Here is a 120,196-nt window from a genome sequence, read left to right on the forward strand (position 1 = left end):
ACAAATGGTATTGAACATCCCTAGTAAAAACGGACTCAAACAATTGCTTAAAAATCCCCGATTTAGTTGCGGCATTAACGATTACCCACAATATTGCGGGAATTGATGAGAAAAATCCTCCTTCAAATCGAGCCAAGATAGGAGTAAAATGACCGATTACAAGAACGTGCGATAGAGAATATCCTGAAAGCAGTGGATGGCCACTTAAGAGAGTGCTTTCAAAAAGTATCTGATTTCTAGGACTAAAATAAACACTCACCTTGTGCACGGGGCTCAGGATGTGTATTTGTGCGTGTCCCATTTGTGGCTGGAGGGAAGACGTGAAAGCGGCAGAGGCACTTCATTCTCTAATTGATCGGCAAAAGATGCACACCAAGAAGACGTTAGCGCAAAATGAAGTCATAAGAGGGGATTGAGACATTTATTAAGTCAGACGAAAGGCCCTCCGAAACGTTGAGATTGTTTATTGATTTTTGTGTTTTGGCTGGCTGCACAGGAGTAATCGCTCGCCACGCCGCCACGGTGGCCGCACGGCTCCGGCGCATGCCGGCGCTCGGGCGGAGACGTTGACTTCCTTCTAAACGGATGCAACTTTAACTAGCTGACTTCCATTTCTTGCACCATTTATTTGTCAAAGGCTGCTGATGTTATCTGCGGGCCAATCAGCTGCAAAAGTTGTAAAATGATTTTTATGTGTTGCGGCTTTATTGGCTGCTGGTAAAGTACGAGAAAGTGTTTTAACAGCATACAGTTCTATGACAAACTTTTTGGTGCGTTTATACGAGCCAGTCTCTATTCTGTGTGTGTGTCAGGCTCCATTGTCTATGTTACTCATAGACAGTAAATTATTAATTAGTGTACTGTATATACGGTATTATATCCCATTCTATACCAATAGGCTACATTTATAATATGCAAACGCAGCGCGCTGCGGGGTTTTGGCCATTTTTCCCCCTTGCATTCAAATCTATGTTTATTCATGATGTATGTATATATATATATATATATATATATTTTTTTTTTTCTTGTGAGAGCTCAGTATTGTCCATTCGGTAATCTTACCGATTCGACATGTCATCATCATTGCTCTCTCTCGCTCTCTTTTTTATTTATATTTTATTATTTATTTATTTAAAATTCTCATGGTATAACATATATATATATATATATATATATATATATATATATATATATATATATATATATATGGTGTCTGTTCCAAAGACGCTATATAGTTTCATTTTGTTTATTGAGAACCTCATTAGCTACTGACCCATTTTAGGAGCCTAGTGTTCCTGGGTCTCTAGAGAAATTCCAAAATTGCAGTCAGTTTTAATCTAGCATGTCAAGTTTTTTGTTCTTTACATAAGTAAAATTCCACTAGTTTGTCCGATGATGCCCATTTTATGAATTCTCATGTTGTGTGACCAAAAATAACTAACTAATTTGGGACTATTATTTTGAAACACATTTAAAGACAAGAATTTGTATAATCCACAAGATCAAATCAAGAGCCTATGGGAGCAGCTAGCAACTGGTATGTAGTGGTCATATTTGGACATCATGTGTTATGACCTGGAAAAAATAATAATAATTTGTCCAACAAATATATTTTCCTTGTAATTTTAGAGTGTCTATCATTTTATTTGCTTCATTTGTTTAGACAGGTAATTGTTAGCCTCCTAACTTTGATTTAAGTTGAAAATATTATGTGGTGTGACCATTATAGAAAAAATTTAATTTCAACCAAAACATATTGTCACTATCCAATGAAAAGCATTCAGCGTATAATGTGTTGCTATATCCAAGTTATGTTTTCTATTGTTAAACCCAATATTGCAAACATGAGTTTCTGTACATCACAGGTGTCAAACCCAAGGCTAAATCTGGCCCACCACATCCTTTTATGTGGCCCGTGAAAGGAAATGAACATTTTACCAGCCCATGTTTAATAATAATGTTGAAATTTTGCATTAAATAGTTTGTTATCCTTTTTTACACTAACTTTAACAATAATTGATCAAACTGTTATCCTTGACTTCTGTTTTAAAATCTTGTAATCCATCAATGCGTTGTGTATGCAATAACAAGCTGAGACGATAAACCTTTATTTGGTTTCACCGTCATATTGGCCCTCTCGGTGTAATGACATGTTTTACGCATCTGATTAACTACAAACAATAGCTCCAGCAAATTTCTCTTCTCCAAAGAAGTCATAAAAAATTGCGGCTTCAGCACTGACCTACTGTTCATGCATGCGCGTGTGCGCGCGTGCGGCCCGGCGAGTGTTAGGCAGAGTTCAACCGTACCGGTGACATCAATCTGCCTGTTCTTTATTAGACGGTGCAGTGAGGTGTAACTGACTGCATTGTCCACAGATGGACTGGGGCCCGTCGCACACGGGACCCCGCCCGGAACCCCTGACAATACAATCAATAACCACACATTCATTACGGGACCCCTGCCCGCCTTCACCCGCCTTCACCCGCCTGCCTGGCCGTGTAGCTTTGGGCTCGGGATCCCTTTCGCGTTACCGTCTTCTTCAGTTAGAACGTACCCCACGATTTCACGAGAGGCCCAAACAGGAAAGGTTACGGGGACGCTGTCTGCACCACTCCCCCTCAGATGTCCCAGATGCGACGAGGCTGCTACTGCTGCAGCACTCGGCTGTCGTGTCCCACTGGCCAGTTGCTGGATGACAGTGATCCAGCGTGGAGCCCGGGGCCTATAAATGGTAATGCCCTCCACTTGCTTTCCTCATAAAGCATAATAAAAGGAGGCTATAAATCGTAGCAATTAGCTGCGTCCATCAGTCGCCTTAATTGGAGTGTCGTGACTGGCTACGGGATGACCTTGTGCATGCTCCATAGCGCTAAGACAGACGAGAGGGCCAGAGGGGACAGAGTGTGTGCAGGACTCGGGATCCTTTAAATAATTTCTCTGTTGCTACCTGTACTGTATCAAGTTATGTTATGCTAATGGTAATATGGTCAAAAATGTTCTTCTTCTTGTAAAATTGTTATATATATATATATATATATATATATATATATATATATCACCATTCATCATCTTTCATAAATTAGCCTATTCATGGTGTTTTCTATAACATGCTAGCATATTTTTGTAACCAAATGGTGTGAAATCAGAAGACCATGTAGTGTTTAACTCATTCACTGCCATTGACAGCTATAGAGGTCAAAAATTCATTTTGACTATTTTTATTAGTTTAGCATTTTTTTCCCCATTTTTGTTAACAAGAGTATGAAAGACCAAATTTTTTTTGTACATTTAGAAGATATAAAATTTGTGATTAATCGTGAGTTAACAAATATTGTATTTTAACTCATTCACTGCCATTGACGGGTATAGATGTCAAAAATTCATTTGAACTATTTCGATTAGTTTTACATTTTTTCCAACTTTTGTTCACAAAAGTATGCAAACCTAGATAATTTTTTTTGGTATTAGAACAGAAATAAAATTTGTGATTAATCGTTAACTGGTGAAGTGCTGCGATTAATTACGTTTAAAAATTGTAATCGCCCGACGTCCCAAATTTTTAATAATCTTTTCTTTAAAAAAAAAAACAACTTTTAATTTTTAATAATGTTTTTTTTTAAATTATTATTAAAAATTAGGGGCGTCAACTAATCACTTATTTTCATACACTTTAATATGTTCTATGCAGCCCCAATAGTCTAAATACGGTATTCTGATTAATATTACATTTGTGGAATATGAGTTATGAAGCAAATCCAGCTATTTTTATCCATCTCAGGGGGCGGCCATTTTGCCACTTGCTGTCGACTGAAGATGACATCAATGTTACTCAAGGCTCCGGCAACGACCAATCACAGCTCAGCTGTTTTCTGAAGCTGCGCTGTCATTGGTTGTTACCTGGGACCAGAGCAACAGTGATGTCATCTTCAGTCGACACCAAGTGGCAAAATGGCCGCCCCCTGAGATGGATAAAAATAGCTGGATTTGCTTCATAACTCATATTCCACCAATGTAATATTAATCAGAATACCGTATTTAGACTATTGGGGCTGCATAGAACATATTAAAGTGTATGAAAATAAGTGATTAGTCGATAACGTGCATCATAAAGTTGCAACGATGATCTTGATTGGTCCTCTCTAATTGGATACTTTGAAATGTGTGTTTTATTAAGTTATAATGTGTTGAAATTGAGTGGTGGCCTGGTGGGGGGAAACTGTAAATACACAAATAATGATACGGTCCCTATATTAGAGATTGTTCACCTCTGACGGGTGATTGTGGAACGTATCCCTTGCGATAATCAGTGGTTCTCTGTATTTCTATCTTAGGACAATTCTTGGTAAACGATGAGTTCTTGGACCTCATTACATTGAGGCAAGATGCTGCGGCCGCTGAGTATACATTTCCCTTTGATGTGTGAACATGTGTGTTCTGGTTCGAGAGGATCAACTGCCCCCCCCCAATACTAGTCATGTCTCCCTTCTGTGGGCTCCCCCTCCTTCCATTCTCCCTCTCAACACCTCATTCAAGCACCCTCTGTGGCCACTCGAACCCGAGACCTCAGCTTCCTCTCTTCCTGGGAAGGAAAATCTCATGACACCGCCCGCCCTATGAGGGAAAACACTGAACGCGTTTGTCTGCGGCGGGTGCTTCATGTGCTGTGAGTTGATGAGTCTTTACACTCTCACCTCCGCGTCCCCCCCACCTCGGGATTAGGCGGTAAAAGGCGGTAAAAGTTAGCCAACCAGCTGTCGGAGAAGAGTTTCCTTCCGCCTGACCGAAGGCTTGACGACAGTTGTTTCCTTCTTCTCTTCTGGGCCGAAGATAATTCCGTCAACGTGCTTTGAAGTGCAGATAAGGCAGGAAAAGGACGACCCGAGGGACGAGTCCGCGGGATGGGGGGCAATAGACTGGAAGGGCAGGACAAGGCAGAGTGAAGCAGGTGTATGGAAACTGGAGAAAGCGGAGAGGGACAAGTCAAATCGGATGATTTTTGACATGAGCTCTTAATAGCGGTGCTAATGTTTTTCTCCTGCTTGTGGAATCCCATTAGTGTGTACAATCAAGGTGACATGATTCTTCTTAAGCATGTCACATGACCTTGACAGACCTTTAACCACACAAACTCCTCAAATATCCAGTTATATTTATTAATATTATTATTATTATTATTATTATTATGCCACAAATCAATAATAATAATTATTATTATTATTATTGTTATTATTATTATTATTATTATTGATTTGTGGCATCCGTCCATCCATTTTCCCAACCGCAGTTATTGTAAAAAAAAAAATTGTGATAAAGATATCTGATATAATATCGATAAACAATATAATAATAATAATATCTATATCTATAAATAAAATATTTAAGGCGGTAAAATGTAGACGGGTGCATTGTTCAGTGATGAACTTCATGTATTTTACTTCAGGCACCTTGTCGGGCAGCTAAATTGGATTCTTGAGAGTTTTAGCACCGCATATTGCTTTGGCATCTGCTGACATGCAGACAGATTTATTAAAGACATCGTTGGCGTGGTTGAAGATTGGACTAGGGGATGAATATTTTTTTTTCTTTTTTAAAATACCTGTGTCTTTTGCTCATCAGCCTCGGATATTAATCTCCCTCAAAGCTTTACGCGACTTATATTTCCAAGATGAATCTACTTGAGGAATATTGGGAATGAATCTCCAATAAGTGTCTTACAAAGTAGCTTTTGTTTCAACTCGACTGCGCGCTTCCAGGTGTTGTGCGGTGCAAAATCCGTTAGGGCCTCGTGGATCATGGCGAGGTACACACTGAAAGATGTTGGGCGTCCCATCAAAGAATCCATTGACGAACGGGTGCGAGCGAGACAGAGGGCCGCAGTGTGGATGTGGAAATTTGACACCCTCTGACAGTACATCCACACAACCCACTCAGAGCGGCGATGACAGAGATGAACTCATTCACGTCGACGAGATGATTCTCGTACGGAGTCGTTTTTCGAATCGGAATCTTCTATTCAGCAAACTGAGCAATGATACTATAGACTATTGATAAAATTGTCCATTTTATATAAGACAGCAAAAATAATCAAAAGGTAATCCACAATATGGAATTGCAGCCACAGACTATGTAACTAAAGTAATGCTCGGTATTAGGGATAGACCGATTATCGGCTGGGCCAATATTCACCAATTTGATGAAAATCAGCATCTGCCATTTTGAAGAATCATATGCCCAATAATAGATCAATTTAAAAAGTGTTAACTTCAGGGCACTAATTATTAAAATTTTCAGAGATGCTGCTGGTCCTGCACATTCTGTTTTTGTTTGAAATTAAAACTAAAGGTAAGTAAAAAATTTAGTGCTGTACTTCAGATATTTTGAAATTTTGGAAAACTTTATTTATGGTGGGAAACAATAGTGAGCTATTTACTTAAGTTTCTATTTAACTTTTAAAAACATGCTACTGCTCCTGGGAGATCCCTGAACTTTTTGTTAGATTTTTAAAATAAAAATCTCAATTGATTGTTTTGTTTTTTAACTCCAATATTTAACAAACCCTAAAAGTTTTTTAATGAACATCGTAAAAATAAAAATAAAAATGTAAGAGCTGGAATTTGTATTTTTCAAATTTTGATCCCAATATTTTCTCTTTTAGAAAATGACTCCAATGACTACTAATAATTGGTATCGGTATTGGCTGTGAAATCGGTCTATCTCTACTCGTTGTAATATTCGATTTATTGAGAGTAGTCTGCAATCACACCAAAAATGATTACTAACAAAATTTAAAACAACAAAATCGGTGTTTCTGCTCTTTGCATGTGTGACATTAACACACGACACACTTCAAAGTTGAGGCCCTTTCACTTGAATGATCCCATTAACCGATCATCTCCTGAATGTCACACCTAACACAGATAAAAAAGAAAAAGTGCCTTTTAATGAAGTGTAATTTAATTTTAACCGTGAGCCTCTGAAGTTGGCAGCAGCTGGGTCACGACTGGGCCACCGCGCTCATTGATGGCCTCAAATAAGCCTCACCTGTCGGTCACCAAAAGCCACATTGGGGCCTTCAATCACCAGCGAGCGGCCAGTGGACATGCTTCTGTCATTTAATGCCTCGAACCGCAGCTATTCATAGATGCGGCGCAAACACACAACCGATTCTCAATACACTTTATGTGTGTGCGTACCTTAAAGCTTTAATCGACAATATGCAGTCAGTTAACTTTAAAATAACAAAACAAAGAAGTCATATTAAGGGCAGCCAGGCAGAGGCCCAAAAAAGTTTCCCGTTGTCAATTTTGGCTGTTTTGTGTATGACTTGAGGGAAGAAAAATAATATTAAAGCGGGCCAGTTCACAACCCTTGCGAGGACGTATTTGAAGTCTAATTAGTTCAAGAAACAGTCTCGTTGCTAATATAATTTGAGGTACATCGGCCAGCGCTACTGATCTTGAAGGCTTCGGGCAGATAACATTGACATGACAGCACTTTGAGGCTGAAATCTGACCGTAATATGAACATCATTTTGCTTGTCAATATAGGTCTGCTTCTGCCTAACTAACCAATTCGCAAGTGATCAATAAGCTAACTTAGCCCCTTGTCCATTCATTTTTAAGTGGAGGCAACAACAAAAAAAACCTTAGAGGGGGAAGTCAACCCCCAAAATCTTTACTACAATATATTCTATGTAGCCCCACTAGTCTAAACATGGCATTCTGATTGATATTGTGTTTGTGGAATATGAATTAAGGAGCAAAATCGACAGGTTTTTATCCAGCTCAAGGGGCGGCCATTTTGCCAGTTGTTGACTGAAAATGGCATCACAGTTGCTCAGGGCTCAGGTAATGACCAATCACAGCGCAGCTTCAGAAAACTGGTAAGTCGTGATTGGCTTCTTTTTCGGATATAAATAAAGCAGCAAAATCTATCCATATTTATCCGTCCAAGGGGCGGCCATTTTGCGGCGTGATTTTTATTTTTATTTTTTATTATTATTTTTAATTTATTTATTTATTTTATTTTTTTGTTTGTTTGTTTTCCTGGAGACGTGATTTCGACATCACAGGGCTCAGGCAACGACCAATTATAGCTCGCTTGTTTTCTGGGCTTAGTAATGGAACAAGCTGAGCTCTTTTAGGCACTGTGATGTCATTTTTTAGTCGACAACAAGTGACAAAATGGCTGCCGCCTGAGATGGTGACAAAGAGGTGTATTTTGCTGTTGAAGTAACTCATATGCCACAAATGTAATATCAATCAGAGCCAGTCTATTTATGCTGTGGAATGTTTTATTTTATTTTATGGAGAACAATCCTATTTACTATCCTAGTTATTAAGCCCTGTCAGCTGTTTGACAACACATTCGTAAATAATAGTTGTTGTTTATTTTGATGCCGCGGTGGATGTCGGTCACTCCGTAAAATATCTCAGCCGACGAGTAGAAGTGTTGTCACCTGTGGCAGCCGTCCCAACACACTTGATAAACAGCCGAAGACATTCCCCGGACCCCCGCAGCTGCCTTTATGTCACCTTCGTCCACAGCGAGCCTCAGATCTCTTTAATGCACGTATGTTTGCACCTTTTTCACATGGCCGTGCTTTTGATGAGCCGCCCCTCGCAAAGTAGATCCCGCCCCGCCCCCGGGTCACGAGTCTTCTCCGGGTGCCGACCCAAAACCCCCCCCGCAAAGCCTTGTGCCACCGGGCCGCGCATATACAAATCACCGCGGCCTTGTTAGCATAGTTTAGTGAAGATGTCAGCTTTACGATGAGCCCGGGATGCTTGCTATGCGTGTCAGGGACAGCGGGGGGAGGGGCGGCACCCACGCAGCGCGGGTACATACATTGGGAGAGCTGCGCAATGGCAGCAGAGTGGGATTCCTACACAAAACAGAAATATAATTTCTAATGTCTCATAAATGATCATTTAGTCATCCATCACTAATGCCTCTTCCTTTGCCCCTAATCAAAGCAGCGATTTCTTCCCGCGTGCATGTCGGGGTTGGGGGGGGGGGGGGGGCGAGCGGGCTGGCATCATTACATTGTTAATCTCATTTCCTTTCTGACGATTGAAAATGGAGAGAGGCTGTAGTGAGTTTATCAGGCAGATAAATGGACAGCCCGTTCTCAGCGGAGATCTAATCTGTCATGCGTCAAGGCCGGGCTTCACCTGCCCGCAGATAATAACCACGTCGAAGGGCACCGATGATTTTGACCAGCCGGGCCTTTTGTTTGCCTTTTCCAAATACGCCACGCTCTTATTTATGAACTCATTCACTGCCATTGACGGCTATAGACGTCAAACATTTCATTTAAACTACAGGGTGTCCATAAAGTCTATTTACCATTTCAAAAATTTATTAAAAATGCAATTGATTAGATATATTATTTTAATTTGTTCTATTGTATTCAGCGTTTATTAAAGCTTTTTAGCACACTGCATTTGTGTGTTTCAGGGATCCTGTTTGTCAAAGGTCAAAGGTCAAAGGTCGCCCACTCCTTCCTTTATCTAACACTGTCCCTGTCTCCATAAATTTCTTGTGCCATGCACGAATTGACGAACGTGATGGTGGATTTCTTCCATACTTAGTTCTGTAGTTTCGCCGAGTCTGCCTATCCGATTTTGTTTCAATAAACCATGAGACACATTACGCCTTCTCTTGAGGGGTAGCCATTTTGTAGGGGTTCATTCAACATCACCTCTTTGACAAACAGGATCCCTGAAACACACAAATGCAGTGTGATAAAAAAAACTTTAATAAACACTGAATACAATAGAACAAATCTGAATAAAATATCTAATCAATTGCATTTTTAATATTTTTTTTAAATGGTGAAGAGACTTTATGGACACCCTGTACATATTTCTATTAGTTTCACATTTTTTTCCAGTTTTGCTAGCAAGAGTGTGAAAACCTAGAACAAAATGTATTGTAAATTTAGAACAGTGTGATTAAACGTTAGTTAACTAGTAAAGTCATGTGATTAATTACAATTAAAATTCATAATAATAAATAATAATGATAGATACATACAAACATGTCACATGTACCATGTAAGTACATTTTTGCATGAATTGTACGTATTATTTAATCGGCAATAAATAAACAGACAAATTGAAAATTCTCAAATGTTCATTATTTTATATAAATACTGTCTTTTCTGCATTTTAAATCAATGATAAATTTTTCCAAACTGTACGGTAAAGTTTTGAAAGCCATTAAAAACATCGCTATAAACGATATAGTGGGGGTCGCAATCAATCGCATGATCATTTTATATCTGTTATAAATGTACAATAAAAAAAATTCTAGGTTTTCATAAAAAAATTAATGAAATGAAAAAAAAAGAGTTAAACTCATAGAAATATTTCACATGAATTTTTGACGTCTATAGTCGTCAATGGCAGCGAATGAATTAACAGACTGCAATTATGACACAATTGTGACCAGCCCATCAGGTGGGCTCCTGCAGGAGGGAGTGTGAGACATTAAAAAGCATGGCAGAGCTCCATTACAGCTGACCTTTTCTGTGAAATGACTGATATTTGAGATTTCATTCACAATTCAATGAAAACTTCCTTATTGGCGAAGCCCTTTTCTTCTCTGCTGTGAAATGCGGTCTCGTTAATTATGATCTTTATAAATTAAATTAAGAGGATGTCATTGCTTGATTTTTTTTTTTTTTATCTTCTCGTCCTACAGGTTAAAGAGAAGATAAGATACTTATCACTTTTGGAATGATGGGAAAATATATCTCCCCTTCCATACTAATTGCTATATGTAGCATTTGGCTTACTTTTCTTAAATTTAGAAGCCTTTACTTCAGAGAAAATTGTTGTCTGTTTTCAGATTATCCTTGGTGGGTACAAAATGAAGAGAGAGCCAAGATATTATCTTTGCGTAAGAGCTGTATTTATTCAGAAAGTGCTCCACATGAGTCCAACATTAGAGTTTATTCTTCTTCAGCAACTTTATGTTTTCCACCAAAATAAAATTGTTTACAAAAATATTCTCATAAAGTTAGGGAAAATTGTCAAAATATTATGACTGTACCATAACTCTTTGTTCATATTAGGGATTTTTTTAAATTGTAGTTTGCAATTTTCTTGGAAAATACAAATGTGTCTTTGCTTTGCAATGGTCTGAACCGATGACGTTTCGTTGTAATGAATGTGCGAGTCAACCATAAGAGAAAGATACTGTAAGTGCATTTTGTTGTTTTGCATTTTAATATTTTATATTTATGGCCTAAAAGTGTGTGCTGTAACAATATTTATTGTATATCGTCACCCTCTTAAAATAATTTCCCAAGTCATTTGTTTGCAAAAATTATTATTTTTTGCCCAAATCATCTCCTCTTGATGCAAATGGTTAAATTTTTTGTGTTTCCTGAAAGATCTGAAAAAATGATATAAGCGATTATTTTAAGAAGGTGTGGATATATGAATCTACCACTCCATTAGCAAAGGTTAGTGTTAGCGACTAGCATGCCGAGAAAAGGGCTGTGTGAAACTTTGAATTGAATTGAGATTGACCCCTAAATTTGAATTCAATTGTTGAATTTGAATTGAGGTGACAAACAGGAAGCAGAATTGGAATTCAAATTTGAATTGCAGGATGTAGAATTGAAATGACATGAAATATATGATGCAAAATTAACAATGAAGCTTTACAGTATATAAGCCTATTTACAGCATGAATTTCATACAAATATTATTTCAATTAGTTTATTTACACAAAACGGAATTATAGTAAAGTGTAGGGTTTAAAAAGAAAACATTAAAAGCCTACTCAGGCAAAACAGATCATTAAAATGGTAAAAACTTTGAAAAGTTTTTATATGATGGTAGAACAACACTTGATTTCCCAGAATACTTCGCTTCATCCAAGTCTTTAAAATGGCTGCCCAAACATTTTGGAAATTTTGTTTGGAGCACTGACTTTAGACTTATTTTAATTTTATTTTTTTTAAAGGGAAAGTACCACATTTATTCTCATATATTTTTATACTTATTTATCTCTTTACAACTTTATATTATTTGGAGGAGGGGTGTGTGTGTTGGGGGGGGGGGGGGGCATTCCAACATTCATCTCTGCCAGGCCTGTTTCTTGGGTTGACTCAGCGCCATTAAAGGTGCCTGCTCTCATTTCCCTCCACTACACACAAACACACACACGCACGTGCCGCACGCGTTTATTTATCCGTCGGAGTTCCTAATTCAGTTTGACGAATGAGTGACAGCTTGACACTTCATTCGGCAAGATTAATAGAACGACACAATATTTACGTGGCACAGACAGCCAATTATCCCGCCATCTATCATCCAGATTATCTTTCTGATTGAAAACTACTCGTCCATGTAATCGGAATTATTTGGAATTAGAAGGGAATTTATGGCGCCTTGTGTCACTTTTCCCGCACGGTGCTAAATTAGAAATATTAGATACATAAAGGGAGTAGGGGAAATGGCATAAATAGAGGCGCCAAGTTAATGTCACACGTTTATATATGTATCTTTTTTCGCTCCCACTCAGTGCCCCTGCGTGAACCCCATTTTGAGTCACAATTTTTATAGCTTCCCCGCGCATATTATTAATGCGTAGATTACACTGCATAGTCAGGCAGCTCGTGGTCTTCCGCGTGTGAGGGGATGTTGATATGTTTGACTGGAAAACGGTTATTTTAACGAGGAAGCTGCATTAAACGTGCTCACGACTGTAATGGATAGATCTTATCAACAGATAATGTGTTGTATGTGTGTGTGTTGGCGAGCTGATTATTAGCAGTTTGATGAGTCTTTTTATACTGTTTTCAACTTTGCTTCAACATTTGCCTGCAAGTGTATACAACCCGCCTTTTTTTTTTTTTTTTAAAAACACAGCTAATTCCGGGCTCCTCGTGCTCGGTCAATTATAGAACAATGTGTAACGTCATTGTCAGGTAGTTAGGAATCGATATGTTCAACCTTTGAAATTTTGACAGCCTTTTAAACAGCCTTAGAGTAAATTAAAATGGATTTATAATGTCATCTGTTGCCAAATTGGCCAATTGCTGAATCAGAAATAAATACAGCTGATGTTTGGTGTCGCACAAGAATTGACGGCCAGCCGGTCTCTTGTGTACGTCTGCAGTAATGGCATTTGAAAAGTGACATTTCATCCTTTTATTAAATCCAAACAGTCTAAAAGCATCTCACTCTTCCATTGCTTAAGAAATGCTGAAAATCGTCACACATAGCAGCGTTGAAAAGACCTTGATTTTATTGGCTAGAGTGCGTTCTGACTTGTAAATAGGATTAGGCCATCCCAATATAGTGCCTTGTTTATTTTTATCCTCTTATTAGGACAGTTAAAGGGTGCCAAAATTATCCTGCAAATTGCTGACAAGGAAAAATGAAAGGTTATTATAAGCAATCTGTCTGCATTGAAGCACAATGTGACTGCTGCGCTTGCTATACCAACGAGGTGACCTCAGCGAGACGGGTGCGGGCGGGGCCGGGGCACGCTCAAAGTCAGAGCAGAACAGACGGGACCACCAGGCGTGTATACTGGCACACAATTATGGAGGTGTAGAATAAAAATAAATCGTTTCAATATTGGGAACGTGTGATGGTGATATTTATCGAAAATTGATTTTATACTTGTACGTCTGTCTCCCTTATCTTCACCAAGCAGCAGTTATTTAATTATGTACAACTTTTTAAAAGGGTGAGAAGAACAATTTGCATTTTTTTTTTGTGTGTGTCAGGTCTTTCACTCATTTTACCTTGATCATGCTTGAAAATGGCGGATCTTTGCCCAATTTAGCTGCTAAGTCTGGGGCGGTTATTATTTAAATATGCCAGAATTGTTACATAACAGCGGGTCAAAATGCAGAACAGCTCGCTCATTGACAGAAATTCTGAAATAGGCAGCTAAAAAAAAAGTTTACTTGGTTGTTTAGTTTCTCATTTGATGGATGGGCAGGCAAGCCAGCGACCAAGTAAATTGTATACAAACAAGGCTTTTTTCTTTTTTTTTTTAATATGGCTCTTTAATGATTGTTTGAAACAAATTATAATGTTGACGTAACAGTATTTGACTTTTTTTTTGCTGTACTAGAATAAAGTGTAATTGCACATCCACTACAGTAGGTGGCAGTGGCGCTCTTATTGTCAGAGAGTGCGCAAGGAGTATTAGCTCATATTCAGAGGTGTACTTGCAGCAATTTTATAGATAAATAATGCGTTTTACGGTTGCGGCAGAGAGTTGGGGCCGCACAAAATATTTTCGTCTTCCTTCGGGCTAGCAAAAAAATAATTCAGAACCACTGCTGTTTTAATTGAGGACACTGGCTTTAACCACAATTTGTTTTAAATTTTAAAGTGTAATAGATCTTGTTGCAAATTTTGCAGCATCCAACTGAAATGAGTTAGGAACGCTCCAAGTTCTTCTATCATACATGACGTCAGGCTGCCATAGGACAGCAGCAATATTCAAACCTTTGGTGAATATCACTGTCATTGGGCCAAAACCTCAAAAGTCACAATTTGATGAATGTCATTTTTCCCCCAAAAATGTACACCATTGGTCAGTCCACATTTGCAGGTGTTATTTTTACACATTATTGACCAATCTAAAGTGTTGAAAATGGCTTGCTCTCTTTGACGATATAAAGTTAATGGTCGAACAAACGTGACGTTTTTGGGGTCTCCTCAAAAGTGACATTTTTGGAGGTGCAGGGCCTCGGCCCGACACCAGCGAAATATCTTTTGAGTTAGCAGAGTCAGATCAGTGTGTGAACTGACTTCATGAACCCCCTGGGAGCAAATTAACAGTATCAATCTCCGTGCTGGGCCGTAACCTTTCCTCCATCCTGACTGACATTTGTCTTCTCCTTTGCCTTGGGCTTTGGCGTATGGCGGCCTGCGAGGCGCTGCACACGCAGCTTCTGCATATGTTAAACAATGAATGAATTATGAATTATGCCTGTTTATGTTGCTGTGTGATGTGTGAACTTGTGCACATATATACACTTGTGTGTATCAGTGCAGGTTAGCCCAGCTGCTGCGCGTTCATTTACTCTCCTGTGGAAGTGAAACTGCGCAACTTGGGGTCATAACCTTTGGGTCACGGCAGAGACTCACAACTCAGACTGGGATACAATTAGATGCCATCTTTTTGAGACATGTTTCCAATGGTTTCATTATTGTTAGAGTCCATAAGTAGAGGTGGGCAGAGAAGGCAAAAATTGTACTTAAGTAAGAGTATCGGTGCTGTTACTTTACAATAATAGCCTATGACTCGTGTAAAAGTAAAAATACAGTAATCCCTTGCTATTTTGCCGTTCAGTTATTGCTGATTCACTGTATGGCAGATTTTCATTTGTGACATCTGTAACCTGGTTTCTGGCTAAGGTAAGCCATTTCAAGATAAAAAAAAACAAAAAAAAAACATAATCAGCAGCTTGTTATTTATTCTACAGTTTGCATGCTAAAAGTTTAATGTATTGAGTGTAACAAGTGTTTACAAGGGTAGGAGCCGTGTGTGTGGGGGAATCATAATGACTTAATGGAGGTGTAATCCCCCCTCAAACTAAAATTAAATAAATACATTTAAAAAGTTTACCTCCACTTCCTGGAAATTCACTTATTGCGGGTTAGCTTGAAACGTTTCACCAGCAAAAAGTGACACTGTATTCCAAATAATTACATGACTAGGAGAAGAAAAAGTACCCAGTGAAAAAACTGCTCAAGTACTAACTGGTGAATAACTTCCTTTTTTTCTTTTTTTTTTTAAATCAGGGCATTAATGTCAAATAAAATAAAAATAATTAAAATAATAGCATAAATGATGGTGACTTGAGCCCCAAGAAATGGTCTTATACTATTTTGTTCCTGCTTGTTAAACAGAACTATCGCCTCACCAAATTCAAATTAATAATTTGATTTAATTATAATTCCACCCAACACACACACACACACACACAATTAACCTGACCTACAAGCTGTACATTAAAAAAAATAAAAATGAGGAGAAGTAAAGACAAAACACCTGAAGACCAGATTTAAGAAAAGAAAGAAAAGCCTGGCGGCACTGCGGGAAACCCTGCTTTTCAAAATGTTTCCATAATTTTACTACTCATATGACTGCTAGTTTTTGTCCATTTTCATATTAATAGTTTGACTAAAAAAGCCCCTTCTGAAGCAAAGAATTGACTTTCTACTTTCTTTCCCCTCCTTTCCTCACTTGAGCTTCCATTTAAGATATGGCGGGATCCCTTTAACAAAAATGAACATGTGAACGTTAAGGGGACACACAGGATTTCCGTCCCCCGCCCAGGTGAAGTGGCGTGGGAGAAAAGGGGTGGGAATGAGGCGGCGCATATGAACCTTCCAGTTGAGCTGTCATGGCGCTAATGGAGGTAGTGGAGCCGAGGGTCAGGAGTCCTGAACACCTGCGCCAAAGATTAATGACCACAGAGTCAAGGGAGGAAAAGACGGGCCCAAACGTTTGGCTCCCTCTCAAACGACCTATCTGACGACACCCGCCCTCAGAGATGTTTGTCCTTTGCCAGGAGGCGGTAGTATTTGAAAAATACTGAGCACTATTTGCTTGAAAAATCACTCCAATTTAACTTTCTACTTTTTACCATTAGACATCATCATATCTAACCTCAGTGTGCTCTGAGATTGATACTGGGCTTCAGACCATAAAATGCAGCCATGACAGCCAAAACCTTTATGATTACTTCAGCAGCATGTAGTGCCAGAAAAGAAAAAAAAGATATCATCATTATCTCGACACAAAGGCCGTCCCTCGAATTGTTAAAACAATTTGCTGCTTGTTAATGGAGGCTGTCAGAGCGACGCACACAGGTCTGCTTCCAAGAGTTAAGTTGTAGGCTTTTTTTTTTTTTTCTGCCTGGGGAATCACGGCGGGTACAAAGCTCATTTCCTCATCAAACACAGGACGAGTGATTTGGAATATTTATGAGGCTCCCAATTTAAGTTAAACATTTAACGAGAAAAAAAAAAAGCATCCGATTAATATGAGGCAGCAGAAAGGGTTAAAGTCCCTGTGGGCAACAGAGGATAAAAATTAAACATGGAATGCTAGCGATGAATTAAAGTAGCAGCCCCGATTTCAACACGCATGTGGCGTTATTGTATTTTGGCTGTATGGTGATACAGTACATTGAAACAAGCTTTTCATTGACTGTGACCAGAATACGAATGAGCTATGAAGAGATCACTTTTTGATGAAGTGAATAATCTGCATATTTATATGAGAGCGTCAGATAAATGAGACATCAGATTAAACATTGGAAAATAAAAGCACTTGTGAATACAGATCTCGTTGAAAAAAATGTAACCGTCGTGTGATGCAGCTCACTGGTGAGTGTCACATTCATCAGAACATTATCGGACCCGCAGCATCAGTTGCGGCTGACTGCAGACACATTAAAACAATCTTCCGCCGTTGTTGTGCAGACATCACAGTTAGTAAGCTTGCTTAGGTCAGAGGGCGATTGTAACACAACGCCATATTGACTTTATTGATAATCCATAGCTCCCTTTCATTTCAGCGTCTCGTGCAGTCTCTGTTGCAGGGGATCAACGAGCTGTGGAGGGGGAGGGGTCAGGCAACACCAACGTGGCTATTTCCTGTTTAATTAACAGCCCCTTTTGGGATATGTGTAAGACGGCTGTAAAAAAACAAAAAAAAACGAAAAACTGTGGGATGAGCATAGACCCTTGTGGGACACCTGTACTCATGGTGATTTTTACAAGCTGCTGGGGGAATGATTGTGTAAAGAACACTCTCATACGGATTTTTCTAAACAAATTCACAATTTTGTTGTAGTTTAGTTTATGCCCCGTGTTTGCTGAAAGCGTCCCTGAAAAGTAAGAATCCACTTTGTTTGTGTTCTCGCTGGCAGCCTTGAGGGTGCTGACTGATGGCTCAACCAAAGAGACTCTGCCTCAGGCCATCATATGTTGCCCTCCAAGGTTCCCCGCTGGAATTGGCATCGTCTAAGTTTGTTCGTGTGTGTGTGTGTGTGGATGGCCTGTCTGTGTTGAATTAGAATTAGCGTATTAAGAAGCAACATACAAACCCTTAAAGAGATGCTTAAGTGTCACGCATTGTTTAAAGTAGAACTTATATTAAATGATGGTAGATGTCATCTTTTTCAGACAGTTAAGTGAATGTTCCATGCTGTCTGAATTATTCCAATGTCCACTTTGTTCATGCAAATGGCCTCCTGCTAACATCTTGTAGATTTGCTGAAGGCAGCCACCCCCCCCACCCCACATTTGAAGCGGTGTGATCTCATTTTCTCTGCAGATAGGAGCAACGTCAGCCTCCTTCTGATCCACTTGGCAGGAGGGGAGTTTGGATGGAGATGCGGCGGGCAGCCCGCTGACCCTTGGGTAAGAAAGAGCTCTAGCTGGGGCGGGACAGCGACGGAGTATGGATGACTGATGCAATAGAAGTGCGATTAGCTGACCTGGTGTTTGAGTTTTGCAAGCTGTCCCGTTCTGGGGGTTGCAGATGAGCAAAGGGGCAGGGCAGCCAAAATGGGACTGAATATTGATCGTGCTGCCATTATGAGAACAACACTCCCAAGCTATTTTTACAGCAGATGTGGAGGAGGAGGAAGAGGGCACTGCTGGGGAAGGCAATTCCATCTGTGACGTACTTCAGTTCCGAAATAAGAGGTGGAATCCAGTTTGGGAGGGGTGAGTTGCACAGGCCGTTACATTAGGTACAGTACACCTACACACTCTAATCAAATCCAATATAAAATTGGTCAGTCGCCGGAGCGAGGAATTCTTGGCCTCCCGTAAATCGGCTACAGACGCTCCCCTACTTACGAACATTCGAGTTGCGAACAACGGTACATACGAACATTTCTGCACGTACAGTATGTCGAAAAATGTTTGGAAAGAAATGCTGTAAGTTAGATTTTGTATTGCGCGTAGTGCTTCTTTCCGCCGCTAATACCGACGATTGGCGCTGTGAGAGCTCATTGGAGGCTGAGCAACGTGGCGAGGAGGAGGAGGAAGAAACGCCGGTCCCCATAAAGGAGGAAATAACTTTTGAAGCCGATTCCAGCGACGACGAAGAATCTCTCATGATATAAAATCCTCCTCTTCCTCCTCCTCCATCATCTCCTTAAGCATCGAGTACATCTTCCAAAAGTAAGTTAAACTTCATTTTATTTATCTTATTACGTACATGTACATACTGTGTGTGTGTCTCTCGCTCTCTCTCTCTAACATACGTAGTACAGTACAGTACAGTACGTATTCTCTCCATTTTATTAAAAGTTTTTTTCAGTACAAACCAATGCAGGTTACTTGTACAAGCCTTAAACATACTTATATAAACCTTCAATATACTTATATAGGCTTTAAACATAAATTATAATACAAAATATAGCACTGAAGCAACTTACGAACAAATTCACCTTACGAACGATCGTCCGGAACGTAACTCGTTCGTAAGGTGGGGAGCGTCTGTATTTTCATTTGATTTCTAATAGACATTTAGAAACGTATATGAATAACACGAATGTACATGTTAAGGTCACACAGTCGCAACGTGTCACATGGCTTAGCGGTTAGCATTGCAAAGTCATGTCACCTTACTTGTCAATCAGGGTAGGGTTCGGCAACTCAAAACTCATTTGAACCCATTTCATGTAGAAAAGGAAACAAGAGCCACAACAACTATTGACATCTAAAATGAAGGGTGTTTTTCTTTTCCTCTTTTTTTTCTGAATCTGACACCGCTTTCTTTGAGCGTGGTGGCCCTTTCAATGATATATGTCTGCGTGCCCGCCATATTGGATGTGGCTGTTGAATTAACCATCAAATATGCAAATTATGTTTGTAAAATGGTAAGTGTGGTCTGAGGGCATGGGTCACCAACATGGTGCCCGCGGGGCCCCAAGGACCACATGGGTAGCCCATGGGCCTGTTCTAAAAAATAGCTTACCAGCGGTGGGGTATTGTGATTTTCTAGGAATGTTGTACAAGTGATCATTTGAAAATGTAGGTACTGGCAAAGATTTATCGAAAAGTGTTGCATATTGATATTTATCTTATTTTCCCTAATTATTGGACTCACGCATAAAGGAATGCTATATATAGTATATCATATAAAAATATCATTAAAAGGTCATTTGAACAAATTTGTTATTTCAAACTGGTAGACTTTGCATGCAGTACCCAAGAAGTAATGGAACTTCTTATATTTAATTAACTATTAATCAACCAATCCTCTATTAAAATAGCCCCATACATTCTAAAAAAAAAAAAAAAAAAAAGCAATCATAGAGGCACAGACGCTCAGATCTTGTGTTCCCTAGCAAATAAGAAAGGTGACATAGGTGAATATTGGTCCAAAGTTGGAGCAATATTATCTCAATGAAAATTGATGAGTAAGAGAGGGAGGGGCTGAGGGCAAAGGGCAGTTAGCTGCTCATCATCGGGCAGCCTCAAGGTGGACCGTACTGCTGGTCTCAAAGCACATGACGCTCGATCAATACTGGCCCATACAAATGAGTTCAACTATCCACAAGACAAAAAGAAGGTAAAACATTACAAATACAAATTCCTCCCAGAAATCCATATGAATGACACTGCGGTGAACACCTGGATGAGGGACAGTCGCTCGTCTCCCTTGCCTCTGCCGCAGCCACGTCAGCCTGACACGAGGCGTCGGGCCGCTGGTCTAGCAGATGGCAGCGAGGTCTTTGAAAAGCGGCGGCCCCAAACCAGCCCCGGGCGGCCCCGCGGGCCCACACGTGGCCAAAACTCAACATGCGCTATAAGCCAGGAAGGACATTAAGGGGATAATAGTTAATAGCGAACCAGGTCATTTACTATCATGTGCCTACTTTATGGAGCACAACCGCCACTCCTGTGTGCACGGGGCCTATGCACGGCTGAGCGGAGGTTCAACTTATAATAAATAAAAGTGCTGCGCCCATTCATAGACCATCACACTCATGGGTAAACATTGCGCAACATTTCACCTGACTTAATTGCTTGTAGTCGAGTTGATGAAGAAATACATCGGTGAGAATGTTTATCTTTCAGTCATGTGACTGACCGCGGAGCACTGCAACATTTTCCACTCAGCAGGTTTTCACCCCTTTCCATTCCAAGAGCCAAGACCATGTGGCATGTCACTCCACCGTAGTTAAGTATATAGATGAAGAGATAGCCTCTTTAATATCCAGGAGCCCGTTTCATTGTGGCTGGCAGGTAACAGCACGATGACAGCTAAACAAGCCAGTATACAGGATGGAACATAAGCCAGACCGGGCATGTGGACCCAAGCCAATCATCTTCTCCATAATGCCCACGAAGCACTCATTATTGAAATAGAAAGCGTGCATATTGTTGAGTTGCTTTATTATATACGTCTAATTGAAGACTCTTTAAATTAGAGGTGGAGCACTATCCATTCCTCGTCGTATTTCCATTTCCCCATAATGATTTGTTTTATTACAGACCAGGTCCAGGCATAGACAAAAAAAATTGACTATAGAAACATAAAGAGATATAAATATACACCCAAAGCTAGGGTGACCACTCGACCCCATTCAACCCATTCAAAGGGAATTTAACTGTTAACTCATTCACTGCCATTGACAGCTATAGACGTCAAAAATTCATTTGAACTATTTCTATTAGTTTCACTTTTTTTTTTGAGTGTGACAACCTAAAAATTTTTTATTGTTCATTTAGAAGGGATATACAATTTGTGATTAATCATGAGTTAACTATTGAAGTCATGCGATTAATTACAATTAAAAAAATTTATTGTCTGACGCCCCTAATTTTTTATAATCTTTTCTTTTTTTTATTAGGGGCATCAGGCGATTATTATTTTTTAAATTGTAATTAATCACATGACTTCACTAGTTAACTCAAGATTAATCACAAATTGTATATCTTCTAAATGTTCAATACATTTTTTTTAGGTTTTCATAGTCTTGTTAACAAAAGTGGAAACAAATGTGAAACTAATAGAAATAGTTCAAATGGATTTTTGACGTCTATAGCCGTCAATGGCAGTGAATGAGTTAAATTCCTTCCCATTTACTCTCACATTCACATTTGCGTTCATTCTCATTTGCATGTTCACGTTAGAAATCGCATTTTCATCATACCGGAATTAGAACTACTTCCTGCTTTCGTACAATATAACAACTAAAACTAATTAAATGACTAATATAACTGCAGTACGTTACATACTATTTTTTTACGACATGGCAGAGTGAGGTGACTTGAAACTAACTAGAGCTGACGTGTTGTACATTTCATTCTTAACTGATTACTGATGTCATCCTTTTTTTTTTGTAGCCATATTGTACAGATCAGCCAGGACAGTGTGAAGTGATTTCCTGTATAATATCACAGAAAAAAAACATAGAAAGCAAAATCGTGCCTCGTGAGGACATGCTCACTGATCTTAAACCTCATCACACTTGATGATGTACAATCTCAGAGTTTTGATGTGACATTCCAAGCCTTTTTGGGTTGGGTGGAATAAAATAAAAAAATTATATCAAGTAACATTCTACTGTAGTGGTTTCACTGTAGTGACAATTGACAAAAAATCCCAGACACAATTTTTTTTTACCATGTCTGCTTTGCGACACTCATTTGCCAAAGTGTGTCCATCCATTATCGTAAAGAGACAAACTATAGGATAGAAGTATCCATTGTTTTTAATCTAAGAAATGAATTGTGATATCTGTTTTTATTACACAAAGGGAAATAATGTGTTTACCATTTAACTATGATAGTGCTCTCTTCATAATTGTATTCTAGCTGTAGGTTCCTTCTTCATGCCATCACCATTTCTAATATTGGACTTAAAAAAATAGTTCCATTCACAAAGCCCTCCCTTTATTCCTTGTCTGTTGAAATGACATGGTTTTAATCACCCAATCCACAAAATGTCTGACTGCACCCGAGTCATTAAAAACGCACGCGCACACGCACACACCTATCCTGCCGACTGCATAGCTATTAGAAAGATGGAAGATGATGGACTAAATGAAGCCATTAGTTACGCAAACCTAATGATCATCTTATTTGTGTGTCTAAACCTGATCCATTTCCCTCGCTGGAGGCAAATATCTCCTCCCTCAAATGATTTTCAAGAAATTGAGTAAAAACAACAGCCGCATCAACAACAAAAACAACATCAGGAGCCATAATGAAAGGAGCGCAGGCAAAGGCACTCAGGCGATTGCATCCATTACCCCTCTCCAGTATACGGGCCCCTTCATAGGGATTACCCCTGCTTGCGGAGAGGTTGATTATTAGACGCTCGCAAAGGTTTCGTTGGAATCGCCCCAGTTAAACGAGAAATCGCAGGATGAGGAGAGAGGCTAATAACAGTTATTAACCCCGTGCGGGCGGCGGTGTAAAAAGAGCGCCACAATAACGAGGTGCACCACCAAGGTTTGAGGCGCAGCGCAGCTAGCACACCCCCGAGGAGAAGCTAACTTATTAAAATAATGAATTAGCCGACCAGATTACTGCAGCCTGCGGCAAAGGCAATTATCCCCCTCCAAATCCCCGGACGCTGCTCCCTAGCGCCACCATAAAACAAGTGCTCGGAAAGCGGGAGCTCTTCCCTCCACACAAATGAATAGGCTGTTAATTAGGAGCTCTCCCGCTGCGGTTAGCCTTCCCACTGCCATAACAGAAGCTACAGTACTTCCATGGCAGACAGAGGAGGGGGAGGGGGGAGGCTTCTCAATGAGCATGCGATTGGGAAAGTGTGGAGAAAAAAAAAAAAAAGATGACATCTGCAAAGAGACTTGTTGGAACAACGCTGTGTGAGGCCTCAAAACAGCCACTTCAGCAATGAAAAACTTTCCTGTCTGGAGGTCAAATTGTGTGAATGTTGACAGATAATAGACAAGCATTTGACATCATACATTTTTTTTTGTTATTATTATTTTTATGTTTATTCTGTTGAACGATGATGCAGGTAAATTTTTCAGTGTAGGAATGTTCAATACTACTTTTTCAGACCGATACCACTAGTACTTTTGACACATAAAATGCCCCCCCCCCTAAAAAAAACAATGACTGATAATGATATCTATATAGGCTACCACAAGACAACATTTTTTTCCTTATTTTTTTTTTCTTCTTATAATTGCATGAAATTAATGGCATTTTTAAATTCTAGTTCCTGATCATAAAACACTCACAAGAGGGCTAGTATCGGCCGCCACTTTATGGGTACTGATCAATGTGAAGGATTACTAACCCTAACCGTCTCATACACACTTATGATGATGATTATTATTACTTAAAATGATATTTATCTCACAATATTATCAATGATGATGCTACAAGATAGGAAACAATAATTATCAATCTGCAACAATATTTCATTTTTTTGTAAAAGTCAGTGGGCACAATGTTGGTGACCGCTGCCCTAACATCAACCTCAAAACATTTCCAAAGTGCCCAAATCAGATTGATCTAAAATTTTCCAAATTCCCAGCACAGACTCTATGGATAAGTGTCAAAAGGGTGTAATGTTGAGAAATTAAAATAGTCCTACGACTACTACTGCTACAGCACAAATAATAATAATAACAATAATAATAATATCAACTTTTCTTCTTCAAAATACATTTAGTCAACAAGTTCCCAGTTTAGTTGTTAATGTTGGACTCAATTTGTCCCGCAGGCTTGCACAAAATTGAAAATTGAAAGACTGCTGCACTTGCTGTTCAGTTATCCAACCTAATGTATTGACTAATGGCCTGACAGATGTACAGTATATATTACATTTTCCTCCATTTAATAGGTTAATATTTCCTTGTCATCACAGCGTACTGCATGTTTAATATATCTCAATATAGTCATTTGAAATCGAAAAAAAATCTACTTTTGAGCAAGCCACACACTATGGAGCGACTCGGTCCCAAGAGGATGATTATAAAGTCACACAGATATGCAAGACCCAGAACAAGAACATTATGCCGGTGTACTGTATGAATATGCCTGCGAGGCTCGACATGAATGCAATTTCACGTCATTTGAATGCCTTTCATGAGGCAAGGACTCTTTTGAACTCTCTTAAAAAAAGCTCATCCACCACGCTAGCTGCCAGTGGCCCTGGGTAGAGAGGAGTCATGTCGACAGGCCCAATTAATGATGGGCGTCTGAGAGCGAATGAATGAGGAGCTTTGAGAGGATTCCTCCACCTTAAATCCCCCCTGCGCTGCTGCTCCCAGACTGCCTGTGAAGAACAATCAAACGGCAGCAACCCCCTCCCTATTTATCACTTTAAGACATTAGCCAGACATGGGCCTGAATATTAACCAGCTCCTTTTCCAGGAGAGTTCCACACCAAAGGCTGCGTGTGGCAACATACATTTTTAATCACAGGGGAGAAGCAGGCCTCTCCATCGCTCTCATCTATTATTGTGGGTTTAACTTAACTGTCTTTTCTTTTTTTTTATCTATCAGCTTGTGAAAACACAAAACAAACTCATATCACTGCTCCTGTTTTCTGTGCCGTATTTTATCGCCAGCTTCATTCTGATTTTATTGCCCATTATAAAAGCAAAGCAGGATGTGTCTTTGTAGGACAAGTGGGCCAAAGCAGTGAAGCGTGAGCCCGGGTTCGACTGCTTAATTGGAGTCATGTTCTGCGGGGGCCTGGAGCTGCTCTTGTCTCTGCATTGGGTCCTCGTGGTGCTGGGCCTGTGGTAGGTAGGGCAGAGGGTACCAGGCATGCAGGGATATGAAATGTCCACCCGTCCACCCTCCAGGCTTTTCCCCACTGTGACACATGGCACCTTGGTGACAAGGTTACTTGACTGCAGTGGCACCACATGGGCGATCTGGCCCTATTATTAGCGGACAAGACAGATCAGATCAGGGGGAAGAAGAATACAGACGCTCCACTACTTACGAACATTCGAGTTACGAACAACGGTACATACGAACATGTCTGCGCGCATGTCAAACAATGTTCGGAAAGAGATGCTGTAAGTTAGATTTTGTATTGCGCACCTTTTTCCGAGTACTGTAGTGCTTCTTTCCGCCGCTAATACCGACGCGTGGCGCTGTGAGAGCTCACCCAGCATTGGAGGCTCAGCAACGTGTCGAGGAGGAGGAAGAAGAAGAAACGCCTGTCGCTCATAGATAAAGCCATCGCACTCTTCGAGCAGCAAGACCCAAATATTGAACGTTGCACAAAGGTTGCAAATCAATTGAATGATGCCATACAGTGCTACCGCATCATTTATGATGAAAAAAGAAGAAAACTGTGCAATCGTCGTTAGATCGCTTCTTTCGGCCAGTTTCTAGTAAATCCTCCAAGGAAGATACTCATCAACCCTCATCTTCTTCTCCTCGACCCTCAACTTCTTCCTACATTGAAGTTACGGAGGAGGAAGTAACTTTTGAAGCCCATTCCAGCGACGACGAAGAACCTCTCATGATATAAAATCCTCCTCTTCCTCCTCCATCAAATCCTTAAGCATCGAGTACATCTTCCAAAAGTAAGTTAAACTTCATTTTATTTATCTTATTACGTACATGTACATACTGTGTGTGTCTCTCGCTCTCTCTCTCTAACATACGTAGTACAGTACTGTACGTATTCTCTTTAAACATAAATTATAATACAAAATATAGCACTGAAGCAACTTACGAACAAATTCACCTTACGAACGATCGCTCGGAACGTAACTCGTTCGTAAGTTGGGGAGCGTCTGTATAATGGAGAATCTGATGTTATATTCTTCAGAAAAAGGCGCGGTTGTCTCAATCTCAACAGTTGTGGTAAGAAAATTCTGTCCATTTAGCTTCCGTACCACTTATTCTGATCCAGAATGAGTGAATGAATGAATGAATGAATGAATTGAGTGAATAAGAAAAGACAGACAGGCTAGCAATTGTGCCACATTATAGCTACTAAACAAACGAAACCGGTTTTCCGTTTACTTTTTACGGACACACTACATGACTTAAAATGGAAGCTGAAGAAATCTTTTCTAATTTTTAAAAGTGATTTAATAGCCAAATATGCTTTACAAAATATGACAAACTCAACTCAAAAAGTTCTGGAATGACTTAAAAGGGAAGTCCCCCAAAAAAAGTCATTATTTTGGTTAATATTGTGCAAAATCCAGCTGCTTCTAACGATATCAGAAGGCAGCCATTTTGACACTGTTGAGTGAATATGACATCTCAGTTGCTCAGATTCTCAGGTAACAACCAATCACAGCTCAGCTTTAGAAAACAGGTAAATTGTGATTGGCTGAACCCAGAGTAACTATGATGTCATCTTCAGTCGTGTCAGGTTTGTTGCTAGGTTGAGGGAAGGTGGACCCAGATGCAAGGAGGAGGAGGGGTCAAAAAAGGATTTTCCTTTAACAAAAACAAGGAGGCAAACAAGGTGCTGGTCGGGAACAAAACAAAGTGCAAAAAGGCAAACTAGGTAAGACGTAGGTGGAACCGACAGGACAAAAAAAAACGCCAGCATGGCAAGAGGAAAACACAGGTTGACATGACAAGGACAACATAACAAAACACAGATCATGACTGGAAGTACACTCTAAAATAACCCAACTATGTGTCAAAAATGGACCGATCCTCTACTTGGGTCAATTTGACTCAAATCTGAATCAAAAAATTTGTCTTTCAGCGTAAAACAATTAATAAATATTGGCTAGATTCTTTACTTGGGTCAAAAAATGTGGTAGTTTTGTATAAAACAACCCAGAAAGTTGGGTCAAATTGACCCGTAAAGTAAATCAGTCCATTTTCTATCCATATTTGGGTTACTTTTGACCCAACTCTTTTTAGAGTGTAAGGTAGCATAAACTCAAACAGAACCCAAAACATGACAGAAAAGCAACAAAAACTAACCCAAAACATGACAGTAAGTCGCAAAAATTGCTGCGCCCCGAGATGGATAAAAACAGCTGGATTTTGCTGCTTAATTTATATTCCTCAAATGTAATATTAATCACAATGTCATATTTAGGCTAGTGAGGTCAAAAAACTTGACTTCCCCTTTAAGTGATTTAATAGCCAAATAGGCCTTAAAGAGCAAAACAAACTCAACTCAAAATATTTTGGGATGACTTCCAAGATCTTAAAGCATAATAGTATAAATGTATATAGTTTGATAGCTGACTGTAGCAGGGTATGATTAAACAATATGATAATAATGATAATGGTTTATGACGCAAAAGAACAAGACAAGCACTCCATTTGATTTACAATTCCCGAAGTTAAAAAGCTTTCTCAGCAATATGTCTCCGAATTGTCTATTTTTCACTTGTGCAGGTTGCCATTTATTAATCATTGTTTATGGGGAAATTACAGAAATCCGTTAAATGAGGTACGCCATGCATGGGCTGGCACTGCACTGCCAGCATTTATCAATCACACTCTCTTTGTGTTACTGAAGTGAAAACTGAGGAAAGTCATTTGCGCCCAATGAAAGTTTTCCTTTGGAAATTTTGCCTTCCATTAAGAACCAAATTAACCACTAGACCAGTGCTTTTTTTCAACATACACCCCCCAATGAGCTGCGGTGGCTAATGTGTGATTTATTATGTTCTTGCCGTGGTTGTATTACCGCTTGAGCTCGGTCTATCCGCTCCAACCGCGGCTACACAGTGTGCGCGCACGTGCACTTGTGCGAGAGGGTGGGGGGTTTAAGCACAGAAGGCAGCCATCATTCAGTGGTGATGGTCGGCGGTCACACGTGACAGCAGGTGACCAGTGTCAGACAGGAAAGGTCATGTGAGGGATGCTTGTGGCTTACACATCTTTAAAAAACCCTGCTGAGTAGCACACACTTTTAGTCTGATCAATCTCATCACCTCCCACAACTTCATAATGCACGTTTAGATCATGTTTAAAAATCTTTGCAGACTAACTTTGTTTACACTCTTTTTTTTTTTTTTCCTCCTGAACTTTGACAGCTCTGCCTGTGTGGAGCGGATGATCAAGTCTGCTATAAAAGTTCACTCTTCTGAATAAAAGGTACTTGTACTCTCCAAACTTGTGTTTGCTAGGTGACCTAACAACAACTGACTTACCACATAAACAATTTCAATCTACACTTGTAGCCCTTACTATCGCTAAAAAAAACAATTCTTGTTAACTGGAAAAATAAACAAACTCTGAATATCGACCAATGGTCTAACCTCCTCATAAATCACATTTTAATGGAAAAAATATCTGCCTCAAATAAAAACCAAATATCAAAATTTATAGAAACATGGTCTACGTATATAGAATTTTTTAACCTAATTCTGGTTACTTAATTCTGTCTGTTAGCGAGAGGCACTACATCGTGATAACTTACATTGATGTTTCTGCATTTGGCAATTTATTATTATATTATATTATTAGTATGGGATTTTTTTTTAATGGGCTTTAGGTGAACTGATGAATACACGCACGTACACGCACATGCACATGCTCACCCACATACAAAATATATATATATATATATATATATGTGTGTATATGTATATATATGTATATATATTTTAAAAAAAAAAGAAAAAGGAAAAAAAAGACATTTTTTTTAATTTTTTTATTTTTTATTTTTAAAAAGGAGAGCAATGATGATGTCAAATCGAATGAGCAATACTGAGCTCTCCTGAAAAAAAAAGAAAAAAAAAAGAATAAAAGGTACTTTTAAGTGCCTCTTGTATGCATACACAGGTCTGTTCAGCCCCATTTTTGATCCACTTCTGTATTGTTTTTACCTAGTTGTGCGATGGCATAACAATCCCAGGATGAGGAGGCCATTTTGAATAAACACAATATCAAACAGCAACATTATTTGTGAGGTATGTATGCTTACATTTTTAAATAATTACTAACTTTTGTAAAATGGTTCATTAAGTGTGACTGTATTTACAAGGGAGACCCAAACATTATATTATATTACATTACATTAGTGTTATTTTTAACATGTGCAACTTTCTGGCATCCATTGAAGCTACCTTTAGAAAATGTGACACAATGCTTTAAAACAAGAAAACAAATTTTAGAGGCTATTTGGTTGTTACTATTAAGATTGTTTATATGCAAACATATTTTCATAACTAGTTAACATACAAGTGTTGTTTTCTTCTTTCATCACTTTAATATTCTTGTATTTAGATTGAATGTGCATTTGAGAATTTTTTTATTATAGGCTGAAAATCTGCAATAAATATATTTGGAATTTAATTATAATGTATGCTATGCACGATAATGTTCCGGATTTGAAATTCTGAAGTTACTAGGTTGTGCTGTAGAGATGACAGTAAACCATGATTCAGCAAAATTTCATCCATTTAGTTTGACTGTTTCTGTTATACAAAACAAGCAAAAGTTTAAGGTAAAAATAAATGTGAGTGGAATTTAAATGTGAAATGATGGAGTTCTGTTAAGTCCATGGCAGCAGTGCTAATTTGTACGCGTTAAATGCTAAGAGCGCCACCACTGACATTTGATACCATGTTTTAAACAAAATATCCATAACTACCTCAAAAGGTTTTTTGTTGTTTTGTTTTACTATGACGAGGGTTAATATCTGTCGGATGGAGATTAGCAATGAAGTTTTACGTCGGCAACCTTTGTACTAGCGCCTCCATTGTGGAAAAAGGGCATTGATAGGAAGGCAGATAGAACGGATCAATAAGAAGTGCAGTTTCCTCCTCGGGCATTCTTTCATATCTCTCCCTTGTTTGTGCTTTCAAGGGGTCGGGGGTAGGGCCCGCTAAAGTGGTAGCGTGGGCGGGCTTTTACCCCCTTTATCAATCGGGATTTTAATTACACACGTCTGGAGCGACAGCTAGATTAGAAACCAATCGACGCTATCGGCCACAAAATCTAATTACTGTTTATTGACAGATAAGGGCAGGCCCCCCCTCACTTTTCCAAATAAGATAAACCGCCCCCCCCCCCCCCCCCCACCCTCGTGCACAATGAAGAGCAGCTCGTACTGTCATGAAAGACTCTATGATAAGTAAGGCACCACCAGAGAATTCCTCCATGCTTATATGGAGAGACGTCGCCTCTAAGGACTTCTCGCTAACAGATAACATAGCATCAGTGGGAGAGAGTGGAAAGACACCTCGTCTTCCAAAAGGAACACGTGTGAGCGAAATTCGACTATCCTGCCTCACATGCTCTTAATTTCACCTCATTCACTGCCATTGACGGCTATAGACGTCAAAGATCTATTTTAACTGGACTCGCAGAAAAGGGGGACGTCAACCCAAAATGCTGTGGAATATGATTAAGCAGCAAAACACCACTCGTTTTTAGTCATCTCAGGCGGCGGCCATTTTGTGTCGCTTGCTGTCCAGCGAAAATGACATCACAGTTGCTCAGGGCTCAGGTAACGACCAATCACAACTCAGCTCACCTGTTTTCTCAAGCTGAGCTGTGATTGGTTGTTGTTACTTGAGCAAAAGTGATGCCATTTTCACTCAACGGTAAGTGACAAAATGGCCGCCTTCTCAGATGGATTCAAACGGGTGAATTTTGCTGCTTAAATCATATTAATCCGAATATCCTGTTTAGATCAGTGTGGCTGCATAGAACATTAAATAACATTTTCGGGTTGACTTCTCCTTTATTGTTGACTAATGAGTGACCTTTAACCCCATCGATACCATGCAGGTGAACTGCCCATCTTCACTCTGCAACTCGGCCCCACCCCTTGCCACCCTGGCCCATCTTGTCTGTTTTACAGCCTCCGCGGTCGGTCGCTCGTTGCCTTTTAAGATGAAAATGGGCCTCAGGTAAATATGGGAGTAAATGATTGGATTATTGTTCTTTCATTTGGTTGTGTAGTAATGGCTGGATTATAAACATTGCAGGATATAGATTTCCTGTCAGATCCTATGAATCAGACATCCTTATCTCATTTCCAGACTGCCGCTCCACCCACCCAGTGTGCTCACACACACACACACACACACACACACACACACACAATCGCAGATGCATGCAGCATGTGATTGGAGCAGGGAGAGAGACGGGGGGGGGGGGGGGGGGACTCTCGCCACCAAGCACAACACGGGCAGTCCAAAGTCCATTTGAAGATTTCAAAAACCACTTAAGCCCCCTGTCCATATTTGTTAAGCAAGTAAATCTAAGGGCTGCGGTGTATAGAATTCAAAGAGAGAGCAGGGATGGCAACACAGGGAGCATCAAAGAGCAGGGGAACGGGACTAAGATGTCTCCGAAATGAAATTTAAGGGTGGGCTGGATTGAGGTTGGCTGACAGTAGGTGGAGAGCCGCGGTTCCAACCTTCTGATTCAGTTTGAATCGCAATCACAAGTCAAAATGTTTGTGTTTGAATTATGCAGCATCTTTTTTCCCCTCGCAGAACCGGAGATGGATGCTTGGTTCCGCCAAACATGGCACATCATAAAAGTGCTTGTGCCCGACATGTTTCATGTCTATCGCTCTACTATGGCTCTTTTTTTTTCTGGTTTCTTTCACTGCATTACCAACAGTGTAACTAAGTTAAAGAGCTGAGTGGACCAGCAACGGCTGCAATCCATCAAAAAGTCGGCCTACAGCTACGCAACAGCCAACAAAACAACACGCTCTTCCAAAAAAGACAAGAGTTTAGGACAGGTTGCAGATTAAGTGTGCAATAAATCGGCTTCCTAACTGATGGGTCCTCAAGAGAGACACCGTGTGTGTGTGTGTGCTCCTTCATCCTTTCTAATTTGAAAGTGCTTTAGCTTGACTTGTGTCAAAAATGTATTTTTAGAGCACTTCACTTGTTAAGCGTCGGGCCATCAGAGCAAGCGGCAGAGAGCGATAATCGCTGTTTGATTGAGGATGACTTTGAGAAAGGCCACACACACACACACACACACGCGCACACAAGTTACACTTGGGGGGAACAATTGGCTGCTTTCAACAGACAATTCTTCAAGCTTGTGTCACTTATTTGTGCATATACAAGAAGAGTATCACACTTGAGGCTGTAATTGACTATTAGTTTGTTATTGGTTGTGAAATTGTCAAATTTATAAAAAGCGCTCTTTTCCCAAACACTATACTGTAATCTCCTTTTAACACATTAACTGCCATTGACGCCTAAAGACGTAAAAAAAAAATCATTTTAACGATTTCTATTAGTTTAAAAAAACTACACCTTGTTTTTGTTAACAAATGTATGAAAACCTAGAAAAAAGTTGTATTGCACATTTAGAACAGATATATATATATATATATTTTATTAATCATGAGTTAACTAGTGAAGTCATGTGATTAATTACAATTAAAAAAAAATTATCACCCGACGCCCCTAATTTTTAATAATCTTTTCTTTTTTTAATCGTGAGTTAACTAGTAAAGTCATGAGATTAATTACAATTTAAAAATGTAATCACCCAACGCCCCAAATTTTTAATAATCTTTTCTTAAAAAAAAAAAAAAGATTTTAAAAAGAAAAAAAATATTAAAAATTAGGGGCGTCAGGCGATTAAAATTTGTCATCGTTCACAAAAGTGGAAAAAAATGTTAAACTAATAGAAATAGTTCAAATGAATTTTTGACGTCTATAGCCGTCAATGGCAGTAAATGAGTTAATTAGGGATGCTCAGTTGTTTTGCCCAGACCAATACCAATACAATTTCCTTAAAAAAACTAATGACATTTGATTTAATGTAATAAATGTATTTATAGGTTATAATGGGTGAACTTAATCCACTGTGTTCTTTGTAACCACTAATAGTCAACACACCAAACAGAGGAAACAGAACAGGGCCATTTTGTCGTTCCTCAGCGCTAAAGTGCTGCGCCATTACATTTATAGATTTTCTCTTTGATGGGATAATTTGGTCTTTATATCTCTCAAATGAAGTGATCCTTAGTTCTCCTAGTGTACGGCTCAATGTTCACGTCCCATTTTCAAATACAGTTAATTGCATTCGAAAAGAATCAATGATACTTTCACGGGTAACAATATCATTCTTTTAATGTCACTTAATTTCCTCCCTGAAATTATTCAATCAATAAACTGCAGTCCATTTCTATCTTTCAGCATGCATTAATCTATTAGGAACAGTAATTACATGTTTGTAAGGGAGAAGCTTTTTGTGCTCTCAAGTCAGAGCATTCGAGTGTTCATTGTGTGCCCGCTTGTTAGCACTCTTCTGTCATTCATCTGCCTTATGAAAACACAGTCTTTGTGAGAAAATATATAAGAATGACACTTCTGGTGTAGCTTCTCTGTGGCTATGTTGTGAGAGAGCCCTCCCTCTAGTGGAGATGATGGCACTACTAACTGCTCTTGTAAGCTGGAGCCCACAGATGAGGTTGTCAGAGGTGCAAACTGTAGGATCTGTGCTGGTGAAAACAAATCAGCGATTTCTTATAACTGCATTACATTTGTATTGATGAATATTGCTCCACTGTTATTGTTTTAAACGTGATGTTTTTCCCCTTATCATTCTATTGTCTCAATTCAGGGAACAAATGTGTCAATAGATTGTACTTTCAGAAAGAGTAAATTATTGCACCTAGCTTACCTGTGGGAGACATCATTGTTATGTTTTTTTTCCTCAGAGAGCAGGTACAACTTTGCAAAATTCAATTTATGTTAACAAGGGATTAGGTGGGGGGAAATGCTCATAAAAGCTATTAAAAGTAAAGAAAAATAGCAATTTGTCACAGATTTCATGCCAAAATCAACAAGAAACAAACTATTATTTGTTTTAGTGGGCCACATAAAGTGATGCAGTGAGCCAGAGGTGGCCCCTCAGCCTTGAGTTTGACACCTGGGTTTAAGAGAAACATGAGTTTGCCACTGTCTGCGAGTGCTCTCAAAGTTACCGCTACTTGCAGTTAGAAATATATATTCACCTTTTTTTGGCATTGTAAAAGAGACACAAAATTAGACTCAAGTAATTATCCCTACGGTATTTTAGTATTAATTCAGAACTACAGTGAATAACATAACAATCATCTGATTTAAAAAAAAAAAAAAAAATCATTTAATTTTTAATACGTACCAACTTTTTCACTCATTTGGGTAAAACATTAACATGATCAAACATTCCAGTGTGATTTTATTCGAATAACGAAACACTGACATCGTGAACCTGTTGAGACACTTGACCTGACTCGCACGGCTCGTTTGCTGGTGGGGGAGTTTGTTTTAAGTGGTGGGCGCGCGCCGAAGGCGGAGTTGCCTGTGAGGCTCCGGTGTGTGACAGCTATACGGGGCGTCCTGGAACCGCAGAGGCAACACACCACCCACCGAAACGTCCTGCGTGCGAGCGCTACTGTACCTCCAGAGGCAGAGAAACCCCGACAGACAAGACATCACTTCCTTGACATAACGCTTGTCACCCACGGCAGTGACATGTCGTAGAAAGGTACTTTACACGTTCATTAGCTGACATTTTCTCATCTCTTTGCACACTTCCAGGCGTGTTGTTGTCTGTCTGTTTAGACATGTTTTTTTGTACTTTAAATTGTTTCGTTGCTTTTTTTATTTTTAAACGACGAAGCTATTTATTAGATAGGCCTGTACAGTGCAGTCCTAATTACGGTTGTGCACCTGCTCACGTCAGTCGTGTTTTAAAGAGTAGATTTTATTGTCAAGTAAGGTTCATTTGCAATGTACAGTAGACGTCCGTATTTTTTTTAATGGATGTTGACAACCTTTTTGCTGTATGTATTCATTTCCATTAGCAGCACACGTGATTGGAATTGCCACATATTTCTTTTTTGGCGTGTTAAAAGTGCCACATGAAGATTTTTTACTTCTTGAGAGATGTGACATAAGTTGGTGAACAACTCACAAATAGGTTTACATTCAGACAAAAATCTTCCTTTTAATGTCATCCAATTTACTATACATATATCTTTTGCAATTTAGTATTCTGTATGTTTAGGGGAGGCTAAAATGTAATAAATAAAGTAAAGTATATGTATGTATTCCTCCAGCAGACATTGGCAGCATTGTACATCTGATTGGAATCAATATGTATTTCCTCATTTAGGTGTTGAGATATCCCCTAAATTGGTGACTACTTTGTTCCATGTTTTCTCAATGAGTCATTTCTTACAAGCACGCCGCACAAAAACAGTAAATTTCGCAGAGTAAATTTTACTCTAGAAAAGACAATATTCAATCCCAGTCTAAACAGAGTAAACTTTAAAGGGATAGTTGATTTATTGAGCCATTTTCAACAGTAAGAAGATGCTATTTTGTCTATAATTCATGTGAGAATTTCATTATTTTTTTATTATCAATTAATACCTTTAAAATTTATTAAATTAACTTGCTGGCGACTGAGGGTTACGACCAATCATGGCTCAATATGCTAACCAAACCGAGAAAACACGTAAACTGTGATTGGTTGTTACCTATTTCCTCAGCACAGATTAATTGTACATGAAAAATGAAGTAATCAAATAAATTCTGGACAAAATGGTAACTTTTTACTGACTTAATGAGTCAAGTATCTCTTTAAAATTGAAAGTCACTCAAGGGTTGAGGAACAAACCCACAACATTCAGCATGAAAGATGGCCACTCTACCACTTGAGCTGTGCCACACCTACTGCTTGTTAACATGTCGCTGGTGTGTTCTAAAGGAGACCAAAAATGGTCTTGTAGGTACGAGGATTTCACCCGAGACTAGTGATATACTGATGCACAGTAGGAGCGGCATGGCTCAGCTGGTAGTTTGGCCGTCTCCAACCTGAAGTTTCTGTGATAATTCCTCAACTCAAGTGTTTTTTGTTGTTGTTGTTTTTTTATATATACTTTCTTCCAAGTGCAACATTTATTCTGTTTAGACTAGGACAGAATTTTGTATTTTTTAGGGTAAAACCTACTCTATAAAATTGACTGTGTACAGAATAAACACAGGCCGACTACATTTACACTCTGACAAAAGAAACACTTATTTTCACTTTAAGCGTGTAACCATTCCAACAGATTACATAATCAGCCGCTGTCCTACTCCTGTTACTGCTTTAACTTTTCATGCCGTGTGATCGAGTGCCGGCCTCACGTGGCTCTATTCGTTATTTCTATCAGATCCTTCTCTGTCAAATCAACTGTCACATGCTGTGATTTTTCATAACAGGGCTGATAAGGAGGAGCGATAGCAGCTTTCAGCGGGGCTTTCATAGCTCACACGGCGCGACACAAGTCAGGATGTCACTTAAAAGCTTTGGCAAGCCACATGAAAACATGCAGATATAAGATTCGTCTCATGGAGGCAGTCACCAAGGTGAAAGGCAGTATGCAGGTTAGATACCAGGATAATACCGTTGGAACATTTTATCATGACAGTATCAGCACTTCTTCTGATTCCCCTCGGGCTCATCTGGTTGTTTGACTTACAGCCCGCCATAAAACAACAAGCCTTAGTGGAAGGCATGGCATCATCTGCTTTGCACCCTCTGTTTTATTTCCATCCCTGTCTGTGGTGAGGTGTCTTATTGGGGGTCTTACAACACTGTTTGACAGTGTGTTTATTCCTATCCCAGGAATTAGGCTGACAGGTGCTGGATTTGGCACCAGTCTTAATTGGATTGAATTTATTTAGTCATTTGTTTTAGTCCAAAAAAGGGGAACAGATGCTGTGAAACGAGTGCCACTGCGGAGACACTATTGTTGCACATCAATAGGCCTGTGATGATCAATAGGGATTGCGTGATGTTTTTGCATTGATTATAGAAACGTGAGCCGATGAATGGAACAGGATTCCTCTCCGGGGGTTTACACTGTTCCTGTTCTGCATGCAGCACAAGCGCTGCATGAAGCCCCGTTGCTTTAGTTCTACTTCCAAGCTGATGTCACCTGCGTCGAGACAACTAGTGGCAGTCGTACTCCCGAGTTGCCGCTGCTCGTTTTCCCCAAAAGATGCCGTAAGCTCCGCTCTTACAATGTGAGGATACAGTAACACGGTGACACTCGCCGACTGTGAAATGCTATCTGCATTCTCGGCATTCTTACTGAGCTTGATCAACAGTGAAACACAGGCGCTTCTAAAGCCGGAGTTAGAGGAGCAGAGCTGGATTTTCCGCCGCTTTAGAAGATGATGGGCCTCCACACCATGAGTTATGACTTGAGATCATGTCTCGCAGGTGTCGAAAGGTTCACAATGCTCTCTCACATGTAACAACCACAAATGGAGCCAGCGACACAGCTCAATAAATACATTAACTGTCCTTAGTGGTTTGAAAGCTATTGCTTTTTGAAACTGAAGTGCTGCAAATGCACTCGACTGTGAGGTGTGTAGCCTCCATACTGTGGCTTAAGGCTGCGTCGCACTCTTTTATGTGCCGTTTGGTGACACTTTTGAACATGCATACAGCCTTTTTCGTAATTGTAAAAGTTCACTGCTAAGAAAGGTTCTGAACTGATGAATGAACTTCTTGAAAAAAAAAAATCAACTATCTCAACATTTCCATCATAGATTATTATTATTATTTTTGTTTATGGAGCAGTGATCGCCAGGTAGCCCCAAGGGCAACATGAGTAGCTTGTGAGCCTGAAAATAGCTCACCAGTGATGGACACTGTGATTTCCTAGGAATGTTGTAGAAGGGATCATTTGAAATCGTAAACTCTTCCAAAGACCTATTGATATAATTCAAATTAAATAATTAAAATTAAACTGTAATTAAAATCTAAAGTAATAATTAATTATAAAAAAAAATATTAACATAATTTGAGATAATTTGTAGCTCTGGAAGTGATCCGTGAATTCCGTTTTGAAATCGAAACATTTGCAAACTGAGGTAATATTTCCTATTGAAATCTATGAAAATGCCATTAATCCGTTCCAGCCGCAGAAAGATACTCTCCCTCATTTTATATTCTGTGCAATATATAAATAGGAGAAAACACAATTTATGATAATGAAATAACAGTGGGTTCACTATCAAATCACTGTACAAAATCTTAGCCGTTTTTGCGTTCATTAATGTTTATCTTCACTGTGGTGACTGCTCGCCCTAAATACCTCCCACCTCCTACAATACACAAGCCTTTGCATTGCTTTGTGGGAGGTGGTGGCCAGCAAAAATCTCAACTTTATAGAACACCTAAAAAACAAAGAGCTGCATACAAAGTGCTGCACATTAAGTATAAAAAAAATCTGACATAATTATTATTATTTTTTGAACAATAAATGAATAACATAAGCAGTAACAGACAATAAAATACTAAAACAATGCCGAGTGTCATGCTGAGTTGAAAACCAAAGAATTCAATTTTTTATTTTAAGATGAGTTTTCATAATGGACAGAAAAGGGGTTTGTCTAATGTTTAGTGTGATGCCATTGCAACGAGAGGGACCTTCAATGGAAAAAAACCTCAATCCTCTCTGAGCCTCTGCATAGCCCTTGAAACCTCCAGTAGTATCTGGTCCGCTGACCCGAGGCACCCGCAGGTGGGTGGAAGAGCTCAGAGAGGGCCGGTGGGGGTAGACCGTTTAAAGATTTAAAAACAAATAAAATCATCTTAAAATGAACAGTGAGCCAGTGAAGGGAGGCCAGAATTGGAGTTATGTGCTCCCTCCTACGACCTCCAGTTAGGCGGTGAGCAGCAGCATTTTGGACCAACTGGAGTGTGATTGGAGCTGAGAAAAAAACAAAACAAGGTATTTGTAATCGTGTTTTTAGTTTCTCATTAAAACTGATGAGAATGCACACATATACAGTAGGTCTATAAAGGTGTAGAGTTGAGTGTTTTTAATGTTCGGCCTTGGTGCTGATGATTTCTGCTGACCCTTGAACCCTGCTGAATTCAGTCATCTTGCCTGAGTCTGTTTTTGAACTTTTTATACAGCTCGAAATGTTATGTTTTTAGTGCCTGTTGTTGATCGGAACACTTTCTGTGTGCTGTGCGTTGCATCCATGTCCATGCATAGCGTGTGAGCATTTTGGATCCCTCCTCCCCGGTGCTGTGCCGGCCCCTCTGTCACTTTAAGTCCTCCCCCTCGGAGCCAGCCAACAGCAGCTGTTCCATATTCATCAAGCCCTTGAGTCTTAAAGAGCCCTATCCCGCCTGTGGAAAGAGTCATTCCTCTCGCTGGCGCTCTCCCTGCGCTCTCCATCTCAGCCCTCATCCCGCCACTGCCTGCTCTCTCTCTCCCTCCCTCTCTCTCTCTCTCTCTCTCTCTGTCCTACACACACACGCGCGCGCTCTCTCATACAATCAGAGACGCAGTCTTCTTGCCACACATCTCGACATAAACACATACACAACACACATGTCCCCTTACTCATGCGCGCAGCCACTCAGTCCATCAGAGTCCAACATACCTGTGCAGGCTGGCGGAAGCGCTGCTGGAGGGGGTTTTCGGCGGCAAGGTCTCTGAGGGTGCTCCGCTGTCATTTGGGGGAAGAAGCGGCTCTCAATTGTTTCCTCTTTCCTCTTCCTCTCATTCCTGGAATGCTAAAACTGGACTGATGGACATTTCAGAACTTTGTCTACCAGACCCTCTCAGCTATCATAACCAGTAGGTGCACTCTTTTTCTTCCTTCCTTCCTTCCTTTCCTTCACTTTTTCTTTTTTAACTCCTGCCTGTGGTCTTTGTTGCGTTTCAGTTCATGTTTCAGTTTGCCTGCACTTTTCTTTCCATTTTTTTTTCGCACTTGAACTTTTCTGTTTATATATCTTAACATGCAGGATGGAGTTTAGGTGACTTTGCATCAAGCAACAGGGCAAGAGAAACTCTCTGTGCGAGCATGTGCAAGTGCATGTAGCTTCATTGTGTAAGCAAATCTTTTATGACAGCCTTGACGTGAAATTCTGAGTGCGGACGATGTTTCCTAAATGAAAGCATTCTAGTTTTTTAATGACTTCAGAGACTGGGTCTCACTGTATGTACAGTCACACGATAAAAGTGAGAACGCTACTTGAGATTTTAGGATGAAAGTGAAATGTGGAGAAGATAAATCGCACAGGACAAAATAAACAAAAGGACACGAACGGTGGCTGGCTTCTCTGTCCCGGCAGCGGCGCACAAAACAAGCTGCCACCTCTACTCTCTGATCCACATTTGACATTGCTGCACTCAACTCACAATTTGTAAATGTAAATTATATACGTGTAATGTTTTTTCTTTAGATATGTTCAGTACTTAAGCCAAAATTAAACACACTCACTACCACATGTTAATTCAATCAAAAATAAATATTATAAATCAAACAAAAATATATTGGAAAGCCTTTAAAAAAAAAATTCTCAAGGGTTTTACATTTACTCAAAATTTACAATTAAGAAAAATCCAGTCCGACATCTAAACATATTGAAATTATTAATTAAGCATAATTTGTGGTGCCCTTATTTTAACTGCAACATATTCACTGCCAATTCAAATGCTAAAAGTTTTAAGATATTCTCACTAATTGCTGCCTAATTCAGTACATTTCATTAAGTTAATTTAAACATTACAAAAGAGTGGCAATATCTTTTAGATAAATACAAGGAAACTAGTTTAAGAGCAATGCACTTTCTTTTCTTTAATAAAGCCCCTTTATTTATATATATATGGTTTGCTTTAGTAACTCCAACTTCTATAACTTGTGCTAGCATTAAAATTGTGCACAATTGTCATTGTTCCTTTAATGCATGTTATTTGTTTCACATTATAAAAACTGTCAAATTATTTAAAAAATGGGTGAGTCTGAAACACACCAGCTGTAATAACTTAAGGCATAAATGCAACTTTCACAAAACAATAACAACACTGGTATTATTTTAAAGCGGCTTTTCGGACAATTAACTGTTTGAATAAATGCTCATTGGTTTAGTGAATTGTGTACATCTCATTAATTATATGTAAAGTTGGATATGTAAAAAATCATTTCCAAAACAAATTCTACATGCTATACATTAGCTTTGCCTTCCATAGGTATTTAAAATCATTTGTATAAAGTTTATTTCACTTTCATTCAACACAACTTTCTTTCCCTCCACAGATATTATTTCAAAACTAAAAAAAAAGCACAACAGTCTTGTCAATTCCAACTAAATGTGACTAAATGTACAGGTTTTCTCTATATTTCAGTATGGATGATTTAAAAAAATATGTATATATAAATACACACACACCCTTATTTATACTTACATTTTCATAATACACAGGCAACAAAAGAGGGGCAAAAATAATTGCACCCTCATCAGCCCTAAGACACTCAAATAATGTTATTCTTCAATATTTTGGGATTGAAGTTGTGATTTATTTAAATTAGGAAGCAGCGTTCTTCTGTTCAATTTACTGTTCAGTGGCGTTTAAATCACACACACTTTAGACTGAACGGGACTTCGATGGTTTGAATGAGAGGATTAGTCAGCTGTAAAGGATGGATTCTGTGTAATTAACACGCTACCATTATAAAATCAAGACAGCGTGACTCTATAGCTTGACCTTTGGACCTCGGCAGTGCCTAAACTGCAGCAGGGTTTTGTTTTTTATTTGGAATTTATTAGCACGTTTAATTGTCTACTTGTTTCTGACTTTTTTTTTCTATATCAAGACAATTTTTTTCTCTGAGCTTGCGACTGAGTCAGGTATTTACTTTATGCTAATCGTCGAACGTTGCTGGTGGTGCTTTCAAGCCAGTCAGCATGTGACTTCTCTGTGGTCTTAAATGTTCCATCAACACCCTGGTTTTCCTTTAGCCCAGCATCCCCACTGCTTCAGTTCACTGCACTCTGCAACCCAGCCCCTCATGAAATTAAAACCTTTTCATGTATTTTTTTTTTTTTTGAGAGAGAAACAGAATGACGTTAGCACACACTGATGGATTAGATTTGAATTTATTTGACATTATTCCCAGTTTGTGCTGCGTTGGAGCCTGCAAACACCCATGCAGGAGTCCATCCGATAGATTGTTATTAGGTTTCAGAAAACAAGGCGAGGGAATTACATTAGTGTATCTTAAGTTAAAAGCTCTTTGCTCTTTGACCAAGTGTTTCATTGTTGTTGGCTAATCAGATTTCTGCTGTCTTCATGGAGATGCTATCGCAGGGTAGAGGCAATGGTGGGTAACCAAAGCAGCCGCGCACAGACACTATCCAGATGGGATCAGCTTACGATAATTTGGTTTCAGAATACATTACAAGAAGAGGCTCCTGGCTGAGAATGGCCACCCCGCTAGGAGACGCGAGCCTCGGTAGCGTCTGAAGCTGCCGCCCAGCTGACCGGCCCGCCTTCTCCCACGCCGTCTGCATTTAGGAGGCATTGTGGCGTCTATGATGTCTATAAATTCAGTTTGTCACCCAATTCTAAATACTTCTTCCTTGTACCAACAGGGCTTTGTTGTCCAATTCATTAGAGAGATTCCTGAGTCCACTGGCCACGCTGGAGCCTTCTCATTTCTGGTATCTAGTATCATTACTTTCACTGTAAATGTGTCACTCAGATTGAGTTGAAGGGGGGAGGGGGGGAGTGAGTCCCCAGGCCAAATGGGGATGCAGAGTATATTAGCACTCCATGGATGCTCACTATTCTTTCTTTTTGTGTCAGCACAAAACAACCATACAAATGTTTACATAGAAATGAAAAAGTCGATTTGTTCAAACAATTTAAATCAAAGTTTTCAACATCCGTAAGCCGCTCTCCCAACCGCGTTTGGCTTTTATGCCTCTCAGTTAGCTATCACGCTGCCATCTTTGCATACGTACCTATACCAGGCAGCAGCATCATCACACGTGCACCTACTGATCTCTCTTCCACGGTAACATTGGAGACCTCCGCCGCAGTGCGAGAATCTGTTTAAAAATAACCAGGTCCATTAGTCTCGAAGGATAATGCTAGCCTACGTGGGCTCTTATGCCCTTGTGGCAGCCGAGTGCTATCACTGACACAGCGCGTCAGCACTTCTTCCTGTTGCTCCAACGTTGAAGGGCTCCTCTTCATTTACAGATTTTTGCACGCACGTTGCCCCACATTGCTAGATACATGTCCCCGAAAATAACCCAAGAAAGAACTGTGAGTGTTAAAATGCAGAAACGTTGGGGGGGGGGAAAAAACGTAAACTTGGTTTAGCAAAGTTTCCCCTACTTCCAAAGGTCCACTCGGTCCCACTTGGCTGAAAACGTGACGTAAGGGGATAACCGTATGGGTGTTTATCAGTGAAGGCTATTGTTATTGAGCGGCCCGTTGTTTGAAGGTTATGTTTCTGAGCAGTAATTGAAATGCAAAATAACATTAGGATCGATGGTTAGCTTTGTTTATTTATGAAATCAATATGGAAGCCGTCCGTCACAGCAGCAGCTACCATTCCCACTGACAGCTTCACCAAGTCTCCTCTGTGTAAACCGGAGCAGCCTCGCACCCGCTACAACTTTTACACAAAGCGCTTTTTCATGATGTTCTTTGGATAACTGCGAGCAAATGACAGGCCTTTGCGTGCGTGTGCAGACTTTCATAGTGTGGAGAAAAAAATAAGGAAATAGTTAAGTTATTAAAATCATTTTAATTTTTTTTTTTAAATAAAACACAATAAAGCAAAATTGAATGTGGTGATCTAGTAAAATATGCCTGTTTAAAAAAAAAATAATCTCCACAGTTGTGCTATTTCATTCACAAGTTTGTGGTTTGTGGCCCATTTGGATGCCAGTCACAAAATATGCTCGAGTTAAAACACCTCCTTAGGATAGCGCTGCGACAGCGCTAAGTGCAATCAAATAGTAACATTGAGTGGTTGGTTGTTGAACCTGCCCCTCGGAGGCAGACGCCCCCAACCCCCCCCCCCCCCCCCCGCCCCTACCCAATCATCCATCCCTTGCCATGTGTCCGCAGACACCAGACACGGCGCATGCTGAAATGTATGTTTAGATTGCCCCCTGAAGGAGACACATTAATTCATGAAATATCCCCAAAGTTTAATTATTTCTGAATGGTGTGGTGGCGGACCCGATCATATAAATCAGTAAGGCCCACCCGCCTTTTTATTACCAGCACTATTTATGGGAAATATGTGGCAGCTGGTGGAGATGAGCTTGTAAAAAGCTAGAGGCCATTGCTATGACGATGTCTGCCACCGCCGCAAACATCGTCAAAGCATCAATTAATTTACAGTCATTTGAATTTGAAGTCTGACGGTCTCTGACTTGATGCGAGTGTCATTTCTAGACAGAAAACTGTGATGTGCTTTCGAATGGCTGCGTTGACTCGACCCATGTGAAATGTTTAAAAATTCCTGGACGTCTAATAATTTTGTGTCCATTCAGGAGGATTGTTTGTGTTTGGCTTCGCTTTTGATTGGAATTTTAGTTTATGGTGGAGACAGGACAGGCTCTTTGTTTCGGGCAGGTAGAGTTGACTCCTAAACAAGAACATCCTATCAGAAGAAGATTAATGAAGCAATTTCATGCATGGCGCTATGCCTCTGTCCCCCAATCACTGTGTCTTAAACCTGCGAGCTACACTGGGCTTAAATAGCCTGAACCTTTTTATAATAATATTTCTATTTGCGCCCACACACACTGAGAGAAGCATTTTTCTCTGCATGCCACAAACTATTTTTTTTTTTTAAAGTGTCACACAAGTAGAGTAAAAACATTACATAATTCAACGTAGCACAGTCTCTTGTCAGTATATCAGTAAACAAATGGCATAATGCCACTTTGTTGGATGTGAAGTTGCGAACGGTTGTGCCTGAGCAAAACTGAATTTTAAAAAAATTATTTTTTCAAATTTGAATACCTGAATTTGCTAACCTGCTGTAAATATGATTTGTGAGTGGATAATGAGATCCCACTAATCGATCCGACCTATCATGAATAGCTCTAAAATAACCAAAACAAAAATGTTCTCGCAGCGCCAGTAGTCAGAAAGTAGAATGATAATCACTTTTTATATTTCATGGTCCATTGTAATTTCATGTTGTTAAATTATACCATGACAATGTCACAGAACAGATGTAATGGGAACTAATCTTTTCAAATGAAAAGACACAATTAGACATTGAATCCCAAATGTACTGCATTGAGAGCCAGACTTATCATGAGCTCCTTTTTTTTTTCCCATGCAGCATGATGAGCTGTTCAATTCTGCAGGGAAGTCCCCCACTGGGTTCTGAAGAAGATTGTACTTTTTTGCTCTATAAAATCTGAAGTTTCTTCAGTCGCCAGACTCCCTTCTCGCATCCCCCCCCCCCCACTGACAATATCTCTATCACAAGTCATTTGCTTCCATCAACATCCTGAACTCAGTCCCTTATAAGAACTAGATCTGCCCTGTGCGGCCCAGACGGTTTACGTCAGACGAAAAGCAGAGCCTATATGCCCGCAGCATCTCCACAACAGGAAGGAGCTGGAGGTGGAGTGGGGGGGGGGGATCAATAGATGTGATCTACAGTACTTCTTGGTCTGGGCTATCGTATGGTGCCGGCGGAGCGTGGGGGCTCATGTTGTCATAGTGGAGTGAGCTCATTGCTTTATAAAGATGATAGCGGCATTGCTGTGGAGCAGCTAAATATAATCCTGTGCTGGAGACCGAGAGACTTAATTGTAGAGGCCGCAGAAAGCACGGTCCCCGCAATGGGAACCCGGCACTAGCCCCCAGCCTATGGACTATTGATTGGGGCCCCTCAATCTCCTTTGGTACCACAAACACTCTCGTCACGTATCGCTTACGTTCTTTTTTCTTCTTTTTCCTCTTTTTTTGGTCACTCTAGGTGTACATTTACCCCATATTCCCATGATGGCCGATAATGGAGGACCGGTTAGACAAAAAGGATCATCTACGTATAAGATGATTGTATTATTTGAATCCCAAGGGCTGCTCCAAGTCCTTCTGGGGCCCTGGTGCTTTTCCTTGTCTGTTTGCCCCCATTTTGAACACACCCTGCAAACTTAATTTGACTTTTTTCTGGCTGGAAGGGTTTCCCTCACCCTCCTTCGGTCATTGCTTTTCCAATGAGTCCCTGGCTGTGTGTTGAAGCGTTAAAAGATGGTCGTAGCCCTTCGAGGAGAGGTCAGGATGGCGGCTGCCGCTAGGTTTTGACTCTGCTGAAGAGGCTGAGCAAGGCTCAGAGGAGGTATTTCAGAAGCTAATTGAGTTTGTCCTACCTTGCGCCTGACTCCATGACCAGTGGCTTATCAGACCACATCGCCTGGGGGCCTTCTAACAGATCTGCCCCTACTGGGGCATCTGATATCACCATCACTCTGCCTGCAGATGTCAACCCCCACCGCCACTGCCCATCCTCACTCAGGTTGAGGTAGCAGGCGTGTGACACCTTGTGATGAGGTTAGTAAATGGTCTAAAATGGTGTTTTTGGCATCAGGTGGCTTTGCTGGTAAAAAAAAAGAAAAAAGAAAAAGATATCAAGTTTCACACACTGTATGAGTTGAGCCTTTGTGTTTTATACATGAGTCAGGCTACGGTGGAAAAATGTCACTGTTCTCCTCACGTAAGCAAGAAGGTCTTCCCAGCAGTTTTTTTTTTTTTTTTTACAAATTGGCTCAATTAGATCACAGCTGTTCTCAAGGCGGTCTCGTCCGAGTTTTGCTTCCAGGGAGAGGAAGTGTTAAGACACGGAGGAGCGAGTGTTCTTCGCGTTGTCTCTCAGATGTTCAGCAACAGTGAATATGTGAGAAGCATAGTCGGTCATTAGGCCAGTTAATCCTGGTCTCAGCAGCGCCAGTGGAATGATATTAGGGATCTGAAATGCTGATAGAAGGGCCAAGTGGAATCAGATAAAAAACAAAACGGAACCGTGTGTTCGCACGCCCACAACACTCTACTCAGTATGAATTTTGATCGGTACAAAGGGAGAAGGAAGAGAGGAAGGAAAATGAGAACCTTTTTGAATATGAAATGCTTGTAGGAAGGAAGTAAAACAGAATGATAGATTTTACAGCATCTGCAGTATTGTGCAGCACACCTGCTAATTAGCACCTATCCCACATATTGAAATATTAATGGTGCCTATTGAGACTGTCAAAATATTTAGTGATCACAATTCATGGTACAACGGTCCTCATTTATAGATTTAAATTAGTGCGGTCCCATTCGAGATCACGAATATTTATACAATTTTTTTCCCCCCCACATTGTTTGATTAATACCACAGGTTCAAGTGGTTAGTATTCCTTCAGTATCATTAATCAATATATGCAGACTTGTTAAAAACATACGCATAGCAGTGGTATAATGTGTCATAGCAGAATGAGTTAAGGGAATTCTAGCCAGCGCATTTATAATAAATGGCCACATTGAGCCGGAGGCGAAACGGTTAAGACACTTATGCAATTATGCTAAGTGTCACCCTGAAGATGGCCTTTGAACCGGGGTTAGGCTTACTCTGAATTTGTGAAATAAAAGCTAAATGAAGCCATCTTGTGCGCCTGCGTTTTAATATATAGCCTTTAATAAGCCAAGTGCAGGTGCCCTATCGCACAGGTGCACATATCCATCTGAAACAGAGAACATAAAGCAGATGAACAGAGCCATGCATTAATTTACGCAGATGCAATCTGCATTCATTATCAAGAGCAGCAAGTTCTATTTTAGAAAGGCATGAAATTGATTCACCTTTCAATTTCTGTCTGCAAGGACGTTTAAGAGTACAAATGTTTTTTTGTTTTTTAAAGCAGCAGATCATCGCTATTCCCAATAATAATAATAATAATAATAATAATAATAAATCCTCGTCTTTTAAATCAAAGCTGAAAAGACAAAATGTTTTAACTTTGGACATTCATATGAGGAGGGGGAAAAAATGAGTTACATGCTGACAGGCTTATTCCTCAAGGTCAATGGTTTTAACATGGGGCGTTTTTTATTATTTATTTTAGCAGTTAACCTTTTTTTGAATTTCCAGAAGTGGTAGGCACCTGGAGCTCCGATGAATATACATGACAGCAGGGAGAGAAACCCGGGAATGAGATTTAATTTGACACACTGACCCCCATCTCCACGGGCCTAGGAAGCCAGGGTGAGAAAATAAGGTTGACCCAATGACCCCTGGGCCTGAACCTCTCTGTCACCCACCCTCGCAATTAAATCATCCTCAGAGAGCGAGAAGCGGTTTGGCCAACTTTATGGAGACATAGCAGAGGCCTCTGGTTTCCTGTCCTCAGCAAGAAGCGCTCACACACTGACAGCTAACTTCCGAGCAGGCAGTTTGAGTCCAGCGGCGTTAATGCTATTCCGCTATGTCAAATATGTAAACATTAGCACTCGTTGGCAATATGCTGATGGGCTAATGTGCTGAGGCCTAAATTTGACTGCATTGCTGCTCTTCTCATGTAGCCTATTTGTCACATTTGCATAAACCGCGCAACACTCAATTTTGTTAATGTAGGAAAGTGCAGGTGACCTTTCACCCCCACCGCAGTACCTAATGCAAAGGGGTGTGTCTGTTTTCAAACGTATGACCTTGCCGTCACCTTAACAATTCACAAAAATCTTCACATTACAGCCAATACATTGAGTTATTCCTATTTGACAACACAGCAGTTCAGTTTATGCTATCTGCTGAGAAAAAAAAAGAAAAAAGACTTGAGCAAAGTTGCAGCTCTTATTTCTTTCAGTTCACTGCTAAAGGTCGCAGCGTGAGGCCTTATTGTTCCTGTAAGGAAGGAATATTTTATGGTGCTTTCAACTGTCCAAATACAAAATGCTGCACTTTATCCTGCGCACGCTACATCATGGACCGCGTGTACTCCAAAATACAGTTATTAGACAGACATAGAAGTCAATATGTTGTCATCGTGTTTCTTTTTGGTTCACTGCCGGCTCAAGGAGACAATCCAAGGTCCACTCTGCTTTCTGCTCTGCGGAGTATGTATGTATTCTCAAAGTATGCTCGATCTGGTAGTACGCAAAATAATCACTGACTATTGTTGCAAGCCTGCAGTCGGCGTTGAGTCGATTGTTCATGAATTCTGCATTTCCGATTGCCTGTGAGGTTATGAAGGTAACCGACTGTGATTTGTGATTGGACGAGAGAGTCGAGGGGCGGGGGATAAACGAAGCAGGGCCAGAGGAAAAGAGAAGTAGAGCGATATATGTTGACGGTGGTGGGGAATGCTATACTGGTTAATTGATGTGGGTTCATTACAGCCGACAATAAGGATTTGTTTGGAAATAAATAATTTGATAGCTCATTGCTCGCCCATTGTCCAAGCAGAGGCAGTGCTAAGAGGACGAGAGCGAGCCAAGCAGGTGCTGACAGTGGCTACCGTGCGAGGCCCCGTGATCACGGAGCCCTGCTTGCAGCCCAGGGAGAGAGAAAAATACTTTCAACTGTATAAAATGTGGTTTTATTTGGAGTGGGAGAGCTCAATCCGCACTGTGTGGTTTGTAACCAAGTGCGGGGCAATGAATACATGGAACTATCGTATCTTAAACCGCATCTCGTAAAAAAAAACACATGGCACTTATGCATTTTTTTTAATTATTTTTTTTATGAAAGCATGATAAACTGAATCAAAGTCCTCTATTGAGTCGTGTTGTATTACAAGCATAAGCAAAACGGAAGAAATGTAATTGCTTAATGGTCAGTCAGCCCCACATACTCTGGGAACAACTGTGTTGGCATTCAGGTTTTGGATAGATTGAATGTTTATTTATTGATTTTAATTTAATTTATGTGAAATTGTACATTTTGAATCATTTTTCAATTAAACTATTTCATATTCAAAGATAAGGTTTGAGAACCACTGTTTGAGTGGAATGCAATATGCATAATAATAATAATAATAATAATAATAATAATAATAAATTATATAGTATTTATTTGCAATAATATTGATTATGAATAAAACCTCCGCCTTGTTTTTTATGAACACTTAGGCATACTACTGTACTTTATGATAGTGGTATTTAGGCAAGCCATTTTTTTCCTTTCCTTTTTTGTGGTGGTACTTGGTGTAAACGTAAAGAATTCATGGAATATTTACTGTCATTTCATTTTTTTGTATTTTGGTTGGGTTCAAGAAATTTGTTATTTGCACACATGAACACCAATTCTAACTGTAGATCATATTGGTTTTAATTGTGAATATGATCATTGATTGCCGTTTGGTTAGTGGCATGTGAAGATTTGTCTTTTAGAGCAGTGGTCCTCAAACTTTTTTTTCGCTAGGGACCGGTTTCACATAAAGTATTGATGGAGTGGCGTTGCGACAATTACGGTAATAATAAATGATTAAATATGCAGCTCACCATTATGCCATTTTGCTGAATGTAGTTGTAATTAGTGACTTGTGTCTTTTGAATGTGCTAGTCTCATCGTTGCGGTCTTTTTTTCCTCTTAAATTTTTTTTAATATCTTGTCTTTTAGATTTGATTTGAAGGCTTCATTGCCTCGTCTACAAACCTTTAGCGGCATATTACGCAGATAGTGCTCGTGTGCGAGATAACTGGCAATATATCCAAAAGTATGACCGCCAATATTGTCGCTTCAAATATGTCTTTCCTTTTGTTTGGCACTTCTGTCTCATTATTTGGCCCTCTAACAAACTACCAAACGTTTAATTTGACTATTTTTTTGCTAGCTTGCTGGCTAAGATTTTGACAGACGCACAGAGGGATGCATCTGATTTTCAAAATAAAACTTTTTTCACACAAAACATTACATCTCAGTGGCCCCGCTACCAAATGGCCCATTGCTTGGGGACCCCTGTTTTAGAATATCATATACTGTAATAATTTGTGATGGTCACTATGTTTGTATCATTCTGCTTCATAATTCTGTAAAAAAAAAAAAAAAATACTAATAAGTCTGTCTCTTGTCTTCCTCCCCCTGCTTTTTCTCGCCACACCTCTTGCAGGCTGCTGAATAGGATGGCCGCTGATGATCGGCACCTCCCCTCCAGCTGCGGGTCCTACATTAAAACGGAGCCATCCAGTCCGTCCTCGGTCATCGACACGGTCAGCCACCATAGCCCCAGCGGCAACTCTGACGCTAGCGGTGGCTATGTCAGCACCATGAACAGCCACTCCAACGGCCTGGACTCTCCACCCATGTTCACCCCCGGCGGGCTCGGAGCCGGAACCTGCCGCAAGCGCTATGACGACTGCTCCAGCACCATCATGGAGGACTCATCCATAAAGTGCGAATACATGTTGAACTCCCTCCCAAAGAGGCTGTGCCTGGTCTGTGGAGATATTGCTTCGGGGTATCACTATGGCGTGGCCTCTTGTGAGGCCTGCAAAGCCTTTTTTAAAAGGACAATACAAGGTATTTTCCTCTTCGTCTTCACCCAACAATACCTCAAACACACAGAATCAATTTTTTTTTCTACACAAGAAACACACAAAGCACATCTAATATTATAATGCGGAAGTATATTTTTGAAATACACAAATCATCTCCATCAAGATATCTATTAGACATTTGGAACACTTATGTACCGGATTCCTAATAACGGCTGCAATACCTGACTAGCATCTTTACTCTAAGCAAGATGATGGCATTTACATTTTTAAAAGTGATCATTTGGTTCCTAGTCCAGTCTTTAAGGTACTGGGTTTGGAGTCACTGTCTCGTCTTGCTAACACATTATAATAAAAGACAGCCATACACATAGATTAGGATAGGTATTAAGATGGCAGCCTAGTCCCACGAATGATAGTGTATTATGGGCAATCATGACACCTTCACTGTGTGGGTCAGATTTGCCGTTGTATGGGATCTGTTTGTCCAGATGCTTCTCAGAATGCGCTTTATTATTCCTGCCCTGTGTGCGCATGTGTGTGCGTGTGGTGCGTCAAGGGACCAGGGTATGACCAACTGGCTATCTACAATGTGTGATGTATCGCAGATTCTCATTAGAGAGGCAACGAAAGACCCCCCCCCCCCCCAATTGTGAAAGTGTTTGCTGTGTTCCGGATTAATCACAAAAACATATTGTTGATCGTCTAAATCCAGCTTTAAGAAAATAGATGAACACATGCAGTAGAAAACTGGATAAAATATCACGATTACCGTAAAATCCCATGAATAGGGTAAAATACGTCTCCCCAAAATCACCCTTAAAGGTACTTTTTTTCTCTCTCTACTTTTATATAATGAGGTCCGATTTTCTTTATTATCAGAGTGAATAATGAGAATTAATAAAGATTCAAAACATACTAATAAATTGTTTTATTAAGGTTAAATCTATGCTCTTTTCTAGGGATGTTCGATATCACTTTTTTTTTTTCCAGACTGATCCCAGTACGAGTACTCAACTCTTGTACTGATGCCACTAGTACTTGATGCATACAATTAAAGAAAGACCTATATAGCTCGATATAGTACTGTATTTTAATTGCATGAAATTAATGGTAATTTTCTATTCTTCTCATTTTTCGTTCCTGATCGTAAAACCACCTGTTGCGAGTATCGGCTCGGTACTTGCCCATACTTACTCATTTCCTCACACCTATGATTAGGGTCTTTCAAAGTCTTACAAAAGCTTGTTTGTGCACGCTCTTAGTAATTTTAGTAAGCAATTTTGTATTTTTTGATTTTGTTTTTAAATCTATTTGACACTAGCTGCTTTTGAATTTTGTAATTATAGCATGTGAGTTACGTTGTGCATGAAATGCGCTGTAAATCAGTGATTCTATTTATTTATTTACAACCACGACGTAGGATACTGCCTAGTTATTGGTAAACATCTTTAAAACAATGTGAACATTTCTTATTAAGCCCCCTGTATATTACACAACAATTTGGGATCGTTTTTTTTTCCCAACAACAACAAAAAAAAGAGTGTTGTTCATGGCATTTTAGAGTAAAGTCAAGTGGAAATTGAAGAATATTCTTGTTTGAGGTAAATAAATGTGACATATGGTACCTATTCCTCCCAAATGTTCACCCACATAGAACACAATGCATTATGAATACGCTGCCTGTCTTGATGGGAGGTGTTGATTTTAGACCTCGCATCCCTATCAGCTTTAGACAGTCTATGTACCTTTTTCAGGCAAACAAAAGCATTAAGCCAAATCCGCATGTTTACTATTGCTGCCATCAGCAATCCTGTCTATTGACAAAAGATGAACATTTTCTCCCAAGTAACATAGCTGAGCTTTTGTCCCCTCGCTTAAAGTAACACAATGGAACAGAAAAGAGGCATCAGAGAAGAAGGAGATGTCTTAAGTGAAGCACGGGCCTAAACAATTAAGAGGAAGGTACATGGAGAAAGAAATTGAAAGCTCCGACCCTCCCCTCCGCCCGAGCCCCCCCCACTTTGCATTGTCGATTTGAAATCCCTCTCTTTCCTTTCTTGGAGGGCTGCCTGTAATGGAGCTAATCTGCCGTCGTTTGTCCGAGCCACAGGAGTTTTGTCAATAACAATCAGCGTTTGGAAAGTGTAATTAAGGCCGAGGCTTTTCATTAGGAAGAAGGGAGGGGGCCGTCTCCAGGGACGGGCATGCCAATTAGAAACTCAGGCACGCGTCGCCGGGTAATTTCAGGGAAAGGAGGGGAAGAAAACCCTGGACTTCTTTAGATTGAAGAGGGACTCTGCTGCTCTTTCACATGAGAGGAGGGGAGGCTTAATGGCATAATAATCAGACAGGGGTCCCGGGCAGAGAATACAGGGACTTTTTGGGGGGCGGTGAAAGCCCACCAAATTGATAATAGAAACACATGCAGTTAGGTGGAGGAACATGGAAACAGTAAATGGCAGGATGTAGAGCATTTGAAAGAACGAGCGGGTGAGGTTGATGAGAACTGATTAATTAACGGAATAACGAGGCAGTCGAGGTTGGAGTGTGAGACGGTCCTTGCTAATGAGAAGAAAACAAAGACCCCGTCCTTTCTAGCCCCTTATTGACTTGTCCTATAGCACAAATAGCATGCTAGATTGGTGGTAACCCCCCCCCCCCCCCGGATGTTTTTTTTTTTCACCTTGGACTCACCTTGTGCTGACTTCCTATTCCAAAATCTTCAGAATGTATTTGGTTGACAAGATGCAAACAACAAACACACCTGAACAATACAAAAGTCATTTTTTTTAATCATTTGAAGAGGGACTTTCAAAGAGATATTTATTTAACAATATTTTTTTTATTGTGGTTGTGGTCTAGGCGAGTACGAAGTTTTTTTTTTTTTTGGGGGGGCGGGGGCTACATAAGTCACATGATCAATTAAATCTGCACTATTGTCAATCTAACCTGATCATTATCTATGCAAACATTGATTATTGTATTATGTCACGTTACCTGTTCAACATCCATCTTCTGTCACCACCTAAATAAGCCCCTTGAGCTCACACATTGATAAAGTTACATTTGTCAAGGCCAGACTGAAATTAATGTCAACCTGAAGAATCCCCATCCATCGCAGAACTACATCTGTTCTCTGGGCTCTTCTAATCACACGCCCATCACCGCACCTCACGTGCCTTACCAATCCAAAACATAAATCACCTTTTGAACCATGTTTTCGTTCCCATTTTGATGCCAAGTGTAAAACTGGTTGAAAACTAACTGAACTCAATGGCCCTCTTTTATATGAAGTAATAGACCTTGACAGTAAGCCTGTAAAAGTCCGTTTAGATTTTGATGAGAAATACCTACCATTTTACTGTAATTTACTTACAAGACCTGACTTTCCCCTCTGTGTCCTGGCATGGGTCCTGAAAAGCCATAAAATAGATTGAGAGATACTTATCAAGAGAAGGAAAAAGGGAAATGTTTTTCTTCTCCCTTCACTTTGCAATCTTATTTGTAACCAAACCATAACCCCTTCAAAGACAGATAAACATGAGCTTGGTCTTTGAGCAAACAATTGCCAGAATGCTTTATTTCTATTGGTGAAGTTCAAATATGTCCTATCACGTGTGCCAGGACTGAAACCCGAATATTGGCAAGGGTTATTGCCGGCATGTAAACGTAGTCACTGTTGTAGGTTACTGACCAGACCAAGCAACGTGGCTGAACTGTCGCGCAGTGTGCAGGGTTCGGCAGCTAATTTTAATGAGCGGCTGACCGTCGGTCGCTCGTTCTGCTGTGACTGAAATTGAACGTCACCTGTGAATGGTGTTACAAAATCACAGACGTCACAGTTAATCAAAAATGAACATGATCTCTCACCAAGAAAAAAAAAAAAGTTCTAATCAAAAGCCAAGCAACTCTCCTTTATTGTCACTGTTTCCCATTTTTGTGGCAATCTGCTTTTTTTTTTAACCCTGGAGAACCCATGGGGTCAAATTTGGCCCCTATAAATTATGCTACTCAAATAACAATTTTTTTATTATTTTTTTTTACAAATTTAACTTCAAAAGTCCAGAGTGCCACTTCTGACCCCTGCATGGGGCCATCTAGTGGATGAATATTGCACTTACATGAGCCAGAGTGGTGGTGACAAGATGGCTAAAATGCAACAAATAAAACAAAAAAATTATATTGGTCAATGTAGCTGTGTATTTGATTGATTATTTTCTTAAATTCTAAATAGTTTACTGACAGTTTTTGTTATTCAGATTTTTCGAAATGATACCCCTAAATCCCAAAGGGTCAAATTTCGCCCTAATCCTAAATTATGGAATAAATTGAAAAAAACATTGAAAAAACATATATTTTGGTGTTCAGTGAACTTATAGCAGTCATTTAATGTATAATTCATAATTTTCCAAAGAAGAAAAGGGTTCTTGGGTTCTCCAGGGTTAATATACATAATCGCACCATGTTTTTGTGGTTCATAAAAAATTTTTTTTAATTCAGTATATATTTTAAAACCTGATACAGGATTGCAGTTTTTCCGTCACACTGCGTCAATAGATGTGCGGTGTTCAATGGCTCGGTGTGGGGCGAAGTCGGCAACTGTTTCGCTACGATCCATTTCAGTCATTCAGCCATGTTGCTTGTCGTGTAGTGTGCCTTGGCTGACTTGACATGTTGTGCTTCTTTGGAATGCAAACTAGTTGAGACTGAATAACAGCCACTGTGGTTGAAGCCAAATGTTGTATTCTATTTATTCCTCAATCATTTATAGACAGGATTAATCAACAATCCACTCCACAAAATCGTCCTTCTACCTTGCTAAAATGTGTTCCAAAGGGTTCTAATTCTTAGACTATCCTGTATGTACCATGTGTATACAAGCCAAGGAGAAGTAGAGATGACAAATGACTTCCTGCCTGACTCCATCATTGATCCCCTTTGACAGAATATCAGATGCAAATAGAGCTTGACAGAACATGTGTACGCTGTGGCACAAGTGTGCGAGAGCGCATGCTTGTGTTTGTTTCTCGAGTGTGTGATATCAAAGCACTGTGGCTCTTAGTAAACCACCAGGTGCAGTTTGTGCACGTGTTCACTCAAAACCTGACAAAAGGAAAGCGGGTAGGAGAAAAGAAAAAAAATAAGAACACTAAAATGTCCTCAGGGACGTACGGGGTCAATTGGCTGCATTTCCGTGATGATAACATGAAATGAATATGAAAATAGATGGTCTTGGCTACATTAGCTGCCAAATAAACACAATCATGGAATCAGCTTTCTAAATTTGTTACCAATAACTGCATCCTTCCAGTTGTGTTTATTCAAATTTGTCATTTCAATACATAAATACCTATTCATTTTAAACTAAACAATTCTGGGTATTAAGTGTTTTAATGCTCCAGCAGCAGACATTATACATCAATAGAAATGACAAATAATCTCATTATTTATGATAGACATACAAAAAAAAAAAAAAAGGTTCCTGCACTGGGCAGCACTGATTGCCTCCTCCAGGCTTGTGTGGAAATGAAAAGGATGATTATGGTCTGGTTCTGCTATGACAACAGAGAAAACAGAGTGAGGAAAGACAATCAGAGCTCATCAGCCGCTTGCCTCACACCTTTTATTTACCCCCAATCCCAAAGAGATGAGTAGAATTAGCATAATGATTTCTAACCCAGATATAAGGAGGAATTTCTAATTATTTATAACATCTTGGGACCCCCGACTTGATCTGTCCAATAATGTTAACATAATTGCATAAGTTGTCAAAGGGTGTTGGAGGGCCTGTGGAGGGACGTCGGTGGAATATTACACAGCTTGCGGGTTCTCTGTATGGAAAGTGAGGGGCAGTGCTGCCTGGAGTGTGTGTGTGTGTGCGAGTGTGTGTGTGCGCGCATGTGGGCATTAAATGTTAAACATTCACTGTAGTACATATATTACATTTTCATAAAATCATCCTTTACAAATGATAACGTTATCAAAGTGAATACGAGAAAACTGTAAATCCACGCTATTTTGGTAGTTACAGAATTTGCTAGAGACAATAAAACTTCACGGAAAAGTTGCGTGGGCAATGTCAAAAGTTTTTTGAACTGAACAAGGGGACTGAAACCCTTTATTGAAAATCCTTGAATTCAGTAAAATATAGGGAATCAGACAGCGGCAAAGGGATGTCCTGCTGGCCATGTTAGAGCTGAGCACAACTGCAATGAAACTCTTTTTCATCCTCAAATCATATGCTGGAATTGAATAATGTATAAGACCTCTAGCCTGTCCAGTATATAAATCAGCAATTGTGGTAAGAATAGGTTTGGCTCTTACGGAGTATTATGTAAATTGGTCAGGAGCAGCATGTTTGGTTCTTCTAGCCTGCTATTGAAGCAGTGGCGGGTCCCACTGAGCACAGGGAGGGGAGGGCCTGCACCTGGGGCCTGTCGGGGCTATGCGCAGAATTAACAAAGCCAATTTAGTGTTGGGTCAGCGTTGCATTTATCTCTCTTTGCCACTCAGGTATGAGTTGATTATTTTATTTTTTTTAAGATTCCTTATTTTTCAGTACTTAAAATGATCTGAAAATGCAGGAAGTATGTCTTGCATTTATCAAACAACAATGCCTTTTATGCTTCATTCACAATCCGGTGTCACTTGGTTATAATTCATCTCTTTTATTTCTTTTCTTAGGCAACATTGAATACAGCTGTCCCGCCACAAATGAGTGTGAGATCACAAAACGGAGACGCAAATCATGTCAGGCTTGTCGCTTCATGAAATGCCTCAAAGTGGGGATGCTGAAAGAAGGTAAGAAGAGTAAGAGCATTTTTTTTTTCTCCTATCGCACCCATACATTTAAAAACTGTGAAAATATGACGTACATGCAACAGTCATTGATTAAAGTGATGATGGGAAAGCAGGCTCAGGAATAATTTTCTAGCCACAAATACAAACCACCGGGTGGCCCGGACGGCGGCTTCCTTGCTACATCTACACAGCAGTAAATAACGGACAAAAAAATATGCTGAATAGGGTCATTTCAGCAACTGAGTAAAAGAAATGTAACAGTATTCCATCTGTAAAATGCACTCGCTCGGCACAGTGTCAGCTCTCCCTGGCAATATTGATCCCCTCAACGTTTTCTGAACATCTCAGGTCTCTTCCTGTGGATGCCACCTGAGAATTCCCTGACAATTAAACATGTTTTGGATGGAAGGGTCCTGCTGGGTTTTTCCCTCTGCCTAACCTCTAGCATCCCCTTGAGACTCCAAATTGAGGCATTCTGCCGGAGAGGCAGGTGGACGTGCTATTTCTGTGTCTCTGTTTCTTATTGCTTGGCTGCTCCTCAAAGAAAAGAAAACAAAAACAATTCATATAAAGTATATAATGATACATTAATGGATAGCTTTGGATAAAAGTGTCAATGTGGTATGATTATTTAATTATCCTGTGGGAAAATGGTTAAAAATGTAGTTAGATGTTTTTGTTATTTGTTTTTCTGAAATGTCAAAGAGTAAATAGTTTAGGAGGCCCTTTTTAAAGAAAGATTGTCCCTCATGGTTATTCCGTAGCTTAAATAGTCTAACAGAGGCCTTAACAGATACAATTTTGCATAAAATTGCCCACTTTTACGTTCTCTGGCAAACTCGCACTGTATATATTCTGACATTATTCCTCCCATTATTCACCGAAGAGAGGGATTTATAGATGCATATATATCCAGCCGCCACCTGAAGCCAGAGTCGTAACCTATATGGATCTCTGCACAGAAACCGAATCCCCCGGACTGCATGCGGCCAGATAAAGCCTTAGTGCCAGAAAGACAGAGTAATCGCATTACTATCTGATGAAAAATGTATGCCGATATATCATCGTGGAGTGTACGAGACTACAAAAATATGTAGTCATGGCTGGAGATGAATGACCAGTGTCAGGTCAGAGTAAAAAGAGTGTAAAACTCAAATATGCAGACTTTGGCTGAGCGCGAGGTTGTACCGCAAACTTCCATGCATTTAGCACAATCCTACAAAATAAGAATGATGTCATCATACTGCGTTGTGCACGGCTCTTATTGCTTCGATGAAAAGCTTGACATCATTTTCATGGCTAGCCAAAAAGATGTCACGTCGAATTTTTACATACATAAGGCTTGCTTTCACTTAAGTGTCACAGAAACCAAATGGAAATAGAGACACGTGGTCGGTGGCCACCGTAAGCTCAACGAAGCCTTCAGCTCAACGCCGCGCTCGGGCCCGAGTGTTGGAAATGGCTACCACTCATGTGACTGTGGTTGCCACTTACTTTCATTACGGCAGAAAGGTCACATTGTGTGCCAATGGAAAATCACCTAATTATAACTTTACTGCTCTAACAAAGGTGCCGCACTGCCCCGTGACCGTCTAAGGAAGAAACACAAAAAAAAAACAATTAAAATAGTGACATCAGATCAAATTTAAGTTGTTCTCACAACTGCTAATAGGTCCAGTTTGTTTCCTAGCTTAAGGTAGTCCGGATCACATTGTGCCGCACACAGAAATATATTACATTGATGAAAGTACATTTTTGGATGTATTGTACTTTGTATTTGTTTTTTTTTTGGTAGAGAAAGGTTAGGGTTAGGGTTCTCCTTTCCGCAGCCTTGGCCTCACATTGAACCAATATTGACCAGAGTAGGAAAAAGAACAGCTACAGCGAGCGTTGTCATCCATGTCTGACTAAAAATGCTCACATTTCAGCCTACAAGTACCTCGCTAAGACGTATTATTTTAGTTAAAGGGATATTGTTGGGCAATATCTACATTTCTAAATCCCTATTCCCATTTTTGTCTATTTGATATTCATACTCAGATTTAAAATAAATAAATCAGAAGTTACTCACCAGTTATTCACTACTCGTGTAGTTTTTTTCCCACTTATTATGATGACTGCTTTTTACTTAATATCAATTTAAAGTAACAGTACTCCTACTTAGTTCCATTTTTGTCTCCTGTCTGCACATGGTAGAAAGGAAAATGCCTTTCAGCAATTTGATTTCAGGAGAACGGCTCAGAGCCTGCGTTGAGTCGCTGTACTTTCACCCTCACTGTATAAAGGAGGAAGTGATCAATAGAAGAATCAAATGTCAGAGGCAACAGGTTTTTCCTCTGATCAATGAAAACGGGTCAGAGCTTAGAGCAAGGGAGAAGACAAGATACTATTGAGAGATTACATTGACATCGCTCAGTGACAGTTGCTCTTTGCACCGACTTCCTCTCCCTCTCGCTTACTCACACACACACACGAATGCCAATACATACTAGGTCGTATTGTTGTCACGATACCCACGATTCGATAGTATGCCTGTATAAAGTAGCTCGATACTGATACGGAAACGATACCATGGCAAAAAACAGATGTGGGCAATTTACAAAATGTTGCTGTTCCGTCATTCGTCAGCATCCTGGGCACCCTTCCGTCATCATCCGTTATTTTTTCAAACCGAACCAAAATGTAGTCGTCGGTCTGTCGTTTTATTTTAACCACACTTCCATCATCATATTAGCACTCTAGTGCAGTGGTCCCCAACCACTGGGCCGCGTGGGTCATTTGGTACCGGGCCGTGGGTCATTTGGTACCGAAAGAAAAAAAATTGCATTATTTTGATTTTTTTCGAAAATGATGTTTTATTTTGAAAAGTGGCCGGATTCTGTCTGTTACATCCGTCTCACTTGACAACTCTGTTGTTGGTGCGACGTTACGGACGCCGTTAATAAAGTTGCACATGATTACACAGTAGATTTCCGTTCATTATTATTATAGAGAAAATACCACATTTTTTTTCTTGTCATTTTATTTTGTCTTTATCAGCTAAACCTTTAGATTAGTCCGTGAAAATATTGTCAGACATTAAACCGGTCCGTGGTACAGAAAAGGTTGGGGACCACTGCTCTAGTGTACAATTACATATAAAATAGCCATAGAACAACCAAGAAACATATCGTCGCTGCTATGTGAAAAACACTTATGTCCTTTAAAAAAAATAAAAATAAAAAATAAAAACGTTTATGGGATGTCTGCATTCAGTTTCATCCCAAAAACGTAAACATAAAAAAATGAATAAAACGGACATGTGTGTGTCAAAGGAAATGGTTGACAAGGTTGCTAATGAGAGGCAGAAATGTCACCACTAAAATCTTATATATACTTAAACGTGGACTGCGAGTCATAAAAAGTACATAAAATAACATTGTTGTCCCTAATTGATAGAACGTTGACCTAGATTTATGCGTTCAAATGTTTAATGCACTTGACATAACTGAGTGTAGTTGAGTACTTCATCAGCGGCGTAAATAAAAAATATGAGCAGCAGTAACACTAATTTAGCAATTTTTAGTTAATAATGCAATGACTTATTAATGCGCAATAACTCAGTTTTACTGCTGTTGTATGAATATAATGTGTAATTTAAGTACCATTCAGTAATTTCAGTCAGCGGTAGGGGCAAGGATGGGTCATCTCGCCCGGGAACGTCGAGCTAACCTGTAAATGGACTACGTGACAAGGGTGTCAGTGCGGCAGCCCCTCGGGTCTCAATATGTGGAAGGGTCAGTGTGCTTCCTTCTCTCATCGCGGCGCGTGATTAAAAATGCGGCAACACTCGGGCGAGCATGCAACACCGGCATGGCGGGCCCTTGGAAATAGTGCTGACGGCAGTTTAGCAGGGGCGGCTTCCTTGAAAGGCGAGGTTTCACCATGCCTTGCCATGTGGCCTTCTGATTTTCCCAGCGAAAATAGCGTCTGCCTAAGCCCCCCTTGGCATTGCCAACCATCCCAGACATCCTGACACTTTCCCCAGGGAGAGAGACACAGAACAGGTGAGCGACTCAAAATAAGGGCCCCTATCATGGCCGTCCGCACAAAGTGAGTGAAGACAGGCTCTTTTGTAGGAGTGCGCTTGGAAGGGGATTATTATTGTTTTTGGAGAGAAAGAGGAGCCGCAGGTCAGCTGGCCCCAGCCCCCACCCTTAGGCATGTGCTAATCCGTGCACAAATGCCAGCCGCCTTGGCCAAAAGCCCTCTCCCCCCCCAGCACCCCGCTTTGAAGAGATGATACCCGCACTCTACCTCTGCTAGCCCCGCCGCGCTGTGTGACGGGCCATAAAAGAGTGAGATGACTTTAGATGAGGTGGCAGTTAAATCTCTTCGCACATTTATAACACACCTACTGTTTACTATGGAGAGAGCTCAGACCACTTACAGCTGAGGGCCACCGAGGGGACATATGACGCTCACAAAGGCCCTATAATGTCCTGTCCATAGTGGCTGGCAGTGGGAGTGAATCCGGTCCCGCCATTTTTAACGGCCCTTCTCCTCTCCGGGGCCCGCCTCTGACCCTCTTGGACAGTAAAAATGAGGCTGGATGGTGCCAAGTTTTAATTCCTGTCAGCATCTGTTAATTATGACCAGGGCTGTCCTAATTAAAAGAGGCACCCGCCTAACTTCAAATGCTGGCGTTACACCGCAGCCACATGACTCGACTGGTCGAAAAGGATCATAGAGAACGGGAGGGCAGCCACCTGGCAGCGCTCGAGTTCATCGGGTGAGCCGCAAGAAACTGTAGAAAGTGGTGACATCACATTGGACCGTGACAGGAATTTTCCATGGCTGCGGCGTCGGCTGTAATAAACAGCGGCAAGTGGAGTGATTTATTATTTTTTTTTTTTAATGATTCCAAGGACACAGTCAAGAGATTAAATGCTTCCAAAAAATCTGCAGTGTTTCTTGACTTGAGTGATGTTGAAAGAACGCTGTCAGTGAGTGCGCATGTAAAGTGCAGGTATACTTGCCATCAGATTATTTCGTTTGTCTTGCTGGGAAGGATGAGTCTCTGTTGGGAATTGGGGGTAATTAGGTTAGTGGGTTGTCAGTGTCAGGAAATTGAAAGACAATCCTAATCAGATTTGTGTTTCTAGGGAATCAAATAATTTATATAAGTGGAAGAAATCTCTATTTTACAGTTAGATGATATTACACTTTACGACCCCGCGTGGGCGGGGTGGCTGTCGGCCGTGGCAATATAAGATAAGTGCAGAAAATCAAGAATGTGTTTTGCATAAATCCACCCTCGAATCCCTTTTTGGTAAATGGCACTTCTGTTTTACATCATGTGATGTTCCATTTCGTGCATACACGGTGTGACCGCCAATCGCCGCGCATGGGACGCATCCAAACTCATCCTCTCCGAGAGCATTTGCTGATGGGCAAATTGTATTAGGCTCATTTGCAGTGGCCACACAATGCCCAGGTTTGACACTGTCCTCCCTGTTATAAAGTGATGAAATCATCAAGGAAGTGCTCTGGCCCGTGGTGTTGTTCGCTCGGAGGACGTCGCGGGCTGACAAATTAACTCCCCCCCCCCCCGCCACGTGCATTTCATTGAGCCTCTTCTCATCCACCCTTTCGTATTAAATTTGTGTGGAGGTTGCTTTATGCAGACGAGGTAAATTGAAGGGATTTTCCCCCTTGACAGGATTAAGATATCAGGGATGTTTAGGCTGGATGGAAGCAGTGACAGGCTGGTACAAATATGGGGATGCGGGATAAAGGTTTGCATACATTTGCATTGTATAAGTGAATACCTGCCTGGTCATATCAAATAAATAGAACAGCGTAGATTAAGTATTTTAACTATGGAGAAAATGAATAGAACAGAAAAGACATCCAAATAGAAACATTCTTATCAAATAATGAGATAATAAATAACTTATGTTATGATGAGGCCGGCTTGACATTTACAGTATCAGTGCGGAACCCGGACCCCTAGGTGTGGTTGGGGGTGATAAGGCTCTGTTGCTGCTCTTCTGAAAGAGGGGTGAAATAAGGGTCTTTTATGAGGAAGCAATACCTAGTTATCTATGTGGAGTATGACAGCGGATGTTTTGTTCACCGTGTGCGGCGGGGACAGCGTATTTACTCGGCGGCCGCTCACGTCTCGTTCGCCGGATCTTGAGGACCGCACACACACACAGACACACCACAGCTCTCACTCATGCACAAACAAGTAAAGAGCCAATTAGTATGCAGTCCGCCTCACCCAAAAGCTAAATAATTAGAGGACCAGTCTGTGAGATCATTGACCCTGCGTTAAATATTCATATGTTTAGACCTGCTCTGGGCTCAGCTGTGTCACAGTAGACCAGCCAGGCATGGACCACATATGGGAAGACAGCCTTTCCGCTGACATATCCACACACATGCTGACATGCATGCTTACACACGCGCTCACTTTTACAGCCCCAGGCCGTCATTTTATGTTCATTTAGAAGCACCCAGCCCAATTATTCCCTCACAGTAGTGGTTTACATACTTGAAAATAAGCGTACCATACACCATTTTTTCATATTTTGCCAAACTTTTCCGCAAATGTACCGGATACTGATTGTCTCTATTTTGTGGTTTTCGCTATTTGTCCTCCATAGGGGTTCGCCTGGACCGAGTTCGAGGGGGCAGACAGAAGTACAAGAGGAGGTTGGACACTGAAAACAACCCATACCTGGGTTTGGCGCTCCCCCCGCCTACCAAAAAGCCTCGTGAGTACTGCCCCCCGTCACTTGCCCATTGTCTCCCATCTCCGTCGCCCCTCCACTGCCAGGCAAACAATCAGGTCATGGTTAAGAAAAAATGGAGGCTACATAGCATTACTACTCTCTTTCTTATGTTTGGGCAAGTCTGAGTTTATTGGTCAGAAAAGTGGCTCAAGGACAACAGTGTCCCCATATTTGCACACAAACATCTATTTTGTAGCAAAATAGAATTTAAAACCTTCACTGACTCCATACAAAATCTATCACAAGGATTTGTTTCAGCTCATGGAGATTTTTTGATAGCACATTTAACATCTCTTTTGCTTTGCCTGCCCTCCTTTTCTCCTCTACCCTCAGTCACAAAGATCGTATCTCACCTTTTGGTGGCAGAGCCAGAGAAGATCTACGCCATGCCTGACCCCACCATGCCGGAGAGCGACATCAAGGCTCTTACCACGCTGTGCGACCTGGCTGACCGTGAGCTGGTCGTCATCATCGGCTGGGCCAAGCACATCCCAGGTATGATCTTTTCTTTCTGCTAGGGATGCTGGATGCAACTTTTTTTCAGGCCCATACCGATATGTACTCAATTCTTGTGTAATTACCGATACCAAGTACCAATACTATGAGTATATTTGATACATAAAATGTCCCCCATAAAACAATAACAGATCATTGATATACCAACATAGCATTTTCCTTAAAATAACATGAAATTAATGTCAATTTTTAAATTTAAAAACAGGTATGATCTTTTCTTTCTGCTAGGGATGTTGGATGCAACTTTTTTTCAGGCCCATACCGATATGTACTCAATTCTTGTGTAATTACCGATACCAAGTACCAATACTATGAGGATATTTGATACATAAAATGTCCCCCATAAAACAATAGCAGTTCATTGATATACCAACATAGCATTTTCCTTAAAATTACATGAAATTAATGTCAATTTTCAAATTTTTAGTGCCTGTGTGTAAAATGTTCACAAGAGGATGGCCGATACTGATATTGGTACTAATACCTTGAGTTGTATCAACACTAAGAAACTTTCGGTTTACGTTGATTATGGCGGCGCATTGTGGACAAAAGCGATAATGTTATGCCTGAAGGAAGACCACATTTCCCATGAGGACTAGCTCAATGCATTGTGTCATTTTTTTTAACTCACGCCAGCGAATGATACCCGGGCCAATGTTGATCCTTGACTGTCCTTTTATCCGGATGGCTTCCCTTTTTCTTTTTTCAAATTGTGCGTCGACATTCAAAATCTTTGTAAACAAAGGGGGAAGTGACGTATGCCATAAAGCAGTCAGCACATTTGTAGTTTTTTTGTGTGGCAGTGTTACTACCATCCTCCTCAAAGTTGCTTAGTGCCAGTAAAAAATGACAGACACCCTCAGGCCATGCCAAAGGTACCATTCAACTAGTTTTAAGTCGATGTTTCATCAGAAAAGTTATGAAAATATTTGATTAAGGTTGAAAAGTTCCTTAGTGCTACTTTAAGGCCAGGTATCGGTACTCGCCCATCCCTAATAACTGCTATTTAACTACTCTGCCTCATTTTTTGCTCATTCCTTTCTCTCCCCTGTTTTATGCTTCGCGAATTGAACATGCACACAGACTCGTGCCGATAATTAATGACAGAAGCTGACAATGCCACAGGGCGTGTGGCATGGAGGGTGTGTGAAATGGACATAGCTGTGCAAGAAACAAATCAATAGAGTGCATCTAAAATCCCCGACACTGAATGGAGAGGGGAACACACTGACCTGCTGCCAATGCGTGCTGTAATCACAAGGGAGATGTAGAGTAAAGTCGAGGTCTTGCCCACTCAAACAACACATCATATCACGTGCCGACACGCACACACATATGCACACATGAACGCACACTCAGCACGAGCACACACACGCCCGTTGAATTATTGATGGGTATAATCGTGTTTCCTCCTTGGCCCATAGACATTCTGATAGACGAGGTGTTAGGTTATAAGAGTCTGTTGAATTAAGGACACGGCGCACCTCACGTCAGCAGAGATTTTGCTACCTGCAAGAGTTTTGCTCTGATTTTGACAAAGAACACATTGTTTAGCTGCTCTTTTTTTGCCACCGAGGCAGATTCTCCTTGATCTTGAGCTTGACCCCCCCCCATAACTCTATAACATCAGAGCAGTGTTCGAGGGGGGGTAAAAACGGAATGTATGCCTCTCTGCCACTTCCATAACCTCTTCTTAGTAGCACAGCTTGAACACGCATAGCACTGACACATACACTGTCTCTCTTTTCTCCTACAAATCGTTCTATTATGTCCAATCTGGTGAAGAAATACCATTTCATTTGCGATGTATTTATTTCCATCAAAGCCAAGTCAGCTACGGCAGGCACATTTTGTGCTGAAAATATCTTCGAGTACTTCTCAGAAGGTAGGGTATTAATCAGGTACAGATCTAATAGTAAGGAGATTAGCGATGGATATGCTCCTGGCCTCAGCCGTGGCCCGTTATGCATCTAAACTGTTTGGATAACTCGCCTTGCACACCGTGCACGCTCAGCAGACTGAGAGTTTAACCAAGAAGCTTACTCAGGACTGGACCTCAGCTGACCTGGTAACACACACTCTCACTGTCCAATCCCTCAAATTCCTCCAAGAGGTTTTTTTTTTTTTTAGCATTTTCATAAAACTCGATCATAATATATTTGTTAATCATTTTATTTCAGGTGTAGAATTTAAGGATCTGTTTAACTAAGGATGTAGAAGATTTTAGCAGAGGTGTGGTCAACATCCTGAGGAGATAGCAAAATATTAGCTTTTGTGGCGAGCCACTTTGTAATCACACCTTCCCTCAGAGGGCCGTTATCAAGGTGAAACAAAATGTTAAAGGTGCTGCATATCCGACGTTTTTCCATTACTGTTTGTAAATACAACATTTAAAACAGGAAGGCAGAGGACAGCAGCCAACCAGGAACGAGCGTGAAACCAGTCCACCAATCAGGAGCGGTGATTCGCACAGCCGAATTTGCATATTGTCGCTGTTATACGAAACACACTTACGTCCATTTTGGTCTTCTTTTTTTTTTCTTCGTTTTTATGTTTTGGGGATGAAACTGAATGCAGACATCCCAAAAATGTAAAATTGGAAGAAAAAAATGGACATGTGTTTTTCACATAGCAGCAACGACACAGGAATCAAACTCCTTTTTTTTTTTTCTTCCAGGAGAGCTCAGTATTGTTCATTCGATTTGACATCATCATTGCTCTCCTTTTTTTAAAAAAAACAAATAAATTAAAAATTTTTTAATAAATGCTTTTTTTTTTAAATATATATACATATATACACATATACACACATATACATATATATATTATTTTTTTTTTGTATGTGGTTGAGTATGTGTATGTGCGTGTGTGTGTGTGCGTGCGTGCGTGCGAGCGTGTGTGTATTCATCAGTTCACCTAAAGCTCATTAAAAAAAATCCCATACTAATAATATAATATAATAATAAATTGCCAAATGCAGAAACATCAATGTAAGTTATCACGATGTAGTGGCTCTCGCTAACAGACAGAAGAATTAAGTAACCAGAATTTGGTTAAAAAATTCTATATACGTAGACCATGTTTCTATAAATTTTGATATTTGGTTTTTATTTGAGGTAGATATTTTTTCCATTAAAATGTGATTTATGAGGAGGTTAGACCATTGGTCGAGTTTGTTTATTTTTCCAGTTAACAAGAATTGTTTTTTTAGCGATAGTAAGGGCTACAAGTGTAAATTGAAATTGTTTATGTGGTAAGTCAGTTGTTGTTAGGTCACCTAGCAAAAATACAAGTTTGGAGATAAAGGTATCCTACAGTCCAAAATAGCGGAAAGTTTTTCTAAGACTTTAGTCCAGAAATACATAACCGGAGTACATAACCATAAAGCATGAACATAAGTGTCTGTAGTGTTTTGTAAACATTGGAGACAAATGTCGGAGTCTGAGAGTCCCATTTTCTTCATCATATATTGAGTAATGTATGTTCTGTGAATAATTTTTTATTGGATAAGTTGTAAATTTGTGTGTTTTGTCATTTTAAATGCGTTTTCACAAACTTGAATCCAAAAATCAGGTTCCGGTGCTATAGACAAGTCTGTCTCCCATTTCGAGATGGGTAAAGACATTTTATCAGTATATGAAAGTAACTTATATATTTTTGAAAGTTTTTTTGTTGTTGTCGGAATCAAACTCCTAACACGTCCGTGGAAACAGTCCACCAATCAGGAGCTTGGGTTCGCACAGCGAAATTTGCTTATGCCACTTATAGTAGCTTTTCCTCCAGAACAGGCCAAAACAAATCATTCGGACTACACCTTTAAATTGTCTCAACATGTTATTACATATACACAGCAAATTGATAGATTACTAGTTTTAAAATCAGAAGTCAAGGATAATAGTTTGCTCAATTATTGTTCAAGTTACTGCAAAAAGGGGTAACAAAAAATTCTGACAATATCTCAATGTTATTTATTTATTTATTTATTTTGCAGATGACAATTTAAAATGTGGGTACATATTTTAGCGACGATATTGGAAATTGACACACACGATTAGCTTTGGCGGGCCACATAAAATCATGTAGCGGGCCGGATCTGGCCCTCGTGCCTTGGGTTTGACACCTGTAGCTTGGACCGTTATTTTAAGAGGGTAACAATATGCTGGTTTCTAGAGTGTGCAGGTGCGTTATCTATTTAGACTCCAGTTTAAAATACAGATCGTTTCCTGAGATGAGGCCACACTGCATAGTCTTGTTACTTTAGTAAAAAGAAAACAAATCCTTGTTCAATTTTTTCCCCTCACACCCAGAGAAGCATCATTACTATATTGCATCGATACTTTAACTGGGATTTCATGTGACAGTGTTAAAAGAGTGTTGTGATAATCAGATTATACCAACACATATAGTGCACGTTGCAAAGATGCATAATGTTAATGGGATTTGTGTCATTCCAAATGCGGCGGTAATGATCATTTAACCCAAAACCTAAGGCAGTAAGCCAGAGTGTCTTCTGCTAAACAATGTGCAGTACCTGCAGTATTATAGACTCTTAAGTGGATTATGTTTGTCTGTTTTAAAAAAAAAAAAATGCTTGTTTCTCTTTTCTATTATCTAAAAAGTATTATCTAAGTGTATCTATCATTCTTTACGTACAAATTGGCAAAATAAAGAAGACCGGTAGCTGAGTGCTTTGTCTGCCACATTGGTGGCGTCTGTATTAGCACAGTGGGTGTCCTCTGGCCATGAAATAGCAGCATAATTGAGTTGTACATGGCTGAACCTGATCAGAGACGGTTCAGTGGTTTTGCCACTCCATGCTCTAACTCTCCATGCACCAAAGCAACCCCGAGGTAGCGTACCATGCGTTTGCAGGGAGATGCAGTCTGCTGCGGGACCCACAAAAAAAAAAAAAAAAAGGTGGGGGGGGTGATTGCATTCTGATAGATTTCTGAGGCCGTAGGCAATGGAATTAAAAAGATTAACAGTTCATTATGAACTAGACCACATTGATTTGACCACTGACAGATAGGCCGATAATTAAAGTCCAAATGTAACAATTTAAAACTCATGAAAACTGGTACTTTCCGCCATGTTTTTTTTTTTTTTTGCTTTGTTATGTTGAATGAAGCATGTGTAATGAGGAGTAGAACGGAGGGTTTAAAAAACTTAATCATGAGTTTATATATTACCTTTTACTTAACAGAAAGAAAAAAAAACTGACGTCAGTATGCATTTGGAAGGCTCATTTCAACCAACAAAACACAAAAGGCCCCACAATTTTAGCACGATGCGGTCAAGTAGCGCGTCACCATACAGTGTGTATTTGATTAACTAATAATCACTGTGGATATTCTCGTCGCTAGTGTCACTGCTCCAAATAGCAGCATGCAGTAGAGTCTAACACGGCTGTTGCCTAAGGGTGACAGGGTCATTAGTAGCCGTGTTTGGGGGGGGTTGCTGACAGATGGCTACTTGCTCCTATAGGTGCTAACAACCTTTGACATACATAGTAGACCGCCGTCCAGCCATCTTGTCCATTTTCATCCCATAAAGCTGCATTTCAATTTGTCCCAGAGGTTTAATGTAGCTACTTTGGTATATTGACAGCTACATGCAGTAGAATCTGTTTACTACTTTGACATTGCTGCCTTCCTCAGGAGTGACGGTAGGCGAGTGCGACCCCTGACCCCCCCCCTACCCGCCGTTCCACCCTGAATTCTTTCCCACCCACATTGGGAATGTCATGTGCTCATATGTAAAAGCTGCTATGCATGCGACATATACAGGAGAGGGGCCTGTTGTTTAGTGTTTGCCGACTCTCGGACCGCCGTCCGTGGCAGGAGTGTTTTCAGTTGGGAATTCTCGGAAAGGCTGTAGGGCCAAACAAACATTGACACGCTACTGCAGCCGCTGCACAATAAAAATGTATTTTTTGCTCTGACCCAGACAATATACAGTATATTGACCCATCAGGCTGATGCAGTCCTTTATAAAAAATAAAAAAAATAAAAAATTATTTTCATTTGTAATTGCATGTTTGTGTTAGAATTACACATAATTCTAATAAATCACATAAATCACAAATCACATTTTAATGGAAAAAATATCTGCCTCAAATAAAAACCAAATATCAAAATTTATAGAAACATGGTCTACGTATATAGAATTTTTTAACCTAATTCCGGTTACTTAATTCTGTCTGTTAGCGAGAGCCACTACATCGTGATAACTTACATTGATGTTTCTGCATTTGGCAATTTATTATTATATTATATTATTAGTATGGGATTTTTTTTAATGGGCTTTAGGTGAACTGATGAATACACACACGCTCGCACGCACGCACGCACACACACACACACACACGCACATACACATGATTTAGTTTTGTTTACTTTGTCCTGTAATACCCGTCAGCTCATCAGCTATTCAATTGACTGACAGGCGTCTAGCATGTCCGTTGTTAACATGCAGACAAAAGAGACGTCCTGCTATAAGTTGTCGCGTTAGCCTCGTGGTCGCCCTCCACCGTAATAAACACCCCCCCCACACACACACACAAGGCTCTTGTTTTCTCTTTGCCATTAAATGGTGAAATCTACTTACTGAGTTGCCAGCCTGATCCCACTCAAGCTTCGTAATCTCCTTGTAATAGAGTGTGAATACTGGCCAGCAATAAATCAGCACCTCATCAGTGCACTTTATTAAATATAGACATCAACAGACAGCTCTTAGTATATTCAATTTACCCTCTGACGTAGGCTTCAACACAGGAGATGAAGATAGATTGAGCAATCGGGGTGCATGCTGAGACCCGAACAGGAAAAGATCTGCTTGCAAGGTGGGGAAGCTACGGGGAGATTGAGATGGGATGCGGCGTATCAGAGACGGGCAGACAGTCAGGACGATCCAGCACCCGGGTGGGATGGGGGAGGGGTTTGTTGAGCTCTTTCTGAGAGACATAAGCAGGTACACTTCCGTCATAATGACAATTGAACTGCATGGATACAAAGTCTTTGTTTGGCCCTTTAGAATACTAACAAGGAATTGCGCTGGAATGATTTTTCAATTGAGTTGTATTTGTATTGAAAATATTCATCTTAATATCACACCACATGCATCTTTTATATGTCCATCCATAAAATCTCACAGTTGAAAGTCACAACTTATGACTGTTTTACCTCAAATAGTGTCTTCCGCTCTAATAGACACGTGACCCAATTCTGTCATCCACTTGAACAGATGCAGTACGGTGATGACAAAAAGCATTTGCCCTCTTTTCAAATTCACATTTTTTTTACATAGTTTTACCACTTAATGACTTTATGTTTAATATCATCAATGAAATGTAAACATCGGTCAAACAAAGAAACACAAGTAAAAGTAAAACGCATTTTTGAAATGGTGTTTTTATTTATTAATTTTTTCATTTTAATTTTTGTTTTTATTTTATTTATTCAAAGCTACCTGTCCCTGTGTGGGAAAATTACTTGATTCTTCTTTGAAATAGTTTCAAATGCTGTATTTACAATAGTTATAATTTTATGTATTGCAAGTTCTGCTCATGTGTTAACGAATAAAATTTCATAGTTAAATCACACTCGTTTGAAAAAAAAAAAAAAGTATGGCCATGCGCAGATTGTCAAACACGGGCAAATATGCTTGAGAATACTTTTGTTGATACTCTATACAAAGGACACTTTTTCAAAGTAAAAGAGTTATTTAAATACTGTAGATCAGATCAGTGATCGCTGGTGATCGGCCGTAATCTAATCAACTATTACATAATCCTGAATCTAATGTTTACATTTAGGAATTACTATTAAATTATTTTAACTCTGCAAGTGTGAAATTCCATTTTCTGTCTATCTTGAAAGTGCCTGAAGCCGAACCGCCAGAACGTCCTGCGATGGTGGCGGTACGCCTTTAAGAGACCGTCAACACCGCTTCATCCCTCATTAGGCGGTGCCGCTTCATGGCTGCACAGATAAATTAGGTGTAATTATGGCTATGATTAAAAGCGTCTTCTTTTTTTCAGGAGCCACACAGTGATATCTAATGTTGGGATTGGACAGGGGAATCCCGGGGAGGGCTAAAAATGTCCAATTCTGGGGTCAAGAAGTCATGGGGGTTTGCTGTATTAATTCTCCAACCTAGTAATGTTTGCAGGGTAGTGGTCAAATCACGCATTCTTTTATCTAATACATACAAATAGGTTTTAATAGGTTTTAGGTGAACTAATGAATACACACACACTCGCACGCACGCAAACACGCACATACACATAATCACCCACATACAAAATTTTAAAAAAAAAAATGTAAAAAAAGATTTAAAAAAAAAAGAGAGAGCAATGATGATGACATGTCAAATCGGTAAAATTACCGAATGAACAATACTGAGCTCTCCAGAAAAAATAAAAATAAATAATAATACATACAAAGAGTTAGTTGCTTATCATGTTGAAAGAAGGCAGACATAAAACAGGTGCTAAAGTTGAAAGCACAAAAAGCTAAGCTGTCATTTACAAACCTAATGCAACCAAATTGCAAACGAGGTTAAATCCTGGACGAGCCCCACATTTTTGTAGCACCGTAGAATTATGTTCACCAATATTGTTTTTTATACGTCTTGCGTCGCAGTTTGGCAGATCAGAGACTTCCTTACAAATCCCAACTGTGTGTATTTTATTTTTAAGCGTCATCCAAAATGGCGAGCTTTGATATATATACGGAGCAATCCCTTTGCTGGATTTGAGGATCTAGTGGTGGGAAAAAAAAGATGCGCAGAACCTCTGGGGCCCAGTTAGAGGCAGTTTGACTCCAACTGGAGCCCAGAGAGCACTTGCCTTGGCTGAGGTGAGATTGCTGCCGGGCACAAGTCTTCGGGGCCTGCTTGTCCTTCTGATAGCTGGCTATGATAGATCAGCCTCCCGTCCAGCCAGAATGACGGTCTATCTACCCCCCCCCACCCCCAACCCCCCCTTGCGCTTTGGTCCTCTTTCACTTTATGCCCTCGCTCCGTTATCTGCCTCCTCTCTGCCCTGTATCTTCTCCTCTCTTTTATCCTCCAATTCGCTCCCTTTCTCTGCTGCCATTTTTTGTTAGCGTCCCCTCACTCGCCTGCTCCACTCTGTTGTCTGATTGAGGGTGAGTTACGAGGGGGCTGCAGCTGGAGGGGGGGGGGGGGGGGGGGGGCACCGCGCCTCGTAATTACATCTCTTTTTATTACCCGCGCTAATGGCCCTCGGGGAGAGGGAAACAATAATAAATTAATAGAATATGAACTCCAGCTCAACAGAAATCTCCAGCATTTCATTTTTGGACCATCCAGTCGTCTGATTAATCTGTGAGAGGTTGGAGATGGCCGTCTGTGGGTTAGCTCCGCCCCCCCCTCCCTCCCGGACGAGGCCCACCGGCGAGATAAAGGCAAGCGATGATGGTTTTGAGCAAAGATGCCGTTTAACTCCGCAATCCTTTTGAAGCTTGATGGAAGTGAATATGTCAGTGGTGAACATGTTTTGCATCCTGTAATCGTCAAAATGAGAATCCCCTTTCGGGGCGAAATGCACAAGATAAAGCCGTGCTTCGTTATTACCGTTATTATTTTTGGTTGTGCGGGATATTTAAATGCACTCAGCGGTGAAGTGGAAAAAAGGCCTTCAAGTGTGCAGACAGGCCTCTCTGATTTGGTCAATATCGTGTCATGTTTGGTCAAAGCCCACCGTCGGCAGCGGGCTGAAAATGAAGATGTAAATATTGATATTTCATTAGAGGAAATCACCCACTCTGCCGGCACTTAACCGGGCCACCTTCAGAGAGCGGCGGCCGGAGCGCTCTGTGACCTGCGGAGTCGGGAAGTCACTTCATTACTCGATTAAATTGAGTGGAAAAAAGGCAAGGCAACGACACGAGATCCCATTTGGAGCGATAATTTAGGCCCTGAAGAGAACGGATGGAGCGGCGGGAGAACACCACCTTCTCCATCTCACAACAGAGGATTAAATTTAAGGACTTTTAGCGTCAAAGGTAATTGTAGGCTGCCTGGGCTGTGTGCATACGGCTGAGGGCTGCCGCCGCCGTATCAGGGCAACCGGAAAGCCTCCTCAACAAGACCCGGACGAGGCCTTCACACGAGCTGTCACATTGCGAGCGCCGCTTTAGTTCCGCTTCAGCCCTCCTCGCCATTAAAAGGCTCCACGAGGAGCTTTTGCCTGTGATTGCGATGCCAACCTGACGCAGCAATCAAGAGGGCGCCTGTGCTCGGATGACAGTTTCTCTCTGGCCGGTCCGCGTTCCGTCCGACTTAATGGACACGTATGCAGACAAGGAAATAACACAACAAAACGATTTTAACGTTCACCCCAAATACATTTAATGGCTTTTACAAACTATGCTTTATTGCTTCCACTGATAATAGCGACGCGCTTTGAGTGCTCTCCGCAGTTGTTTGTGTGGTCGGAAATTCTCCAGCCCTGCGACCAGTCCTGCCGGACTGTTAGCACTCTATTCTACCGACTATTGATTCCCCTTCAAAATGTGAAGGCCCGCACATTCTGATCACAATCTCTTAATTAATGTATCCTGCAGCTCTCACCCTGCAGTGGTCATCACCACGATAAGCGGAATTGAACACAGGTACCACTCTGCCGGGTTCTGGTTCTTTTTCTGCTGCTTCCCCATCATGGCTTTTTATTCCCGTGAGTGTGTGTGTGTGTGTGTGTGTTTATTGTTGTCCCGGGCAGGAGCAGATAAACACACAGGGGCTGGTGGCGCCCCCCCCCCCCCCCCCCCAATGTGATCATTTGTTTTTCAGGAAAAAAACGCAGGGTCAATACTGTAATCTATCGCCTCTTAATCACGCAGCGGCAGGTGGCATGGCAACAGCCAACTTGTAAAAGCAATCATGTTAATCATGGGTGGAGCCGGAGAGCCTAATATGCTGTCAGAATGGGCCGCCTGCAGGCATGAGAGGCGGCGGCGGCGGTGGGGGGTGGGGGGGTGTGGCTTAGGGGGGTGTCGCCTCGTCAGTTTATTGCTGCCTAGTATCAAGGGAAATAAACATTAAGATCTTTCTCGTTTTAGATGAGCAATTTTTGGATTCTTTTGAATTTCTCACAGAGCAACTTTAGGTTCTGTTGTTGTGATTGACTGGTTTGAGGCGCCTTCTTCAATCTGAGCCCTTCCAGCTGCGGCTGTAGTAGAACTTTGTGATTTCTCGTGAGCCCGGGCTTCAACAGTGACTACGTTTACGTGCAGTCGATATTCAGTTTAAGGTTGGATATATGTGGCATTTTTTGCTGGCTTTAGCCAGTGGCCACGTAAGATGGCTGCCGAGCATACACGTAGTAGCTGTAAAGAGCAAATAGAGCATGCGCAGAACAAATAAGGGGTAACACAGGAGTCTAATTCAGGTTTGTAAAAACCCAAAAAAGAGTCTATTCAGATTTTTACATTCTTACATGATCAAAATCTGAATATAGCCAATATTTAGGTTTTCAAAGTGTTATTGACTGCATGTACAGCAAGGTTGTTTTAGTTAACTAACAAAATAACTGAAACTAAAATAAAAAAATAAAAAAATCATTAACGAAATAAAAAAAACGCAAATGCTTTTTAAAAAACGAAAACTAACTGAAACTACATTTTACATTTACAAAACTAACTATAATTATAGTGAAAATATTCTTAGTTTTCGTCTTTGGTAATTAATTTAATACATGAGCTTTCGGGTTGATCTTAAATGTGATTTAAGTAGGCTATATTTATTTTGATATTAACAGTAATAAGAGCTAAGTCTTGACAATTTTGTGTGTTTGACTTTTGGCTCCAATGGCTCGCCTTGCCTGCTTTTTAATTTAATTCAGCCGAGTGTGTTGCTTTTTTCCTTTTACCAAGGTATTTATTAAATATTGCATACAAGTAATACACATTTTTTTTTTATTGAAAACTAATACTAAAACTACACTAAATTAAACATTTAGGAAATAAAAAAAATTGAAGTAACAGAGCCGCCCTGAATACTAATTAAAACTAACAAAAATAATAATAATAATAATCTAAATGAAATAAAAACTATCTATAATGAAAATTCCAAAACTCTAATAACCCTGATGTCCAGTAAACGTCAATGTGACCCACTGCACTTTCTTCACGCTTTTACGCACGCATTTTGGCAGCGCCCGTGTTTCCCGCGCTTCTGTTTTTGTTTTCCCGGTTGACATCTGTTTGTTTAACTTTGTGAAGCTTTGCGTGTACGTGCCCCCCCCCCCCCCCCCCTCATCACCTCCTTCCTCCTACACGCACGCGTGTGTCACGTCCTCAACCTCTGCAACGAGAACTCGTCCCAGCGCTAATCCCCGGCTCACCGGCACAAGTATGACAGGATACAAGGGGGTAACCACCTGGCTTTGTGCATCCCGGACCTTTGCACCGATTTACTGTCGTCGCCCACAGTAAAGCCCACTCAAGCACCCTGACACCTGCTTCAAAGAGGACCTTCCTGTGTGCATTTAAATTTAAGCAGCGCTTTCCGATGAGTGCCTCTGTATGCACTTGAGATCATAGCCGATTTTTGAACAACAAGTTATTTCATTTTAATTTTTCCGATTTCACAATTGGAAAGTGTCACTAAATCGGTTGTGTTCTAAATCGAAATCCCCCCTTGTGTCCTTCCAGGCTTTTCCACCTTGTCTCTGGGAGACCAGATGAGTCTGCTGCAGAGCGCCTGGATGGAGATCCTCATCCTGAGCATCGTGTTCCGCTCGCTGCCCTACGAGGACGAGCTGGTGTACGCCGAGGACTACATCATGGACGAGGAGCACTCGCGGCTGACGGGCCTGCTCGACCTCTACGTGTCCATCCTGCAGCTGGTCCGCAAATGCAAGAAGCTCAAAGTGGAGAAGGAGGAGTTTGTCACCCTCAAGGCCATCGCTCTCGCCAACTCAGGTGGGCCATTAACAATACAGATAGACCGATATGGAGTCAATAATCACCTTCATTAACTCATTTGGTCCCAAAAACGTATAAAAATGTTCTATTTATTTTTTTTACCATGCTCCCAAAAACGTATTTATATGTTTTTATGTTTTTTTTTTTATGCTTGAGCATACAGAAGGCTTTGATGCAGCCTCTGACCTGAAGAGCAATGGTAGTTATAACAAAAACGGCCAGCAGGTGGCAGCAGAGTATAAAAGATCAACCAGGGCCATGTTGCAAAAAAAAAAGAAGCTCTTTTCCCCAGTGTTTTAAACAGATTTGTGAATAATGATGTAACTTAGCTATATTCTAATGCTAATTGCTGCAAAACGTAAAAGAGATACAAATATACTTTTTTTTCCTCCTGATGAAAGAAGAGAGTTTAATATTTCTTTTGGTAGGTTCGATGATTCCATTATAGCAATAGAACACAATATTCTGTGGGCCTTGCAAAATCGGTCAAAATCCAGTAAAACAGCCGGCGAAGAGGGTTGCGTCAGTGAAAATGGCTGGGAGTGAATGAGTTAAAAAATATTGGCATCAAAATTCCAAACTCCAATCCTCAATTTCTTTATGCATATATTTATTGTAACATATTTCTTGAACAAGTTTTTTCTTTTTCTTATCTTTTTTCTTTTATTTAGTCAGACATCATTGTTTTAAAATTGTAACACAGAGATTAGGGAGCTGCCAGCTTCGTTAGCCTGTTTTAAAAAGTTGAAAACTTAAGCAAATAGAGCTCCCTGTTGTTTTCTACAGTTCAATTCAATGGGTCTATCACACACACATTAGTACTTAAGTGTTCGTTTTTTTGTTTTTTTTTACGAATCTTATCCAATGCTATTTTGGCTAATGCGTACGTTACATATGTATAGCTTTGGGACAGATTTTTTTTTAAGTATAGAATTTCATAGTAAATTATTTGTCCATTTTTTTCACTCGTTTTTTGTTTTAACATTTCATGCCACAGTTTGCTTACACACGCATGCACATGTGCTTTAAAAAAATAGTATTGATGCATTCTTTAATTGTTTCCAAATTAAAAAAATAAAAGGTTTAAATTAGTTTGCAATGATACCATTTTTGTATATTACGTGTTTCGTACACCATACCATATTTAACTTCATGCCGCATATCACAAATGTGTTAAAAGCTCTCAAATGCATAAAGAAATTAATTTAGGCTTCAATATATTTCCAAGCAAGTATTTGGTTGATTTGACAAATTTCCTATTTGGCCAATGAGTATGCTGACCACACAATGAAACTGAGATATTGGCCAACAGTTTCCCAGATGACATTTCTCACTTTTGCCGGAGTTTTAGCGTGTAACCTTTAGTTTGGAGCGTGAGCCGCACAGATGGGGAGAAGATAAGGGCAGCGCACGAGAAAAGAGGCATGGAAGGCAAGGAGCTTTTTAATTGAACACCTTCCGAGTTGTGGTATTTCTCCCGCGCTATCTCCATAACAGTAGCCGCAGGGCACAGCAGCCACTGGAGATAAATTTAGCATTTCATTAGGAGCACAGTGGCTGTCAATAAAATGTGTTAAGTCAAATGGAATGAGTATCAGGCGGCGATGGAGCTCGTTTGTTAAAATGCGAAGACGCCACGCTGTTATTGACAGGCTGCTTTTGAGGAGGCAGGACGCGTCACACCCCCCCCCACCCTTCTTCACCCCTGCACCCCCTCCCCTCTCTGATCAATGCACGCTGGGTCACCAGGCTGCCCCCCCCCCCCTTGTTTTGTCCAGGCTGAAAAATGAAAATGCTGATGCAAGCTATTTGCTTTGAGACAGCAGAGCGGAGGGTGTCCGCAACGTTAGAACAAGGTCTCTGGGAAATCATTCTCCTGGGAGACACCCGGGTTTGACAGCTGTGAAAATTCATAGCCATTGATTTTGTAATTAGCAGTTTATCAATCACGTTGATGTGGGCTTACTGATGGATTGCAGGGAAATTGTTTCTTCAAAGTTGTTGTTTTTTTTAAAGTCCGTCCCTCCTCCAAACACGACACGCCGCTTGCTTTTTTTTCTTGGCTTGCTAATGTCTGTGCCAACGAGTTTACCTGCAGGACGTGTTTTTCATGCAGCAAACCTGCATTTTATTATTTCGTTTGTTGTGACCCCTCAATAAATAGAGTATCCAAATTCCTTATCTTTTGTAACTAAGGCTGGCCATCGCTTCTAATTTCTTCAATTGATTCGATTTCAATTCACAAGAGTTCATTTCAATTGTCCCGATTCGATTCAATTCGCTTTGCTTTAATCAATATTGATCAATTATGGAACATCAATTATTCTTAAATATCAAGGACATGATAAAAACTCCACAAACAATAATTCCAAAATAAATGAAATTAATTAAAATTAAATTGAAATAATTAAATTAAATTATTAAATTAGTAACTGGTTAAATGATTTAGTTTATTAATGAAAGTAACACGCAAACATTGACATCAGCAAGGATGAGATGAAAATATTTTCAGAATTCCAATTCAATAATTGTAAATATAAATTAAAAAGATTCTGAATTGTCTCAAAGTGCAATAAAAAATGGCCTCTAAAATTCTATTTTCTTAGGAATTTAAGGGGAAAAGAGATATTAAAATAATCGATTCATGGTTTTATGAATCGATATCAGGCTTGAAAAGGAAAATCGATTGGATATCGATGATTCAAATTTTTAAACCCAGCTCTATTTATAACAACCTGATTAGTTTTGCTATTAAACAGAATCGACTTCATTTCTACGCTGTCAGTCAGGTTTGGAAAATTCCTGTTCTCATTTCTTCAAACATTGCCGTAAAGTCTTGTTAAATAAAAATGTGTTTGACTAGTTTACTGTAAAATGTGTGCGGAAAAATCGAAGTAAAAATGCTCATTAGCGTTCTGTTTTCAATTTCAGTGTAAATCCAACATAAGATAATGATGTTCTTCTGCGCTCTCCCTCCCCTCGCTTTGTGCTTTTCCAAACGACCTACTTCATTTCGCCACTGCGGGCTTGAAAGGCGTCAGGGTGAAAAATGTCTCAAGGTTTTGGGAATACGCTCGTTCCAGTCAATGAATACGGGGCCCGCTCGGAAATCTGTTTTGCCTTTTATCGTCCCACGTGGCCAAACGCGCGGCGCCAAGGTGAGACGTTGCGAGGCGGCCAATGACTCGCCGCCACTGGGGTGTCAGACAACGGTTAGCCAGTGAGGGACGCGCCACGAGCGAGACTCCCCGAGAGAGGAGTGAGGGCTGATAGCAACAGAGCAAAAGGCGACAATGAGAGAGGCGCGTGTAACACGATGCTGCAGACATGTACTTGGAACGCAAGACTACACAGGTGGTCCACTCAGATTTGACCTGAATTAAGTCCGTTAAGAATTGAGTCCAAGTATGTGTGAGTACAGCAAACCCTGTTTATCGCAGGGGATATGTTCCAGAATAGGTGAAAATCTGTCATATAGGCACATCTCGTATATATAAATATATATTTATTTATTTTCTCCCAAAAACTTATAAATACGTTCTATTTTAAATATTACTAGTGTCCCAAAAACGTCATTATACGTTCTTTATGTTTTTTTTATGCTAGAGTATATAAAAAACAGTTGAAGCAATGGTAGTTATTTAATTTTAAGGAAAAAAACAGCCAGCAGGTGGCAGCAGAGTATAAGAGATCAACCCGGGCCATGTTGCAAAAAGCTCTTTTCCCCACTGTTTTAAACAGATTTGTGAATAATGATGAAACTTAGCTATATTCTAATGTTAATTGTTGCAAAATGGAAACAGATACAAATATATATTTTTTTTTTCCTGATGAAAGAAGAGACTCTAATCTTTCTTTCGGCTACTGATTAGTGCAAAAGGCCAGTTTGATACACACTTCTAAAATAACAAATTTGATCCAATTACCTTTAACTTATTCACTGCCATTGACGGCTATAAACGTCAAAAATTCATTTGAACTATTTCTATTAGTTAAACTTTTTTCTTCTTTACTTTTGTTAACAAGAGTATGAAAACTTAGAAGAAAATTATTGTACATTTAGAACAGATATAAAATTTGTGATTAATCGTGAGTTAACTATTGAAGTCATGCGATTAATTACAATTACAAATTTTAATCGCCTGACGCCCCGAATTTTTATAATTTAATCACCTGACGCTCCTAATTTTTAATAATCTTTTCTTTAAAAAAAAAAAAAAAAGATTATTAAAAAAAAAAAATCTAGGTTTTCATACTCTTGTTAACAAAAGTGGGAAAAAATGTTAAACTAATAGAAATAGTTAAATTTTTATTTTTTCGTTTATAGCCGTCATTGGCAGTAAATGAGTTAATCATATGCTATTATTATATGTGATTATGATATCTCACCATATGTTCCCATTTCTTCTACAACATTCCTAGAAAATCACAATATCCCATTTCTGGTCCGCAGGCTACTCATGTGGTTCTTGGGAGCTACCTGCAGTGTAAGCCAATCATGACAAGCAGACATTTAAATAAGCATTTTTGAATGATGTAGAAGGACTAAGTTTTTCCCTGGTAACAAAAAAAGTAAGTAGGCAAGAAAATTAATTGTGTCACATTCATCACAGACTTGCTTATGGCGCCCAATTCTCTAATGGAGCCCCCGTTTTTATCTCCCAATAATTGTCTGTCTTTCCCAAACGGGGTTTTTAATGTGCACTATTAGCCCCACGATTCATGCCATTGTTACCAGGGGGGATAACATTGATTTTCAGTGTGGGTGGTCAAAGGCCGTTTTAATAAGCCGGTGGCACCGCACTGCAAAGAGTTAGGAAGGAAATAAATAAAACAAAGCATATGTTGTTGTTGTTTTTTATGATCCATTCTTTGTCCTGTCTGTGCTTGAAATATACTGATAACGTGTTCCCTACCTCACCTCACTGCACCGATAGCACTTCATATCAATCATGAGGTTTAATTTTCCAAAATCACCCCCCCCCCCCTCCCGCCCCCCCGTTTATTCAAGCGTATTTCTTACCCTTCTTCAATCTTGTCACCCCCGACAGACTCCATGCACATAGAGGACATGGAGGCGGTCCAGAAGCTGCAGGATGCCCTGCACGAGGCCCTGCAGGACTACGAGAGCAGCCAGCACCCGGAGGACCCGCGGCGGGCGGGAAAACTGCTCATGACGCTGCCCTTGCTGCGGCAGACGGCCACCAAGGCCGTGCAGCACTTTTATAGCATCAAGGTGCAGGGCAAGGTGCCCATGCACAAACTCTTCCTGGAGATGCTGGAGGCCAAGGTCTGATTCTCGGAGCTGCTTTACACTGAGACTTTCCGGAAAGCGGGATTCTGAGGGTGCTTGGAGGAGGGAGGGAGGGGGCGGGAGGGGGGGGGGGGCTGACCACAGACTGACTGACCTCACTCCTCCTGAAACACTTGGACACCATGTTAAAAAAAAAAGGGAAAAAAAGAACCAGAAACAAACTTGGTTATTAATATAAATATAAGAACAATGAAGATTAATGTAATATATATATACAAAGTACTATGTACAGTAATCATTTCTTTTGTTTATTGTTGGTGGTTCCAGGCGTCCCTCAGCATCTTCGGAATAAGTAGATGCCGGTAACAAGAAAAAGTCTTTCATTGAATTTATTCTGAAGACAGCAGAAGTGACAACAACAACATTTACACCAACGTGTAGATGTTTATTACCGGAAGCTTGAGTGTACAAAGTTTAAAGTCTGTTGATATTGGTGGCCATTTTCTCTCACCCTCCTTACGCAGGGAGGGGAGAGAGAAAAAAAAGAAAAAAAAAGAAAGAACTGCTTAAATGTGAACTGTTAACAGCTCAAACGTCCTCGGGACATGCAGTACAGTACCTCTCCAGAGCAGTGTGATCTGATCCGTCCCACAGTGGAAGGCGTGTTTAACCAAACTAGCATTAGGCTGTTACGCTAGTCGCTAGTCTTCTTCTGTAGTTCAGCAATAAATGACGGCGTGGGAATGCCAGGCTCAACATTCGTCTTTCCCCTTTCAATGCTGCTGTTGCCACAAGGCCGTGCCTGCTTGCTTGCTTAGTTCCATCGCGCGCATACACAGTATTCAAGCCTTTTGATATTTTGAAGCCAATTTAGTGGAAATGAAACGAACATAGGCCAGTTTTAATTCGGGTGGCACAAGACACTCTTTTATTAATTCCAGAAATATTTCAATTCCTTCGCCCCCCCTTCAAACAAACTTTACTTCATCATCCGCTCTTGCACCCGCGTCATCCATCGAGCCCCAAACGTGTCCTTTTTTAACCCTGTGGAAATGGGCGGGGCCGAGCCAACGGAGGTTAAAGGTGAAAGCTGATCATCAGTATCAAAGACTTTCTACAGAGTGGCACGAGTCCAGGAGATTCCACGTTCAAACAATCAAGAGGCCCCATATGTCAAAGCGCTCTATTTTGGAACCCTTTAAGCCTGTGGCGGAGTCATCCCGCACACTGGGAACAAGGTGGCCGGCATCTGCTCGCACCATCTTAGACACCTTCTGGCTTGAAATAGCTGTGTTGGCATTTATAGAGCCTGGACCGGCCCAAGGTAAACGGCAGGTGCAGAAGCACTTCACAACGGGTTTATATTTAACCCTGCGTGGCGGCGGGCACGTGGACCGCGTTTTTGACCATCATGTTGACACAGTGGCCGGTGGCGGAGCCAGAACTTTTTCATTGGGTGAGGCCGTGTGACTCGCATAGAGGTGGCAGTAAGTTGATACGCGCATGCGCACACACACACACACACCACAATGTTACGCTACTTGCACCTTCCGCGACTCACAAGTTGCTAGGTCAACCTTGCCACACAGCGAATATGGCTGAGATGCCCCCCCCCCCCTCCCCCAAATAAATAAATAAAATAAAAACATTAATATGTTCTATGCAGCCCCACCAGTCTAAATACGGTATTCTGGTTAATATTGCATTCGTGGAATATGAGTTAAGCAGCAAAATCCAGCAGTTTTTATCAATATCAAAAGGCGGCCATTTTGCTACTTCTTGTCAAAATAAAATTACACAGCGCAGCAGTTTTTTTTTTAAGCTGAGCTGTGATTGGCCGTCGACAGCAAGTGGCAAAATGGCCGCCCCATGAGATGAAAAAAAAAAAACGGCTGGATTTTGCCTCATAGCTCATATTCCAAAAAATGTCATATCAATCAGAATGTCAATTGTCAAGAAATGCTTAAAGTTGACTTCCCCTTTATTGAAAGCTGCACTAGAAAAATGGAAGAATGCAATGGCCGCTTTGAATTTTTTACCTTAAATTATTAAACACACTGAAATCAAGCAAGCAATTACATATTTTTTTTTACATTTTGTATTTATTTGTGAAAAAGTGCATAACAGCTTTCTATTAAAGGTGATGAGCCAAATAGTTGAAAGATTTTAATGTAGCCTGTATCCCACTAGACTAATTCCGCACCTGCATTAAACAGCAACCAAAATCATCACATTCAGAACAAAAACTGTAGTAAGATGACCATTTTTAAAACACTTGAAGATCATTAATGTTCATAAATCGGACGTTGACAAAGAGCAGAAAGTGGAAGGAGCGGGCCGCTGATAAATAGATGATGGGCCACAAATGGCCCCCGTGCTGTAGTTTGGACACCACTGATTTACTCCATAATGCATTTTTCGTTGCCGTTTGCTAGCTTTTGTCACTTGTTTCTTGTGTCTTGTACTGATTCGCTAGCTAGTAGCCCATCAGTGCGCTCAAATGTCACAGACGCCATTTTACATATTGATCGGTCAATTGAAGTAATCGAAAAATCACAATAATAGGGAAAGTAAAGAACACATTTTAATTATTCACATGTACAAAAGCAGAACCTCTGGCCCATTTATAAGCTGCGAAAGGTTACACATATGGCGACTATGCAATAACAAAGCCACGTTTGTGAAATTGGGCTGCGAGTGCCACCACCGGCCGACGGTGGCCGGTGCCGAATGACACCATCGGCCAGCAGCTCGCTTACGCGGGCGGGCGGGATGGCCAAGCTATGCAAGAAACAAAAGTGTCAGCATGAGCCAGAGGGTAACAGCAAGCCAACTATGTGTCACTACAAGGTGTGATCCCAGCTGGGAGAAAGATGGTAGGCTCCCTTTTAGCTCCATTACGCCGTCTGCGAGCTCCACTCGCGTTTATACGACTCAACGGTTTGATGTGGTGTGATAAATGGCTGCGCTGCCACAAAAATAGGATACTTTGGTCAAAATAGTGCTATAGTAGGAATGGCCAGCTTGTCAACCTCCCAACTCTATTGTGGAGTGACACCGTGGGCTCTATTTTCGTAGACGGCGTATCCTGATATTTATGCGTCGGACCAGTCTGTGTGAAGCTGGTAGTGAATTTGGTGGAGGAAAGTCTGTCGAAAGTTACGCCTTCTCGGACCACATCTAAAACTGGCGCAGGTAGTCTAATGCGATTTTGATTCAATTTGATCAAGACTATCGGGTCACAATTTCTTTGCTGGTCACCAAAATAGAGCCCCGTGAGTCCACTTGTGCAATACAACAGGGACCACTTCAGACTGGAATCCATGCGACAAGCATGCTTTTACTTTTGGGGAATTTCTACTGCTGATAAGTAAGAGCCCAAATCCCTTCTAATCAATCACATGTAACCTGTATATCACACTAAGAACTATATTTACTTTGCTCCACTGGAAAGAAACTTTTGTGCTTGTTTAAATGAAACTGCGTTATACAGGGAATCTTTTTTTTTTTCCAAGAAATACTTTTGTAGTGGATGATGATTAGCCAGCAAAAAAAAAAAAAGTTCCTTTCTTTCTTTTTTTCTGTCAACCTTGTAAAGCGGCACTGTTTAACGTCAAAATGTCTTACAGTACAAGCTAAGTGTGTAAATATATCAGCCTTCAGTGCAGTAGGTTGCCGAAGTAACATTGAAAATAAAGTATGCAGCGCCCTGCTGACTACTACCTCATTATCATATTGTCCATATTTCTCGGATTCAGCACACGTTGATCATCTTTACATGTCTGTGACCTAACCTGAGCCATCCCATGTTTTCGAACCTCCCTCAGCGCTCCTGCCAAATGTATTTGGAACTGTAATTACTGACCGTCCCGTTCACTGCTCACTGATCTGTTTGTAAAGGTAACGCATGCTTCACGTTGATCACTTTGTCATCACCGGGTGAGACCCGACACTTGCCCCCCCCCCCCCCATAGCCCCCACCCATGATGATTACTAAGCGGGTACGTGTGTTTCTTTTGTTCTTTTGAACAGTGTGTCATGATTGCAATGGTGTACATTTGTTATCTCTGGTCATCCAATCGCCATTATCTGTGTCCATTCTGATTTTCAATAAGATAAGGGATCAATGGATTAAATATTCCCTGAAATCTGTCATTTGTTGTATTCTACTAACTTGGTATTTTTACAAACAAATAATGTACTGAGTTACACATAACGTTAATAAATCTAAAAAAAATTATCGGCTTCAGTATTAAAAGTAATTCACTGCATTAACTCATTCACTGCCATTGACGGCTATAGACGTCAAAATTTCATCTTCATCAACGTTTTTTCCCCCTTTTGTTAACAAAAGTATGAAAAAATAGATTTTTTTTTTGTATTAGAACAAATATAAAAATTGCAATCACCCGACGCCCCTAATTTTTAATATTTTTTTATTTTAAAAAAACATTATTAAAAATTTACAAAAATATTTTTTTAAGAAAAGGTTAGTAAAAATTAGGTGGATCATTAATTAATCATAATTATATAAAAATTGCAATCGCCCGACGCCCCTAATTTTTAATATTTTTTTATTTTAAAAAAACATTATTAAAAATTTACAAAAAAAATGTTTTTAAGAAAAGGTTAGTAAAAATTAGGTGGATCATTAATTAATCATAATTAATTGCATGACTTCACTAGTAAACTCATGATTAATAACACATTTTATATCTGTTCTAAATGTGCAAAAAAAATCTAGGTTTTCATACTCTTGTTAACAAAAATGGGGAAAAAAATGTTAAACTAATAAAAATAGTTCAAAGGAATTTTTGACATCTATAGCTTAAAACACGACATTCTGATTAATATGAATTGAGCAGCAAAATCCAGCCGTTTTTATCCATCTCAGGCGGCGGCCATTTTGCCACTTGCTGTCGACTGAAAAATGACATCGCAGTTGCTCAGGGCTCAGGTAACGACCAATCATGACTCACCTGTTTTCTGAAGCTGAACCGTGATTGGTTGTTACATGAGCGATGAACAGCTGTGATGTCATTTTCAGTCGACAACAAGTGACAAAATGGCCGCCCCTTGAGATGGATAAAAACGAGTAGATTTTGCTGCTTAACTCATATTACACAACGGATATTTATCCGAATGCCGTGTATACGACGTAGCATTGTAAAAAATAAATAAATAAAACATTTTTGGATTTACCTAAATGCTAAATAAATTTTTGAGATGCCTTTTTAACTTAAAAAAAATTATAATAAAATGGTATTACTAAATGTGGCAAACAAAAAGTCAGACGTTTCAGGTATTTTCACCACAATCCCAAGGATGGACGCTGAGCCTGTGTATAGCCATTCTTTTCTGCCGTGTTAATTGCGCAACGAAAGAGAACAAAACGCAGCTGAGAGCACATCCCCGCAGACCAGACACGGGTGGCAGTAAGTGGCACAAGTCGCTTTTATTGCCTCCACACTATGACCATCAGCCAGTGCAGCGGAGGCATCACAAATGCATCCGTCACAGGAAACAGGCACAAAGACATGTTAGCTGTGATGATGGCGGGGAGGGGGATGGGGTGGGGGGGGGGGGGGCTGTATTACTCCAGCAAGCTGATATTCCAGGGAGTTCGAGTATTCCCTTCTCTATGTAATTATATGAGCCAATTTCCCCTTTTTGAAATAATGTCTCGCTAGCCAATTAATTGTAATAATCCTCAACATGGAAACATCGGGGATAGTTTAAGGATGAGGGCAAAGATGATAGAGGCCTCAATAAAGTTCTTTTCTTTCTTGTTTACGTCACAGCAATAAAGTGGAGCCCAGTTTGTGAGATGAGGGGAAAAGCTACAATATCGAGAGATCATATAGAAATCATACACACACAAAAACACACTTATTAAATTATTTCTTGAAGTATTACTTAGCAACTGTTTTCACTGTCAGTCCAAAAAAAAAACGAGTCTGTTTTTCAAAGCAAAGTTTTAGAAGGCTAAAGGTAAAAAAGACTCACACTTACACATGTCTCAAAATAAGATATTTTATCAATCCCAATTGAAATTTACTGTTAAAGTTACACATAAAACAAAAGAGAATTAAACAATGTATATTTAAACAAAATAAGACATCATTAACCTGCAACAAATCAGCTAGTTGAATGCTAACATAATGCGAAATGCCATAGACTAGGGCTAACAGAAATTAGCATAGTCAGTTACAGTAATTATAACCCTTTTAAAAACCGCTAGTTGACACACACGGAGCAGCACCACATACAAACAAAGCATACAACTAAATCCACATCCGTCTTCTCTCTGCTTTACGGTAACAACGAATATTTAATCGGCGCTGTATTAGCGGTGCGTCCTCTTGTTCTTTTTATTATTTATGCTGCATTTCTTCCAGTCGAACTCAATACTGCCCCTCGGCATGATGTGATACAACATGGTACTACACTAAAGGACCTCAACTCGAATCACGACATACCGGTTCAACTAAATAAAACGTGATAGAGTGTGGATGTGAACGATGAGCTGCAATATAGCAGAGGTCCAGTCCACTGTATTGATACATTGGTCACAAATACAGTACGTACACCGAAGCAATCATTCGGCCTCCATTGACAGGTCCAAAACACCTACGAGGCCCCTCATCAAAATGCGACGCATCTCACCGAGCAATGGCTGCCACGTCGCCTTAAGTGTCTTTCATTATTCCTGAAGCAACACTGATGATGCTGAGGGAAAGGATTACACGTCAGGGTGAGTGATTGGCTTTGAACAGAGCTGCTGCACACACTTTGTATCAAGACCACGCTCAAATTACACTTAGCTTGAAAACGGAGCGCGCCGAGCCCGAGGCCCAGGAGAGCTGCTGGCACATAAACCAACAGCGGGACACCATCTATCTCTCTATCTCTCTCTATCTCTCTCTCTCTCTCGCTCTCTCGCCCTTTCTCTCTTTATCTCTCTTGTTCTATCTTTTTTCTCCCCCTTTCTCTTTTTCTATCTTTTTTCTCTCCCTCTCTCTCTCTCGCTCTCTCTCTCCCCATTTCTCTTTTTTCCTCTCTCTTTCTCTATCACCTCCCCTCCCCACTTTCTCTCTCTCTCTCTCTCTCTCTCTCTCTCTCTCTCTGCATCTCTCTCTCACTATATCCCTTCCTCTCTTTTTCTCGCTCTCTGTTGCTTTCTTTCTTTCCCTCTTCTTCCCCCTCTCTCTGATTCCCTCTCTCACACTTCCCCCATTTCTCTCTTTCTCTTCCTCTCTCTGTCTCTCTCACTCTATCCCTCCCTCTCTTTTTCTTGCTCTGTCGTTCTCTCTTTTTCACGCTCTCTGTCGCTCTTTCTCTCTCCTTCCCCATCTCTCTGCTTCTCTCTCCCTCTCCCTCTCTGTCTCTCTCTGTCTCTCTTACGCTATCACTTCCCCACCCCACTTTCTCCCTCTTTGTGCCTCTCTCTCACTCTATCCCTTCCTCTCTATTTCTCGCTCTCTGTCGCTCTCTTTCTTTCCCTCTCCTTCCCCCTCTCTCTGCTTCCCTCTCTCTCTCTCTTTCTCTCTTTATCACTTTCCCTCCTGCACTTTCTCTCTCTCTCTCTCTGTCTGTTTCATTCTATCCCGCCCTCTCTTTTTCTCACTCTGTTGCTCTTTTTTCCCACTCTCTGCTTCTCTCTCTCTCTCTCTCTCTCTCTCTCTCCCCCCTTTCTTTCTTTTTCTCTACCTCCCTCTGTATCTCTTTCTCTATCACTTTCCCTCTCCACTTTCTCTCTCGGTGTCTCTCTCACTCTATCCCTTCCTCTCTTTTTCTCGCTCTCTGTCGCTCTTTATTTCCCTCTCATTCCCCCTCTCTCAGATTCCCTCTCTCTCTGTATCTCTCTCCCCCTTTCTCTCTCATGACTTCTCCCCATGACGTCCTCCATGTTTTTGAGACGCAGACCCTCCTTTATATTCTGTATTTATTGCTCCATTTGTGAAATTGGAGCCCCAGTCCTGACAAACCGGTTACTATTCAATAACACGACAATCTGTGTTGTCAGACATTACGTCACATACCTGGTAAATAATATTATTTCTGTGGTATTTGTGCGCACAGTAGAAGAATATCTTCCTCAAGAGAATACAAGCGTGTTCTCAAAGTATAGGCCAATTGAAATCATTAATCTTGTTCTAATTGTGTTGTATGAGTGTCAACATGTTGATTTTACCTCCTGCCATCTAGTGGAAGAGCATTTAATTGTTCTGCCAGACAGTCATTTTGTCAGGAGAGGCTTCAATCGTGGCTGATTGCTGATTAGAAGCCACCTGTGCATCCAGGTGAGCAGAGTGGATAATCATGAAGTGGGCGTAGCTGAGTGGGGCAGTGGAGAGCGGAAAGGAAAAACACTAGGATAGCTAGGCCTATATAAACAAAGATACCATATTTGTAGTGAATTTTTGGACAATAAAAAGCCATTTGAAATTCATTTAAAAACTTTTGAGGACACACAAGAACAAATCTGGCTTACCATATTGCATGAATACTTAGCCGTGCATCCCGCATCGCACACCTCTGACCCCGCCCACAGCTCCCTGCGAGTAATCGATTGGCTGTCAAAGTGCCTGGCAGGCGCAGCCACTGCAGGCCGTCTGAGATTTCGCCCTCTCATTGTCCATCTTCACTGTTTTAAGTGCATTTATCAGGTTACCCGGCGGCTCTCCTCCGCGCTAATGCACAGCTGAGCAGCTGTCCTGAAAAACCTAATGAGCGCACCTTTTGTCCTGCTCTGCTCAGGAACTTTCACCAGACGCTGAATGGTGAGACGATGAGGTTCACACCAAGTAGCACTTAAATTCCCATGTAATCCAATGTCTTAAATCAAGGGACTATCTGTATTAGATTGTAAAAATAAAAATAAAATAATAATGAGAAAAATAGGTGTCAACAATTAAGGCATCAGAGAGACAAATGCACAAACGAAGGCTGTAAAGACTCGCCAACCTTGTTGAGAAATGACTACTTTTAGGCCAAAAGTGTGTTTGTGCGCACACAGAGTATGTATCGAAGCGGCTGGGTAATAAACAATAACACACACACAGTAAAAACAGTAAACTGCACGTGAAGGGTTTTGTTCCTTGCTTTGAGATTTATACGCTGCCTCTGTATCTTTATCTGTAGGATGAAGCCGCGAGGGAGCAGAAATATTTCCAACTATCTCCAGAATGTATCTACCTCCAGCCATAGAGAACGCCGTAGTGGGAGGTGTGCATAGTTGTGTGTTTTGAGGAGGGGTCTTCTCTCACTGTTTTATTGCCTCTGCCATGTATTTACACGTTCTTATGGGCTTTTCCAATTTAAACACTGCTTTGGAAATAATGAAGGGAGATAAGGAACACTGATAAGCGCGGATACGTCCATCAAATGGAGAAAAAGCCACACAGGCTCATTGCGGCGTTATTACCCAGGACTGAAACAGCACTTTGAACTCCATTATTAGGCTATTGCTAGTGCCGCTATCTGATATTTCAGGACATTTGATGCTTGGGAGTTTTTATTGCCGTCTCAAGTGCAGTTGTAGTCACAAGTACTTTATCGGCACGTCGTCAGATCAGAGAAAGATGGAGTTTTTACTGGTGTCTTTCAAATTATTTTGGCAACACGCAGTCCATCTTTACCTGAAATGTGTTGCAAGTTTGTTCGGAAGTTTGGGGGTTACTTAGAATTTCCTTTTTTTTTTTAAATACTTCAGTGATTAAAATAAATAAATAAATAAATAATAAAATAATGACATTTCTAAGTCACCCCAAATTTAAAACTTAAAATTAAAAACCCTTGGCAATTTAAAAAAAAACGTAATTTAGGTCACAAAAAGAGACAAAGACATTCGGCTTAAAATCAAAATTAACTTAAACTACCTCACAAACAGTTATTGTTTTTCATGTTTTTTCCGGACACAACAATTAACAGTGTAGGGCGAAAAAGAATGTGAACTTTGAGACAAGTACCTACTGTACTCCAAGTCAAAGCAATGTGATGAGATTGGATGTACTGGTTAAAGCTGCCCGGGACACACACCAATTTTTTGTTTTTTTTTTCCCGCCTTACTTTTCAAGAAGTATTGCGAAGTATTGTGATTGATGCCTGGCTCAAAATAGCTCTCACTGTCAATTAAATATAATTAATGAATCAACAACAGAATGGCTTCAACATAATAAAATATGTCCCAGCTAGAGTCCTGATCCAAAACTCAGTTATTGTATTCTATTTTTAACCACTGGTTCAGTAGATTTAATCAACTGAGTGTTAAATTTAATGACACTGTTATCTTGTTGTCCAAAACTTGGTTAACTTTAACCAGCTGTAAACTTGATGTTAAAAATAGTCATCTTATACGAATGTGAAGCACACACTAAATATCTGTAAAGAATATCTGTTTGTTTGTTTTTAAATGGCGGGCGTAGTCACGTTTCTTTTTTCCCCAGAGTGCTCTGGATCATTTGACTATCCATTTTTTTTCCGCAAAAGTGGAAGTAAACAAAATCAGGAATTGTGATGTTTAACCACACGGTTTACACGGGGCCGTTAACCAACAATGGGACTAATCATGTTTTGAACAACACATATTTAATGGTTGGTTAGCAAACAGCTGATTAAGAATTTAACCGGCACTTAAGGGTTAACCAGTGGTTAAAATAACCGAGATTTGAACAACCGGGCTAAGAACAAAATATTCTGAATTGGCTTACCGTGAGCCCTGATCTCAACCCTATGGAGATTTGGTCTGGAGAAAAAGCCTCAATTATATTTATTTGTTTTGTTTTTATGTACCATCACAGCATTCTTTTGTCAGTTTCATTGCAGTAAATGTTATTTAAATATTTTTTTTTACAGAGGACATCTACTTAAGACTACGTGTGTATATTTCGATACCGTTAAATATATGTTTTTGTTTTAATTGTGGTCATTGTAAACATATTTCCCAAAATTATTTTCAGCTATACCTAAAATAAAAAATAAAAAATAATAAGCACTTTTTAAAACCGCCAAATATGTGTCCAGACTCATGACTGGAATAGTTTTCTTCATTCCAGGATTTTATGGGGGCCCAAAGGTGCTGGGAGGAAATGGTCCGGCTCAACTCCGGAGGGAAGCCGCAGATGGGCTTGACCTTTTGCAGTGTGTCAAGCAAAGGTTAGAAATCTCCGTTGGCCTTAAAACAAATGCACTTGTTGGCCATAATGGAGGGGGGGGGGGGAGGGGGGGGGGCCCTGCCTCTCGCAGTTAAGACCAGCCGCTCCGGCCCCGGGAGAATTCCCTCTCATGGAATTCTCTCTGCGCGCAAACACCCGAAACTGTACACAAACACGCACTCACTCACGGTTTGCTTTGATGTCAACTTAGTTTAGCTGTTTATTGTTTTTGAAAGCTTTTTTAATAATGATCAACTTCCATGATGAAATGTTGGTTTTTACTCCTGTATTGATATATACGGCTATAATGTCAGTATCTGATCAGGCAGCAAAGACTGCATGAGAGACATCACACATCCCTTATCCGTTTTCCAGATATACTGCACAAGTCTCATAAATATTTGCGAGACGCTCTGTCTGTCGGGGGGGCCTACAGACATATTGTGCATCATATAACACACACAAGCCCCTGCTCATAATTTACACATTTATATTCATATACACCTGATTCTGTATTTAAAATACGACTCGTAAAAGTGTGATTTATGGAAATGGACGGATCGCATGTGATTCCTGAATGAAATTTCATATAGATCAAATGCTTTAGTGTCCCTTCACTCTTCCTGTGCGCGGGGGAGAGCCTTGACCATGCAGGTAATTTACAGTGTTATGAGATGAGTGCAAAACATGCTGTAAATAAATAAGAGCCTACCCATTTCATTTTAGGACGGAAGGGGGAGGTTAGACACTCCCACCAAGCCCGTACACCCCCCCCCCCCCCCACACACACACACACATACACACACAGCCAACCTCTGCTGCCCTTTTGAAAGTGTGGCATCCCTTGGCTGGGCGCGCTTGTGTATATCATCCAGAGGAGGCGAGCGCAAATGGGGCAGCAAGCGACACTATGCAGTCCATTTGCTAATTTCAATATGGTGTCCGTCTGTGTGGCTTTGGCCTTGGGCACAGGCGCAGCCCCAACGCCAAGCCCCCCCCCACCCCCCCACTCTTGTCGTTCAACGCTCCCCCATTGGCAGACCCGCGTGGCGTCCCTTTGACCTTGCGCTCATCACAAACACACATGCACTCCCCTATTGACTGCATAAGAAAGCATACACGATTGTTTCTGTCCACGGTGTGTATGGAAAATTCCGTCAGACAGTCAGTCACATTTTTTTGTATTCTTAACTTCTTAAAGTGTTTCTAATTTTTATTTTTTGTCATTCAGCACAAGATTAACCGCATCTCAATAAGCGCACTGTGTGTGTGTGTGTTTGTGTGTAGTGTGTGTACTGGAAACGACATACACCACAAATGTCACTTTGAATTGCCGTGATTTGCTCCATAACGCCGCACGCTGATGCGGCAATGATCATTCCCCAGCTGCACGGTGCGATTGCAAATTGAGCGTGTTTTTCGCGCTAATAATGCTCTCTCCTTTGTCACGCGTCCACAAAAAAAAAAAAAAAAGCTAGTTTATTCCAAGTGGTGGTCAGTCAGGACATACGCTAGCCGTGTCGCTGCTCAGTTAGCTTAGCAATTAGCATGGCTTCTCCATCTTTTCTCGTCATTTATTCGTGAGTATGACACTTGTCGTAGGCGATGATTACTGGCTTTATTTTAGGAGTGACTGCATTGTGTTTAGGTGCACTAGTAGCCAGCTGAAGCTAATGCTAACGAGCTGTTACGGTGATCTCAGTTCTTCTTCTTCTTCTTCTCTTTCTTCTTCTACTTCTTCTTCGAGGCTGCTTTCTTTTCACGGTCAGCTTTTGATTCTCTGTTTTGCTATTTAATTTGGTCAAATGTATCAAAAATGTATATTTTGATCCACAGACTACAATGCGAAACCGCTTATTTCGAGCTTTGTTATGTTATGGCACAGTTTCATGCTGATATACTGTGTTTTCATTTCGCAAAGATTTGTTTTCAATAATTTCAAAAGGCCCAGGTACCAAATGCTGCTTTATTCCCTTGTCATTGTTTTTGACCTGACTGTGCTGCTGTTTCCTTTTTACTGGTCCATGAATTGTGATTAAAACATTTCCCATGAAAATGTTTTCCAGTTGTTGCACATTGTGCCTCTTTTCAGTGCCGAGCCTCTCGCCTTCTGCCCATTCGCTTGCGAGGGCGTGCATGTGCGTGTTGTGGCGTCAGAGCAGAAGCGAAGGGAGTAGCTCACAATCCTCTGTGCATTATTGTAATTAGATTTCCCAGGATAGCTCAATTAAGTCATCCTGCTCCAGGGACCTGCCAGTTTGTGGTTGTCTCTCAGGGCATCTGCTCAGTTAAGTACCAGGCAGAAAACACAAACGGACATTTTAGATTTAAGAAGTCCAAGGGAGTTTGTTTCTCTAACTGTGTTTTTCCTCTCTGAGAATCGTCAAGGCAGAAAATGAGAAACGAAGCCTTAAAAAGTAATGCCATGTAATGTATATTCTAATGAGAAGAGCTCCACCTATGGACCACCTGTTAAACTGCAGTCACGTTCGAGCGGGTCTCGACAGTAGTCAGAAAGCAAAGTAGCATCTTTCCTTTATTATTTTTTTGTCCATGCTTTTCCCCATAAATTAACTGCAAGAAGACAATGTACATAAAAAAATATGTGAGCTTGCTGACAGGGTGGACATTTTTGGCATTTAAAGGGGAAGTCAATGCAAAAATATCTTTACAATATGTTGTAAACACCACCACCAGTCTAAATGCATCATTCTGACCATGCTTGTGTAATACGAACAAAACCGCAAACTCCACCTATTTTCATCCATCACAAAGGCGGCCATTTTGCCACTCGCTGTCGTGAAAATGATGTCACAGTTGCTCAGGTAACGACTGAACACAGCTCACCTGTTTTGTGATTTTGGTCATGTGACATTCGCAAGCTGAGCTGTGATTGGTTGAGCCCTAGGCAACTGTGATGTCATTTTCAGTGGACAGCAAGTGACAAAATGGCCGCCCCCTGAGATGGATAAAAACAGGTGGATTTTGCTGCTTTAATCATATTGCACAAATGCAATATTAATCACAATAATGTGTTTAGACTAGTGGGGCTGCATAGAACATATTGTAAAGAATGTTTGGGGGGGGGTTCCCTTCAACTTTACACTTAGCAACCTGATTCAGTTAGCAAGATGACTTTTAGTGTTTAAGAAATGTATTAACATTTCTTACGGTTTTAATTAATTAATCATAATTTGATGAAAACTACAACACATAGGTTGATTTCGGGAGCTGGCCCTTAAAGAAAGACAATCACCACCTAATGAGAGGGTGGACGCATGCAAACTGTTCAATCTGATTATAAAAATACATAATAAAAAATGACTTGTTTTATCTGTTTATTAATGCCATTTATTACACGCACTGTATTTGGTAGTGTTTTGAAGAGCTTGATCATTATGCTGGTACAGGCGCAAATGTTTATCCACTTAAGAGTTGAATTATTCTGCCACATTCTCATTATGACTAATTGAACTCCATGTTCTGTTGGACATTTTTTTATCCCGGAAATTGTATATGCCTTTCAGGCAGTGGCTTGCGGTCTGTTCATGTTGCTGTTTTATCAGCGTGATGGACACTGAGCATTACCTAAGAGGCTGAAGTTAAGGGTCTGCCCTGAACGTTGTGTGATTATTTATTTGTCGGAATGGCGACCGGCGTGAATATGTTTGGAGGAATTGCACGTCATGTGTGGTGACAAAAGGAGATTCAGCACTTTTGATGATATGTGGTTACATTACCGCTCTCAAGGCTGGCGCTGAGTTGAAATGCGCCAGTAACATTTCCTTTTATTTATATCCGTAGACCTTGGCTGAAATAAATGAGTTGAGACAAGTGTGAGGGCCCGATGTTACGAACAATTTCTTCCCGACGTCGGGAAACGACATTCAACTCTTTCACTGCCAGCGTCTGACAGGTCGACGCGGCTGTGCGGCGGGAGGCCTCTTAAAAAAGATTCAATGTCGGCATCAATGTGAAAGTCATTGTGTCATTATCTTAAATCTTAACAATGCAGCCGGGATGAGAGTGTGAGAGCCGAGCGGATCTGTCAGAGCTGTGCAGGTGATGTTTTATTCTCTGTGTACAGTGAGCCTGAGATTAGCGGTCCCAACCGACCAAGTCGCTGCCTTTGCCACAATTTACTGCCACTTTTAATATTCTGTCATAGTTAAAATTTTTATCGCTCGCTTTTATGGCCGTATCCTTATGTCCCGTGCTTATGAACTTTTCTATGCAAATCACTCACTTGAATCAAAAATAGACGTGGATGATCAAGCAAGTGAGACATTTTGAAAATGGTCTCCCGTCTTTTCTCCGCTTCTCTCTGTGTGGTCTGCTTGGATGGACGCGGACAGCTGTCCCGGCTAAATAACCAAAGAAACGCTCTCAGAGATTTGGAATTCCATCTGACGTCAACTCAAGAAGAAAAGCGGCCTTGAGACACATATTTTCTCATTGTATGTAAGCGGTCAAGTGTTTTCAGTGTGAGAACAAACAAATCCTTTGGCTCAGTGCGAGCCCCCCCCACCCCGGGCTGTGTTGTGCCATGAAGTCACAGGGGACTACTTCCTGTGAGCTGCACATTTGTGCACGCTTCACCTCGCTGTATTTTCACACACTTCTTGTTTATACTGCCTCTGAAGCTTGACAGGCCGGCGGCGGCCGGCGGCGGGGAGGGAATTGAGAGGCGAAGAGGATGAGGTGGAGATTTACGACGGCGTGTTTATGAATGCATTTAGATGTCGTCCTCCGACTTTGTCCGCCGCGTCACAAAGACGAGCAAAAGGGAGCCGCGCTTTTTAATCTGCCGCATGGATCACATACAAGCGGGGGGAGGAGGACGCATCTGGGGGACTGACCAGAGGCCTGCAGGACTGGACTATTGTCCTGGTGACATGGCGACTGGGGGCAATCAATATTACATTAGTATGATCGCACTATATGGATACAACCATCGCGGTGACCCCCTCTTCGTCCACTGGGCTTTTAATGAGAATTATTTGATTGGGAAAGGTGGACAGAGGTGGGTGGGGGGGCGACGGTGGAGGTGCAGGGGCCTTCTAAAGTGTTCATCAATGGCCTTAATGAGGGTTCCAAATGGAGACATAAAGAGGCAATGGGTACACTTTTCACTTTAGTTTGACATACCGTCGCTGCCTCCTGAAGCCCTTGAACGGGCATTGGTGGGGGGCGCCACCACGCTTGGAGTCCTACTCCTCCTCCTTGGACCCATTTTTGAAGGTATTGACCTTGGGAGGAAGGAAGGGAGGGGAGATTGGGGAAAGTGGTGAGTTGTGGTTGCAACTGGGTCTTTAGCAGGGATGGGCAACTGGCCTCATAATTTATTATCCCTAAAAAAAAATTGGGATATTTTCTTTTCCTTTTTTTTTTTTTTTAACAAACTCAAAAGATTCTTCGGAAAACGCAGATATTGTTTAAATAGAAAATTGGAGGTAAATGGGGAAAAATTGGGGAAAAGTAAAAACACAAAATGTATTTTTTTAACTCTTTCACTGCCAGACATTTTCAGAAACGGGATGTCGCCAGTGCCAGCCGATTTAAGCATTTTGACTGATCTTTCAAGGTCCACAGAAAATGTTGTGAAAACACACATACTACCAAATGAAAGATTGGACTCTCATCTTTCATCAGAAAAAAAAGTTTGTTTCTACCTTATTCCGTTCTTCAGTAATCAACAATAGAAAATGGTTACTTTCACCGAAATGCTTTGAAACAAAAAGCGGAGAAAAAGAGCTTTTTGTGAAACGATGTTATTTCATGCACTCTAGTGAATTCTACACTTCTTTTTGTCCATGAATGATGCCACAAACACCTAAATAGTGCTTTACTTCTGTAATACACCATCACCAACAATGAAAAAGTGTTTTTAGTTTGCAAAATACGTTTATTTCCATTTAACAGTGTAACAATTTGACAAAACAATTTCGCAAACTATTTACAAATGTGTGCAACTGTGGTACTATTTACAATTATGTGGATGTTTCAAATACAGTTTTTCTTTTTGTAACGCTCTCCTGCGTGCAAGGAGAGGGAGCAGGGTTTGCACAACAGATTACTTTCACTTTCCATTGTCCGTTTCGCGTGCAGACGGCCTTTTTTTCCGGGGAATAGCAAGTAGCAGACTGTACCCACTCCTCCGATGAATATGCATTGGACTCGGGGCACTCTTCGACGTCCAGTTGAACGTCCGCCTGAGCGTGTTCGGTTGTGCTCCGCGTTTTCCGGTGTTGGCATCGCTAGCCCGTGAACCTTTTATGACGTCGTCATAGCCGCCGCGTCAACGCTTCCAAGTTCACCATCAACCTCGGAGCCACCATCATCATCATCGATGATGATCATCGTCGTCATCAATGTGCTCTTTATAGCGTTGGTCGATGCTTTTCGTCTTTGAAAAAAAACGGCTCGACCGTGAGCTGCTTGCAAACCGGTCGCCATTATGGCTTCTTCAGCCATTGTCCCCTCAACACTCTAGCCCCGCCTCACGTCTTCTGCTGACGCCTACCCAATCTTGTCAAAAGAGAGTCATTGCTGCCCTCTAGGGGCCAAAAATAGTCATTAGGCTCACTAGACCTGCTTGAAACTTTCAACACAGCTGGGGAAGGCTTTCCTCCACCCGTTTCAAAAAAAAAAAAAAAAAAAATTGGATGACGTATTTTAACGTCATTGGCGGCCCTCCGTAGGTTTTTACTTGACGTCTTTTAACGTCAGTGGCAGTGAAAGAGTTAATAATTGGAAAAAACAAAAACAAATATAAAATAAAATCTGAGAATATCCGAATTCTTAAATAAAGTAGTTTTAAGTTGTAATATCACCGTTCACCACTAGATGGCAGGCATGTCTTAGTTGTGCTTAAAATACGTCTTAATACAGCTCTATACTACAACTTGAGTAGGCCTAAAAAAAAGTATATATATATATATATTGATGATATTTGAAATTATATGCAGGACAAACAGTACTTTGATAACATTAAAATATTGAGTAAGTTGATTTTTTGAGAAAATACACAAAATGAATTCTTGCTCTTAATGTTGATTTGCTGTTGCACATTTTTGTGCCATCCTTGAAGGGTGATTGTTTTATGTAAGACTGTGTTTATTTTGTTGTTTGCTTCAAACCCTTTGTCATTGGGTTACAAAGTTATGATAGTGGATCTTTTATACATACAATTAAAATGTGTTGTAAAAAATTTAATATATAAAGAGCAAGTATTTTGTGAATGCATGTATTTTTAAAATTTAAAATTAAAACGTATTTAAAATTGCATTTTTTATCATACATCTGGTTAAAAAGTGTTTGGTCCTATTAGCTCCCAAGTAGCAATAATGAAAAATTGTGACCTCCCCCTGTCCAGCATTTAAGTTAAGTTACATATTACATCCTTGAATCTAATTGTCATACTCATTGTATTATGAAAAGAAACAACAACAACAAAAAGCACAAAAAGGATACAAAATCATTTCTGTTGGAATTAACCACGCCAGTTCCAGGCCTCACTTTCATCCCACTATTACAGCACTATTGGATCTCATAGAGACACACAAACAACCCCCCCCTGCCCTGACCCTGATCTGCGTTGGACAAGTTCACCATCTTCCTCTTCCTCAAGTCCCAGTCAATGGATGTCAATATGTTGGATTGGCCGCTCGACAGCGGCTCCAAAGGGAGTCGATGAGAAGCTGATAAGCAGCAAGAGGCTGATTTGTTTTCATAATGACGGCTTAAATGAGAGCGTGGCGGCCCTCTAGTTGACCCGACATCACCTTAAACAATGAGCACTCATCAATAATGGGATGGACACAAACTCTGGACTGACACTTGGCGGCCTTGGAGCCACGTTAGTCAGTTATTCATGCAAATGCTTGTTTAAAGGGGAAGTCAAGTAAAAAATGAAAAAGCAGTCAAATCCACTTGTATCAGAGTTTGAACATGAGACGTTCACAAGATGAATGCTTTGAGGCACTGTGGTGTCATTTTTAATCGACAAAGTGGCAAAAATGGCCGCTTCCTGAGATGGATAAAAACAGGTGGAGTTAAATGTGCTACTATGCATTGAAGCCAAGTCTCACTTTTTTCATTGTACTTTGTATTTTTTTTCACCTTTTTCATTTTGTTGTTATCAAACCTTTTTGTACTTTTCTATTGTGATGAGCCGTCTATGGGGTCCTAAATTCAGTTTGTCGGATTCGAACACTCCCCTCCCAAAGTCAAATCACAGCTCCTCCATTGTCATCGTTACCTAATCGACTCCTGCTCACAATGTTAATTTTACTATATGTAAACGTATACACGTAAATGACCGGCGTATAAAATGTGATATATTGACATGCGTGGCGGCTGAGGATAAGAGTGGACTTTTCAATGGATCATTTCCCCCCGTTAACATAAAGATTGTTGCTCCATGTCTTTGACCACTTTATAGTATGAAAGCAAACAATAGCCTTTTACTAGAGAACCCTCCTCCTCCCCAATGACAGGCTTTTATGGCGTGACAGTTGCACTATACCTCCGCAATTACTTTTCAATTAGCACGCCGAACATTTCCAACACTGCGGCGCAATTATTTTATAGCTCAGTGTCTTAGCCCATTAATGGTGCTACCAACAGTACGGGAAGTGATAAACCATCTGGCCGGGCTCCCAAAGAGATAGAGCACACTTAATGGAGTGAAAAAGTAAAAGCAATTAATGTCACATTAATATAATGATAATAATGCCTGCACGCACGGCTCCGGCAGGCAGAGCAGGGCCCTGGCACACGCTGTTAAACTGGAGTGAGGCTGCGTGGACGCCACGCGTACAGCCGCCGTCCTCCGTCGCATTTCAGCCAAGTGGCCGCAATTAGTTCATTGCTGTCATATCTAGCGCGTGTCAATAGGATCACTTTGAAAGTTGGAAGTGGATATAAATGTACCTCTACACGCATATTTGATAAGTAGAATACATGACCTTACAAAAAGCTTTTGGAACGTGGTTCATTCTGAAATCTAAAAGACAAACGGAAAAAATGGTGTAGTTCTGTTTGCATTTATTCCATTCAAAAGTTGATTTGCAACAAAACTGCTCGCCACTTCTGTAAACAACTATGTCCGAATAAATGACTCCGTTACCCGGCCCCTTCTATCTGGGATCCATCTTCATTTGCTTTTCAGATTTAGGGATGTACGATACGGACAAAATTTCATTTCTCAATATTTTTGCCAGACATGTCTATTTTTCGGCCTTTGACTCAGCAAGAGACTTTGCATGTTTTATGGTGCCTATGGTGTTATTTAATTGATACTTATTTTATAGACTTATTCACTTCCCTATGTCTTTTTATTAATTTGTTCATATTAATTGTATTTGCCTTGTATACTTACCTGCTAATGATATTTATTATAATTAATTTTATTTTGTGTTATTTTCCTTCACTTGCCTCTACTGCAAGACTGATTTCTATTCCATGTACAGCACTTTGTATGCAGCAATGGATGCTTTTAAAGTGCTTTATAATTAAGTTGATAATGTAAAATAACGATATATGGGGTCAGTGAAAATTAAGCAAAATGTCAATCCAAAAGGATGTGTAAAGTGTTTTTTATTTATTTTTATTAGAATTTAATGACAATTATCAACATTAACAAACTTTGTATTGCAACTGTGCAAAATATTATACAATTTGTCCATGCAAGTGTTGTGTGGCTTGACTGATTAAAATAAGTTTGCCACTCACATGTACGATACGATACGATACGATATACTTTTATTTTCCCCGTGGGGAACTTTTTCCTGGACTCCGTCCAGCTGCAGTTTACAGTAAAGAGAAACAACAGAATAGAAAGAGATAAAATTAAAATTAAATAAATAAGAAGTGCAGCAATAAGTAGAAGACTTCACAGAAGTATACACGTGTAGAGAAGTACATTGCACACACCCATATACACGCTCATATATATATATATACACACACGAGTATGTACACAACACAACACAACATTGCACCATATATCTTATTGCACTGAGTTAATGTTAATGTGAACAGTGGACTCAGGATTCCCAGCGATGTTGTGTCAGCCTGGATCGAAGTTTGGCGTTTGGTGGCTCCCATTACAATAGGTTGCTTTGCATCGCCTGTTTTAATCCACAAAAAGACAGCGGCATGACGTGCTCACTGCTCGGTCATTGGAACAGCGGGCGCGCGCGCGCTGCTTGTTAACCCGGAAGTAGATTTGTCTCCGAAGCGCGCGTCTCCCCGGAAGCCCCCACCCCCGATCCCGATTGTCATTGGCTAACTTTAGCTGTCAATCAAAGCCAAACTTGAAAGGAGGTGTGTGGTTGGCTGGCACGGACCCCCAATGCCAACCCATGCTGACGGGTCCGTTTGAGGGGTAAATTGTATATAATATCACAAATACCTCACCACACACCTTATACACTTTTTTCAGACAGTCATTAACATTTCTTAGATTTCTCTTTAAAAAGAAAAAAAAAACATTCTCACTGTTCAACCCTTCATAGATTTTAAATAATAGGTTCACTACTGTAAGAAAAAAAAGCATGCTAAATTGCACCAAAAAAATATCAACGAAAGAGCAAGGCCAAGAAAAGTGAAGGAACATTGTACAGCAATTTCCCGTAAAATGTCATAAATTTACCCCTAATGGCAATTTTCTATAATTCAGGGATGTCCAAACTACACCCCCCCCCCCCCCCCCCCATCCATTTTTCAGCAGCCAATGGCATTTACTAAGGATTGGATTTTAAAAAAACGGAAAAAAGATTGTCAGTGAGAAGGGAGGGTTGTAGATATGCAAAAATACAAATAAAATGTTTTTGAAAACATAATTACATTGATTTTCAAAATATTGTGAATAAAGGTCATTCACCTTCAGAAGTATGAAAAAAAAAAGTTTCTTCCACATCATGCTTTGAGTAAAGTCTAGCGGGATATAGATTAAAATAAACAAATAAAATCTTGAAAAAATCCTTAAATTATGCCTGTCTGATTAATTTTAGCAATCATTTTAAAGTGGCCCTTGCATCCTTCCATTTTTCCTTATGTGGCCTTCAAATGAAAAAGTTTGGACACCCCTGGAATGAAATTAGAGTCTAGTTTTTAAGTCCTCGATCGGTAGCCGTCACGAGCACGAAATAAGGCCTGGTCTCGGACCGATACCGATACGATACTGGTAATCCATCCTTAAGAAATATCGCATTAAGCGACCAACTACGTTTTGCCAGACATTTAGTCATTGTATTTGGTGCCAGCAACCGTACATTTTAATAGACGATGTTATTTTACAGAGCCAAATATTGTTTCCTGACAGTCAGCTAAAGATTATGCATTATTTTGCTTTTAGTCAGCAAGTCTAGTTGTCAGCATTGTTGCCCTGGCGTAGAAAAGACAGAAGCTTCAGCGGAAGAATTGCCAAATGCTCTTTTAACATTGCAAATACATCACCCATTTCAACAAATTGAAGACTCCTGCTGCGAATTGTTTAATTTGTCTCGCGTATGAATAAGTGTGCGCGGGCGTGTGTGCGTGCTGGCGCCTGTCTCAGGAGTAGCCCCCCCCCCCCCCCCCCGTCCTATATCTCCTGACCCCTCTGTGTTCTCGCCGCCCTGCTCTGTTTGTGTTAATTCCTCTACATCTCCAGGGTGGCTTACATTAGAATATCTTAACCACTGGGCTGCATTAGCATAGCGTGATGGATGCCGCTGAATCTCCATGCCAGATAATGTCCACATTTTGCATTTTAAACTAAGCTACGCAATGGACGTGCTATCCATTTTCACAAGGGGAAATGAGGTCCTGGTGGGAGAGCGCTTGGCACTCTGTCATCCCATGCCAAGCGCCCCTGCCCAGGTTTTTTGACACCTGTGGGGAGCCATACAGAGACAGGTTGAGGGTCATCGCCTAGCGCCGCTCAGCTGTGATGTCACATGAACACGGAGCTAACTCGGGTGTCAGCTCGCGCCTGCTTGTTTGTTCGAAGCTCTCCGAAGATGGCGATGGAGCCTGTTTGGCGTCCTCCTGCAATATTCATGCGTTTGTGGACGTCCACCTGTCTGCGCCGCTCTCCCTCTCGCCGAGTTACGTTCAAGCCAAGCGTGATAAATCATGCATAATTTCCATTTTAATCCGTACGGTTCGGCAGATGACTCGGGTGCAGCAGGCCCACGGCCGCCGCCACCGCCGCGTCTTGATTTCCGTTGCGGGGTTGACACGGTCCTCAGCAGTTGATCAATAGGAATAAATCAGGGGGGGCTTTATGTGACACCGCATAGTTGTACATTTATAAGCCTCTTTATGAGATAACATCTCAACACTTGAGCTTGTGTCATACACGCTGACACACACACACACAACAGGTGCAAGAGACCAGTATAAAAAGGCCGTGTCCATATGTCTTCCTTATTATCAATAATAACATTAAGAAGAATTGGTTGTTTGTCCTTGAGCCTCTGGCCAAAGCCACGCCCCTCGCTAATGTCCAAGGTAAGAGTGCGAGGCACAAGTGAGTGCTTAGAAAATGACTGACACCCGTCACACTTCATGTCTCTGTTGTTTTTTGTTTGTCTGGATGTTCCTTAAAAAACTAATTAGAGGCACTAGGTGGAGCCAGAGAGTTTTTGTCTTGCTTGTCTACACTCTAAAAAGAGAATTGTTGAACCAATTTAAGATAAAAAATTTAATTGATGACCATTGCTTTAATTGGTAACACACAATTGAATTAAGTAGTGTTGTTCCGATACTATTTTTTGGCCCCCAATATCGATTCCGATACCCAGTTTTGCAGTATCAGCCGATGCGATATCGTATCGATAATTAGGTAGTTTTTTTTTTTCAACATTAACTCTTTGACTGCCAAAAACGTTAAATGACGTTTAGTAAAAACCTACGGAGGGCCGCCAAGGACGTTAAAAGACGTTCTCCAATTTATTTATTTTTTTTTTTTGGGAAACGGGTGGAGGAAAGCCTTGGCCAGCTGTGGTGAAAGTTTCAAGCAGATCTAGTTAGCCTAATGACTATTTTTGGCCCCTAGATGGCAGCAATTACTCTCTTTTGACAAGATTGGGTAGACGTCAGTAGAAGACGCGAGGCGGAGCTAGAGGGGACAATGGCTGGGGAAGGGAAGAGAACATGGCGACCGGTTGCAAGCAGCTCACACTTGGGAATTATTTTCAAAGACGAAAGGCATCGACCAACGCTAAAGAGCACATTGATGACGACGATGATCATCATCGATGATGATGATGGTGACTCCGAGGTTGACGCTGAAGTTGCAAGCGTTGACGCGGCGGCTATGACGATGTCATAAAGGTTCACGGGCTAGCGATGCTAACACCAGAAAACGCGGAGCACAACCGAGCACGCACAAGACACAAGATGCTGCATCCAAAGTTTTATTAGCGTCGGAAATAATGATATCGGCATGTTCCTTGTTACTACTATTTTAATGCAGTATCGGGGCCTCTCCCGATACCGGTATTGGAACAACATTAGAATTAAGTCAATCCAAAGTGAATATATTAAGTTTAATTTATTATAAATTCATTAAACTTAATATATTAATTTTGGATTACCTTTGGATAGTGGGATACATGGCTATGCCACCCCAAATCATAAAAAGTCTCAAACTGTTTGCCTTTTCACATTTATTAGTGTTAAAAAAAAACTAAAATAACTCTATTACATATTTGTTTTAGTTCTTGGTTTTAGCAGGTTTATATAAGGTCAGACAATGAAAACATTTTATTTTTGTTTGGACACCCCTGTTCTAGTCTAACCTCAACTTGAGCATTCTAATCAAATAACAATTTACTACATTGGATTTGCTTGTAATTAAGAAATCGAAGGAATCATTTTGGACCAGGAGCTTTTCTCATGTATTCAATTACCCCTTTAATGTGTCATTTCCATCTTGAAGATATCAAAAATGTGTAATATGAATCATTTTGATCTCAACTGTATGCACCGTTTGCTCCTATTCCTCTAACATCTGGTTTCGTAGTGAATACAGATGCAGTAACAATGCAGTTGTTGTGAAGCGCTGCAGGTTTTGCTTGACTAGGTAATCAATGCCCGTATCAGCTGAGTGATGCGCACGTAGATAAGTCGTCTCCTTGTTTTCTCTTCACACAAGCATGAAAGACATGGCTGTGAAGCCTACTCATTCTGTAATGTTCTGCTAATTACGTTTGACTCATTATGATTCTTTTATGTGGCAATATAAGCTTGGAGCGCCCCCCCCCCTTCCCCCTTATTACCATATAGGATGCTGCTGCGCTTCATTGATCATGATTGCATACAAAGGCCTGCCTTTTCTGTTTATTTTCAAATTAAATATTAGCTCTAAGCACTTTTTGTGGTTGGAGGGTGGCAGTAATTACACTGTTACACCTCCCCACCAATTGACCGCTGCAGAATGTGATCAAGTGAGACTTTAATTAGATGCTTGGACATTAAGCGTGTGAGTGTGCGCGCGTGTGTGTTTCAGGTTAGGAAAAGCAGGCAGGATGCTTTCAACGGCAGGCGCATTGACTGAGCTCCAATTACATCCGCCTTTAAGTAGCAAATTGATTGGGGAAGGGGAGGCTGCCTTTACGAGCTAAGTGTTTCTGAATAGAGCTGCAGCCGCGTAGCTCCGCCGCTTCTGTCCTTTCGGGTGCCCCTTAAAGAGGGTGCCCGTGCAATGGAGTCTGTGAAAAGCAGGAGGGATAATGTAACAAGAGGCGCGTGCGTATTGTGGCAAAAACAGGATGTCTCAACAGAGAAGGGAGGGGGTTTCCTGCAGGTGCACGGCAAGGATTGCCACTGCGCTCGCCTTCTATTTGTCCACAGATGATGGATAGCAACAGTGGGTAGAACAAAACCGAGCATTCCTCATGCTGTCACCGCAATGAAACGCAGACATAACGGGATTTGGTCACAATGCGGAGTGGAGCACTTCAGAGAGATGCCAGGCCATCATGCCACTTCCGCTGCTAGTCAAAGACTCCATCCATCACCTCGGAGCGGCCCCTTAGCACCTGACTCTCGTCTTCGCCGGGACTTGCCGGTCCAACTCATCAGGGGACGTCATGGGATTCATTTGTGGCCATTGTTTTACAGTTGTTGTTATTCATCTGAGGAGTCTAACAATGGGGCTTTCGTGGAGATGTCACGATATGAACCTCACAATACGATGATTATCACAATATTGTGAAGAGGTTGGTGATATACTGTATAAAAAAATCTCATGATGCTGTTAAAAAACACTCAAGATATTGACCAAAAAAAACACACTCAATTCTGTGTTTTTATACATACCAGCAGTGACAGAGCAATAGGCTTGGCTAGTCATTTTATTTCAAATGTCTTGTCTATACAATGCTAATTAGTAACAATATCGTTACATCCCTACCAAAAACGTGACCAATTTTCACGCGCATGTGAATTTCGATAAAATGCTTGTGCAGTACGTGAGGGACCATATATAGGAACTTTTTTATTATTATTATTATTTAGTTTTACTCCTATATGGGCTGCTGTGCAATAACACATGCAATCAATAATATTCAATGAATTTTCACTGTATTGTGCATCTATACTATCCACATTAATGGATTCTCTGCGTTTTAATTTCTATACACACTGTTCGATTAGCTAGCTAGCTATTGAGCCATCTAACTATATATCGACCTATATAACTAGCTATATATCGAGCTATATAATGTTGAAGGAAATTATCTTTTCCTCCGCGTGTTCGTTTTCTTTCGGGTAGTGAGAATGTTGGTTATCCGAATGCAGGCTGGAGATCGATGAACAGTTACTTCGAAGCTTTTATTTCTACAGAATATTCCGGGCACAGGTGAGTTCCAGACAATGGCTGCAGCCTCTCACAAGTGCGAAGATTTCAGAGGACTTACAACATTCTTATACTATCTTGAAGGGCGGTACCACAAAGCCCCCAGCAAACAGCATACCCGGAGTTCACCGGACATGAGATACTTTAAAGACATCATACTAACACATTTACTTCAACCACAGACAAATGGTCTATTGTTGTGGAAATAGAGGAGGCCCCCCAGACATGCCGGCAGCTAGCAGAAATCGCGACAACACTCACAAAGACACATCCACAGATAAAAGTTCTACTGAGGAAATTAAAACAGTTATGACTAAATCTGGGCAGAAGACAATCTTCAATAACTAGCTATCTAGTTATCTAGCTAGCTCTCTAACTAGCTAGCCATCTAACTTTATACTCACTTTACACACACATTAGAAACATTACAACATACTGTACAAAAATATAATCTGTACATGTTTACTGCAGTGTCCATGTAGGCCTACATGGATGTACTCTACCTTTAAGACAATTGGCAGTGTTAGAAGTGTTAGCCGTCGAAAAATCCAATCCAATCCACTTTATTTCTATAGCACATTTTATAAACAAAGGTTTCCAAAGTGCTGCACGTTAAGATCCGCACACTAACATACACATAACATGTATTAAAACCAACTATAAATGTGAGGGATGGGTGACTATTATTACTATTAATGAAGCTTTTCTAGATTTCCAAAGATACAAATCAATTTAAATAGCAACTAATTTCTCTTTGTAACATTTAAACATAATTCAGCTTCAGAAAGAATTTTATTTTATTTTTTTCTGATGTGACACTATTTCTCAATATTCGCCCCCATCCTCTCTGTGGGCTGATGGCCGCAGTCTACAATTAGGAACGCAGTGCTGGCAGGAGTTGCAGCTGTGTCAAGAGGTAAAAGATCAGCTCTATCTAACAGAGAAGGGCTGCGCTCCTGTCAGGAACGGGAACAGGAACAGGAAGCCTCCTAGAAAACAAGAAACACAGGGTAGGACAGTGTTTCCTGTCTGGGCCTTGAAAAGCTGGACTGCATGTTTGTGTCATAAGAATATTGAAGTACGAGGACCTGGATGTGAAAATGTGTAGTTGGAGGAGGGGAGCTTTTAGGGGCGGGGGCGCATTCTTAAAATTAAAAGTTGTAGCCTATTAGTCTGTGTTTGGTAGCTGAGCACGCGCCCATGCCTAGCAAGGCTGCTAATAGGAAAAGATGTGTGCAAGTGTATGATTTATGGTTGCACGCAGGCAGGGGTGGAATAATTTGGTGCAGAACGGGTACTTACTGAACGGCAACATCTCGGCTACTTATCCGTACTTTCTGGTGATAAATTAGCTCGTGCTTAAAGTAGCCGGAGACCCATTTTTCATTTTGATTACTACACTTGATATCTCTTTCTTTTTTACTCTCTCTTTGTCAGCCGCGGTTCTCGGCATTTCCGTGTCTGGTTTGGTGCATGCGTGTGTTCAGCCCATGTAAAAACACAACAACTATGTTAATTGCAAAGGAGACCCAACATGGCCGCAGTGACACGTTTTTTTTTTCTCGTTGACCGTGAGCTGTCCTGCTGCCAAGCGAATGGCGGGCTGCTGTCAATCAGTGGACGACCCTTGCTGAGACCTTCCCCCGCTCAGACAAGGTTCCCATTGATCCCCCATCACCCCTCTGACAGGCTGCAGCCTCAGTGGGGAAAATAAGCAGGTGAAATATTGAGTTATGAGTCCACTTCCAATCAATGAACAGAGCCAGAAGCAACCAGGGATGGGACCCGGTCCCCATGGCAGAGGCCCGACCAGCCAGGGGGTAATGCGATTGAGGTCTGTGGATCACCCCGAAGACCTGCAGGCACAGTTGAATCCAAGCCTTCAACAGTGAGGCCTTCACACATGAGCCTCTGCCAAGTGCTGCAACGCTAGCTGGCATCCTCTGCTATTATCCTTCGCTTGGCAGTGCCACCCGGCCGTGCCCGCGGCCAGGCCCGACTGGACACTCTACAGATGGCATAAATAAAACATATGAGAGCTGTAATGAGAAAAAAAGCTGCAGGGCCAGCTGAGTGAGTCCGCTGAGTTGTAAGTAGGGAAAACCATGGAGCCGCCCCAGAAAAACAAAAACCAACATGCTGTGTATTAGTTATCTTCTTTTTTATATACTGTAAAGAATTCACATACAGTATATATAAAATAAATAAATAAATAACACAAATTGACATACAGTACATTAAAGTATCTTTGTGCAGTTTGTCACTTTTTTTACTCGCGACTGCCACCTCTGGCCCAAAGCGTAACTGCAACATCTGTGGCAGACTCGTTCATTGGTCCGCGTGCGAGTACGTGCACGATCTTAAAGCGGCAGCCACAGTTGACAAACGAAGACATGACTTCAAATGAGGTTAGAAAAACTCCACCGCTATAAAGGGAAGATAAAAGCTGATAGGTGCAGTCCGAGTGAAATAGTCAGGGCTCTTTGTACTCATCTGGGCATTGGTGAAGCATGCATGAAGTAGAAAAAGCTTTAATATGACCTTTTAAATGGCACAATGCACCTTTAAAAAATAAACTAACTAACTAAATAAATAATAAATATGTATATCTTTTTAATTTGGTTGTGTTTTTAGCATTCTGAAAAATAAATAAATAAATCAGAAAGCTAAAAACACAAACAAGAATTTTTTTTACAAAAATCAAAATGTTATGAATCGCCAAAGAATTAATTGGCCGAAATTACACCTTTTTTAAAATGTGCAAATATCAGCATTTATTTATTTTTTTGCCAAATGTTCAACATAAGACAAAGATAATGACATTCAAACATTCCCAGCCGAAGAAATTTGACTATTTTTGCCGATTTTTCTCTCTATTGTAAAGTTAATTAAACACGAACAAATACTTTATTTTTTGTTGTTGTTGTTGTTGTTGATGGCTGTGATATGCATGTACATTATAATGAAGGGTTCACCAATTCCGGTCCTCGAGGTCCGGAGTCTTGCAGGCTTTAGATGTTTGCACCTACCAACACACCTGATACTAAATATCAGGAACATTACCAGGCATGCTGATGAGCTAATTATATGAATCAGGTGTGCTAGTGGACGGAAACATCTAAAACCTGCAGGACTCCGAACCTCCAGGGACGGAATTGTTGAACCCTGGTATAATGTATACTGTCAGTAAGGACGAATTTCCCCACTTGGACCAATAAATTTAATCTAATGTAATCTAATATAATCTAATGTAATATCATCTAATCTAAAGGAATTAGTATCTCTATTGTTAAACGCATTGATGGACCAAAAATAATATATACAAGAATATACGAAGGCTATTTTATTCTTCAGCCGATTAATCGGAAGGCTCCAGAACCAACAACTCCCCCTTCAGTTGCCGAATGATTAACATCGTGTCATCGATCGCATGATGTCATGTGTCTCAAGTCCATTGTCCCGCTTTGGTTCGTCGAGTCTTTGACCAAACCCCCCAATGAGTGTCGTCCAGTTGGCAGGTGTCAGTGGTTATCTTGGCCTGTCTTCTGTGGATAGGTAATGGTGAGCCCCCGTCGGCGCCACCTGGCTGTGAGACCCGCTCCTCCGTCCCCGGGTGCACTCAAGCCATCCTCGGTGCTCGTGTTGGTGACTGACAGCTATCTTCCAGCTGTGGGACATGCACCCCAGCAACCCACGGCTGATAAAATGTTAATGTAATTAACAGATAATGGCTGTTGTTTTTAGCTGTCAATACTCTGTACTGAGAAGGGATAAAGGATTGGAGCTGCACAAAGTCACATTCAGATATCTGCCAGTCTCTGTAAAATTCAATTATTTCAGCATCACTACCCCCTCCTGTCTTCAATTGCAAACTTCCCTTGCATTTTGGCAAATGGCGGTGAAAAAAAGTCCTTGAGTAATTCAATTTATGTACCGGTACCTCAAATAAAAAATATATAACTTTTTTTTTTTTTTATCTGCCTGGGTTTACAATTGATTTGGCACGTGCGCAGTCATTAAGGCATGTCACAGAAGCTGTGAACCATTTGCCAACGCAACGGGTAAATGCACCAAATAATACATTGATACTTTTATTTTGAAGTTGGCCCATGTGGTGGCGTGACGGCTAGCTTGACTTGTCTTTTCGGCTTGCCTTATCACAGTTTTTATTGCCATCATATTGTTGCTACCAACGTGAACACCACACCATCCCGAAGTCATGCTCAATTGCTAATTCAGGACGCTAAGAAACTGCTAGTTAATTACACTGCCATTGTATGATACCGTACGGCTCAAGTCTCCGGCGTTTGTTGCTAGCAGCTAGCAGCTAGCCGCTAGTTGCTAGCAATGTCTAGACCAGGGGTGGGCAAACTTTTTGACTTGCGGGCCACAATGGGTTTGAAATTTTGACAGATGGGCCGGACCAGGAGCATTTGGACCTCATAGCACAGTAAAAACACACAGATAAATGTACAACCCAATTTACTTATAGTGTGCACTTAGGACTGCGTTTTTCAAATATGCAAAATCCACATATTTAAAACAGCTTTTCCAATAGCTTCATTTTTATTGTTTTAGCTCAACTTTTGCTGTGTTTTTATGCTTTGTAAAGTGACCTTGGGTGTTCTGAAAGGTGCTGTTTTTAAATGAAATGTATTATTATTATTATTATTATGATTATTATAAAATAGCCCTAATCCGGGTAGTACGTTTGCCTCAATGAATATGCAAGATTTACACACTATTTGGCAAAGTGGGAGAAGAAATGTAAATAGATTATAATAGCACATACACTGTGATCTGTCAAACCTGGTGACTGCATCTATTATTAATAGATTTCAATTCAAGGCGTAAAGTTAAAGAATTTTTTTCCATTGGCCCACCCATTTTTTAACCCGGGCCCACAGTACGTGTGACACATGCGGCTGCATGATAGCCGCTGTTGCCTGTCACGCGCTGAGGACAAAGCGCGTACATCCAATCCGCATTGCAGGGACAAAATAAAATTAATAAAATAAGATAAGATAAGATCCACTGATTGTCACACCCATCTAAGTGGCGCGAAATTTGTTCTCCGCATTTGACCCATCCCCTGAGGGAGCGGTGAGCAGCAACAGCGCCGCGCTCGGGAATCATATGGTGATCTAACCTCCCAATTCCAACCCTTAATGCTGAGTGGCAATCGGTCCCATTTTTATAGTCTTTGGTATGACCCGAGCCGGGAATTGAACCCACGACCTCCCAGTCTCAGGGCGGACACTCTAATCACTCGGCCGGAAAAAATAAATAAATAAATAAATAAAAAATAACAATAATAAAAAAATTAGATTTTTTTCTAGCCTTATTGGACAAGTTCGGCGGGCCGGATTGAAACGCATAACGGGCCGTATTTGGCCCGCGGGCCGGGGTTTGCCCATGTCTGGTCTAGACTGACGGCTCTTGTTTTGCATTCTTTATTTCTTTCTTTCCTTCTTTCTTCTTTTTCAATAATGTGAACATAAGCTAGTTTGTAATTCATAATCCATTTTTAAAGGAAGATCAGTTGCACTTAGATGAATAAATAAGAAGGTATCCTTCCTTATTTAAAATTGTGTTGAATGACACATTTTTATTTCATGGACAATAGTTGTATTTATCATGTGTGGTTTTTTTCTTCCTGATTCCAAAAAAACAACTCGATCCGTGATCGGATCCGAACCGTGAGTTCTTGATCCGTTGCACCACTACTATTCAGCCATGTCATCCCGCACTCTGCTTTCAGATCATAAATCATGTGACTGAGGCAAGCAGCCACTGGGCCTCCTCTCACCTCGGACAGCGTGTCGGACATAGCCAGCCAGCCAGTGGTCCGTAAGACAAATGTATTTATATTTGCAACCAAAAACATGCCTCCTATCAGGACACGGCCAGCGCCGCTTTGGACATTGGCTGCCTGACTATTCTGGTATTTTAATAAGTATCAAGCCCAAACAAGATTAGGCACTTCCAGTTTACGAAATGTCAGTGAAGGCAGCGCTATCACTCATAATAAATGGGCTTATGCAAACAGTGGGGTTTTTGCCCATGCATGAGAGCTTGTTTGGTGTGCGCCACAGTGATGCTGTATGCTGATATGCAATTATTCTAAAGAGTATCAAAAGTTCAGGTGTGAGTGTCCCATCTTGCTGTCGCAGTGGGGGAGGCTGTGGGCCGCTACAGATTACCACAGGAATATTCCATGAATAAAACTTGGGATGATAAGAGGGAGCCGACGAGTATGATAAAATACATTGCATAAGGAATGCTTCTTTGTTTATACATATTTTGTTTTTCGAAAGCAGATAGGCCTAACATGTGATAGTTCTATAAAGCCTGGATTTACTCCCAGCAATGTCAGAGCAGGAAGTTTGATCAGAGAACATCAAGAGTTTTTGCTGCTGATCTCCAATTAAGCCAGTTTGTATGTGCTAATGGCGGCTAATTATCATTTTGTGTAGCACAATTGCTCTCATCGCCGTAATGAGTAAAACTCCTTCAATTGTTGCAGTGCTCGTAAGCAGGTTCATGCAGTTGCAAAGTGTTTATGCAATCCAATTTAAATGAAGTGTTCATTAAGTCGGGATGCTGTTTCAAGAAGCAAAAACACTACTGTATTGTTAAACTATTATGTTCCTCCAGCAGTTGCATTCTCAAGCCAAATAATCAAAATTGATTGACATTTTCAGTGTTGTTGTTTTTTACATTATAGGGCCACTAAGATTTTTTTTTAAAGACAAACATAAATCCGCCATCAAGATTTATATCTTAATTAATTAAGTCCTCTTTTAGCGTCATTTATTCTTTTACTATCAAGTATCTTCAGATTTTGCTGTAATTTTTTTTATGGGATGAATGCTGTTGTTTTTCATCTAAATGTTTTTAAATTGATTATCTCTCTCTTTTAGTTACAATTATATTTTCTATTTGTTTTTTGTTTTTTTTAAATATTATTTTGAATTCTTTAACTACAGCAAAAATTATATTATTAATTGACTGTTAGCTGGATCCACTATTCTACCTTAATTAGATGTAGAAAATGAAGATTATTTTTCTCTTTTTTTTTAATCTATATGTATTAACTTTGCATGTATGTACATTTGTGCTTGAGGTGGTACATATCTGCACTGTATCGTGCTGATTGTCTTAAAATACACTCGAGAAACAAAATCCTCTGGGTTACATCTTCCAGACAAAATTCCATTTTGTAGGCTTTTTCTTCCTCTGAGTTATGATCCATTTCTCTGTGTGTGTCTTCACCCATAGTCTCATTTCATACCCCATTCATTACATCTCTCCCCCTACTCCCATCCTGCTACCAAACAGGACCCAAAAGGCCCTGATTAATCTGCCGTATTTGACTTAATGAGAGGTCATTCACATATCTGATCACAATGGCTGCGGAAATCAATGATAGATGATGGCCACTCGGCAGAAACACTCACGTGCTGAGAAGAAAAGGAGTATATCATCTGTTAAGGCTTTTATTAAATGTGTATCTCAAGTGTGTCGTTTTACACGATGAGAAATATCTCTTTGGAGCCCTGAAAATGCGCAATAGTTTCTCTTCATCTACGCAGCGGGTAACGTCTCTGACTGTGAGTCACGTACTAGCTGCGTGGCTATTTAGATTCTCCCAGCACCTTTGTAAAAGAGGGATACGGTGAGTGTTGTGACCGAACAAAGTGTGTGTGTTAACGCTTCATACGTAACGCAATAGGTCATTCAATAACAAAGCGCATGTCGGGAAAAAGACTTCCTGTAGCACCCACAAAAGCCTTCCGCTGTAGGAGATTATGAATTGATTTCTGCTACGTCTTCCTCTCTGAATGCAGTAATGTGTCCACTTGACCTTTTACGGCGGCCTCCGATCTGCTCAATGGACTTCAGAGTGTTTGACCCTGGCCTTTTCAGCACCGTGGGTGTCCTCCATCCGCCGGTGGACGTCAACGCATTGTTGCCCGGTGTGTATTTGTACAATAGTTAAATATTCTAAAGCGCACGATAATTTCAGCCTCTTTTGCCTCATCCTTGTCGACTATTTGTACAGTTGGGGATTTAAGACAGCAGTTTTGTTTTCCAGAGAACGTAATAAGTGTTGTCACTCAGCAGAGGTAAATAAGCAATAAAGTAGGAGATAGAACCGGGATGCCCAAAAATCTGTGATTAACTCATTCACTGCCATTGATGGTTGTAGACATCAAAAATTCATTTGAACTATTTTTATTTGTTTAACATTTCTGTATGAAAACCTAGATTTTTTTTATTGTACATGTAGAACAGATATAAAATTTGTGATTAATTGTGAGTTAACTCGTGAAGTCATGAAATTAATTGCGATTAAAAAATATAATCGCCTGACGCTCCTAATTTTTAATAATAAGCATCAGGCGATTTTAATTGTAATTAATCGCATGACTTCAATAGTTAACTCACGATTAATCATAAATTTTATATCTCTTCTAAATGTACAATAAAAAAAATTCTAGGTATTCATACTCTTGTTAACAAAAGTGAAAAAAAATTAACTAATTAACTAACTTAATAAACTAATTAAAATAGTTCAAATTAATTTTTGACGTCAATAGCCGTCAATGGCAGTGAATGAGTTAAGGGTCACATTTTATTTTAAGACAAGTGGGCCAGGCTCTTGATAGCAAAAATGCGTGTCGGGG

The 120,196-nt window shown here is 40.5% G+C and overlaps 2 protein-coding genes across 5 annotated transcripts; both read left to right on the forward strand.

Annotated features, from left to right (window-relative positions):
* Window positions 1-40,108: 40,108 nt before the first annotated feature.
* Window positions 40,109-88,219, forward strand: esrrb (estrogen-related receptor beta). Of its 4 annotated transcripts, none has more exons than XM_077556793.1 (8): window positions 40,109-40,530; window positions 43,332-43,400; window positions 51,810-52,219; window positions 58,882-59,007; window positions 65,649-65,759; window positions 66,111-66,272; window positions 78,971-79,240; window positions 84,295-88,219. In XM_077556793.1, exons 1-8 carry the CDS (start codon window positions 40,481-40,483, stop codon window positions 84,537-84,539), a joined length of 1,443 nt encoding a protein of 480 aa, XP_077412919.1. In that variant the 5' UTR covers window positions 40,109-40,480; the 3' UTR covers window positions 84,540-88,219. The 4 variants fall into 4 exon arrangements, with proteins under 4 accessions (XP_077412919.1, XP_077412926.1, XP_077412936.1 ...); XM_077556800.1 differs by having other exon boundaries at window positions 58,882-58,998; XM_077556810.1 differs by lacking the exon at window positions 43,332-43,400.
* A 1,749-nt stretch (window positions 88,220-89,968) lies between these two features.
* LOC144045081 (uncharacterized) lies at window positions 89,969-95,708 on the forward strand. Its single transcript, XM_077559920.1, has 3 exons — window positions 89,969-90,036; window positions 91,274-93,280; window positions 93,642-95,708. Exons 1-2 carry the CDS (start codon window positions 89,969-89,971, stop codon window positions 92,394-92,396), a joined length of 1,191 nt encoding a protein of 396 aa, XP_077416046.1. The 3' UTR covers window positions 92,397-93,280; window positions 93,642-95,708.
* The last annotated feature ends 24,488 nt before the right edge of the window (window positions 95,709-120,196 follow it).

This window comes from Vanacampus margaritifer, chromosome 1, assembly GCF_051991255.1.
Source record: "Vanacampus margaritifer isolate UIUO_Vmar chromosome 1, RoL_Vmar_1.0, whole genome shotgun sequence".
NCBI lineage: Eukaryota > Metazoa > Chordata > Actinopteri > Syngnathiformes > Syngnathidae > Vanacampus > Vanacampus margaritifer.

What these genes read in the sequence shown, in the direction of transcription:
- esrrb (XM_077556793.1), top strand. Translation starts at nt 40,481, where the DNA reads ATGGACATTTCAGAACTTTGTCTACCAGACCCTCTCAGCTATCATAAC. An exon ending in CCTCTCAGCTATCATAACCA is followed by an intron (nt 40,531 to 43,331) that starts GTAGGTGCACTC and finishes TTGTACCAACAG; the next exon opens with GGCTTTGTTGTCCAATTCAT. An exon ending in CCCGCCTACCAAAAAGCCTC is followed by an intron (nt 65,760 to 66,110) that starts GTGAGTACTGCC and finishes CTCTACCCTCAG; the next exon opens with TCACAAAGATCGTATCTCAC.
- LOC144045081 (XM_077559920.1), top strand. Translation starts at nt 89,969, where the DNA reads ATGACCATCAGCCAGTGCAGCGGAGGCATCACAAATGCATCCGTCACA. An exon ending in GGAAACAGGCACAAAGACAT is followed by an intron (nt 90,037 to 91,273) that starts GTTAGCTGTGAT and finishes GGCTTTGAACAG; the next exon opens with AGCTGCTGCACACACTTTGT.